The sequence below is a fragment of the Oryctolagus cuniculus genome, chromosome 14 (genome assembly GCF_051225735.1).
Source record: "Oryctolagus cuniculus isolate XC-2025 breed Fujian yellow rabbit chromosome 14, ASM5122573v1, whole genome shotgun sequence".
Lineage (NCBI taxonomy): Eukaryota > Metazoa > Chordata > Mammalia > Lagomorpha > Leporidae > Oryctolagus > Oryctolagus cuniculus.
In genome coordinates, this window is record NC_142880.1 from 77,244,027 (window position 1) to 77,374,533 (window position 130,507).

The 130,507-nt window shown below is 43.7% G+C and overlaps 2 protein-coding genes across 3 annotated transcripts; one reads left to right on the forward strand and one right to left on the reverse strand.

Annotated features, from left to right (window-relative positions):
- Positions 1–5,250: 5,250 nt before the first annotated feature.
- LOC103349623 (uncharacterized) lies at positions 5,251–7,454 on the reverse strand. The gene is made up of 3 exons (XM_008262228.5): positions 7,225–7,454; positions 5,957–6,621; positions 5,251–5,621 (listed from the first exon to the last, which is right to left on the reverse strand). Exons 1-3 carry the CDS (start codon positions 7,403–7,405, stop codon positions 5,475–5,477), a joined length of 993 nt encoding a protein of 330 aa, XP_008260450.3. The 5' UTR covers positions 7,406–7,454; the 3' UTR covers positions 5,251–5,474.
- A 29,605-nt stretch (positions 7,455–37,059) lies between these two features.
- On the forward strand, positions 37,060–111,746 carry MAP3K1 (mitogen-activated protein kinase kinase kinase 1). 2 transcript variants are annotated; one of them, XM_051853771.3, is made up of 20 exons: positions 37,060–37,580; positions 76,712–76,862; positions 79,172–79,372; positions 83,916–84,116; positions 85,279–85,395; positions 85,775–85,923; positions 89,814–89,935; positions 90,757–90,838; positions 90,956–91,139; positions 93,026–93,304; positions 96,784–96,905; positions 98,709–98,800; positions 99,068–99,257; positions 99,551–100,832; positions 101,204–101,356; positions 102,580–102,742; positions 104,409–104,540; positions 105,354–105,496; positions 106,480–106,611; positions 109,171–111,746. In XM_051853771.3, exons 1-20 carry the CDS (start codon positions 37,102–37,104, stop codon positions 109,318–109,320), a joined length of 4,524 nt encoding a protein of 1,507 aa, XP_051709731.1. In that variant the 5' UTR covers positions 37,060–37,101; the 3' UTR covers positions 109,321–111,746. The 2 variants fall into 2 exon arrangements, with proteins under 2 accessions (XP_051709731.1, XP_089169305.1); XM_089313179.1 differs by lacking the exon at positions 37,060–37,580 and adding an exon at positions 38,343–38,593.
- The last annotated feature ends 18,761 nt before the right edge of the window (positions 111,747–130,507 follow it).

Below are 130,507 nucleotides of genomic sequence, written 5' to 3' on the forward strand. Positions count from 1 at the left end.
TGAACAAATTATGCATGGATTGCAATTTCTGCAGCCAAATAAACAATTCTTTTTCCCATTACCTTTCTAAAACACTCTTGCATGGTGATGCATACAGACACATTTGCCGTATCTCCCCCCCCCCCCGGGACTGTATACAGTACTTTTAGCTCAATAAACCGCTGCTGCTGAGTTCTCTCTTGCAAGTCCGCACCTCCCTCGCTGTACTTTCGGAGGACTCAATGAGTTAGCAAAAGAGTGCCATGCAGTTAGCACTTAATAGCATAACCTATTTTCAGGTGTTTTTTTTTTAATTCACTTTAAACCTTGTTTTTTTTTTCAGGCCAACTTTCTATTACCATCTAGTGTATACACAGAAGTGCACATATGTGTACAGCTTGATCGATGGTCACAAACAGCGCAGCCATGAGGCATCAGTCCAGAGGAAGAATCGGAGCATTCCCAATACCCTAAGAGCTCCCCTCACACTCCTCTCTAGTCCCTTCACCCCACCCCTTCCCCAGCATGCGGTAACCACGATCGTAACTTTTGTTATCCTGAAGATAGTAGCATTGCTATTGTGTGTGCCAGAGGCCATTTTATATTTTTATTTGAGAGGCAGAGAGAGATATAGAGAGTGAGAGCAAGCGAGCTCCCATCTCCTACTTCATCTCCCACATGCCTGCAACAACCCCTGGATGATGTGGGACACAGACATTGTAATAGTAGGCTAAGTACGTGCCCCTAAAATGTTTAATTGCAGTAAAATCGGCATAAAATTTACCTTGACCATCTTTAAGTGTATAGTAGCATAAAGTACAATCACATTATTGTACAATCATCACCATAATCTACTCAAACTTTTTGTCTTATAAAGTTAAAACTCTACACTCATGAAACAGCGACCACCCATTTCCCTCTTCTAGCCCTGGCAGCCACCATTCTACTTTCCATCTATGAATTTCACCATCATAGATACCTCACACAAACGGAGTCAAAGAATCTGTCCTAATTTTGCCTAGTTTTTTTTTTAATTTGATTTGATTTCAAAGGCAGAATAACACAGGAAGAAAGATCTTCCATCTGCTGGCTCACTCCCCAAATGGCCACAACAGCCAGGGCTGGACCAGGTTGATGCTAGGAGCCTGGTACTCCTGGGTCTCCCACCTGGGTGGCAGGGGCCCAAGTACCTGGGCCATTTTCTGCTGCTGTCCCAGGTGCATTAATCCAGGGAGCTGGATTAAAAGTGGAGCAGCCAGGATTTGAACTGGCACCCATCTGGGATGATGGCATTGCAGGCAGGTTAACCTGCTACACCACAAAGCCAACCCCTACCTGGGTTTGTGTTCTATAAGAGTACAATTGTATAGGTGCATATGCCTGTGTGTCAGGCTTCTTTCCTTCTATGCCAAGTATAGCTGCCATCGCATTTGTAACACATTCTCATCATCATATAGTACTTCCCTGTGAGTATGCCACAATTTGTTCAACCAGTAATGGCCATTTAGGTAGTCTTCAGTTTGGAATTTTTGCTAATACCACTGCTACATCTTTTGGTAAAATATATACCTGGGAGTATAGCTGCTAGATCACAGGGTATGTATGCATGTGCCCAGGTTTGGTAGATTTTCTATTACCTTTCTAGTTCAAGTCGCCATCGAGATGTGGCCTCTTGAGTCATGTGACTTACAAGACCTATTTCACGAAGGAATCAATGACAAATACCCATGATGCTGTGGGCTCTGCCCAGAACAGCTCTCTCCTTAGTATTTATCAGCCCACTTAACCTCAACTTCCTCCACCCCAACCTTCATAGTACAGTTCCATGGACCTTTCTATGCTTACCCGAGTGCCACTCTCCTACCTTTATTCCTCCTAGGCCACTGTGAGTGCTGCTTCACACAGCCTGCACCTTCTCTGTAGCTGGTTTGACAACTGCTCAGCCCTCAGACTTCTGCTCCCTGAGAAGTGAGTCCAAAGTAGAGAAGCACCCTCCTCGGAAGGCACATCATGGCACCATGAGTCTGCTTTCTCTGTTGAGTTCAGGTCTGCAGAAGAGGCTCTGACATCCTCCACTTAGCACCGGCCACCTTGGCTTCTTTAACTTTTAGGAGCTGCCTGTACATACAGATTAAACATATTCAGAGCCTCCACCTTGTGTTCTCCACTGATAGGAGACATGAGACTTAGAATATACACAAATCCGAAACACAGATTGGCAACAGCCACCATTTTTCATCTATTTCAACACCATTTTGATGCTCCAGCTGGTATCAAGACTCGCTAGTATTTAATAACACCTAACTCAAATATAGGGTAAAGTTACTGACTGGGACTTCAAGACCAGGCACAAGTTCTGAATACACTGGACTGAATGGATCTTGAGTGTTGGACAAAAAAGCAATGCTCTGGAACCACATGGTGGCACTTACACAATGAGGGTGGCAATATATACTGCTGGCAAAAAGTTGGCTCAGTTAACATTGCAAATTTCAACTAACATCAGCAACCTGGACGGACCACACAGGAATAATGTAAGTAGAAACCATGGCCTAAACCAAAATGTATTTTATTTGAATCTTTTCCCTCTTTCATTAAATGTAAGGTTATATCATGCTCATAATAGGACTGATCCTAATACCTTTTCTCCACACGTTACTCTGAGTTCAGTGAAACCTAAATCATCACTTGTAGAACTCACATTTAGTCTTAGGATCAGCTGGGGAACATAGAGACACTTTTTTTTTTTTTTTTGACAGGCAGAGTGGACAGTGAGAGAGAGAGAGAGACAGAGAGAAAGGTCTTCCTTTTCCGTTGGTTCACCCTCCAATGGCCACTGTGGCCGGCACACCGTGCTGATCTGATGGCAGGAGCCAGGTACTTATCCTGGTCTCCCATGCGGTTGCAGGACCCAAGGACCTGGGCCATCCTCCACTGCACTCCCTGGCCACAGCAGAGAGCAGGCCTGGAAGGGGAGCAACCAGGACAGAATCCAGTGCCCCGACGGGACTAGAACCCCGTGTGCCGGCGCCGCAGGCGGAGGATTAGCCTGTTGAGCCGTGGCGCCGACCGAGACACCACTTCTGAGAACGGTAATTTAGCATAAAGAGCACATCCTCTCAGATTATACATTATAGCTATCTGGATAAGTATACATTAAAGCTATCTAGATTAAGTTGATAGTGTAGATATGAGAAAGGGCAAACATCAGTGAATTGGAATGAAAGACTGGAAAAGAAGTATTTATAACAATTTACTACGTGGTGGACTAGTTTACAAATCAATGGAGACATGTCTGGATAGTGGATAAAGTTCAGGCAGTTCACTATTTGGGGAAAAAAGGTGATCTTTATCAGCTAAGAATGCATTTAACTGCAAGTAAGCAAAGAGTCATACTAATTAACAGTGGCCTTAAAAGCCAGGATGTAATTTCTCACTGAAATCAAAGGTTGTTGCCAGCAGTAGCTCACACACTCAATGACACTGGAAGGCAGAGTCTGGCAAATTAGGGCCCAAGGGACAATCAATGCATTTATAAGTGACCCATAAACCAAGAAAGTGGTCTTTAAATGAGTGTAAAGAGAAACAAGCAATACTTTGTGACAAGTAAAAGTTATAGAATTCAAATTTTAGTGCCTATGAATACTTTATTGGAATCCAGCTACATTCATCAGTTCCCATTTCCTCAACGGCTGCTTGTATGTCACAACCGGAGTCCAGTGGTTGTAACCAAGACTGGCAGACCCTCAAAGTCTAAGGTGTTTACTGTCTGACTCTTTGCAGAAAAAGCTGGCCGCCCCGACCCAGCTTCCTTCTTTACAATCTTGATTACGTCACCCCCAGAAATGTAGTGTTTTATCACTATGAACCAAGCTCCCAGAACTATGGCCAACACTTTCCTGGAAACCCTGAAGACTCCCACTTTGACCAGGACAGAACATCTCATGGCCACACCCAGAAGCAAGGGGAGGCTGCAGTCTCTCCCAACCCAGAAATAAATTTCAGAAATATGATAAGGCTACGAACACAGAGTCCAAGACACACAATGATTTTTTCAAAGGAAAGATTAAGTAAATATGAAGCCTGTGATTAGAGTGGATTGAAATGTTTTTGCCAAAACTAAAAAGGAAGGAAGGAAAGATGGCTGTTTAGGAAGGCAGAGGGGGAGGGAGAGAGATGTGGTTGTCTTAGAATTACTTATGAAGTCTGTTTATGTTAATAAAAATTTTATAAAAAACCCAGAGGCAATAATGGCTGTGATTCACTTATTTACAACTCTTACTATGGTTTGTCTCCACCAGAACTCATACTGAAGCTTGGTTCCTAGTGAAACAGTGTTGAGAGGCATGGAGCCTGTGAGAGAGATTAACACTTTCCTCACTGGAGTGAATTCTCAGGAGAGACTGGAGGGTTAGCAGGAGAGACTTATTATAGAGGGAGCCTGGCTCGCTTGCCCTCACGTGCTTGGTACCTTAGGGATACCACCCAAGAGTCTAACAAGCCATTTTTGTATTAACTTCCACACTGGAGGACTTCCACGTATCTTATTTTGGTCTTAGGTTCTAAGGCCTTGTTACAGAGATCATTTGAGTGAATGCTATAATGGACCAACATTGGTTTCAAAGAACATTTGCAGTGCTTCTCTTTTCTGTGATCCTTGACAATGAGTTGAAACCCAACATCCATTCACTCATTCCAATTCAGAGTCAATGACACAAAGAGACAGATACTCAGCAGAAGAGACCCACAACAGTACTCAAGTTTTATTGAAGTGAAAAAAAAAAAAAAAAAAAAAAGCTAACACCACTCAGCTGAAGTCATAGGCAGAAGCTTCTTGAATACAGGACTTAATCCTTCCATAAGGCCAAGATCAATCCACCAAGGATCTGTCTTGAGCTATGTCCATCATTCCTGGAACCTCCCATGCAGTTGACAACCAGCACCCAATGGTTAGTAAAAGATCTGGTGCCCTACACCCACGACTAGCCCATGATAGAATGCTCCCTGGGACAGCGTTCATTTATTCCAAAGACAAGGATGCTGTCATTCCAAGGCTTATGCCCACTTTGGAGCAGCCCCAGGCCTATCACACAGAGACAGACAATAGCAGTGGAACAGCTTAGAAGGGTCCAAAGCAGAGCCCTATTTAATCCAGTTTTAGCCTCCATTTGAGCTCCTGTTTCCCCACCTAAATAACCCCTATAGTGGCACCAAGGCTGTCCTGTTCACAGGGTCTAGGACACAGCAATGGACATCCACCCACAATTAGCCAGCCCAGTGAAAACAATGACTAGAAACAGAATTTAAGGGGCCTCAGCCCATACTGAGAAGTATTAGAGTTACCCCCATAATGCCTTCCTTTCTACCATGCTTTGAGAAATAGCCAAATCCCACCGCCCTCCAGGGGACTCTAATCAATATGAGGACCAACCCCAGCAGCTAACTAGAATCCCGAGTGCAAGCATGCGTGGGCCTGCAGGAGGCTCCAGGGCATCTCAAGAGCAACCACACTTTTCTATCAGGGATGTGTTCACATGGTGCACACTCATCTTGTGTTCGTCATCCTGGACCATCAAGGAGAGGAGCCTGACCTTGGTGGGAACACAGGCCCGGAAGAGCTGGGGACAGGTGGGTGCATCCCTCTGCATGAAGAAAAAAAAAAGACATGAAGGCGAATGCCGTTACAGCAGCAAGCTTACAGCTGAGTGTATCAGGAGACTAGGCAGGGCTAAGTGGGAAACGAGAAGTCCTCGTATTGTGGCCACTTCAGACAGTCCTCAGGAAGCTGATGTTGCTCATGAGCCACGATGAAAAGGGATAAGGGTGCAACGAGGGAGAAGAGACTGACTACATTAGTGCTGGATTATGTTAGTGCTACCCTTAGTGGTTTGGGCTCAAAGGAGACAGGCCCAGAATGTTGAGAACTAAATGCCATCAGTTATAGCCCCAGAAGAGAAAGCAGAAGGTTCCAGCTTACCTTGTGGCACTCAAGGTTGGGCTGATGGAACTCACTGTTCAGGGCCAGGCAGGTTCCCTGACAGTGAGGGGAGCTGAAAGTCTTGGGGGCGACAATACACTCGCCCCAGGTAGCTCTGTGAAGGTTCACCTTGCGATCCACCAGGTGACAGAGCTTCTCTGCTGGAAGTGGAGTCTGGCCCGGGTCTACGTCCCAGGGATTCTGGCCCGGCGTTCCCAGGATCAGCTGTTCCACGTTAGCGATGAAGGGCTCCTGGACGTAAGGCAGGTGAAACAGAGGCGGCTGGCTGAAGGCTGAAGATATGAACAGCAGCACCATATCTCGCTTGCCTTGGGTGCTGGAACACTCATTCAGGCGGACATCGGCCACATCGGTGGATGGAATCTTTTCTTCTGTCAAGAGGGTAGGCACCACCTCCATCCAATATGTTAGTAAACAGTAGATCTCCAGTAAAGATCCAGTCTCTGAGTGATAAGATGAGAAGATAACGGGGAAAGAGCCCAGGAGGAATTTGGAGGGGCCCCTCCGATGATCCTTGAACTCCAGAATAAGCTCAGTAGCATGCGGGGCGTTGGGTACCCAGGCCCACAGCTGTACCAAGGAAATCCCCACGAATGGAGTTGCCTCGAAGTAGAGAAGCCAGTAGCTGTGTAGGAACTGGGCACCTGTGGGGAAAGCAGAGGAGCTCCAGGAAGCTGCCATCACAGAAAGTCTCGCAGAGGAAACCTATGAAAATCCCATCTCCCTTTAGGTCATTCTCTCCATTTACCCAGCCTTAGTGCATAAAGCCAAAGCTTAGCAAACCCAACTACGAAAGCCTGCTCTTGATTCCACAGCAGACGGTGATGGACTGAGCTTTCTCTATACTTGTCACCCCATCGCTGGAGTTAAATTAGAGAATGACAGTAGTAGGGCTGATAACCATCCCCATCACATGACATAGGGCAAGCCACCTGCCCCATCAAGTCTCCTGCCACACCCTAAGTGGCCCAGGATACCAGCTGTGCACTCCACACTTGAGAGCATCAGGACATCAGCCATAGAAATGTAAGGCAACTACGTATCCAACCTGCAGAGCTGAGACCAGGAAACAGATTCTGTTCCTACTAGACCAGCTGAGAAGTATTCTTGCCCCTGATTTCTCGCTGGATCCAGAGGCCCAGGTATCCATGGTCATTTATACCCTCCCCCGACTAACTTTACAAATGCTACCAGGCAGTTTCTGGATCATCCCTTCCCTAGCAGAGACCAGAGTCCCAAATACTTACTTTTGGATGTGAGAGTAAAGCCATGTTGCCTGGCAACAAAGATCTCATTCACACGGGAAGGCAGAATCCGGGCAGCACAATCCAAAGGTTCCACCCAGCTAAAATGCATGCACAAGAACCCCAGGGCTAAGAGCCCAGAAAGAAGCCACGAGCAGCCCCTCCCCTGGCCACTGCCTTCCATTGCGCAGCTCTCAAATGCTGGGCTGAGCCCTTTGCTGTCTTTAAGTAGCCACCTGCCCAGGTGTGGGTCCTAGTCTGACCTCTACAGCTTGAAATCCAAGGAAACCTGATTTCAGGTGAGAGGCTCCGCTATGCCCAGGACAACTTTAATACCTCCTTAGAGACTGGGGTGTAAGCAGTAATCATGTAGAGCATTTCTCAAGCTCAGCCTCAAAGGAACGGGCACATCAGTAGTAGATAAGCACCCTTGGGTAGCAGGAGGGCGATTGTGCCAGTTCAAACACTGGCAACAAGGACAGGTGCGGACAGTTTACAAACACCCTATTTAACTCAACTGTGTAACCTCCAGAGGAGCGGCTCCTAGACTTCAGTTAACATCAGAGTGATCTAGAGTCTCTGTTAAAACAGAGATTCCTGGGCTCCCTTCTGATTCAGTACGTTTTGGGCGGGGTCTGAGAACTCACCTAACAAGTTCCCAGTTGATGCTGAGGCCACTGAGGCAACTTGGGCAACCAACCACTGACCCACCACTGGCACACAAGACACTCGGTACGTTGATGAAATGCTAACAAGCTATGCCTGTTACATTTTGCAGCCCTAGAATTCTTTTGAAAAATCTTTCAGATTAAAAGGACAAAGTTCGCTTCACTCGGAAGTACCAAAGGAAGCACCCACATAAGGAAAGTAGCATGTGGGAGTCATGCTCCCAATAGTCTTCGGTTTTGTTTGAGGAAAGGGAAAATCTGTATCTTCCAAAGGTAAAAAAATCACAAACAAGAAGCTTATATTGTCCTCTTCATGCTGGCCAGTATTTATAAGTGATTGTTATGAGCATCCTAGATACATGTTAGTTATGTATATACATACACACATGTGTATGCATATGACGGTACTTCAAAAGGACAGTGGGAAATGAAATAAGGTAAGTTTATCTTTGTGCAAAAATAATTTGAAATCCATTCATAATTTTTTCATGATATACATTTTCCATTACTTTTTGAATACTCCTGATACACAGGTATGTATATGTATATTATATGTATATGTGGTAGGAATAATTTGGCAATTAAGCTCACCAGGTAAAGTATACTTCATTTACAAATTAATTTGCATTTCACAATTCCTGCTTTACTTGAAAGACCAAACCACACATATACACACATACACATACACACACATACACACATACGCACAGATACACATATACATACATATAAGCAAAAGAAACGTGAGGTTTATTCATTCTCTTAAAAACCAAACCAAAACAAAACAAAACAAAAAACATTTAGAGCCGCCACCGCAGCTCACTAGGCTAATTCTCCGCCTTGTGGCGCCGGCACACCGGGTTCTAGTTCCGGTCGGGGTGTCGGATTCTGTCCCGGTTGCCCCTCTTCCAGGCCAGCTCTCTGCTGTGGCCAGGGAGTGCAGTGGAGGATGGCCCAGGTGCCTGGGCCCTGCACCCCATGGGAGACCAGGAAAAGCACCTGGCTCCTGCCATCGGATCAGCACGGTGCGCTGGCCACAGCGTGCCAGCGGCGGCGGCCATTGGAGGGTGAACCAACGGCAAAGGAAGACCTTTCTCTCTGTCTCTCTCTCTCACTGTCCACTCTGCCTGTCAAAAAATAAAAAATAAATAAAAAAAATTTAGTATGTTTGGCTAAAGTTATGTAAATAGTCATATCACAAGTAATGAGAATCAGTATATTCCATCTTCAAAAACACTTCCCTGGCATTAGCTGATGAGTTTACACAGCAGTTTTGTGAGATGGCCATGATTACCCTTGTTTTGTGGATGAAGAAACTAAGAAGGAAGGAATGACTTGCCCAAGACAGGGCTGGGTTAGCTCATACAGAATAAAGACAAATAAATAAAGACAATTCCTTTGAATCTTGGTCTCTTAAAAATTAAGAAATACAAAACTGAACCAAAGGAGGAAATAACTCAATTTAGAAAACTGAACTTTGGTAAATGAAATCGGTATTTTTAACTGCTGGGAACAGAATATTGAAAGCTAGTAATTTGTATGCCCCCAAGGTTCCTAATTACCACCGCATCCTCTGTGTTATTTTTCTAGTCAATGAGAGATTGATGATAACTTTCTTTTGAGGTTATATTCTTTGCTTTTTAATGAGCAGCTGCTTGTGCAACTCCAGCTAAATATATAGTAAGCTTATGGAATTTCTAGTTAACATGGCTTTCCTTTCTGCTTATTTGAATTAACCTTCAAATCCTCAGAAAGCAGCAAAGGGGCAGCTCCCACCTGATCCCCCAGGCCTTCCCTAAATGGCTTGGAAAGCCGTATCAGGTGGATTGCATTAAGTAAAATACTGCGTGAATTTATAAACTGCCTTAAATAGAGACCCTCAATAATAAGCTCACACGAGAAGCTTGTTTGCCTATTTTATAGCTAAACAGCTGCTGTTTTGTTAGTATCTTCTGCTTTTTTTAACGTAAGAAAATCTCAAAATGAATCATGCAGACAAGAGAGGCCAGGTTGCTTTCTGTGGTAACTGCTTTTGTATGACCATCTCCTAAGACTCTGAAAGTTTTGAAAAAGGAAGCAGCGAGAAGAGATAATTCACTAACCAGCACACTGAAGAAAATGTTGGCCAATACGTTCAACTTCCATTCCAATGGATTAGATTTCATGTGTCACTGCCATGCTGTATCTGATTGTGCGATGAGAACCTGGACTAGCAAACGGTGAGCCAGCTTCTCTGAGACTCTACAGAGCCTGTCAAAGGCCTCATCCCGGCAGTGAGGTAGGACTGACTTCTGACGTTGCTGACTTTGGCAAGCCCAGGCCCTCACCATTCAGTTCTGTCTGGATGTGGAAGAGTCAGAAGCAGATAAAGAACACAGAGATCCTAAAACGCCCAGGATCTTCCTGGCTCTCGGGCTAATATACGTAAAGCCCTTGATAAACCATGAATAACAAGTTCCTTCTGAATGTCCTTGGACTTTGTACTTACAGTTACCTTAAAGCTTTTCCTTGAGAACCATGCCAGCTAACACACACACAAATTAACATTTACTCCAATATCTACATGCAGAGTAATTCATGGATAAATTATTTACTTATACATTTTTACTAATAAAGATGCACGTAATAGAAGTGGAGTAAGTATAAGAATTATTTTTCATACTTCCTGCTCCTAATGGATTATCTTTGGAGACTAATGTTTCAATCAAATGTTAAGTTCATATTGAAAACAGGGATTGACAATTATAATTAACATATATGCTTCTAAATATTACTAATTCTTGTGCATTGCCTATATTAACTTGTTTGAGTTTTATTATCAGCCTTAGACAATAGGAATAATGATGTATTTCACAAATGATGAAATTGAGGCACAGACTTGCTACCTAATTTGTCCATGGCCACACAATGAATTCCCAAGCAGCAGGAATAGGATTTAAACTCAGGCTATCTGGAGTTAGACTGGAGTCTATCAAGCTTGAAGACCTGGCAAGTTATTCCCATGCTAACAATAGGTAACAGGAGCTCTCTGCATTAGCTTCCCTAACACCTGCCTGATGGTAGCTATCTTAGACTGCTTCTGATGTTCCTCTCTTGCACTGGAACTGAAGTATATTTTTGCTGAGAGACAGAGTGGGATATCTACCATTTTTGCTGGTTCACTCCCCAAATGCCAGCAACGGCCAGAGTTGGGCCAAGGTGAAGCTGGGAACCCAGAACTCAATCTGGGTCTCCCCTCTGGGTGGCAGGGACACAAGAACTCAAGCCATCACGTGCTGCCTCTCAAGGTGTGCATTAGCCGGAAGCTGAAATACAGGGCAGAGCTGAGACTCAAACTCAGGAATTCCAATATGAGATGTGGGTATCCCAAATGGTGTCAACCGCCACACAGATGCCAGCCACTGAAGTACTTCCATATTTATATAACAGCATTGAGCACAGCACGTGGTACCTAAAAGGCACATGGTGGGGGGTTGGTGGCATAGTGGGTAAAGCCTGCAGTGTTGGCATCCCATATGGGTACTGGTTCAGGTCCCAGCTGTTCTGCTTCTGACCCAGCTCTCTGCTATGGCCTGGGAAAGCAGCAGAGGAGGGCTCAGGTACTTGGACCCTGCACCCACGCAGGAGAGCCAGAGGAAGTTCCTGGTTCCTGGCTTCAGAAGGGCCCAGCTCCAGCCGTTTGTGGCCATTTAGGGAGTGAACCAGCAGGTGGGAGATCTCTCCCTCTCCCTCTCCCTATGTCCCCCTGCCCCTCCCCCCCACTCCCCATCTCTCTGTAACTCTGCCTTTCAAATAAATAAATAAAAATAAATTTTAAAAGCACATGGTGGGCATTTTTTGAAAGGATAGTTGGAGAACAGAAAAAAATATTTGTAAAAATGGATAGATGAATGGATTTTGAACCAAACCGCTAGATATCAGCTGGAAATTAAATATCCCTGAGATAGGGATGCCAACAAGAGAATTCAGACTCTCTTCTTAATGAGGGATTGTCTTGTTGCTAAATCAACACAAGGAAAAAAAGACCATCTACTGATGCGACTCAAGTCTCTTCATGTAGGAATATGGTCCCTCATGAGTCTCACAGGTGTGTTCACTAAACGTGAAAATGGATCCTAAATATGTAAGAGGAGGAGAAACAATCAAGAAAACTTAGAAGAAGGAAAAAGGGAGAGTGCCTCGTCTTAGGAGCTGTGGTATGGTAGGTAAATGTGTGACGTGGGAAGGTGAGCAGGTCCAACAGTAGAAGCAAAGATCCACAGAACTCAGTGTGTATACAGAGGAAGCTTCAGAAATCAGTGAAGGAAAGGGAGAACTATTCTAACCAGCTATTCATATGGAACAGTAAATCGGGCCTTATTAAATTAGGAACAATAAATTAGGCCTCATCTCACAAGGTTACAGATCTAAGAAAAATATATTAAAAATATATGAAAAAATAAAACTTAGAGTGCTTTATAATTAAGTATCTAGGCAACAAGAGACAACGCACACAAAATTTAAAAATTACACACTAATGGAGAATACATGCGCTGAACTTTCCCAAAATCAAGTAGCCTTAAATATAAACTTCTTAGAATTCAACACATCAACGTGAAAACAACTTTCCATTTTTTTTCAAACAGGAAAAGGGTAAGAACAGACAATGTCACCCAGGATGATCAACAAATCCGTGAAAAGATCTCCTTCTCCCCAGCCATCAGGGAAATGCCAATGGAAACACATAAAACACCATCACACACTTTAAATATTGGCAAAGAAAAGGAAAAGTCGGATGATGTAAACAGCTGGGGAGAGGCTGCGGGGGGCAGCGGCCTCGGCCAGTGAAGCTGAGAGTGCACCCCCAGCATCTGGCAGCCCTGAGTCCGTGTCCCACCCAGCGCAGGAAAGCTGGGCGAGGGTAGTCCCGTCTCAGGGAAACCGTGCGCCGTCATCCCAGCACAGTGGTCCCCCCATCTGCTGCGGTTTTGCTTTCCAGTCTCAGGTCCCGCTGCTCCACCAAAGTCCGAAGGTGGTTAAGTGGGAAATTTCAGAAGCCAACAATTCTAGATCACGCCCCTTCTGAGGGGTGTGGTGACAGCTCACGCCCTCCCCCTCCATTCTGCCTGGGGCTGTGAACCATTCCTTTGCCTATTAAATCCGCGTGGTATATGTTACCCACCCGTTAGTCATTTACTAGTTGTCTCATGTCTGAGATCGGCTATCGAGGTTTCCAGCGTCGGAGCGCTTAATAACCCAGGGCTGTATCACAAAGCCTCGCCCATTCACCTCACTGGACTCCTGGGGGCAGTGTGTCGGTCATCACAGGGAACAGGAAGACACTGAGGGGGAGAGAGAGAGAGAGATCACACATGTAGCTTTTGTTGCAGTATATCATTAAAATGTTTCTATTCTATTATTGTTCTGTTTATTGTTTATCTAATTTATAAATTACACTTTATCATGACTCCATATGTGTAGAAAAATATGATAGTACAATGTAATAATATGATATATAATATATATTATATATTAATGCAATAATTACATTAATATATAATAAATAATAATGTACATTAATATATAATATATATAATAATACAAAAGTACATGGGTACTTTTAAAAGTTCATGGAAAACAGGATTAAGAGATATTTTCATGTAAAAAATGAATCCATACAGTTTTTCTCTTTTTAAAAATTGTTATTTGGGAGACAGAGACAGACAGACAGAGAAAACTCCCATCTGCTGATCCACTCCTCAAATGCCTGCAACAGCCCAGTCCTGACCATTGATAGTCTTTCTCTCTCCCTCTCTTTTTCTCTGTTCTCTGCCTCTCAAAAGAAAAAAAAAGAAATTTAAAAAATATATATTTAGAGGCCTGAATTAAAGACATTCCTTGAATTATGGCACACTGTGGTACCCTTGTGGTATTTTTAATTTTTTAAATTTATTTACTTATTCTTTCCGCTTTTTAAAGATTGATTGATTGATTTGAAAGTCAGGGTTGCAGAGAGGGAAAGACAGAGAGAGAGCTTGCAGCCGTTGGTTCACTCCCCAGGTGGCTGCAATGACCAGGGCTGGGCTAGGCAGAAGCCAGGAGACAGGAGCTGCTTCTAGGTCTTCCATGTGGGTGGCGGAGGTCCAAGCACTTGGACCAGCCTACACTGCTTTCCCAGGAGCATTAGCAGGGAACTGGGTTGGAAGTGGAGCAGCCAGGACTTGAACCAGCGCCCATATGGGATACTGGTAGCTGGTGGCTTTACCTACTATGCCACATTGCCGCCCCCTACTTTTTCCCTTTTATTCCCATCTCTCACTCTGTTTTCTCCTTCCCTCATAGAGAGCCATTCTGCCATTTTTAGTGAATAGGATGATGTTTGCATGTATTCTGATAAAATGCATATTATTGTTTTGTCTGCATGTATTTTTGTAGTAACTTCATCAAGTTATAATTCACATTCAATTCACCCACTTAAAGTATGCCAATCAGTGGTTTTTAATACATTCACAGTGTTACAACCATCACTACAACCAATTTTACAATATGCACACAATCCTCCAAAGGAACTCTGAACCCATTAAGAGTCTCTTCCCTTTCTCCCCTCTTCCTGAAGTCTAAAAACCACTAATTTGCTTTCCAGCTCCGTGGATTTACTGATTCTGGATATTTCATATGAGTGCAATCACATAATATGTGGCCTTTAGTGTGTGACTTCTTCCACCAAGCATGTTTTCAAAATTTGTCATGTTATAACATGAATCAGAGCTTCATTCCTTTTTTAGGTGAATAATATTTCATTTTATAGATGTACCATATTTTTGCTTTATCCACTCAACAGCTGATGTACATTTGGGTTGCCTCCAACTTTGGACTAAACAATGCTGTGATGCATATTCATGACAAGCTTTTGCATGCATGTGTATTTTCAGTTCTCATAGATGTGTACCCAGAAGCAGAACTCCAGGGCCCTATGGTAACTACTTGTTTAACATTTTTTGAGGAATTGCCAAACTGTTTTTCGAAGGGACTGCATGATTTATAGCTCATCAGCAATTTCTCTACAACTTCACCAGCATTAGTTATTAAGTCTCTTTTTTTTTTATGATAGCCATGGGTATGAAGTGGTATTTCATTGCATTTTTGTTTTGCATTTCCCTGATAAAGATGTTGGGTAAATGCTCATTGGCTAGGTGTATATCTTATTTGGAGAAATAATCCCTTGCCCATTTAAAATTTGGAGTGTATTATTGAGTTGTAAGAATTTTTTTTTTTTATCTTCTGGATACAAGTCCTTTGTCATGGTTATCTTTTTAACTTCCCAACAGTGTCCTTTGAACACAAAAGTTTTTCATTTTAATGTAGACCAACTGACTGATATTTTTTTCTTTTGTTGGCTGTGCTTTTGGTGTCAAATCTAAGAAATCACTGTCTAATACACTGTCACAAAGCCTTTCACCCACATTTTTTCCTAGAGTTTTCTACTTTTAGCTCTTACACTAGTGGTATATGCCATTGGGTAGAAACCCTTCATTCTTTTGCATGTGGCCATCTAATTGCCCCAGAACCATTTGTTGATAACTATTTGTGCCTGATTGAATATACTTAGCACCCTGATCAAAAGCCCATTGACTCTAAATATGAAGGTTAATCTCTGAACTCTCAGTTCATTCCACTGATCCATACATCCATCCTTAGGCCAGTATCACTCTCTCAATTACTCTGTAGTAAGTTCTGGAATCAGTAAGTGTGAGTTTTCCAACTTTGTTCTGCTTTTGCAAGAGTGTTTGGGTGTGTATATTTTTAAATTTATAGTATATTTTATTTTCTATCCATATATCCTTTTTCACATTTGACTTCAAAACAAAGTCCTAGTGATAACTTTATATAAAAACTTCCTTTTCACCTTTATAGAAAATTTTCTTTTGGAGGCTGACATAAACACTCAGGCTCCCCTTGCAGGGAGCATGGAAGCCCATGCAGGGCTAAATGAGACAGCTCTCCTGAACCAGCCCTTTCAGTGACAGTAGGGTTCTTCCTTGAAGTTTCTTCTCAGTGCAGTGTGCTCACTCGCGCGCTCTCTCTCTCTCTCTCCCTCCCTCCCTCCCTGCCTTGTTTCATTAAACTCTTGAGAGATTTAGGACAATTGCTCTATCTCCGATAATTCTCTGAACGGCTCAAGCTGCAGCTAAGTGAATGTCATAATAATAGGATTTTTGGGAATGTTTTTAAATTGTGTATATAGCATGCACACACAGATAAGCACTAACCATAATGATACAGCTATGAAGCTATGAGCTAGGAACTCAAGCCAGGTCTCCCAAGTGGGTGGCAGGGACCCATGTACTTGAGCCATCCCCTACCACCTTCAAAGGCATGCATTAGCAGGAAGCCAGAATGGAGGATGAAGCTTAGGCTTCCAACCCAACATGTTGATTTGGGATATGGGGAATCTCAACAGGTGGCTTAAGTGCTGTGCCACACATGCACCCCAACATTGCTCTTTCTCCATGCTCTGTTTGGATAATAGCTATTGAGAAAATGCTGAATTAGCCTGACTGAGGATGCCACAGATCTCATTCCAGGACAACCTTCAGCAAAACAAATGTTCTGCCTGTCTTGAGAAGAGTTAGCAAAAGATCTGATGAAAGGTTTGATGAGGAGCTGGTGAGGGCGTCAGCAGAGATTTTCGGGAAGTGGGCCAGTGGCATACGATGGAATAGCAACCGTGGCCAGCAGGACTAGCAGGTTTATGGGAAGAATTAGCAGAGCACTTTCAGCGAAGGGCCCTCTGATGGCAGGTTCACCCGCAGACCTGAATTACAAGCAGCCCATGGACTTCTCCAATAGGCAAGGAGAATAGCTCCTGAGAAGCAGAACTGGATTAAGACATTCAGAACCCTAAAGCAGAAAAACAACAATAACCACAACTAACGCTAACCTCAGGAACAACAGTCGTTCTTCATGGAGTCACTGTGGGTAGCAGCCATAATCACGTAAACCCTGAATTCTTGCAAAACCTCACTTATACAGTTTAACTCTAGGGAGAGCAGAGGTGAAGTATGGTGAGAACTGAAGGGGGAAGAGAATTAAATTGTCTTCCAGCGACGTGGGAAGACAACAGAGGGAGCCTAGAATGAAATCATCAAGAGGTGGCAATAGAGAGAGTTGAAAGACAAAAGACACACAAACGTAACGTAAAAATAAGCTGCTAAAAGGACACCCCGTGGTCCCCTCTGAGGGCAGTGGAACTGGGAAGGGAAAGAGATAACTACTGTTTTTCGTCACAGGACTTGAGACACTGCTTGAGTCCTTAAGCTACTTTTATTGGTCAGACTGCTTGTTAAAGAAAGGAGGAGGGGTGCCAGTGCTGTGGCACAGTGGGTTAATGCCCTGGCCTGAAGCACCAGCATCCCATATGGGCTCCCGTTCAAGACCGGGCTGCTCCACTTTCAATCCAGCTTTCTGCTATGGCCTGGGATAGCAGTACAAGATGGCCCAAATCCTTGGGCCCCTGCACCTACTTGGGAGACCCAGAAGAAGCTCCTGGCTCCTGGCTTCGGATCAGCACAGCTTCAGATGTTGCAGCCAATTGAGGAGTGAACCACTAGATGGAAGACCCCTCTCTCTGTCTCTCTTTCTTTCTCTCTGCCTCTCCTCTGTGTGTAACCCTGACTTTCAAATAAATATATAAATTTTTAAAAAAGGAAGGAGGAGAAACAGGAGATGGACATTGAACTTGTGACCACTGCAGTAACTCACCAACAACCAAACTCTGGCAGAAGTGATGGAAATGAGGAAAATATGGGAATGCATTGAGAGCAGTAGTTTCTCAGGAAGCAAGGAAAAGACTCCATGCCTGAATCTGGAGGATTAGTTGCAAAGCTAGGTGAACTCTCAATTTAGAGAAAAATAAACTAACATGACGTTGCTCATGCTGTTCTCTTACAATTAGCAAATTGTTGCCTACTGTGCTATCTGATTATGTAACTGTAGAATTTAGCACTTGATTTGTATAGAGCTATCATTTTCATGAACTGTTACATGGCTATATCACTAACTGTACTATAAACTCCTTTGCTTTTTATCACTTTTACACACCCTCTTGGCTCCATATTACTAGGAATATAGTAGATTCTTTATAAATAATTCCTGGTTAATTGGCTTTGGTAGAAAAAACGGGCTTTACTTTTGATGTCCGATAAATGAAAAGACATCCAAATCTATAACTCCTGAGGTTATTTTATTCGTAAATACTTTATAAATGTTAGCTTCTGGGGAATTTTACTAACGAACACATACATAGTATTTTCTGTGCCCCAGACCCTGTTTTCCATGTTTTAACTAATTCAGTGCTCATATTGACTCCAAAACATAGGTACTATTACAGTCATCACAGTTGTGGCCGAGGTGGGAGGAGAGAACGGGATTGGAGAAGATAGAGGTCATCGTAGATGAGTGGCTGGGAAAGAATTTATGTATATATTTATTTAATTAATTTTTGTTTTTTGAAAAAGGCAGGGAGACAGAAAGCTGACATTACTGACTCACTCCCCAAATGTCCTCAAGAGCTAGAAGTGGATCAGGCCAAAGCCAGGAGCTGGGAACCCAGTCTGGGTCCCCAGCATGGGTGACGGGAACTCAAGTACTAAGACACCATGCTCTGCCTCCCAGGGTGTGCATTAGCAGGAAGCTGAATTACGAACCCAGGCACTCCATCTTAACTGCTCTGCCAGATGCCTACCTGTGGAAAGAATTTCTGAAGGAGAGAGGATATGAGCAGACCACACTTTGGTTTATTGTAAGTCAATTTATCAAAAAATCAATTTGATAAATTTTCTGATTTTTTTGTCAGAAAATTGACCTACAGCTCTGTCACCATATGGACATCAGTGCAGCCAGGAGCAGAAAGGAGCAAAAGTATCCAAACTGTGAGACTGACAGTCAAGATTGAGAGTCCCTTGACAAGTCTACAGATCTCTAGCCCCAAACCTGCAGCAAAGCTTCAAGGAAAGTCCCCAGTAATGCAATAAATTGGTGGTGCAGCAAATAGATCATTTGTGGACTTGATTTTTGGTGAGCTGGTTTGTGGCAAATGGCCTGTCAATGAATGGATTTCTGCTTCAGCATCTGGAACTGAAATTTACAAATATTGCTTAGTCCTATGATCCTCAGCCTGATAACCTGGAATCCTTTTTTACCATAACCTACAGGGAGGAACACGCTTGACAGACGACACACATTCATGAACCAAAACAGTCACATTGTCCTTGACTAAGACAAGGTGCTCTGGTGTTTCCTATCGTATTTCTCTTGCTTTAAAAAAGAAAAATACTGGTTACAGCACAATAATACAATTTCCTAATTGTTCAGTTGGTTATGACTCGTGGCTCAGGAAACCTGGTAACAGAAGGCTATTCCAACTGCCCTGATCTGATCATTATATCTTGCATGTATGTATTGAAATATCACACCCCATAAAAGTCCGGGGGTCCTTCAAAAGTTCATGCAAAGTGGAATTCAAAGGTAAGGCTATTTTGGTGCAAAAAAATTAGAAGTTGCAAATCACTGGTGTGAGATCCATGGCCTAAGGGGTTGCTGGGGAAGGGACATGCTTTGATCCTGGGAGACCCTCGCTGGCCTCTTCCTTTTCTCTGCCAAACTGCTCTGTTCCCCCTTTTCACGGATAGAACTTGCTATCTGCCACTTGTAGAACTTTCTCCGATTCTTGTTCCATGAGTAAACCAAACACTCTCTGAAGCTTTTCACCTCCTCTGCTCTCCTCTCTTGGAATCAAGTCATCAGTCCTCTGAAGCTTCCCAAGGGGACAAATTGCTGGTAATAAAAAGCACAGAGGGGATAAGTGTTGTGCTGTGTTGGCTGTATCTGTCCACTCACCCCCTTTAAGACCCCTTGAACTCTAGAGGAAGAGGCAGAATTGCACATAGATTCTTGTGGTGGGTTTTCAAGTACAGTAAAGTCAATGAGTCATCGTTTCAAGAAAAAAAAACAGTCTTGGGCTGCACTGACTGGGCTTTCAGCTCTTCTAGTTAAAAGCAGTATTTTATGATTTTATTTCTAATCCACTGACATGTAAGAATCAAAGGGAAAATAGGAAAGGCACCCCATTTTATTTGTACAAAGGATATCTTTATTCTTCCTGGAATCACAATCTATAATGGGAAGACCCCAAATCTAGAATTAGAAGCTTTCCTGTCAATTTGTCAGCTAAGCGATTTTAGACAAGATGAAAAAAAAAAATTCTCTCTTGGGCTTCATTTCCAACTATGAAAAATGGGCAAAATGACATCTGCCTCAAAGAAGAGTTGTGGGAGTTGTGGCCCAATGGGTTAAGGTGCTGCTTGGGACACCCACATTCTGTATCCAAGTGCTGGTTCAGGTTGATGACCCAAATATTTGGGCCCCTGCCACCCATCTGGGAGACCTGAAAGGGGTTTCTGATTCCTGGCTTCAGCCTGACCCACCCCTGGCATTGCAGGCATCTGGGGAGTGAATGAGGAGGTGGAAGACGGATCTCTCTCTCTCTCACTCACTTTGCCTTTGAATCAATATTATAAAAAAGAATTATGGGAAAATGAAATGATAATGCAAAAGGACATCCAGGGAGCCCTCAGCAAACATGGGTCGAATCAAACCCTAGTTCTCAGAATGGAGGGGTTTTTTTTTTTAACATTTTTAAAAGATTTATTTATTTGAGAGGTAGAGTTAACAGAGAGAGGGAGAGACAGAGACAAAGGTCTTCCATCCGCTGCTTCACTCCCCAAATGGCCACAACAGCTGGAGCTGAGCCAGTCTGAAACTAAGAACCAGGAGTTTCTTCTAAATCTCCCACGCCGGTGGAAGCAGGTGCAGGAGCACCAAGCACTTAGGCCATTTTCCACTGCTTTCCTAGGCCACTAGCAGAAGGCTGGGTAGGAAGAAGAGTAGAGGGAATTGAACTGGCGTCCATACGGGATGCCGGCACCGCAAGCAGAGGCTCAGCCCACTACACCATAGCACCGGCCCCCAGAATGCAGTTTGTCCCTAATTTTAGTCTTTCCATCAGTGTCTTTAACATTTTCTAAATTTTGTTCTTTGTATTATCTGGTAGTCTTCCTCTATTCAAAAATTATCAACTCAGAGTGGGCATTTAGCCTAGAAATTAAGTCACACACATCCTATATCAGAGTGCCTGGGTTCAATTCCCAGGTCTGGCTTCTGACTCCAGCTTCCTGCTAAGGCAGACTCTGGAAGGCAGCAAGGGATAGCTCAAGTTATTGGGTTCCTACCACCCACATGGGAGAGCTGACCTGTATCCCCAGCCCCTGGTTCTAACCCTGGCTCAGCCTCAACAGTTGCAGGCACTAGGGCAGTGAATCAGTGGATGAGCGTTCTTTCTCTCTGTCTCTGTCTGTCTCTTAAATAAGTGAAATAAAAATTTAAAAGCAAAAATAATCAACTCACCTTGGGGGAAAATAAAAATCAAAAAAGGAATATTAAATATTGCAATACAATAAAAGGGATGAAAATCTTGTTTGAGACGTTAATGAGCTCACAGATTAGTCTAGGCTCCTGAGTCTACATTGGTAGTGGAGGCAGAGAATCTGCCTATAATTCCTCTGGGTGAGGAGAACAGCAAATTTCCACAGAGAACCCAACTGATTGTCATTTTGTGCCATCCATTTGTCAAGAAGGGCCTCTCGACTGTGACCTAAGCTGACCATTATTCTCATTCTTGATTAAGTTAATATGAAAGGTTATGGCAGGTGCTGAAATACTTCCCTGGAAAGTTCATGGAAATTGCATTCAAAGAAAAAGAAAGAGATACCAGTGTCGGGGTCAAAAAAAAAAAAAAAAAAAGAAAGAAACAAAACAAAAATCAGCTGAGTTAGAAGGAGCCGCTCTGCAGAGATGCTGGGCCAGCGTGGAGACTGACAGCTCCAGTTCGTGACACGCCAGACTGCCTGGGAGCCACCACTCCCCACTGCCAGAGCAGAGGGTGGACAGGAAGTTGGGTCGGCGCCTCAAGCGGCGTGGGGCTCCCCAGTCTGGCCAACGTGCCTGCATGGCGGTTGGAGAATGGACAACTGCAAATGCCCTGGAGCTCCTCGCTCTCCCTTTGGAATCTTAGCCCTGGGAACCAGTCAGCTATCTCAGGAAGAGAGAGAATGACGCCTAGAAAAAGGTGGCAACTTAAACATCAGCTGAGGTTCGTTGTTGTGCTGCAAAAACTGTAGCTTTTCCATTACAGTTCTATATGATGTCCATCCCTCATAGGTTTTTTTTATTTGAAGAAAACGATCCTAAATTTTGCCAAGTTCAACACATTTTGTCAATATCTTATTTCTAAAGAACAAGATGAATCGTTAAAATAAAATTTTGGGCAAGTCTGAGATATAAAGGGATTTAAAAGAATGTGAAAGGGGACCACCAGCGCAGTGGCAGCATCCCATATGGTCACGGGTTCAAGTCCCGGCTGCTCCACCTCTGATCCAGCTCTCTCCTGATGGCCTGAGAAGGCAGTAGAAGATGGCCCAAATGCTTAGGCCCATGCACCCACGTGGGAGATCTGGAAGAAGCTCCTGACTCCTGGCTTCTGCCATTGCAGTTACTTGGGGAGTGAACCAGCAAATGGAATATCACTCTCTCCTTCTCCTCTCTGTGTAACTCTGCCTTTCAAATAAATAAATCAATCTTTAAAAAAGAACATGAAAAAAATATTTCCATGGTCTTACTCTGCATAGTCTAATGTTTTTCTTTCCTTAAAATGAGCTGGCCTCACAGTGTTTTCATATTTCCTAATGAAGTATGATAATATTCACGGATTTGACATTATCTTAGTAACAAACAGATAGTCTGTGGTTCTCCCAGCATTCTGAGCACTTCTAAAAGGAAAGTCATTCTTAGTTTACTTCTTACCTCAGAGTGGGCTAGGATCCTGGGTGCCATAGACTGAGGTGAGTGACTGCTACTGTTTAAGCTTCCTCATACACAGATTGTCATAAAGCATGACAGGTTGGCATAGCAGATTCCTCAACCACACATCTGAAGCCACAGACGGATCTCGCAGCTGCCAATAAATATGCAAGAAGGAGGGGGCGTTCTGCAGAGAGTCCTGTGCTCTAGGGCTGTTGCTGCAATGGTAATTTTATTTTTTCATGTTGGAAGTGATTTTCTTTGCAGTTTATTTTTTTTCATGTTAGAAATGATTTTCTTTGTAGTTTAATCAGAGATGTAAGTCAATGATAGGTGTCCTTTTGGGAAATGCAGAGTGGTACCAAGTCCAAAACTATTGTTTCCCCTCATCTCTTCAGTTGTGTTTTTTTTTTCTTCTTGGCCCACCTTTTCCTTCTGCTTTGGCTGCAGATCTGTCAGCTGTCTGTCCCTCACTCCGCACCAGGTGAAGGATGCCTGGGATCACGGGGTCAGCTTTTACATGGGCATCAACCTTGAACTGTGAACAGGCAGCCCCTCCTAGAGCAAAGCTTGTTGAATGAGGACCAGCACTGGGAGGAAAAGTGACCCACCCTCTCCCATTCTGGTGCTTCCAAAACATCATTTTTTAAAAAAGATTTTATTTATTTATTTGACAGGTAGAATTACAGAGAGAGAGAGAGAGAAAGGTCTTCCTTCCGTTGGTTCATTCCCCAAATGGCCGCAATGGCTGGAGCTGCGCCAATCCGAAGCCAGGAGCCAGGAGCTTTTTCCTGGTTTCCCATGCGGGTGCAGGGGCCCATACTTGGGCCATCCTCCACTGCCCTCCCGGGCCACAGCAGAGAGCTGGACTGGAAGAGGAGCAACCAGAATTAGAACTGGCGCCCATATGGGATGCCGGCGCCTCAGGCGAAGGATTAACCTAGTGCACCACGGCGCCGGCCCCTCCAAAACATCTTACTCTCGGTGTCTCATAAGACCCTGTTTATTTAATTTAGAAATAAAATAAAGAGTTTTGTAATTTCACTATAAAGGCATCACAAAGAATTATTTTGAATGAAAACTATCCAGAGAGATTATATATTTGTAAGCAACTTTTTAAAAATCATTTATTTATTCCTTTATTCTCATTTTATTTGAAAGGCGGAGAGACAGAGAACACAAACAGAAAGAGATGCCCTGTGTGCTTGTTCAGTCCCCCCAATGCTCACAACAGCCAAGGCTGGATCAGGTTGATGTCAGGAGACAGGAATTCAATCTGGGTTTTCCACCTGGGTGGCAGAGAATCCAAGTACTTGAACCATTATCTACTGCTTGCCAGGGTGTGCCTTAGTGGGAAGCTGAATTAGAAGTGCAGGAGCTGGGACTTGAACCAGCCACGCCTGTATGGAACACAGCCATCCCAAGCAGCGTCTGAACCACTGAGCCAAACACCTGTGCCTGTGAGCGACTTTGAGTTGGTGAGTTCCTGAAGGAGCTTTCTCAAAGATCCCAAACTACTACTGATTACTAGAATACAAGGACCTTGGAGTACTGGACCCTGTCACTGTTCAAAGGCGACATAAGATCTGAGATCAGGGCCAGCATTTGGCATAGTCGTAGGGACACTTCTTGGGGCATACACATCCCATATCAGAGTACCTGGATTTCAAGTTCTGACACCACACCCAATTCCAGCTTCCGCACGATGCATAGCCTGGGAGTCAGCAGATGATGGCTCTAGTATTTTGATCCTTGTCACTCATGTGGGCCTCCTGGCTTCAGTCCAGCCCAACTCTGGCTGTTGCAGGCATTTGTGGAGTGAAACAGCAGATGGGAAATCTTTCCTTCCTTCCTTCCTTCCTTCCTTCCTTCCTTCCTTCCTTCCTTCCTTCCTTCCTTCCTTCCTTCCTTCTTCCCTTCCCTTCCCTTCCCTTCCCTTCCCTTCCCTTCCCTTCCCTTCCCTTCCCTTCCCTTCTTTCTTTCTTACCTTCTTTCTTTCTTTCTTTTTCTTTCTCTCTCTCATGTAAATAAAAAATTTTTAAATCTGAGGTCAACACAACTCTCTAAAATAAGCAACAAAGCAATATTAAGCATTGCTGACACAAAATTAAGATCAATAGATAAAGGGTTTCAGAGACCTTAATTTTTTGTGTATACAGCCTAAAGACCGGACATCCCCCACCCTAATAGATGCTGTAAATATTATCTTTTACCTATGCTAACATAATATGTAGCTAAAACAAACTCAGCAGAGTTTGGGTTAATTAGTTATAATAGCAATTAAAATTATGCAGTTAGAAGCCGGCACTGTGGTATAGCAGGTTAAGCTGTGTTCTGCTGGTGCCCTGGCTGTGGTGTATCAAGAAAAACCACCACCTGCTATGCCGGCATCCCATATGGGTGCCAGCTTGAGTTCCGGCTGGTCCACTTTCGATCAGTTCTCTGCTTTGGCCTGGGAAAGCAGTGGCAGATGGCCCAAGTGCTTGGGCCCCTGCACCCATGTGGGAGACCTGGAAGAAACTCCTGACTCCTGGCTTCGGATCGGCTCCGCTCCAGCCATTGTGGCCATTTGGGGAGTGAATCAGCAGATGGAAGACCTCTTTCTCGGTCTCCACCTCTTTCTGTAACTGTCTTTCAAATAAATAAAATAAATCTTTTAAAAAAAAAAGTGCATTGAAAATGAAATTAAAATAGTCCATTAAAAATAAATAGATAAATAATGAAAGAAGTCATTGGAAAGGATTTACATAGTTAAAACAATGAAGTTTTAAATGCATAACTTTAATTGTTATTATAGCTAATTAACCTGCAATAACTGCTGAGTTTGTTTTAGCTACATATTATGTTAGCATATGGAAGAGATAATATTTACAGAACACTCATCATGGGTCAGAAGGTCTGGCCTGCGGGCTGTATAAAGCCCACAGAATCATCAGGTGCAGCCCCACCAAGGCAACTGCAGGCAGGACTCGGAAATCAATAAATCCATAGCAAGCTGATTTTTAGGTTGATAATTTTGCATGTCCCATGAATGATGTTATAAATTTCCAAATGGTCCCTGGCAGGAACAGGGGCCCCTGTGAATGTTATGCACTTTAGATAAATTCAACCTTATTTATTGCTACCTCTCATCCCACTTTGAACCTCCCCCAAAAGCAAACCTCCATACAGGATTCTAGTGCAAACAGTAGATTTGGGAAGTGAAGGAAACACTGATAGAGGTATGGAGAAGTGAGGAGGGAAGGCAGCCAAGCTGGCTAGCACTGCTGGTGATTAGGACTCAATACTGCTAGGAAAAAAAAAACAAATCTAGGAACCACTGGAGAACAAACCCCCCGAGTTATCTACTCAAGGGGCAAGAAAGCTGATATGCTGGTCAATGTTTAACAACTAGCTCTGAGAGCAGGTGGGAGGGCTCTGATTTGTAGCATTTGCCAATGGCTGTGGTGTAAACACTCCCATCATGGTCATCAAACTATCAATGTGACATCACTGACCTTGAAGTTGACAAGAGGTATGGACTTTAGGCATTTGTAAATTGATACAAGCCACCTCCAGAACACCACTGGGACTCCCATCATCAGCTAAGGAAATGCTTAGGGGGCCCACATCCTGTCTGCCATTTACTCAGCAAAGTGAGGCTCAGAGGCCAAAGAGATCTGGTACTTCCACGGAGACGTGGCTTGTATACACACAGTAATGATATGGGAGAGGACTAAAGGGGGAGGCTCCAGTGGTGACCCTTACATCTCCATATTAGTGCTGACTAAAGGGTGTGCAGCCTTCCCACGGTCACAGAACAAATCATGAAGGGCCAGGATTCAAACACAGACTTGCCTGATACCAAAGTGTCTCTGGGCCACACTCTCCTACAGAAAGCTTTAAATCTCACAGTGCATCAGTGAACAAAGAAAGTCATATTGTGCGACTTAAGATAGATCTAATTGCTTTACCAAGTAGATCTATACAAGTAATGGTTCAAGACAATAGAATTTTATTCCTGAGAAGGAATTCAAGTTGTTGGGGGTGGGGGTGGGGGCAACCCTCTGTTTAATCATTCAGGAACCCTTTTATTCTGTTGCTTTGCCATCCCTCGGGCCATTGTAGTCATCTGTCCAACTGCACCACTTCTTTCAAGCGGTGGCTCACATTCTACTGGTAACAGTTAGTCATGTGGCCATACCTAGCTGCAAGGTAGGCTAGAAAACATGGCACCTGGGGCTGGCCTTGTGGCTTCAAGGGTTAAGCTGCCTCCTGCGACTCTGGCATCCCATATGGGTGCAGATTCAAATTCTGACTGCTCCGTTTCCAATCCAGTTCTCTGCTAATGGCCTGGAAAAAGCAGCAGAAGATAACCCAAGTGTTTGGATCCCTGCCATCCACATGGGAGACGCAGATGAAGCTCCTGGCTCCTGGCTTCAGACTGGCCCAGCCACAGTTGTTGCTGCCATTTGAGGAGTGAACTGGAGGACAGAAGACCTCTTTATCCCTCTGTAAGTCTGACTTTCAAATACATAAATAAATCTTTTTTTAAGATTTATTTAATGGGGCCTGCGCCATGGTGCAGTAGGTTAATCCACCACCTGGGTGCCATTATCCCATATAGGCATTGGTTCTAGTCCCGGCTGCCCCTCTTCCAATCCAGCTGTCTGCTGTGGCCTGGGAAAGCAGTAGAAGATGGTCCAAGTCCTGGGGCCCCTGCACCCACATGGGAGACTGGGAAGAAGCTCCTGGCTCCTGGCTTCGGATCAGCACAGCTCTGGCCGAAGCGGCCATTTCAGGAGTGAACCAACGGAAGGAAGACCTTTCTCTCTGTCTCTCCCTCTCACTGTCTGTAACTCCACCTCTCAAAAGGGCCGTCACAGCCAGAGTTGCGCTGATCCGAAGCCAGGAGCCAGGAGCTTTTTCCTGGTCTCCCACATGAGTGCAGGGGCCCCAGGACTTGGGCCATCTTCTTCTGCTTTCTCAGGCCACAGCAGAGAGCTGGATTGGAAGTGGAGCAGCCAGGACTTGAACCTGTATTTTATCAGCTACGTCAAAGCACTGGCCACAAATAAATAAATCTTTTTCTTTTTTTTAATGAAAAAAAGGTATCTGACTAAGCAATTGCTTCCAGCTACAATTACATGGAAATGAGCAGGAATAGGGGAATTGACAAGCAGCTGTCTCTAACACATCTTCCCTTGTGTTTCAGGGGTGGGGAATCTTTCTCCTGCCAAGGGCCATTTGGATTTTTATAAAAATATAGCATTCACGGACCATACCAAATTCTCAACTTAAAAATTAGCCTTCTAGGCCGGCGCCGCGGCTCACTAGGCTAATCCTCCGCCTAACGGCGCCGGCACACCGGGTTCTAGTCTCGGTCGGGGTACCGGATTCTGTCCCTGTTGCCCCTCTTCCAGGCCAGCTCTCTGCTGTGGCCAGGGAGTGCAGTGGAGGATGGCCCAAGTGCTTGGGCCCTGCACCCCATGGGAGACCAGGAGAAGCACCTGGCTCCTGCCTTCGGATCAGTGCGGTGCGCCAGCCGTGGCGGCCATTGGAGGGTGAACCAACGGCAAAGGGAGACCTTTCTCTCTGTCTCTCTCTCTCTCACTGTCCACTCTGCCTGTCAAAAAAAAAAATTAGCCTGCTGTAGATTTATTGAATTTTGAGTCTTGGGAGTGGTTGCCTTGCGGGGCCAGACCTAATAATTTTGCACGACCTTATATGCCAGGTCAGACATTCCCCACCCCTGTTGAGGCTATGCTATTACCTTCCTTTTCTTTGTATAATCAATTTTAGTATCTACAGCGATTAAAATGTAAGTTTTTATAGCTAGTCTGCAAAGATTTTTCAAATGTAAGATTTGGAACAGCCTGGGACTTTGGGTTGAAACACGACGCACAGTGTAGCATGTTCTTCTCCATTCACAGATATGTGTTGGGGAAGATCGTGGTCAAATTTTCATTTACTTAAGTTTAAGGCACTGGGGAACAAAAGCTGTGGTGAGGAAACAACTATGAATGATCTCCGGAATATTTTCCTGTTCAGTAAGAAAGTAACAGCTAGTCATAGAAAGACAACGAAGATAGTATATATATTGGAATAACAGACAGACATTGCAGCTTTGAGGTTAAAGGAACAGGCTGTGGAGCCAGGACATCTGCGTTCAAGCCCTGCCCTCACTGTTTCCTAGCCCAATAGCTTCACTTACCTGACCTGTGTTTCAGTTTCTTCATCTCTATAAAGTGGTTTATTGTCTAGATTAAATTAATAAACGTGAAGCATTTGTCCCTGGACTGACACATAGTTAATGTTCAAGAAATGTCTATGAATCTATTTAATAATTTGTAGCCCCATTTGCTCTCTAGAATGTTCCATGATCCTCATCCCACGACCTTTCAGATTTGCCTCATGTATTGCAGATGCTACATGCACCTGGAGGCATCTTTTTCATTTACGTGGGCTGATATCCAAATGTGCAATGCCTTTGGATCTTATAACCCTCAGCATCACCCTGACCCCAGGCCACTTTGTAAGGGGGTCTACCTTCTGTCTCCCTCCCCCAGTAATCTTCACAGAGAACCCTAAAGGGCCTTTTCAAGGCCTGGGGTTGCCATCTCTCACCTTCCTTAAACTTTCCTGAGGCTCCACGGCTAAACACTGTTTTTCTGTCATTTTCTTGTTTCTTGGATCCCTACTTCCCCAAGTCTCCTCCTCCTCCCCATTAATAGAAAATACAGAGAAACAAATTCCACCTTTTAAAAAGCAAATGCACAATTAAATTTGCAAACGAAGTACTATCATTTCTAGGAAATGGAACTCCCTGTTATGGAGGGATTGTCATGGTTGAAGATCTAATCCTGAGACCCCGTAGACAGTTGATGTTTTGCAGTCACCTAAACCAGCTCCTGCTTGTTGAGCATGTGCTATGTGTAAGGCTTGAGGGAGGCGAGGATGATGCAGTGGAATGCTCCCCACTTCCAGTCTCACCTCTGGTGGAAAATGTAGACATGGACATGAGCAGCCTTAACACAAAGCTGCTTTGTGAGTTCCTTGGGGGAAAGTGCATTGTCTAATTATCTCTACTCCCAGCATCTGGAGTAGGGCCTGGCCCCTGGCAAGTGCTTTAGCAGTACCTCCCTCAGACCTGGGCAGCGGGAGACTCTGCCCTTGGCCCTGTGGTTTACAGTACACCATGTATCACAAATTTAGAAAACAGTTCATCAAAGGACACAGCCGCCCTCCACTCTGGGCTGTGGTGTGCAGAGGGCTCTCAGCATCTCCGTAACCTTAAATATCTGGTCTGCTGCCCGGTGCCACACAGCCTTGGGGCCACACTGCTTCCTGTGCCTTGCTCCTGGCCTGTGGGTGTGCCGCCGCCGATGTTGAACAGCATTGCTTTAGAGGAAAGGAGGATCTCACTGGTGGACACATTTAGTAGGAGACAAATGTGCTAACTTGTCAGACCTGTCCCTTCAGATTATGGGAAAGCAATGGTTTCCCAAATAACAACAGTGCACATCCTATCACATGACCGTCCATGCTGTTGTTTCTCAATGTCCTGTGTCATGGGTCTCACACTACTTAATGTTTAAGGGCAGAATTTATAACGTTTGCACATAAATGCTGAGGAACATTATTGTGGTATTAGACAATATGTATTGCTTAAATTTGTATTGGCATAGATTTAGAAAATACATATGAAGAGTCACTATTCCATAACTTGGCAAATATAAGACTACAGTGGGTATTTTATTTTTTCTTATCCCTAATCTAACCCAATCAGGGATTTCGGAGTCCATAAGACACACAGGTCTTAGGTACTGTAGTTTGGTGTTCCTTTGCAATACACTGGTCACCAGCTACAAGTAGCCTTAGGAACTTGCAATGTGGCTTGTCTGAAACTAAGAAGTTTGAGATGTTCTGTATGTGTAAATTATGAGATTTCAAAGATCTAGCACCAAGGTAATATTGTGTACACTGACCGATTACATATTGAAATTGTATTTAAATATTGTGTGTGAAGTAAAATGCATTATTGACATTGATTTACTCTACTTTAAAATCTGACTACTAGAAAATTTACAATGACATCCATATATATAGCTTGCATTTATTGCTTGCAGCCTATCTGACTGAACAGCATTCCTCTAGTGGTACCAATTGTGTTTGCCTTGTCAGCAGCTCTGGCCCCAAAGTAATGCAAATCAATTGCAAAGTGCAGGTGCAAATGTTGTAAACCATGCAGAAGCAGAGAAAGCCACTGGAAGGGGTACTAATTTCTCAGGTTACCTGCAGCAGGATCCAGCCAACTTTGAACTAGTGAGCCATAAAGCAAGAGAAAACTACAAGGACATGAGTCTAAAACTACAAGTGAAAATGATAAGAGGACTCTGGGAAAACGTGTAAAATTTTTTCACCAAAATGGTACCTGTGACTAAGCCACAAAAACAAAATGAAAAAAAAAAAACCCACAAAACTCAACATACATCCAACAAGAGCAACCAACATGGCTCATTCAAGAAGACTCAGCACAGGTTTGGAAAGTGAGCAGAATTATGCTAATGTGACTCAGATTAAATTTCACAAGTTATAGCTTTAATTTTTTTTTTTTTTTGATAGGCAGAGTGGACAGTGAGAGAGAGACAGAAAGAAAGGTCTTCCTTTGCCGTTGGTTCACCCTCCAATGGCCGCCATGGCCGGTGTGCTGCGGCTGGCGCACCATGCTGATCCGACGGCAGGAACCAGGTGCTTCTCCTGGTCTCCCATGGGGTGCAGGGCCCAAGCACTTGGGCCATCCTCCACTGCACTCCCTGGCCACAGCAGAGAGCTGGCCTGGAAGAGGGGCAACCGGGACAGAATCCAGCGCCCCGACCGGGACTAGAACCCGGTGTGCCAGTGCCGCAAGGTGGATAGCTTTAATCTTAAAGATTTATTTTATGTTATTTGGGAAGCAAAGCAATAGGGAGAGGAAGAAGCAAAGAGAGAGAGAGATCAATCTTCCATCCACTGGTTCACTCTCCAAATAGCTGCATCAGCCAGGTTTGTGCCAGACAGAAGCCACATGCCAGGAACTCCCTCCTCATCTTCCACATGGGTGTCAGGGGCCCAAGCACTCAAGTCATACTCGGATGCCTTCTGAGGTGTGTTAGCAGGAAGCTGAATCAGAAGCCGAGCAGCCAGGACTCCAATCCACACTGATATGGGACACAGGTGTTGTAAGCAGTGGCTTACCCGGCTGCGCCACACTCTAGGCCCTATGGTTTTATTCTTAAATATAAAATCCCAATTCAACTCTTTTTTCATTATTCACTACAAAATTTAGATTCTAAGGATATAGTCCATGAAATACACGCAAAAAGTTTAGATGGGCTCACTAACAAAAGGGACTCCTATAGCCATCTTGAATATTTGGCTTTAACTTAAAACAAACAGGGTTTTGTTTGGTTTAGTTTGGAGGTTTCCGCCAGTATTTGGTTGTAGGGCTATGGTCTCTAGGCCACTGTTAACAGTTTAATGTATCTTTTTCATATATTGCACTGTCTACAATTTTCAGCTTTAGTTTCTTTAAAGCAAAGCGATATGTGGAAAGTAAGTTCTCCCAGATTCAAATCCTTCCTTCCCAATGTTTTACAATGGTTATACCCACAACTAATTTGGCATATTTTTTTCAGTGTCTCCCCTCATTCATCTTTTCAAAATATTTAACTTCCTTGGAACAACTTTGCACACTCACACACTCATGTTTTATTGATAATCAACTAAGTCATATGTCATTAAATTTCACAAGGACAGTGCTAAGAAGTGCTATGGGGTTTGGGAATAAATACAATGGATTCTCCTGGGGTCTAGAACTCACTTGGTGGGGACAGATGGGAGCAGGTGCACACCAGCCCATGGTCCTGAGCATTTCCTGTGCTGTGGCATCCCTCTGCACACAGCACACCACGCCAGTGACTGGTATCTGCTCTTAGACGAACCAGCTAAGTGCAGGCTGATCAAGAGACTTTCAACTATGTTACTTACAGTGCTCATGGAGAAGGTCATTTATCCCACAGAAGACAAGAGTTTCTGACCTAGAATGCCTGGAAATGCCTGGGAAATATGGTGTCAGGAAAGGACTTGGACAAACCAAGTTCCAGCTGAGCTCCTGCTCAAGTATTCCATAATGAATATTTATAAGGCTGATAGAACACCAGCTTTTGCCCTGTTATCAAGGTTTTATTCTTCTTGTTTTATGTCTAAGACGTAGATCTGACAAACAGAGCTCTGATGTGAAGATATTCCCTACTGAAGGATCTGAAGTTCTATTGGAGTCAGCATGATAAATACACACCCACAAATAAAATATTCACAGGGGCAGTGGTTTGGCAGAGTGCTTAAGATGCTTGTATCACAGATTAGGGTGCTTGGGTTTTGAGCCCCAGCTCTATTTCCAAGCTAGCTTCCCGTTAATGTGCACCCCAGGAGGCCACAGCTCAAGTTCATGAGTCCCCATCACCCAAGTGTGATACCTGGATTGAATTCTGTTCTCCTGGCTTTGTCCTGGCCCAGCCTTAGGTATTGTAGGTATTTAGGGGAGTGAACCAGCAGATGGAAGATCTACATCTCTCCTTCAGGTAAATTAAAATTTAAAATAAATTTTTTTAAATTTTTAAACTTTTATTAGTAAATATAAATTTCCAAAGTACAGTTTATGGATTACAATGGTTCCCCCCCCCCCATAACTTCCCTCCCATCCACAACCCTCTCATCTCCCGCTCCCTCTCCCATTCCATTCACATCAAGATTCATTTTCAATTATCTTTATATACAGAAGATCGATTTAGTATATATTAAGTAAAGATTTCATCAGTTTGCACCCACACAGAACATAAAGTATAAAATACTGTTTCAGTACTAGTTATAGCATTAATTCACATTGAACAACACATTAAGGACAGAGATCCTACATGAGGAGTAAGTACACAGTGACTCCTGTTGTTGATTTAACAATTTGACACTCTTGTTTATGGCATCAGTAATCTCCCTAGGCTCTATAAGTTGCCAAGGCTATGGAAGCCTTTTGAGTTTGCCGACTTCGATCTTATTTAGACAAGGTCATAGTCAAAGTGGAGGTTCACTCCTCCCTTCAGAGAAAGGTACCTCCTCCTTTGATGGCCCGTTCTTTCTACTGGGATCTCACTTGCAGAGATCTTTCATTTAGGGTTTTTTGTTTTGTTTTGTTTTGTTTTGTTCCCCAGAGTGTCTTGGCTTTCCAAGCCTAAAATACTCTCATGGGCTCTTCAGCCAGATCCGAATGCCTTAAGCACTGATTCTGAGGCCAGAGTGCTGTTTAGGACATCTGCCATTCTATGAGTCTGCTGAGTATCTCACTTCCCATGTTGGATCGTCCTCTCCCTTTTTTATTCTATCAGTTAGTATTAGCAGACATTAGTCTTGTTTATGTGATCCCTTTGACTTTGTAGATGGTAATATTGTAGATTTGTAGATGGTAATTGTAGATGGTAATATTTTATTATTTTTGTAGATCTGAAAAACAAACAATATCCAGAAAAGGAGACCATGTCTTGCATGTGCAAGTAGATGCTTAATAAATATAGGATGAACGAAGTACAGCCAGTGTGCAGTAAGCCTTTTCCATGTGGGGTCTGTGATATTTATGCATGATGAGGAAACGCCCTGTGTTAAATTTAATCCTCCACATGAATGTGGTAAAGGAGCTGAAGTGTGACCTGGGCGATTCCCAGCAGCACTACGTGGAAGCAGTGATCTGTAAAGCACCGGCTTAAAGGTTACCCAAGTCGTCACGCCACACATATTACTGTAAGTTCTACACCCTAGTGAGGATGGGAAGAAATAGTAACTGGAGTTTTCAGTGTGAAAGCAACCTCGAAAGAAATACAAGTGTTCTTTATGAAATTAAAGACATCCAATCACGCCAGTTCAGGTCTCTATTAGCTTCCTAGTTGACATATGTCTCTGGGCAGTGATAGAAAACTTGGATCCAGCTGCACCAAAATCAGACCTAGAGGCTTGACTGTCCTTAAAACTCAGAAAGTGGAGTAGCAGTCCGCTCTTATACAGTTAAATGCTCTCCAAAGCCAGCCTCGTATTCACCTATGGCAGAAGGAGAACGAAACACACCCTTTGATTATTTTTCTCCCTTAAAATCAGCCTGCGAGTGAGCCTTTGGCTTCAGGCCATCTTCCCACACTGGAGGGTCTGGGTCCTGTTCCAGGCTCCAGTTCCTGACCCCAGCTTCCTGCTGTTGCAGACCCTGGGAGGCACTGGTGCTGGCTCTAGTGGAAAGGTCCTTGCCACCCACATGGTAGACCTGACTTACACCCCAGCTCCTGGCCCTGGCCCTGGCCCCAGCCCAGTCCTGGGGAGTGAACTAACAGATGGGAGCTCTCTCTTAAATATATAAACAAGACTTTTTAATCAATGTGTCTGTATGCAGATGCAAACAACCACCTGAAGTAGTTGCATGAAAAATTAAAGGAAAAATGAGTCAAAGCACCAGACTTTTGGAAAGAGCACAGTTAAGTTTCTCTGGTGGTGTGAAAGGCATGCAGGTGGGAAAATGGTAGCTAGTCCGCGGCATGACACCGAGTGGCGTCTCATTTTGTCCCGTTTCACTCGCTACCAGAGGCAAAAGACAATGCTTTCTAGATCCCTTTTTTACTCTCCTACTCTAGCCAAACCACAATTCGAACAAATCTGAAAGGCTACAGACTTCCACTTTTCTTACAAGCACCTGAGTAAGCCTGTGCGAGGGCGGAAACGTGCACCCTTTTCAGTTTAGGATTTGGTGGGTGTGACAATCCGGGAAGACCTGGGGAATAACTACTGTTTGGTTTGGACAATGCACTTGACTGCCGTTAAAAAGCGTATAATTACAGTCTAAATGTAGACTGAAAATTCTAACAGATTTACCTAAAGTTTCAAAATGTGTACCATTGGATGTAGCAATCTCAAGCTATCCTGTGACGGGCGGGCGGGACAGCAGCAGCAGAAGCACTGAGCTACTAGGAAACCAGGACCCTTTCTAAAGTCCACGTGGCATCACCTTGTCCCCCACTCAACATTACACCTGGGAAGTCAAAGGAATTATCTGGCAGACGGTTCAGGTATAGCTGTATACGAAGACCAGCACGAAGGCTCCCTCGTCTCTACGCGAGGGCAGCTCCCTCTCCGATGCTTCCATTAACTACTCCGCACAATAAATCTAGAGACGCTGCTCCTGGGAGATTGCCCAGCGCAGACGAGAGGGGACAGAAACGCGATGCAGAGCTCTGTCGGGGGAAAAAAAAAATAGGGGTGTGGGGGGGTAGGCGTCTAAAACCGCTAACACGCAAAGGTGAGCTTCTCCGCGGAGGCTCCCAGGGCCCGCGGGGCGGAGGGGACCCCGGCGGCCGCCCGGTCCCGCCGGCGAGAGAGACGTGCGGCCAGCGGCGTCGCAGCCGCCGAGGGCCGGGCGCCGGCCGCGGGTGACAGGAGCGCGCACTTCCTGGCACGGCGCTGGTTCCTGCCCCCAGACGCGCTCGGAGCGGCTCGAGGCCGAGCGAGACAGCGGCAGGGACCCCCGCCGCTCGGGGTCTCCCTCGCGCTCGGCGGTGTCAGGAGGTGGACAAGGTGTTACGGGCAGCTCTCGTGTTCGTCCCTGGGAACGGCGCGGTGGGGCAGGGGACCTGAGGGGAGGCACTCTTGTCTTTAAGCCGAAACACAACTTGAGCTTTTCGGGCCGCAGCACCCCGGGTTTGCTTTCGCTTTGCAGCGTGCGACAGCCCCGGGCACCACCTGCGCCACCTCCGGAGCGGAGCCGCGGCAGGGTCTGGGGGTAGGGGGAGGCCGGTCTGCGCCCGAGTTCCCCGACGCTCACAGCCAGGGGCCGTGCGGCTGACGGACCGCACCCCCGAGTTCCAGTGCATTGATTTCTGTAGCGAGCCCCGGGCAAGCCGGGGCGAGACCGCGGCGCGAGGCTCCTCCTGTCGCCGGTGCGGCCCGCACTACCTGGCAGCGCCGCGGGGGCAACGCGCACAGCCCAGAGCGCCCCCGCAGCCGACACCGCCGAGCCCACGCAGCCCGCCCGCGCGGGGCCGAGCGCAACGCCCGCTCCTTCCCACCTGCGGCCGCCGCCTCCGCCACCGTCGCGGGCCCGTCCGCACGCCCGTCACCCAGGCCGGGCGCCCGGCGGGCGGCGCTCACGCAGTTGGCGCAGCGGCCCTACGCCGGCGGCGCAGCGCCCGCCCGTCCGTCCGCCCGCCCCCTGCGCTCTCCCCGCCCCCTCCCTCCCTCGCAGGGGCCGAGCGAATGTAGCCCGCGAGAGAAAATGGCGGCGGCGGCGGGGAATCGCGCCTCGTCGTCGGGATTCCCGGGCGCCAGGGCGGCGAGCCCCGAGGCGGGCGGCGGCGGAGGGGCCCTCAAGGCGGGCAGCGCGCCCGTGGCAGCCGCGGGGCTGCTGCGGGAGACGGGCAGCGCGGGCCGCGAGCGGGCGGACTGGCGGCGGCGGCAGCTGCGCAAAGTGCGGAGTGTGGAGCTGGACCAGCTGCCCGAGCCGCCGCTCTTCTTCGGCGCCTCGCCGCCGTCCTCTTCCACGTCTCCGTCTCCGGAGCCCTCGGACGCAGCGGCGGGTGCGAGCGGCTTCCAGCCGGTGGCGGTGCCGCCGCCTCACGGAGCGGCAGGCGGCGGCGCCCACCCTGCCGAGCCGGCGGCCGCGCCGGACACAGGCGCCCCGAGCCCCGCGGGGGCCGAGCCCGGGGAGAAGCGGGCGCCCGCCGCAGAGCAGCCTCCTGCAGTGGCCCCCGCTGGGTGAGCAGCGCGGCGGGGACTTGGGGGGGCGGGCGGACGGGCAATGAATGAACCCCGGGCGGCGCGCACGGCGTCCTGGGGCTCGGCGCAGCGGGACCGCGCGCTGCTCGCCGGGACCTGCGCCCCCAAAGTCCCCCGACCCCCTCTGGAGGCGGGCGGCGCCCCAGAACCCCGGCGGGGGCACGGGACGGGGGCGTGCGGGAGTTTGTTATTGTTTGCAGACATGTGACAGGCGTGCGAGCCGCGCTGCGGGGACCCGTGGCGAAAAGGTGTGGGGGCCCCCCCGGCTGGCTTTGTGGGGCTGCCGAGGTCGGGGCTCTCCGAGGAGCCAGGGCGCGGCGTCCCGAGGCCAAGCCGAGGGGGCGGGGAGAAGGCCGGCCGCGGCGCCCCAAAACGGGTGTCCCCGGGGCGGGGGGCTTGGGGGGCGAGGCCCCATCGTGCTGCAGGGTGGGTGGGGAGCCCAAGGTCGGGGCTGGTGGGGGCAGAGAGGCAGGGCCGAGGAGAAAGCGGCAGGTCCCCGGGGACGTGACAGGCAGCGCCCCGCGGCCCGCCGGGGGCCTGGAGTCTCAGGGCAGGTACTGGGAGCCGGTCCCGGGCGCGGTGCACGGCCCGGTAACCCCTGTCAAAGCGCTGCTCCACGCACTGCAGGCTCGTGGGGGCTTGCAGCCTTGCAGGACGTGCGGGTTTTCGAACCTCGTCCCCCAGGGGTCTGTGGGTGCTCTTCGGGAATGCAAAGTTGCACCGCGAAGACGCGAGGGATCCCTGCTCGGAGTTTGAATGTGGCCTTTGAAGTTTGCGTTCGGCGGAGTGGTGCCGGAGCCAGGACCGGATGTGTCAGCCATTCAGTTTGAAAGCGGCGGTGACGGCTCCCCAGTCCCTCCGGCGTGGCCCCGGGGCCGCGGCGCGGGCGCGGTGCTTCCTGCTCCGCGCGGCTGCGGGGCTGCCCGCCGAGTTCTGGGGCGCCGGTGTTGCGGGCTGCGGCTCGGAGAAGCCCTCCGCTGCGTGTCTGGAAGGTCATTGGGACCCGCGGTGCTTTGGCCTCGCCCTGCTTTGGCTCCTGCAAAGTGTGTGTGTGTAAGATGATTGTGAGTGTGACAGCCGTAATCCTTGATCGTGGTCACAGAAATCTGACTAGTGTGTGCAGAGCGCGAAGTCTTGCAGGAAATGTTTTTGTGACAGTCGCTCGTCGCCCTTTGGAATTCTGGAACTTGGTGATGGGAATGAAGTGTGTTTTATTGTGAGGAGTTTGACAGTGGGAATCTGTGGTTTTGCTTAGATATCCAAAGCCAGTGGCACTTTTTGTGCCTTTGGTCAGTTCTTTAAAATCAATTTATTACGTGGATGTGCCCCCCCCCCCCAAGAAACCTTACAACTATGCTCAGCGCCATACCATGGCAGTGTTGAGACAGAGGGGAGGTCTGGGACTGGTATTTTTCCGTGTGCACTTGTACGTGTAAATTGGCATTAAAAACATTCCCCTGTACTTTCCTGTTTCTATGTGGATTAGATTCAAACTTAACTAGTATCACTCTTTGAAGGCAGTTGTTACTGCAAGTGAACTTTTTAATCCCCAGTTTGAGAGATTAATTTTACCTAATTTCATGAGACCTAGGTTTTCGGATAAATAATCTGGCAAACATCAGCCCTCTATTCACTTTCATGAGCTGTAAATGTAGTATAAGAGCAACCAGTGTAAATACAAAACTTGTTTAGTGTCATCCCTTGACACAGACCGAGAAGACTGGGGTGGAAGCAGACAGAATTGAGGAACTGAGTCGTCCATGCTTAATTTTTGGTTTTACAGTGTAGTTATGAAGGCTCCTCCCTTTGTTTAAGAGGTGTGCTATGGCACAGTATGTAAAATAACAGACAAATATGATCTTTTGTTTACTTTTATTAACCAGAAAGCCGTTGGTTATATGTAAAGATTACATGTTATGTAAAGATTTCATTCTAATAAAATGTTGATTTCTTATGCTTTTGAAATATAGTGTTCCCCCCATTTCCTTGACATGAGGATTGAATTTATTTGAATTTATTGGTATAAAACTGATTATGGAGAAATTACTTGGCATTAAATTCTTTTACTTATTTATATTGCATGATTTTATTTATACCATGTGAAGTCTTAGAAAAAATTTTGATGATAAAAATTCAATTAAAATCTCCATTGAACTTTACATTTTTGCTTTTTAGACAGGAATTACATTCATACTTTCAATTCAAAACTCTAACACTGAGATTTTGAAGTATTTTTGTGTTTCAATAATAAAGGTCTGGAAATCCCTTCTGTCTCAAAATTTATTTTTTTGAAAAGGCACCGCTGTGGCTTTTTATTTCACAATTTCCTTCAGTATCTGATATTTGGGTATGAAAATTGAAGATGCATAAAATACATTTATAAAGTATACATTTTACAAATAATAACTCATTAAAATTGAAGAACTTAAATCCCTCTTTTTCAGGGCAGTAACTGAAATGAGTGAGTTTTATGCCTGTAAATGGTGCCCAAGTGTTTGGAATTTTTCCTTATATTATGGAATTAGGGGCTTTTCTTCCTATTTACTGCCTTTGAAGAAAAATTACAGTGTTACTGCCCATTGAACAGGCTGTTGTGAACTTGGTAGATATAATTACTCCATCCTATTTTTGTAACTTAAAAAACCAAACTATCAATTTGCTGGCCCTATGAAAGAACAAGATATGCTGTACTTGTTAATGTTAGTTTTTGTTTAAAGATATTTCATAGACTGTTTTTATATTTTCATATAGCCCTCAGTTTCACTTCCTTGTAGGAGCTCTTCAACTGAAAATATAATTTGGTAACTTTTATCAAGAGAAGTTTTAAAATATCACTACCTAAAAATAAGTCCTTTACAAAATTAACTTGGTTATTTCACCAAAATAGAGGTAATCACATAACTTAGTCTTACATGAACTTGTAAGTTTTGTGGTTATGAACTGTCTTCGTTTCATTTTAAATTAGGTAAGAAAATTAATGCTTTCTTCAGAGATTAACTTTATTAAATATAGTTCTGGAAGAGAAATATAGAACTAGAATGGTTGCCAACTTCTGTTTTCTTTTCATATCTGATTTTGGCAAGGATGACTGGTTAACCAGCATTCCTTAATATATGATTTCCAATACACTATAATAACTCCATTTTGTTAGGAAAACAGGAAGTAGCCCTGTCCATTGATATTCTTTCACGTCTTCTGCAGCACTGGGAGCACAATGTGTTGCAAGTTTTAGAAATGGTCACTGACTTGAAGATGTCAAAATATGGAGAGGAAGGAGTGTTCTTGTGCTTTCAACAAGGGCAGAAAAACCAGCTACAGCTTGCCTAGGCTGAGTCTGCTCATCAGTCCTTGACACTGGCTGTGTGCATTCCAGAGGAAGAATTGGTGGGGTGGCAAGGTAGTTAATGGGGACTGGATTCCCCTGAGGAAAAACGGGCATTCAGAAAAGCTCTGTGTTAGTCCTGCTTTTCCATCTTGTACCCCAGTCATTTTCTTGAGGTAAGGGGTATCTTGGAAGGCAGAGAAAAAAATTATAACAGTCTCCTGAGGCTGCTTAAGAACTGTGTGTACTTGCACCCCTGCGACCTGGGAATGCTTTGCTTCTAATGCATAAACCAAGTATATCCTTTAAACTTGGTGGTTTCCTTAGTTCTGGCCTCTTTTTATATCCTAGGTCAAGAGAGAGAGCTACACGAGTAGAATGTGAGGAAATAGGTAATAATAGGAAAAATCCAAAGTTGTCTTTAAGACATAATGTAAGAACGTTTTTAATCCTGAAAGAAATAATTGGGTCCAGAATTATTATAAATGGTTCATTGCAAAACAATAATATTAGTCAAGAGCTCTTTTCAAGTTGTAAAAAATGTAAGAGGCTGTTACCGATGACTTAAAACATGTTCATTGAATATATAACTATGCTTAGCTACCTTCATGCAGTCCCTTTCCTTGCCTTGTGTGTGTCAGGCAGGTTCCTTGTATATTATCTCACTTAATCATCACTGCAGCTCTCTAGGGCTTTGCACCTTCTGTTTCCAGACGGTGGGAACTTGCTTGCAGAGGTGAAGGCCCATGATCATGCAATTCGAAGACAGCTAGGATTCAGCCCCAAGTCGGTGTTACTCCACAGTCCATTGCTTTATTCTGTGGTGCCTCCTGTTTCCTTTTCAAATTAGTAATCAAATTAATTGATGGGTTTTAAGGAGAAAGTTGTTCTGCAGGAGAATAACTAGACTCCTAGCTAGGTCTCTTTGCTGTGTTAAATTTGTCTGCTAGTGTATACAGGCATACTTCAAAAGGTTCATGGAAAATGCAATTAAAAGTTAAGTTTAGGAACTGACATTTAGTCTGGCAATTAAGATGCCTGTGTCCCACACTGGAGTCGCTAGCTGGGTTTGAGTTCTCTCTCTGGCTCCTGAGTGCAGCTTCTTGCCAGTGGAGACACTGGGAGGCAGCAAGCAATGGGTCAAGTGATTGGGTTCCTGCTACCCATTTGGGAGGCTTGGGTTGAGTTCCCAGCTCCTGGCTCTTGCCCTAGTCATTGTGAACATTGTGGGGAGTGAACCAGCAGAAGGGAGCTGTGTCTGTCTGAAGTTTATTTTGGTGCAAAAAATTTTGAAATCCATGCATGCAGAGGTCTCCAAAAAGTTTATAGAAATACATATTATGAAAAGCTATATGGATTTCAAAAGTTGCTGCACTAAAATTAGCTTTTAATTCCATTTTCCACAAACTTTTGAAGTCCCCTCATGTATAGTGCATACTTTTCCATAATCTGGCCTTGTGCATAGGATACAAGTATACTGTATTTAGTTCCCCCCATCATGTTAGGCGAAAAGGATAAGTGATTCGTGTTGAATGTTTACTTAAATTTATTGATGTATGCTATGCTAATCATAGGTAAAAGGAGGTCTAAAAAATTGGAATTAACACCACTGGTTCATCTTAACTCATTACACAGGGACAAATAGTTCCAGTGTTGCTGGACCCTGTCCCTTTGTTATTGTTTTATATTTCATTCATTCAGCATTTATGAAACGTTGCGACGTGTGGTTCTGGTGGTGGATTGTAATGTAAGCTTGTTTGACAATATCAAGCAAAGTGCCTGAGAGAGAGGGGTGTAGGGGCCCCAGATTAAACTGGGTGCTCTGAGTCTGATCCACAGCATTCGTTCTTGTGCTGAGTCCAATGGTACCTTCCTGGCTTTCTGAGCAGTTAACTGGCCTTCCAGGTTAGTAGTGAAGAGTGGTGGGTTTGTCCTACCTGCTTGTACATTTGACCTGCTAGTTTTTGAACCTTTGGCCTCTTTCTCTTCTCTTAGGACAGTTACATGGTAGATTGGGGGGAAAAGGCTATGTAAATGCAGGTTCATTTCAATTTCAAACTGTTTCTACCTGCTTTGTTAAGCAGAATGTATACAGAACTGCAAGTTCAGCTGTGATTTTCTTTTCCTTGCAAAAGGAGAGCAAGAAATCAGGTATCTGCCAACAGGAGTTGTAAAATTCAGGCTTTATTGTTACTAATAGCAATCCTGCTAGTTGGGAAAGCGGCTTTAGGGAAATATAAAACACCTCCGTCAGGGGTCGGGAGCCTTTTTCTGCCAAGGGCCATTGAGATATTTATAACATCGTTTACAGACCAGACAGAATTATCAACTCAAAAATGACCATGCTATAGATTTATTGAATTACGAGTCCTGCGTGTAACCTGCCTGTAAGCCCTGGCAGAGCCTGATCGATGATTTCAGATGCCTTGGATGGCCCAGGGGCCTGACAACTCCCCTCCCCTGGACATAAGATAATATCGTTGCAGTATATACTGCATGGCATATCACGCGTGGTTGTTATGTTTGGTGTAGAAGGGAGTTCTGTACCGTTGGTCTGAGTCCTTCGGAATACCGGGTGGGTTAATTTGATAAAATAGAGTGAGGTGTGATAGCAGACCGGGGAGATTTGTTAAGACCCACCACGGGTATAGTTCTGAAAGTACATATCTGTCACCTGGGACTCATTAGTGACACCACCAGACCCTTTGAAGACTACAGGAAGTCTCTGAGCCACATGGTACAGCTCCACCATGTTGTAGTTAGTGTGTTGCCTGTGTTATGTGGAAACATCGTGATAGTAGGTGTGCATAGAACAAGGAGAGGGTAGATACTAGGCTGCAGGTGGAAGCTCTCCTCTTGACGAACAGACCTTTAAAGTTCTTTTCTTTGTTGCCTGAATAATCATTTAACTGATACATTATCAAATAATCTTCAAACTGGTCTTGCAGCATTCTGAATACCAAGTATCGGTTGATAGCAGACCTGGGATCCTGTCTTGTTATTTGCACCATCTCCTAGCACCTAGATGAGTTGCACACCTATGATTTTTTGGTGCCCCTGAATGTTAGCACAAATTGGTTTTTCCCAAGTGGTTATTTTTAATTAAAATTAAAATTACAGTAATTTAGTGTTCTAGCTTAAGGCAAGATTTGAAAACAAGAACTGTTGTGCATTTTTGTACATTGCTTGGTATTTAGTAGCAGCCATTGGTATTTAGCAAGCAGCATTAGTAATACTCATATCGATCAGTTTATATAATGTAAAATTACAATTGTTTGTGTATTTAAATGACTATTTGTAGTTATACAATAAGTGGAGCCATGCCCAGGCAGGCAAGTAAGGAGAAAATTGAGTTCCTGGTGTTTGAAAGTGTCTAGTTACTTGTGTTAACGTTAGCAGATCCTCAGGGTGGTCCTGTGCCTTCTCTTGATCCTTCTCTTCCACTCCCACCCCAGTCTCACTAGTACCCTTGGATCACTTACTGGCCATTCACAAATGATTGCAGTTTATTTTCCTAGCTATGACCTCCCCTGAACTCCAGGCCTGCACCTGACTGTCAGTGTGACATCCCACACTCAGATGTCCAAAACCAAATGTATAATCCTCCTGAAACCTTCTCTTAGAATATTCCTTCTCATTCCACTGCAGAACCGGAGCCGATGGGTCTTCCTAGACAATCGAGTCAGCCTCTCCTTCACCTCCCATGCGCTGTCGTCCTCAGGTGCTGGCCATCTGACCTGTCACGTTCCTAGGCCAGCTGCCCATCATCTGTCATTGGGACTGACGGTACAGCCTCTCTGTATCCTGTTTTCTCCTTAGTGATCTGTAATCCATACTTATGTGGCCAGAGTAAGTATTTCAGAATATAAATCTGATCATAACTTCCTCCCTCCAGAAAAGTAAATCAAATAACAAACTTAGAAATGCTTTCCATTTGGCTAAAGACCAGAGAATCCCCAGTGCACAGCACCAAGTCCCTGCCTGCTCTGGCTGCCACTTGCCTCTCAGGCGCTCTCAGCATACATTTGCTCTTTTTTTTTTTTTTTTTTTGCAGAATTGCCTCCTTTCATTTCCTCAGATTCAGCCTTCTGCCTCCTGTCCTCATAGGTGACGTCCGCATGACGTCCGCGCCTATCTCAGGGAAGCCTCTGGTCCCCTAGATTGTCTCTGTAGCCCTTTGGAGTGTCCTCACTGTCAGTGTAATGATTTTACATGTGTTACCTCCCCTGATGAATGGCAGCCATCCCCAGAAGTCCCTGAGACTTGAGTGCTCGGGACCCGTTGCTGAGGAACCTAGCACCTAGCACAATGCCTGACATGGCGTGAAGATTCATTGACTAAATGGATGGAAGGGATAATGGCATGGGATGTTCCAGCTGGTGGACTATCTGTTCTTCCCCTTTGGTCAGATGTAGTTCACAAGCTAGCAGAGAACGGTAAAAGTCTAGACTATCTGTGTTTCCAAATTGTAGGTTTCTGGTAGACTCATTGGGAGGTAGCTGGACTTGTAGGCACGCCTAGTGCCTCAAGAGAAGTAGGACAGCCTAATGTGGTAGAGAGCAAATGGGTGTACTGCATGATCATTTTATGGGTAAGAGTTTGCTGTATGTATAGAATTCTTTACCTAACTAAAAATTTGAGATTACACATACACAGGTATCATGCACTAATATAATTACTCCTTTTTTCAAGTTCTCAGATACTATCTAAACTTAAGATTCTACTTTTAGGATTCATGTCTCCAAAACTCTACTTCATCCTCATTAATTTGACAATAATTCAACTTGGGATAAATAGAGGTTCACATTTACATTAAAGAAAAGATTTGTCAGGCAAGTACTGTATGAGAGTTCAGCAGCCAGGAACCCATGTGACAGAAAACGGTTTAACATTTATTTCTGGAAACTGAACCCAGCAGCCTCCCTTATCAAAAACATGATTTAGCACTAAGAAGTAAGACAAAAAGGACTCCACGCAGCCAAAGGTTCTGAAATAAAATCTGTGCTTTGAAGTCCTTTGATTTACACTTAGGAAGAGCTCCAAGGCGTTTGTCTAGGACTGTCACCAACTTAAGATGTTGTTCTTGCAGTCTTATGAATTTGCTGTCTCCAGCACGCAGCACCTAAAAGCAGGCAGTGTGAGCCCAACACGAGGCAGGTTCCCTTGAAGGCAGCAGCCTTGGCAGGCAGGACAGTAAAACATTGCAGTCGGGGGCCACCTGGTGTTGGTGTGGTCACTTCCACCTGGGAAGCCTCCCAGAGTATAAATGTATTACATTCCAGCACTGTTCAGCATGACTTTTGGATATCATTCTGATTTGTAAAGTGAATGTAATCAGGGCTGTATATCATAGCTTTTGTGTATCAAACTGGCGACTGTGGCTCATTACCAAAGAGTTGCTGTATACTCAGTGAATTGAAGTTAAGAGTGTCTAGTATAACAGAAAATGATCTTTGAAGTGGTAAACCTTAAGTTATCTGGAGGATGTAGTTTTGTAGCCCTGGTGATACAGAATAAATGAAGTATACTCTAGAATTGCGTACAGTTGGATGCTTGCTGCTCTTAGAAACATCTTGCGGTTTGTAGAAAAAAGTTTTTTTGCTGTTTTGGCTAGACTAATTTTATATATTGCACTTTCTTTAAAATACTTGTTAAGTATTAAACCACCCCCACCAGCACCAGTGTGTACTGCCTGTTTTCCAAGATGGATCACAAGGATGGTCAGGTACCAAGACCCAGCTTTGTAGCATTGACCAACCTAATTTACTGCAAGGATTTTGGTTTAATGAGATGGTTACTTGTGAAAACACTCTTTAATGTCTGCATGTTCTAAGATGGTATTTACTTGGATTTAAAACAGACATTTACAGTTTCTTATTCCTTCTTTTTCCTCAAAATACCTTAATCAGCTGGCTATCTCTTACCTATTTTCTGGATTTCTATTTGTGCTCTTAATTTATTTTCATTGAATCCCAGATTTTAAAAAAGGCACGATAGATTAATATGTCTATTTGTCTTTCTGGAAAAGTTCTAGCATCTTTTTTAAAAGATCTATTTGAAAGAGTTACACAGAGAAAGAGACATCTTCTGTCTGTTGATTCATACCCCAAGTGGCCACAACTGCCAGGACTGGACCAGGCCAAAGCCAGGAGCCCGGAACCCCATCCTGGTCTCCCATATGAGTGGCAGGGGCCTCAATTTTTGGGCCATCTTTGTAGCTGGATTGGAAGTGGAGCAGCCAGGACTCAAACTGTTGCTTATATGGGCTATCACTGTTGTGGGCAGCAGTTTAACTCTGTGCCACAATGCTGGCCCCAGTTTTAGTGTCTCAATCTAAACTTACTTTGAATATCAAAAATACATTTCAATTATTCTAGTGTACTGGCACCTCTCTGCTGTTAGACTATATTGTAACAAAGTCCTAATGGTGTTTCTGGGATTCAGAATTTGTCAAATTAAACTTTATTTATAAACGATTAGACAGTTCTTCTGAAAGCAGGATAATTTATCTTTTTAAAAATTATCTTTATTATTTAACTAACAGGTCTATACTACATATACCACTATACAGTTTACTTTTCTTCTTTACAATATATTGTATCTCAGCAAACACCCTTTTTAATGACTACATAATATTCCATCATCTGGTGTCTCATTAATTAACCAGTTTCCTATTTTAAACTTCTACCTTATTTCAGAAGTGAAATCGCCAAGTCAAAGAGTGTGCATATTTAAAAATTGGATCACGGAGCCCAGTGGCTCCTTTCCAGTTAACCTTGACATTGCTGCGTGTGAGATGCCCGTTGCTCTGCATTTTTCCCAAACCTTCCTACATTCTTCATCGGTTGCTCCTTTTTGCCAGGCAGGTGGATGAAAATGGTTTCTCCTTTTAAGTCGTGCTTCTTGGCTTATTAGCATCATTGTGTATCTTAAGTGTATTGACAGTTTCATGCTTTGATTTTCCTTTCACAGGTAGGAGAGAATTGTTTATTTCTGATCAGTTTGTAAGCTCTCTTTGTATAGTAGGAAGATTTGTTGTGGTTGTTTTTCCTCTGTTGACTTTGACGATGATATTTTTCCATTAGAAGCATTGGGTTTTTGTTTCGTATTTCAGTTCTTTGTTTTGTGCCTTGTGGTTTTTGTTTCATATTTCAGTTCTTTGTTTTGTGCCTTCTGTGTTTAGGTCATACAGACAGGCGTTTGTAGTGACTGAGAGTAAAGGTGTGTGGGTTCTAGGCAGGGTTGCCCCACCACCAAGCAGTGTGACTGAGGAGTTAACATCTTTGGCCTCAGTTCCCCCAGCTATAAAGTAATGATAATGTTTGTACTTCAGAGTTGTGAAGACTGGAAGAACTCACGTTTGTGTAGCTCTTGTAACAGTGGTTGGTGAATTGTGGACACTATTTGTAATAGCAGTTACTCCTGCAGCATTTCTACTAGTAATTTTATGGGTTTCAAAAGGTAATTTAATTTCAGATCCATCTGATGGTTAAGGGCTGACTTAGGGCTCTATTTTCTCCAAATGATTGGCTAGGTGACCCAGCACTGTTTATTGAGTAAAAATATCCCCTTTTTCATATACTGAATTTTCAGTATATTTGGAAATTCCCAACTATTTATTTCAGATCTTTTTCTTGCTCCAAGGGTCTGCATTCCTAAGTAACCAAGTTTCAAGTTTTATAGAATGGTGACAAGAAAGCCAGGCATTGACCAGAAAGAAAAGACGACACCAGGTGATTGTCAGCTGTACCTTTGCTGACTCATCCTTAGTGAAATTTTGGTGGCTAAAGCTCCTTGGCTGTACTGCCCGAAGCCCACATTGATTGTCTCCAGGACAATTCCTGCAGGCAGACAGCTCTGCCAGGCCCAACACCCTTCCTCCCCGGTATCTGCGTCCTCACACTCAAATTTCCTTGTCGCCTTGGGTGACCGTTTGGGTCAGCACTGCCACGATCTCCCTCATTGCTCTTAGTCTTCTGGCTCTCTTGGTTTCAGCTCCCCCCAGTCGCTGGTTTCTGTTGTTGCCACTTGCCTGCTGCCCTAACAGTCCTTTCTCCCTCTTGCTGTAGCTGCTAACCCAGGGTCAGGCCTCTGGGAGCCTTTGCTTCATCCTCAGCAGGAGCCTGTATCCCTTACCTAGCTCAGAAGGCCCTGGCAGCCGGGCCTCTGCTCGCCTCCCCACCCCTTCCGGAATAGCCCCCGGTAGTCCTTTGGCACTATGCTCGTGTTTTCATTATCTCAGCTGACCCCTCTTTCTCAGTGTGTTAGATGCTCTTTCCTCTATCTGGAACGCTTATGCCTTCTGCTCCGAGATTTTTTCTTGTGTTTTTATTCCCTTTGCAATATAGAAGTATTTGTATTCTACTAAAAATAAATGGAGCTATTTGTAGAACTTAGTACTATACTGTGGATTCTGCTAACTGTGGTTTAAAGTTTCTCAGTGTCAGAGATACTAGATTTGCCACTTTGAACCCTTGTAGTTTTTCCTCTCATCATCCATGCAGTTGTGTCTTTCAGATCAACAGTGCTTACAAAGAGGTGTTTGGAAAGCACACGTTATTTATTGGCTAGTGAATCAAATGTTCTTGTTTGTGTTAAAATTGCAGAGTGCAGTCTCAGGGAGGAGGTGCTGGTGCCAGGCCACATGTTGCTGTCCTTGAACAGAACCCGAGGCCATCATAGTTGAGACAACAGTTACGTTCAAATGCTTTAGGCGGAGAGCTTGAAGTGGATATGGGCACCTCCCTTGGAAGGTTTAGATCTACTGATGAGTTGCAGGTAAACCAGCAATCCACATGTGGGGTCACTCAAATCCCTTTTGGGCCAGTTTCTGGGCATTCTTTTCTGGAGAAATGAAAGAGCAGAGTGATAAGCTGGCCAGAGAGAGTAACTCTTCAGCGCCGCCAATTCCTCCTGGCCTTCAGGAAACACTCCCAGGTGAGCCAGGTGCCAGAGACCCAGCAGGGAGGAAGTCTCCTTTGAGCAGTCCCTTGGCCTGAGGAGGGGGTGACCTGGTGACAAGGGGGCTTCTGTCTTCAGGCAGCTGGGGGTGGAGGAGGTAGCTGTCTGTGATGGGAGCTTGGGCACCAAGCCTTAAAGAATGTGGAGGATGGAGGCAGGTGAAAGGAGTTGCTGGGAGGTTTCCTGGCCTGGGGCTGCGTCGTGAGCACCCAGGTCCAGAAAGCAGCAGCTGTAGGACCATATGGAAGATGGCATTTCTCGTACCAAAAGAGAAATGCAGATAAATAGTTTTGGTGGAGACAAGGTGTAGATGGGCACAATGACCAAGCTGGGGACAAGAGTCCCACCTCTGGCTGGAAGGAGCTCTCTGCCTTGCTCCTGCTCCCACTGGCTCATCCTTAGATGTCAGTGCTTAGACAAAATAAAAAGCCTTTGTTGTTGGACAGGTAACTGCAGTGCAGGAGGAAGTGGGTCAGGAGGCCCCAAGAAGGCGGAACTGTAGCGCTGTGCCAGGCAGTCCGAGGCCATCTGTCTGGAAGCTGTGCCTCTTCCCTCTCGTTTCAGAGTCTGACACAGTGGGCAGAGATCTCATGTGGGACAGAGTCCCTCCACTGTGGTCCTAAGTTTGGTTTTGGAACTGCCTGGCTTAATTTCAGAGACAGTACTGTGTCTGAACCTGGGCCCTAGGGATCAGACCTGTTAGCTCCTCACTGCTGATGGATTCCAGGGAAGTCACTTAACTTCTCTGAGCCTCAGGTTTCTCATCTCTAAACTGGGGTGACGAGATGATGAAGCCCAGTCTTGACTTGGAAAAATACTCCGTTGTGGCTAATGCTACTGGAAGTGACTGAGGACTGCCTGCTGAAACCTTTGGCCATACAGAGGACGAGGTTAAGAGTCTTGCTCAGGGTTACCTTGCTAGTTACTACTAGGTTAGCAAAAAGCGGTTTGTGCCGGTGCCGTGGCTCACTAGGTTAATCCTCCGCCTGCGGTGCCGGCACACCAGGTTCTAGTCCCAGTCGGGGCACCAGATTCTGTCCCGGTTGCCCCTCTTCCAGGCCAGCTCTCTGCTGTGGCCCGGGAGTGCAGTGGAGGATGGCCCAAGTGCTTGGGCCCTGCACCCGCATGGGAGACCAGGAGAAGTACCTGGCTCCTGGCTCTGGATCAGCGCGGTGTGCCGGCCGCAGCGGCCATTGGAGGGTGAACCAATGGAAAAGGAAGACCTTTCTCTCTGTCTCTCACTGTCCACTCTACCTGTCAAAAAAAAAAAAAAAAAAAAAAAAGGCAGTTTGTGTGGGTTTTGCATTGTGCGCATGGTTCATTTTTCCTAGAATGATTTGCTAGGTGAGTATAAAACTGTGACTTTCAAAACTGTGCGATGCAGGATGAAACATTTCATCAGTAGTAGATAAATCAGACCTTTCATCACTGTGACCGAAGGCAGGTCCTCTGGGTTTCTCATCTGTGAAAAGAAGAGACTGTCTTACATAATCTCTTAGTTCCCGTCAAGCTCTAGCAACTTTCCAAAAATTTAATTTGAAAACTGTTTCTTGTGGCTAAATTTAGCTGTAATTTTTGAAACAACAATTGAGTTTTTGAATTTACCAGTTCTAGGTTTTGTGAACTGGGTACCCCAATGTCAAAGAGAAATACAGATGAAAAGCATTGGAGGCTCAGAAAAGAGAAATCCTGTTAGATGACATTAAATGACAAGAAAGATTATAATAATGCTAGGAGAATATTATTTTGCAAAGTGGAGAAAATAATGGAAAAGTAATTAGCATGTTTGTGTTTAACAAATGATAGTTTGAAACTAACTTTGAATTTAGTTTTTTTCCACATTACTGTTAAAAACTACCTTTTGTCCCCCAACTGTAAGTGCTTACAAAAGCATTCACCAGGGATCATCAGAATAAGCAAAGCGATCCTTCCTATGTTTATAAAGACCTTTTCATAAATAAATATATGTACACGCATACTTTTTTATTTAGAAATTTAGAAGTGCACTGCTGGGGAAGGCATTCAGCACGGCTGTTGCATCTGCTTGAGTCTCAGTCTGCTTCTCATCCAGTTTCCTGCTGATGTGCACTCTGGGAGGATGCAGGTGGTATCCTGAATGCTTGGATCTCTGCCACTTACGTGGGGTACCCTGTTGGAGTCATTGGCTCTTGGGTTCCTGGCCCAGCCCTGGCTGTTGGAAGCATTTGAGGACAGAACCAGTAGGTGGAAGATCTCTTTCTCGCTCTACCTTTCAAATAAAAATGGGTGGAGGAGGCAGGGAGAAACAAAAAGAGAAAGGAAGGAAGGAAGGAAGGAGGGAGGGAGGGAGGGAGGGAGGGAGGGAGGGAAGTGAAAGGGGAAAAGGAAATGCATTGCTCATTGACATGTAGTCACATAATTACAAAGCTGTGAAAAATTCAGCTTAATAATTTGCATAGAGTTGGCAATTACTGAAATGTGTGCATTTCACTATGAATCTTTTTTTTTTCCTTAATCCAATAATTTAGGGCCCATCTTCTAGAAAATGATGACTTTCAGGTAGATTTGGGATAAGGCCTTAACTGGTTTAGTCATTGTGGGCTTCAGAAGCCCTTTTTGTCTTCGACTCCTGGTGGTGATAAATACTGGCTCCTTCCTTCTCGGTCACAGCCTGTGCAGCTCCCTGGTTCTTACCACTGGGCACAGGTGTCCAGGTCTGTGCTGGGGGCACCTGTAGTGTACTGCTAGCAGTGCTCCCTGGACAAAGCTGTCGTAAGGAACAGGGTGAAGTCTTTCTGAATCTCCCTGACCTTAGCACCCTCCACCAGCTGACTGTCACTGGCTGTGAAAACTGGCTGTCAGTTTTTTCACCAGGAATAAGGTGGCTAGACTGCCTCCTGCACAGTGCAGACTGAACCCCTCCTGCAGTCCCCCTCTGCAAGAGGATTTGCCAGAGGAGTTTAAATACTGCCAAAGACACATGAGCACAAAGCCTTCCCTTTGTGGGTTCCTGTCCAGAAAGGCAGTTTTGGCATCAAAGAGAAAAGTTTGTACTCAAGACCTTCTTGCTTTTTCTTCTTTCCCTACTTCCTGGGCCAAGTTTTGGTGATAAGATATAAAATTATTAGTATCTGATGTCAGCTTATCTCCAAATTCAGCAACTTGCTGAAGAAATGTGTTCAGAATTACATGTGTAAGAACATATTTAATTCTTCCCCAAAATAATGGTACTTCAGAAATTCTGTGGAAAAATGGAATTAATACATAAGTTTATCTTGGTGAAAAAAAATTGAAATCCATGCTTAGTTTTTTCATAATATGCATTTTCTATGAACTTTTTTGAAGACCTCCTCATACTGAATGAGACAGATTTTAATTAATAAGAACAAATTAGTGGATTGCTACATTTCCTCAGTGCTTTGTTCAACATGAATCTCATTTATGAGTCCCTTATTGAGCCAGTGTGAGGTTGGTTTTTGTATCAGATGTAACCCATGTGCTTTATGTTTTGGATTCCCTATGCTGTATTCTTTCTCCCGTGCTGACTTCCTGTCCTCATGCTATTGGGGTTGCCTCTGCCCAGCTGTTTTATTTTGTGTGTATTTAAATTGCATGAGCTAAATTTCATATGGCCAGTAGTGTTAAAATCTGTCAGAAAAGTTAGCCTGAAGATATAGAAAATGTTATGCTGTGAGTTAATGACTTTTTAAAAGATTTATTTTATTTGAAAGGCAGAGTTACAGGGAGGGAGGGAGGGAGGGAGAGAGAGAGAGAGAGAGAGAGAGAGATGTCTTCCATCCGTTGGTTCACTCCCCAAATGGCTGCAACAGCTGGAGCTGCACTGATCCGAAGCCAGGAACCAGGAGCTTCTTCTGGGTCTCCCACACGGGTGCAGAGGCCCAAGGACTTGGTCCATCTTCCACTGCTTTCCCAGGCCATAGCAGAGAGCTGCTTTGAGTAGCTGGGACTCAAACCAGCGCCCATTTGGGCTGCTGGCACTGCAGGCAGTGGCTTTACCCGTTACGTCACAGTGCTGGCCCCAAGTTACTGATTTTTTTAATACCCAACCCAGAGTTGATTTTTTTTTTTTAATGTACTATAGGAGGTTGCCTGTGAAAAAGCTTTGATAATAGCAGTTTGCTTTGTAAAAAGTTTCTGATGAGGAATATAATATATTTGGAATATTGATACAGTCTTGCCCATGTGCCTAGGCAGCCACACCTGTCAGATCTTTTTTTTTTTTTTTTAAGATTTATTTATTTACTTGAAAGAGTTACACGGGGGAGGGGGGTGTCTTCCATCTGATGGATGGTTCACTCCCCAATTGGCCGCAATGACCAGAGCTACACCATTCCGAAGCTAGGAGCCAGGAGGTTCTTCTGGGTCTCCCACGTGGGTGCAGGGGTCCAAGCACTTGGGCCATCTTCCACTGCTTTCCCAAGCCGTGGCGGAAAGCTAGATGGGAAGTGGAGCAGCTAGGTCTTGAACTGGTGCCCATATGGGATGCCGGCACTTCAGGCCAGGGTGTTAACCCGCTGCACCACAGTGCCGGCCCCAGATCTTTTCAAATACTATATTCTTAAATCATTTAAATAGCCTGGAAATTTTAAACATTTTGGCATTCTAGGTCTTCCACAACTCTTTACCCATAACATTGGGTTAAAATTTTCTTTTTTTGGCATTGTGTGTGTGAGTTGAGGGTTCAGAGATCTGGTTGCTGCAGAGACCTGAAAGCCATGCTCCTCTGGGACCATGTCATCTGCCATTTGCACCTGGGGACACTGGTGTGTTGGTGCTCTTGGCCGCTGGGCCCTTCACAGTCTCCCCCACGGCCCAGTGTTCTGAAGTTCCTTACACTCTGGGAAGTGGGAGCACACTAAGTCAGGGGCTGTCTGCTGCCCGGCACAGGTACCTCCAGGAACTGTTCTCCTGAACACAACTTGATCAGCAGCACAGCGGCCTGTTCTTGCTGTGGCATGGGGACAGCTGATGGGATTCGGTAAGGAGCCTGGATCAGCATGGGACTGAGAATAGGACTAGGTCGAATCAGTCTTTGGAACTTGGGCAGCAAAACCCCAATCAGACTGGCTTTCTTCTAGGAAGTTAGACTGACGCAGGAAGTGGGACCACCAGCCCTGCATTTAACTCTTGATTTGTAACATCTTGTTTTTTCTTTTTCTTTTTTGGTAGTTCAAGTTTAACCAGACCAGCTAGCTATGAGGGAGGCATTTGGTCTGCCATTTCAACAATTGGTATCCTGTTAATTTCTGTACTTACTAAATAAGATTTAAAATCATTGGTTCTTTCTTTTAAAACCTTAAACATTAAAAACGAAAACCTTTTGAACAGTGTTGTTTACTTAAAGATGTCTTTGATTGCCTATGTAGAACTAATGCAAACGTTTGAAACATGAATCCCTTGAGAATTTTCTTTGCTGTCGCTCCCCCATTCGCGGAGGAATGACACTAAACCCTGCGCTGTTCTTTCTTCTGCTCGGCCCTTCCCGGGTTTGCTGCTGGTCCTTCCTGGGTTGGCTGCCGACCCCTCCACCTCCGTGGAGGGGCGGCTCCCCCTGCCACTTTCCCCACTTCCGCGGAGGAGCGGCACACACCGCCAGCCGGCTCTCTCGGGGGCTGCTCAGATGTTATCTGGATGTTCCCTGGTGCATGTTGTCTCTCTCCTCCTTTATAGTCCTCTTCCTCCAATCCCAACTCTGCTACCCACACGCCGAGCACGCTGCTCTCCTCCAATCAGGAGCAGGATCAGCTCCTGCAGGTTGTCAAACTGATGAGGCAGCTGCGTAGAGGTTGTTTGGTCTCTTTCTCTCAGCGCCATATTGTGGGAGAGCAGATGCATAGAATAAGTCTTAATTCCAGTAACTTAGTCTAGTCTCAGTTGCTCCCCACACTTTGCCCTTTCAGTAGTCCCATAGTATACAGTGAGATCAAAGTCATACCTGGTGTGACTTTTTAAATTATCTGTTTGGAGCTCCTCAAATACAGAAAGCAGCCGTGAAACATTTTTACATGTTTTGTTGTTAACATGAAGTTCTACTAAAAGAAGGCAGACTGTAAACACAGACTTAGTCTTTAGTCTTACTGAGCAGGGTATAAGAGAAGAGAGGGGGCCGCAGGCCATAGATGGAGTTAAACTTCCTGCCTGTGCACATTGCTGCAGCAGAACAGGAGATAGCTTGTGTTTGGTGTGGCCTGAGTTAAAGGTGGCCATTGCACTTTGCCCTTGACACAGTGCCTGCCCAGATTTTGTCTCCAGTAAATGACCCGCCCATATCAGGGCTGTGGGACTACCCTGGAAAAGGAGGTGTTCCACTGGACCTGGGGAAGTGGTGTGGGTAAAAGGGTGGTGTGGGTAAAATCAGGACCTGCTTGCCTTGAGCCTTGGCTCACCCCTCAGTGTCCTAGTGTCCTTGTCTGTTTTCTTTCAGTTTTCTCTTCTTTTAAATTTTAATTGACGTTTTTACTTGAAAGTCAGAGAGAGAGAGAGATTCCACCCACTGATGATCCACTTCCCCAGATGCCCACAACAGCTGGGACTGGCCTGATCCAATCCAGGACTACCATGTGGTTATCAAGGACCCAACCACTTGAGCTGTTACCAGCTGCCTCCCAGGCTGCGCATTAGCAGGGAGCTCGAAGCCAGAGAGCACCCATGAGTGAAACTCAGGCACTCTGATATGGGATGCGGGTATCCCAAGCCAGTGCCCTGAAATTTCTCCTGTAATTTCCATCTAAATGTAGCTGTTAGAGATTATAAATGAATCCTTGGGGGAGAAAGCTGGTTTGCATTTCCAGTGATTTTAACTGTATTTCAGACTTCAGCATTCTTTTAGTTGGTGTGTTTAGTAATTTGAGGTAATAAATACATACTTTATTATATTTGTCTCTGTGCATAAAGATAATATACAGTAATAAAGCCCAGCACCTAGTGTAAAGTTGGCCTAGATGGACGTCAGTGCGTCTTTTCTCTTCCCAGATGGTAAAGCATGCCTGCTCTTCCAGTATGGGGCCTTTCTTTCTGTGTGCAGGGGCACCTTCTTTGATAACTAAAAGAGCTTAGTGGCTGTCAGAGAATTTAGTAATCTGTCTGCCCAACAAGCAAAGGCGATTATCTTTAACTGTAGACAGGTCACTCAGGGAAAACTGAAATCTCTGTCAAGGTAAGATAAATATCCTTGTCCTTCACTGTGGCTCCGACACTCCATTATTTTGTGTTCTTCACTACTGTCCCATGAGGCTTTTACATGAGCTGCTGGTGGAAACTCACACTCACTTCAACTCAGTACACTATGGTGCTAGTACCCCAGTCATCCCCAGGTCCAAGCTGGAGTCAGGGGAGGTAGGAGGTTCAGCTCTTGTGTCCTCTAGCTAGGTATTGCGTTCTTGCAGCTCGTTTCACGTGAACACTGAGGGGGACTTGCAGGTCCTACCGGAATTTAACAGGATTTGTGTGCTCTGAACGTGTTGCTAGCTTGATCGGTCCAGCCCTGGCTGTTGGTGGCCATCTGGGGAGTGAACCAATGTATGGAAGATATTCATATTCTCTCTCTGACTTTCAAATAAATGAAAAAAATCTTAAAAAAAAAAAAAGTGGACACACACACACACCCCACCCTAATATAGAAGATGATCCAGAGTCCGATTCCTGAAAATGATTTTGCCACATGCATTTTATTTACAAGTGACTTTAAAAAGAACATATATAAAGTAAGACATGCCTTACTTACCTTGTTATGATAACAGTGAACTCCGCCTGCTGGATTGAAGTTGCAAGGCCTCTGATGAGTTTCTGTGTAATGATATCTTTGCTGGGTGGAACGCTGGGTTGCTCAGAGTCTGACACAGGTGCCACGGATTGTCGAGTGAATGGCTGCTTCATCGTGGCAGTGGTAATTCCCTGCTAATAGACCTGGACTCATCCATACCTTTGAAAGCAGCAGGGAAATTTTAGCTCAGTTTCCTCCCAAAGGAGTGCCAGTACTTCCTGGAAGAGAGTGCAGAGGGCCTCATGGAAGATTCAGAGGGAAGAAGACTTTTTCTAAGGAGCAGATGACCTGCAAAAGTGATGTCTGCAGACAAGGGCTACAAACAGCTTTGGTTCTCCAGACAGAGCAGCTTTCGTGGGGTGCTGGGAGGGGAGCCGCTGTATTCCCCGATGGATGAAAGGAATGTGTGCCGAAGCTCAGTCCACTCTGGAGAAGAAGCCTGGAGGAAAAGGAAAGTGGAAGAGAGGTGGAGGCCAGAGGGTACAGAGACAAGCATTGAGGGGTGGGTTTGTGTGGGGTTCATTTTGTCTTAAGAAGAGGGGAAGAATGCTTGCAGGCCAGAAAGAGCAGAGGGAGCAGGAGGTTTTATAAAGTCATGAACATGCTTTTCTGAAACGTTTAGATTTGTCAAGGAGGAGGCCTGGAGGAGGTTCAGTGACAGGTAATTAGGGAGCCAGTCTTATGACATATACATAGGAGTTTTCCATTTACATTTTTACAGCCCATGGTAAAACAAAAATGAATTCGCTGAACAAATTCATTGAGACTTGAGTCTGCCAACACTAGGAACAGAGCAGTGGTGAAAGACAAAGCTCCCTGCTCCCGTGGAGACCGCGTTCATATAAGTGGTTACAAGTGTGCTTTGAACGCACTTTCATGGTTTCTGCTTGCATGGAGTTTTCACGTTTTGTGGACTTGTTTTAGGGGTATCTGAACACTTCCTGTAAGTGTGCAGAGGATTGCATTGTCTGCAGCCCTCTGGGTGGCTTTTTGCGTCTCTGCCTTCTTCCTAGCTGTGGCTTTTAGTCATCTCATAGAAATACCGTCCCTGTCCGTGTGTTACCTGGTCAGTGTGTGTATCTGAGTGGTAGCCAGACAGATGTTGGAGTAAAAAGGCATAAGGATGGCATCTCCTGGGAAGTGATCCAGGAATACTTTTGTGGTGATTATAAACTATCAAAGTTGGCCAGAGCCGCGGCTCACTAGGCTAATCCTCCGCCTGTGGCGCCGGCACCCCGGGTTCTAGTCCCAGTTGGGGTGCCGGATTCTGTCCCAGTTGCCCCTCTTCCAGGCCAGCTCTCTGCTGTGGCCCGGGAGTGCAGTAGAGGATGGCCCAAGTGCTTGGGCCCTGCACCCGCATGGGAGACCAGGAGGAAGCACCTGGCTCCTGGCTTCGGATCGGCGCAGTGTACCAGCCGTAGTGGTCATTTGGGGGATGAACCAACGGAAGGAAGACTTTGTCTCTCTCTCTCTCTCTCATTGTCTATAACTCTGTCTGTCTTTCTCTCTCTCACTGTCTAACTCTGCCTGGCAAAAAATAAATAAATAAACTATCAAAATCTTAAAATAGTTTTTAGAAAAATGATTTAGGGCCTATTCAGAAATACCTTTATAGATATCACCTGTTCCTCCTGTATACCGATAGTATACCTCCTGTGTACCTCCTGTATAATGGGCTAGATAGTGATAAGAGTTAGGGCTGAGACTTTGACACTTGCTCAGAGGGTCTTATCTCTGTAGCCAATAGGGAATGACTGGTTATGTATTAATGACTAATGTGACATTCCCTACACAGGTCTTTTGAAGTTTTGTCAGTTCACTGCCTGTGAATATGTGTCATCATGGCAGAGTTGTTGAGAATAACTGTTTCAGGTTGTTGTTGACCATTTGGCAAACTTGTGTTGGAGGACTGGAGTGGGAAAGGGACCCACAAGGGCCCTACACACTCTGCCATCCTAAAAATGTTTACTTAGAACAGTCTACAAAATTAATTGAAGTCTTGTGGTTTACCTTAATTCATTTGGATTTTGTGTTTTGGACATAATTGTATTTTTAACCTAAACTATATGCCCTTCTCACAAATCTCAGGATAAAATCAATACTCTACAAATAGAAGCTCTAGTTTTCATGTTTATGCTGAGGGTTCAAATACATCTGCCAGTGGTAGCCACCTTTCCTGCAGCCCCGAGAATCCAGGTTTGCAGAATCTGGATTCACGGTGCCAGCACTGCTCCCTCCTGGACCAGTTCCCGTTCTTCCTCTCAGGTGGCTTCCCTGGTAGGAGGCAGTCTCATGGCTCCTGCCTCTTCTCCCTTTCCAGCCATAATATCTGCGGGTTTTCTTCAAGGCTTTATATTCCCATGTACCACTGAGAAATCAACAACCATTAACAAAAATTATATACATGGGTAAGTTTCAAAAGTCTCAAAGTTATGAGAAAGGTTTTTTTTTTTTTTTGGATGAAATATAAATGAATTTAGATCCATGATTCTTAGCTTTTTTTACTCTCCAACTCAAGTTCATACTGGGGATGAAATCTTATTTTTCCCAAGACTAATGTTCTAGCTCTTCTCTCTTTCTGTAGTGTCCCCTGGGACCAGTGGCAGAACTGTAGCTTACACAGAGGCCTTAGTGAAGTCTATTGACATCTTTTTTCTTTTTTAAGATTTATTTATTTATTTGAAGGACAGAATTAGACAGGCAGATCTTTGATCTGCTGATTCACTCAAATGACCTCAATGGCCGGGGTTGGGCCAAGCCAGAGCCAGGAGCTTCATCGGCGTCTCCCACAGGAGTGCAGAGGCCCAAGCCCTTGGGCCATCCTCTGCTGCTTTCCCAGGCTCATTAGCAGGGAGCTGGATCGGGAGTCGAGCGGCAGGGGCTCCCATATGGGATTCCAGAACTGTGGCATAGCGGCTTCAGGCCCCATGCATTTACATCTTAGCACTCTCATATCCAGAAAGCTTTGCTTCCTTATAGCCTGCCATGTAGAAATACCAGACATAGGAGGGTCAGGGCTGCTGTGTTGAAAAATGAGCAAGTCCAAGAGGTTAAGTAGAGCAGGGAGGAAGAGTCATGTGTTCATTCATTCAGCACCTATGTATTGACCACCTCCCTGGGCCGGGTGGTCTGCCAAGGCAGAGGACATGAAGTTGAGACCCATTTCTGTCCTCCAGGATCTCAAGTCCAGTGCTAGTGACAGGTAAGTAAGAGGCCTTTATAACGGGGTGCTATTTGCTGAGTGAGAATACGGAAGAGCCCTGCACACTGTGGGTTAAGTGCTGTGGACCGTCGGGGAGACCGAAGGCAGCATCTGGGACCGCTTCTCCAAGGAAGGGAATGAGCTGGAGCTTGAGTATTGAGATAGAACCTGCAGGGTATTGAGACCAGGGGATGTGGCTAAGGAAAGCCAGACAAATTTGTGTTTCTGTTTATTGATACTTTTTTTCTTCTGTTTGCTGGATGAATTCATATTTTATTAACTGTCTGCTTTTTTTCTTTTAAAGAATTTTTATGTGATTTATTTGAAAGAGAGAAATCACTCATTCTCTGGTTTACTCCCTAAATGTCCACAAAACCAGGCCTGGGCTAGGCTGAACCAGGAGCCAGGAACTCAGTCTTGGTCTCCCGCATGGGGAGCAGGGACCAAAATCAGTGTGTCAGGACCTGCGGCCTCCCAGGGTGTGCATTAGCAGGAAGCTGGAATGGAGAACAGAGTCAGGACTTAAACCTAGGCATTCCAGTAAGGAATGCGAGTGTCCCGAGTGGTTGCTTAACCGCTGTACCAAATGCCTGCTGCTGTCAGCCTTTTTCTTCGATTTTTTTTAGTTTAAAAGTTTTGAGGTTGCTAACTTTGGCATAATATGAGCCAGAATGATAGTGAATTGAGTCAAAATTATTCTAGGTAAAAAGAATGTTCTATATATGCTTATGAAAAAGTCTATTGTCATAGTTTAAAATGGGAGTAATATAATTTCTATATTACTAGTTCTTTGTTCCATTTCCATTCAGATTGTTCTTTTATATTTGAAATCATTAAAATTAGAAAATGATTATGGTGAGTGTCTTTTGAAGCATCGAGCAAGCTAAGTAATAAGTCAAAACCTGCCAGTGTAAAGTAAATGCAATTATTTTGTTCTGCTAAATTGTAGCTTTGCTACAGTGAAAAGAATTGACAATTTATGAACTTGTCCAGGATCCCATTAAAATGAGGAAGACATTATTTACCAAGACAGTAATGATTCAGACTGCATTTAGGACAGGATGTTGGGGTTAATTTGCCTTCTTTTTCAAGCAATTAGTAGGCAGATGACATCTTTGCTATTGATAATTGCCTGGGACATTTTTCAGTGAAAGAGTGCCACCTACTGAACAAAGATTTTTCTTTTCCCCTCCTGTTGAGTTTGACTTTGAATTCTTAGTTTTTCTGACTGTCTGCTACAGTTGGCTCCAGTAGGTAGTTTATGCCTGACAATGTTCCCATCTTATGATGGATTAACCAGGGTCTCTGGGATTCTTAGAGGGAGCTGATACCTCCAAAACCAGGTGTAAAAACAAAATCTAAACATAAGCATGACTCACCTGTTTACAAGTCTCATTGCAGAGTACTTACTGGCTCAGAAGTCTGTGTGTGTGTTTGGTCTTAAGCTGTGTACATGAACTCTCAGTAGGAATAGGAGAGCAGATGCCTGGGCAGAAATGAACTAGTCTAAGGAATCATTGAGAGGAGTGGAAGAGCGCATAATATTGGCCTACTGGTTCTCCTGGGGATAATGCTAGTGGAGAGCTTGTTTGATTACAGCTTGGCCATTGGTCACTGAGAGGAATCCTGAGGTCAGGTTAAAATTCCGAAGACCTACTTCAGAGTAACTCCACTGGCGCTTTTTCAGTATATCTTAGCGATAATGTATTGTTTCATTGGCAAGAGGTTGAGAACATCAACACTAGCAAACATTCCGAACTAAGAATATTGTTTCAGAATTTTATATGGCCATTATTTTTAGTATATTGGCATACTTTTTGGTGTTAGCAGAATTTACATGAGGCATCGATCATCTCCAGCTTTTCTCTCTTATTGGACTATGCAAGTAGAAAGTCATGTTTTAAATTTAATTTTATTTTGAAAAGAGAGAGAGATGACCCATCCACAGATTCACTTCCCAAATGCCCATAGCAGCCAGGGGTGGGCCAGGCTGAAGCAAGGGACCAGAAATTGAATCCAGGTCTCCCATGTGGTGACAGGGACCCAAATTCATGAGCCATCAGCTGCTGCCTACCAGAGTACACATTATCAGCAAGACACTTTGATGTGGAATGTGGGCAGCCCAAGAGGTGTCCTAACCACTGTATTAAACACCTACCTCCAGGGAGATAGACTGTATGCTGAATTGATTTATGCTTGCTGATATAGATACATAGATAGATTAATCCCATATGGAATAATCTATATCAAGATTCTGAGGTGAGAAATAAAAATCTATAAGGTAAGATGTTAGAATTCATTCCACATGTCCTTTTCTGTAGTGGGTATTGTGGCACAGTGAGTTAGGCCACCAGCTGGGACGCCTGCATCCCATATCAGAACACCAGTTCAAGTCCTGGCTGTTTTCCCATCTAGCTCCCTACTAATGCTCCTGGGAGGCAGCAGATCATGGCCTAACTACGTGGGTCCCTGCCCCCCACTTAGGACACCCAAATGGAGTCTCATGGGTTCTGGGTTCTGAGTTCTGGCTTCAGCGTGATCCAGGGAAAAGAAATGGACAGTTTATGAACATTTGAAAGCATTGGGAGCTACTGGGTGATGGGAATGGCAAAGAATACTCTGTACAAATAAAGCACTGGGAGGTGCTCTCCAGATTGCACAGCTGAAGGGTGTCTGTGGGCCCAGTCCTGATCCTGCATCTCCCTGGCGGGAAGATTGCATTTATACCTAGACAGCAGCGCTAGTAAAGGAATCGTGATGTTCACACCAGCCAGCCCTAAACTGTCATCTTGGATCTTGATCCGGTTTTATAGGTTTTTTTGGTCCCCAAAGCTTTGTGAATTACTTAAGGTCACGTTGCAGGTTAATGGCACAGTCAGGATTTGACCTGGAGTTTCCAGACCCCAAACCTGACTATTTTTCTTTAGTTCCATGAAACTCCTACAACATAGAGTAGTATTCAGTGGCATGACTTTATTTTTAAGGAAATATTTCAAGCATACAGAAAAATACAAAAGGATTATACTAGAGAACAGAGTAATGAACAGATGTAGAACCTTTATCTGTATGTAATAAATGCTTTTGTTTTATCATACTTGCTGTAGTTGGGCTGTGTGCATATGTTTAAAAGAAATTAACACTAAAAAACAATTGAAGCCTCCTGTGTCCTCTGTCCTCCCTTCCCACCCTCTGTAGTCAACATTGTTACCCTCTGAAACCGCAAGAAATGGTTGTATTTGCTGCTGCCATGTGTTTTTCAGATAACATCACTAAAAGAAATTATGAAGCATTAGGGTGGGGAGAGGAAGGGCAAGGGTTTTGAAGCCAGAAAGACCTAGTTTACAAATCCAGAAATCCCATTTACTGTGGGTAATCAAGCCGCTTAAGCCTTCTGTGAGCATTTCTCAGAGCCTGATCACACTAAAGGCACGCTGAACTTTGTGGTAGCTGAAGAAGTCTTGTATTGAGATGCTGAGACTGCTGGTGGTGTTTTCTTCTCTGGATTTTTCTTAGTTGTATCGACTCACTGGAGTCCGTTTGTAGAAATGATCAGCAGGATTTCTTCAGTGTGTTCCAAGGAGCACAGCGTCCTCCAGGGTGTTCTGCTACAAGGCAGGGGACTTGCATGCCAACAGTGTGGAGAATCAAAACGCCCTTCAGTCTTACAGAGTCTCTGAGGTTTCCTAGGATAGGTAAACCTGACTACATTGTCTCTAGTGTTTCCTAATCTGCAGAATCTTAAGAAGGTTAGTGTGAAAGGGCAGTTTTTTGGCCAAAGCTACCATGCTAAGCAGAGATGACCTTGTGTTTTGTTGCTTCTGCTGTGGTGTCCGCTCTGCAGGGATCAGAACCTTCTGTCTCTTTATTCTCCCTTGCCTTGCCCAGTGTTTGTACATGCTAGCCGTGCCCACGTTCATTGAATCGAGTGGTTTGCTAGCGTCAGAAGCGGAGAGATGAAAAGCTGCAGTTGTCAGAAGGACGTTCTTCCTCATGCTTTTCACCAGCAAGAAGCAAGCAGTAATAATTCCAGTTGTTCCATGGGGTGGACGGAAACCATTCCCCTAGCAGAGACTTTGTATTCTTACTCAGCACTGTCACCACTGCCCCATTTCAGAACAGTACAAACAATTTAAGGGTTTTATTAATATAAAGGTACTCAGAATGTTAAAAATTTAACTTCTTTAAAGATTTAACTACTACTCTTAAAATGAGAACACACACACCCTGGGTACTGGTCTTGTTCTTTTGACCCGACTTCAATTCTGAGCCTGGACTACCACATTTCTTGAAAGATCATTGATAGAGTTGAATGTCACACACCTGTTCGGAGAAAGTACCAAAAAAAAAAAAAAAAAAACATAGTCCAGGGCCTCTGTGTAAGTAACTTGGATCTTTTTGATGAAAACTGAATTGTGAAGGGACAGCCCTGGTTTTGCAGATGGCTGCACTGTGCTGCACACTCCTGTTCCAGGGTCCTTCCGGGACGGCACAGCACATGGCCTTGCTGAGAACGGCCCCACAGTGGTGAGGTAGGAAGTGCCAGTGTGCTTCAGTAGAGTAGTGTGGTCTCAGTAGGTTTATGCATCACTGTCTTGTAAACACTTCCTAGGTTTGTCTAGGGCACAGAAGGGGAATTCTTGAAAGGAAATACACATTAGACAAATATTGTTTTAGAAAAAAAGATCATCTTTTTTGCTTGCTGATCTGTGTTCAACATTTAAGGAAGAGGATGCTCACAGCATCCCACTTTTCCTCCAAAGGGTTCTTTTAAAGGATTTTTGTCAAGTGTCAAGGACACAACAAAGGAAGGAATAAACAGTGGAATTTTTAGCACTGAATATAAAAAAATACAAGCTTTACAGGTTTTTGTTGGAAAGGGACAAATGGAAAATGGTCCCAAATTGATCTTAAACTCCATCTGGAACCACTGGCTCTCAGAAAATAGTTGACGTTACCGGTTGGATTTTCTAAGTGGTGGAGTGGAAGAGACCAGTGTGACTGCTTCCCTTGGACACAAGGCTGTGGAAGAGTATTACTGAGGCGCTGTTACAGAAGCGACTACTTTGATGAGTGAGATACAGGTAGTTTTGGAAACTATTTAGTAACTTTCAGAGAGAGCCAGCAACTTTACAGTTCCTTTATTTTGCCTGTCCTTTCTTTTGCAGCACTGTTTTTCTGTTAAGGTCTTCATGTATTTTGTGAGATGATTCTTAGAAAATCTACCAGACTCATAATTTTGTCCAGTTCTGATCATTTTTTACAGTTTCCACTTACCTACCTGAATATCACCAACAAATTTAGTAATGAGTGCTTTTCATGAAACTTGAGTCTTGGGTCACTGTCACGCTAACCCACGCTGGCCTCACTTGACCCCGAGCACAGACAAGGGCTGCTAACTCGGAAACCTGCCTGCCCTCGATGGCCCTCAGCTTCTGCTGCTGCTCCTCAGCTGCTTTTGAAAGAGAGTTTATCTGACCTCAGCTCGCTGGTGTTCCAGGGTTCTCATTTCCTTACCAGTCTAACTCCATGACTTATTTGATTCTCTTATCTTTAGGATTTTCTTGAATTCTTATAAATTTAAAGAGTATTGCATAGTCTTGGGTCTGCCCAACTCACTTCCGCCCCACCCCCAGGTCTGGCACATGTTGCGTTGCCTGGGTCCTCTTCTCTTCTTCAAGTTGAAGCTTCTGTTACAGTTTGACATTTTTCTCAGCCAGCCAGCACATATTGCTTCCATGGCTTGACAAAGTGCACATAGTTGGTATCATTCTTAAATAAATTTGTTGAGTTTCATGCTTATGTTTTAGCACATTTGGAAGGAAGAATTATTCTTTCTCCAGATTTGAGTGGAACATAGCATTTCCATTATTGAGTGATGTCATTAGTACTTGAATGTGATGGTCTTGATGGAGTATGCCAGCCAGACACAGGTGTACCAAGGAAGCACACTAACCAAGCTTGGACATTCCTCTGGGTCTAGGCAGGTATAATGAGTGATTTAGAAAATCTTTTTGCACTGTATCTTTTTCTTGTTTTATCTGAGTTTGAGCCATATGGACTAACGGCCCCTTTGTTTGATACTTAAACCTGTCCATCTGAAAGGCTAGCCTTGGTGTATTATTTTAAATGTGTCAATAACTTTATAAGCTGTTGAAGTAACATCCAAAATGTTTGTATGTTCATTCTAGTATACTGACTTATCCTCAAGGCAATTTTAATCCAATTCCTGTTTCAGTATTCCTTGTGAATATCTACGATCAGCAAAGATGCCTTTGAATCATAAAATTCTTCAGTAGAGTTCAACAAAAATTCATAAAAGGAGACAAACTTAGAATCTTTTTCTTCATTTAATGTATCCTCTACCTCATAACACAGGCTGAGTATTCCTGATCCCATATCAGAAGTGCTTTGGACTTCATTTTTTTGTTCAGATTTTGGAATATTTGCATATACATAATGAGACACCACAGAGATGGGATCCAAGTTTAAATACAAAATTAATTTATGTTTCACATCCACCTTACACCTGTAGTCTGATGGTCAGTTTACACAGTATTGTTAGTGTGCCTGCATTTTCACTGTGATCAATCATCCAAGGTCAGGTGTGGCATTTTCTGCTGTGGTATCATGTTGGCATGCAAGAAATTTGTAGGGGTTTTAAAGTGCCTCAGGCTTCAGACTTTCAGATTACAGCTGCTCAATCTATAGGACCCTACTCTGCAGTTGTATTTTATGCGCACATTATTTGATAGTTTTAATTGGCCTGAAATTTGTAGCACAGAGTTTGAATTCCCAGTGATAGTTTCCTCAGCCATCTCTTAGTTTATTCATTGTTCTGTAGAAGTACTAGTTGCTTTAGAACATGCAGTATAGGAGAACCATACAGTTTTCTTTCTGTTTCAACTTGTCTTCTCAAAAGGGAGCCTGGGACATGTAGTTTGCCCCATAATCTAGATCAAAGATAATTGAATAAAAAAAGATCTAAACTTGCCTACCTTGAAGAATGATTTGATACTGACTGGTAACAATCTGCGCCATTTGTAAATCCCCTATTCTTAATTGGCATAGTTGTTAAAAGAATCTTTTAAAAGATTTATTTATTTACTTGAAAGAGTTTTGGGGGTGCCGTGGGGGTAGCGATCTTCCATCCTCTGGTTCACTCCCCAGATGGCCACAATAGCCAGGGCTGGGCCAGGCTGAAACCAGGAGCTTCTTCTGGGTCTCCCATGTGGGTGCAGGGGTCCAAGAACTTGGGTCATCTAATGCTACTTTCCCGGGCACATTAGCGAGCACCTGGATTGGAAGCAGAACATCTGGAACACAAACCAGTGCCCATATGGAATGCTGATGTCTCAGGCTGCTTTACTTGCTAGACCACAGCACCGGCTCCTAAAACAGTCTTACAAATTACTAATTTAGAAATAGGGAAACCTTTCGTATCTCCTTCCTGTTCTCTTTGAGATTGTTTACACGTCCCCGAAGGCACTAATTTGTGGTGGGGGTTGCAGGCTGTTAAAGGCCGTGTGTTGCCATCACGTGTAAAATCCCAGCATCTTATGGTGTCATTTTCTAGGTCTGTGTCAAGTACAAATGACAGCAGCTGCTGGCACCTGCAGTTGTGTGTGCTGGGCTGGGAGCTGCAGGACCGGAAAGGAAAGGACATACACTGAGGGAACCAACCCTTTCCTTGTCTAGGTCAGCTGGGTGGAGGTATTTGCAATATGAGTGTCCCTTGTTTGGATTTGGTTTTGGTTAGTTCAATGCATAGTCTATATGTTTCTGTATCATGTTGTTTTTCAAATACAACTTTTCAAATTCTTGTAGTTCTTGCTAGTGAATATTTCTAATTTAAAACTTGAATGGTATTTTAATAGAAACTAATCCACAATTCCAGATAAAAGGATTTATAGGATGTGTGTGGTTATTTAGAATATTCTATAAACGTGAATCAATCAGAATCACTGAGGTGTTTTTAAACTGCTGGTGTTCATGGTTTATAATCAGTCACATTACTTTGTTATTTGGCTTCCATATTATTTAACTGTTGATGTAATCAGAGCACGAGTTTTTTCAAAAGGTAAATTCTGTACCTGTATCTGTCAAGGAACCAAATAGAGAGGTTTGCACACAATACTGGAAATAACACACACACGTACACACCCATAAAATGATTTCTGATAGAGTTTAGCATATTATAAAACTGAATGATAGTATGGCCATACTCAGACTAAGAAATCAGTTGTTACATTCAAGAGAGGGTGGTTATATGGGGAAAAGGTAGTACTTGCTTTTCCTTTTCACTGTAAATTCATAACACATATGCTGCATGGAGTTTTCAGAATCAAACATTGCCGAGTATAGCCTGGAATGAAATCTTCTTGGAATTGATTTTCATAATGTGAGCCATTTGTATACACGGTTACTTCTTTTGTAACCTTGGTTGTGTTGTAAAAACTGCATTGTCTAAAGATGGAAGGTTATTTAATCTTTCTTGCCAGAAGATAGGGTATCTTCAGAAAAACTGTTTTCTGGGAAACAGAATTGTACCAGTATTGGGATACAGATATTTCAGTTTTGTGTTTGCTTGCATATACATCAGATACAGGGCAACAAATTTTAATTTTAAGCACTTAAAATGTTCATTTTCCTATTCCCCTATAGGAGTCACTTGTATCTGAGTTTAACTTCTGCATTTTTTTAATATTCAGACTGTATCCCCTTGAACTTGTAATTTAACCTCTCCCTTGTCCTTTTTCTCATCTATAAGATGGGATAGTAACAGTCTTACCCCATGAGAAATGGCTGAGCTAATCCCTGTGGAGCTGCTAGTGCACTGCCCCTTGGGTGGGAAGGAAGCATTAGCCTCTCTGCTTCATCCCTTTGACTCTATCCTCACCCAAGGCATTCCTTCTCTTGTCCTTTCCCGGAAACTCACATTTTGAGGATCTCGCGCTGGACTTGCTCTCATCTCTCGCAAAGCATGTGAGTTTGAAGGGCTCTGCAGCCCCACCAGTGTGAGTACTTCGCAGTGGACTGCAGTTGGGTGAATTCCGCCTGTCCCAGGCCATGCAGTGTGTTTTCCAGGGTTCTTCAAGATTCCTTAGACACCAATAGTTCCAGATTTGCTCTATGTAGTGTTATTTAGAGTAACCTAACCGTTACAGAGGTCTTTATTTATGCTAAGGTTAAGTCCCATTGTTTCCAGGAAGGTTTTGTATGACCTTTATAGTGTTAGTTCCTTCTGTTACTATGAACTACACTACTAAGGAGCAGAATTACTGTGCTTCCTAAGTCTCACTGTGAACCTCCATGAAGCTGGTTTGTATCGGCAGCGTAGCTACCTGAGTGCTAACCGGTGAATCTGATTCAGGTTGTTGCGGCGCTGCTTTAGGGTCAGTCCTGCTGGGACAGGGGCTGGGGCTGGGTCCTGCTCCTCGCTTACCAACTGTGTGGCCCTCATTGGGACCCAGTCCCTCTAAGCCTCAGATGGCAGCCACCTTGCAGGGTTGCTGGGAGGCTGAAGTAAGTTAATACACATGTAGCGCCTAGCACCCTGTTGAGCATGTGATGTTAACTTGTGCTGTTACGACACAGCCTGGAAGTTATGGCTCCATAGCACTGCTTGTTGATTAGCATATTGCTCCATTGTAATGGTGAACCCTGCCACAGGTAACTGAAGAAATCATAGTGGACTTGGGAGGCACTATTTTTGCTATTTACCGAGTGTCCCCTGAGTGCCAGGCACTGAGCAGGACCAGTGTTTCAATTGGGCTCCTCAGGCTTTCAGAGAACAGAGACGTGTTTATTTCTTTGCAAAGTAAAGAATCCATGAAGAAGTTTTTTATTTTCTATTTTTTAAAAGATTTATTTATTTATTTATTTGAAAGTCAGAGTTACACAGAGAGAGGAGAGGCAGAGAGAGAGAAAGAAAGAGGGGTCCTCCATCTGATGGTTCACTCCCCAATTGGCCACAACGGCCAGAGCTGCGCTGATCCGAAGCCAGGAGCCAGGAGCTTCTTCCGGGTCTCCCATGCGGGTGCAGGGGCTCAAGGACTTGGGCCATCCTCCACTGCTTTCCCAGCCCATAGCAGAGAGCTGGATTGGAAGTGGAGCAGCCAGTACTCGAACCAGCACCCATATGGGAATGTGGTGCCCCAGGCCAGGGTGTTAACCCGCTGTGCCAGTTCACTGCAGCACACAGGCAACCCCTGGAGAACTAGTTACTCATCACCCAGAGCAGTATAGAAGTTACCAGACAGTATCTCACAGCACATGGAGGGGCCCAGGTATCGCTCTCATGTTTACTTTTATTGGTTATTCCCTCTGTAAGTTCATCTATTTCTGATTAATTTCTTTTCTCCCTTACTTCTGTCTCACTGCTTCTGCTTTTTGCCTTGTTATCTCTCTGTTTACATGCCTTGCTTGCTGCAGTGATAGGATGCATGTATCTTGCAGTCAGACTCCCAGAGAGAGAAAATCTGATTCAGATGTCTGGTACCAGTATAGTCTTTGGACCAACCTCATGTGGACAGCAGGGTGGGTTCAATGTAGAAACCGTGGCACCCTCAGCATCACAGCCCACCTTCAGACGGGAGGGCTGTGGCTGGGTGGGCCTTCATGCATCCTGACCAGAACACTGGGTTAGGTGCCTTTTGTGGCCTGTCCAGGACCATTTGGCATTAATGGTAGAAAAGTGAATAAAATATACCTGTACTGGAAGAGCTCATGACGTGATGAAACAGAAACATGCTTAAGCTTTTTTTTTTTCTTTTGCCATATGACAGTTAATACTTAGCATGCCAGGAAGGTTTAGCTAACTGCCATAGAATGGTGATAGGGATTCTTTATTGACAGCATGATGATGACAAAGGGTATTTCTAGTGAAGAAAATAAATCTGCACAGTGTCAAATATCTTGGTGTGCTTAGTATTTGCTGTGGGAAGAGGGCAGGAGTTAGCTTTTAAGGGGCTTCAGGAATAGGGTCTAGGTTATGGTACTGTGACCTTTTTAGGAAGATGATCATACCCAGAACTAAAAGGAAGCAAACTCGTAGAAGAATCAGCAGTGACTCGACCAGGTCAGATGAAGGGAAGACCATGTGGCTTCCCTGAGAAGGGCCATTGCGGCATCTCAGGTTTTCACAGGTGAACTCTCCAGGTTGAGAAGGTGTCCAAGACTAGAAACCTAACCTCAGGGGAGAAAGGATCCTTGAAGCTCTAAGTCAACCAGAAATCCACTCGCAGAAATCCACTTGGATATGTGTTTTGGATATCCCCAAAACAGCAGGAAGCCTCATGTTAGCTAAATAAACAGGAAAGGAAGCTAAAGCCTCATCTGTAGCAGTATTTTAGTTTCTGATTTTAGCTAGCTCAGATTGTATTTGCCTATTTTTTAAATCTTGAAGGTAGTTTTCTCAAAGCATGCTATGTTGCTAAAATCTCTTCTTTGTAAAAGTCAAATATATGAGCTATTATTTTAGTTAAACTAGCAGGTATTTTTCTAGTCGTGGACAAGGCAAAAATAATGCCCAAATATTGGTGTTTAAACCAAGGTAAATTAGATGTGGCTGGCATCACCAGGGACTTTGCAGCTGTTTAATTTTGTTTAAAAAAAAAAAAAAAAACAGATTTTTTTCCCCTTGCTATTGCTCTGATATTAATTGAATCATTAATCAATGTATATATACATGCATGCATGTCTGGTAAATATCAAAATCATATACATAAGTGTGTATATGTGTGTATATATATAATATGTTAGGATTATAACAAAATAAGCAAGGATGTAATAAAAATTTGTTTTTTTTCCCATTTGATTTCCATTTCAGAGACAAATGAAACTGAGTAGGTGTAATTTAATTTCTTCCTGGCAGGTAGAATAGGATTTACTGTATATTTCATTGGTTCTAAAATCCCTGTGGCTGTAAATTGTATCATTATTTTATATACCATGAAAAAAGTGGGGAAAACATGCCAATTAAATTACAATAACATTTGATTGTAAGTGGCATTAAAATTTCAGATATTAAAATGTGGAAATTATATTTTAAGATTAGTGATATGTAATTATTACTGATTATAAGAGACATTCAGATTTCAGGCATTAGATGTGGGTAAAATAAATTTTAAAATTAAAAGATAATTTTGAAGACGCGAGGAAGAACTCTGGTTTATATTTGCAGATTAATTCAGAAACAATGAAAATGTTTTATTGAAATTAATGAAATACAGAACTATGGAAAGATTCATTAACATTAGTAGTCATTAAACTTTAAAACCAAGAAGGTGCTTGGGATTGCCAAAGCTGATCATAAGTGATCGTTCACGTATAACGTGTGTGTTAGTGTCTGTTTTGAGTCACATGTGGTTAGATATGAGGTTTACGGACAAATAAAGCTTGTGGGCCCTGCCCTCCCTCGTGGAGCTCAGCGTTCATGGTGGGGGTGGTGGTCGGCAGTGCTCCTGAGCACTGGGAGAAGAGACAAGCGCTGTGAAGAGCTGAACTGGGAGTTCTCCTGTGGACTGAGAAGGACTCAGGCCTTGAGGAGAGAGAGGTCTTGTGGGTGGAAAGACCCAGGAGAAAGGGTGCGGAGTAGGAAACAGCCTGTGCCGGGGGAGAGGTCTTGGAGCCTCTGAGGCCTTGTTGAAGCAGAGGGTGAGGTGCGGCCTGGTTGGCAGGAGCTGAAGTGAGACCAGACCGTGCAGGGCTTCCTGGGTTGTGCTGAACACTGGGCTGTTAGTCCAAGCCTGGGGGAAGCCCGCTGGCCGGTTTTAATGAGGAAGTGACCCTGTGAGGAAATCTCCGTAGGATCCTGTGGCTGGTCCAGACCAGGTCAGTCAGCTACTTGCTCTGGACGTTGTGAGGGAAGGTAACATTTTCTTGAATACAGACATGAAATTGCTCAAAAGTTTTAGATTTTGGATTTTCCAGTTAGGATGCTTAACTAGTATGCAAATGATCTTTTCCAAAATTCAAAATAGCTGTAAGATCTGAAACATTTCTATTTCTGGCCCCAAGGAGTCCAGAGAAAGGATATTAAACCAGTATCAACGTACCATCAAAAAGCCTTAATTTGGGCCGGCGCCATGGCTCACTAGGTTAATCCTCCGCCTGTGGCGCTGGCACCCCAAGTTCTAGTCCAGGTCGGGGCGCCGGATTCTGTCCCGGTTGGCCCTCTTCCAGGCCAGCTCTCTGCTATGGCCCGGGAGTGCAGTGGAGGATGGCCCAAGTGCTTGGGCCCTGCACCCACATGGGAGAGCAGCAGAAGCACCTGGCTCCTGCCTTCAGATCAGCGTGGTGCGCCGGTCGCAGCGCGCCAGACATAGCGGCCATTGGGGGTGGTGAACCAACGGAAAAGGAAGACCTTTCTCTCTGTCTCTCTCTCTCTCACTGTCCACTCTGCCTGTCAAAAAATAAATTAATTAATTAATTTAAAAAAGCCTTAATTTGTACATTTTGGCCCAGCAGTGTTTCTGGGCATTTATTTTAAAGAAAAGATCTCAGATGTGTTCAGCTACTAGTACATTCTTCCTTACTGATTATAATAAGAAATTGGTTTAAATGATTATAATATTTTCAAACAAATAGAAAGGAAATGCAAATCCTGCAGATTTCAAGAGGGCCCCTTCATCCTAGACAGTTTATTTACATGAGAAGAGTCCTCTGTGTATTTGGGTAGGCTCTAGGAAGAGAGATACTGAAAATGCAAAGCAGAGGCAAGATGTTTGAGGGAAGAGACAGGTCTAGGGCCAGAAGGTGGGAGATGACCACCTTTGTTAGGTAGTGTGGGTAGCGCTTGTTTTTTGAGAGCCCCCTGGGAGCCTAACCACACCTCACAGAATTGGTACTGAAGGAAAGATTGCTTGCTGTTCAATCCACAGGTGAACTATGGTGTGCAGTCAGCCTGAGACTTGGTTCCCTCTAAATCTGAGCCATCCTGAGGACTTGTGGATGGAGCAGGATGGATTTGGGGGAAAACATTCTCCACTTCCATCCCCCCTCTGTACCTCAGTGTTCTTCACGCCCCCACCCAGCCACCTCTTCCCCTGCTTGCTGCACTCAACTCTGCCTTCTCTTGTCTCCTTCCTCTTTTCCCTTCCTTCCCTCATGCTTCCTCTGCCTATACTGCTGATATTCATGTTTTATAATATAATCAGAGCACGGAAAACCACCAACCATTTCAAGTAAATGAAATAGTCTTTGTTTCTTTTTTTTTTCCCCCATCTCATATTGCTTCTTCCTAGGTGACAGCTTTTACATCTGTGTGGTACTTCAATTTTCAAGGTTCAGATCAAATGTTGTTGCTAGTTGTATTCCTTAAAACACCTAGACCAGTCCCTGGCACAGGTGTTTAATCTCCGACAGTATCAATGCTTCTGTGAAACCTGGACTGCTTTCTGTCCTTAGTTTTAAGTTGATGTTTTGCTGCTTCTCTGAAGATTTTGCTTCGAAGCTTTGATTAGCTGAAAAGTCCTAGAGGAGTCTGAACTACATTTTAGTAAGCTCAAGGTTATCGTCTCTGGTATTTCCTTTTCCTGGCAGTGGAGGAAAATCATTTTTCTTTAGCTTTATACACTTTCCAGAATCATTGTCGAAGATTAGCTTGGTATTTTAAAAATCATTATTTCTTCCACAGTAAAATTTTCCTTAGGAAATGAACCATGTTTTAAAAACCACACATATTGTGGTGGGTGTGTACATACGTCTGCAGATGGATATAAATATATTTTGAAGTTGGTCATTTTCCTAGGCATGCTTTACCTGTTAGACTTTGTAGAATTAATTTTCACAAGTTCTTAGAGATTGTTTTATTCCACTAACAAAGTAACAAAGTTACAATGTTTGTTCCAGGTGACTTTCACTCTGTAGATATGGAGTACCCCAAATACTTAGATATGGAGTACCCCAAATACTTAATGAATTGTTGGTCTAGGAAAATGCAAGTTTAATCATTTAGGCTTTGAAAAATTATTTCAGGACCATAAAAGACATAGTTGCGTTTCACCTACCCTATTAAATATTTAACTCATTTCAGAAAATAAGCATCCCTGCCAGACTCTGTCTGTACTGATTGATGTTTCTGGAAATTCTGGGAGTTCAGGATCATAATACAGCCTCCTAAATACTTGTCTGATGTAGACGTGGTGGCATTAGAAGCCATGCAGTCCTCATGAATGTGTTTGTTGATATAGTGCTTAATGTCTGGGATCCATCTTGTTAGCTGCCCAGGAGCAGAAAGAGTCGCTGTGAATGTTGCCAGTAAGCCTGCAGTTTCTAAATAGAACTCTTCTTTTATAAGGCATGGTTGTCAGACAATGTTTAGCACTACCTGCTTTATAATAGTTTTACAATAATGTTAGTATACAGTTCACAATACTTTTATAACTTTCGTGACCCATTTGGCGTTTTCATCTGTTATCTTTTAAAAAACCATTTATTTATTTATTTGAAAGGCGAGTTACAGAGAGGGAGAGGCGGAGGCAGAGAGAGAGAGAGATCTTTCATCCACTGGTTCATTCCCCAAATAGCCACAACAGCCAGGGCTGGGCCAGACTGGATCCAGGAGCTTCATCCAGGTCTCCCATGTGGGTGCAGGGGCCCAAGCACTCACTTGGGCCATTCTCTGTCACTTTCCTAGACACATTAACAGAGAGCTGGAACAGCCAGGACTCAAGCCAGTACCCATATGGGATGCCAGTGTTGCAAGCAGTGGCATAACCACTAAGCCATAATGCTCACCCCTCTGTTATCTTTCTGATTCCGTGTCCGTTGACAATGCAAAACAATCCACAGGGTTGTTTGTCCTAGAAAGTGACTTCTTGTATATAAATTTCTCATTCTCCTTCTTTCTCTTTCCATTCTAGTCGCGAGATGGAGAATAAAGAAACTCTCAAAGGGCTACACAAGATGGATGATCGCCCAGAAGAGCGGATGATCAGGGAGAAACTGAAGGCAACATGCATGCCGGCCTGGAAGCACGAGTGGCTGGAAAGGAGAAATAGGAGAGGCCCTGTGGTGAGTGGCGGGGGTTACCTGCTCTGAGGAAGTGGAAAACTAAGCATGACTATATCCCTTGTAAGCTTTGCTTCCACTAAGTTTTAAGTGCAATAATTTTATTTGCTTGGTAGGCTGAGCACTTGGAATAAATCATAGTTAAAACTGTGCTTATTTAGTGACTTAAACAGTTCTAGGAACTTACCTGGCGGAGGGCTGAATGCTTGAAGCAGCACTGCCCTCTAATGTTGGCGTCTAAAACCTTGTGTTGGTTTTACATTGTACTTCATTCTAACTTAAAACAATCTTACAATCGATTTTAGATGCTTGATCTCTAGGATAGGCTCCAAGAGCTCTTAGTTCCGGAAATCTTACAGGAAAGCAGAAAATAAACCCATGAGGTGGAAGATGAGTTAAACAGCTGTAAGATTTGCCGGAAGAAAACCTAAATTCCTGGATTAGGCAAGGCGGAGAAGTTCCAGCCTCTGCCCTGGTGATCCTGTTGTGAAATGGGCTTCGCTGCTCTCACTGGGAGGAGAGGTCCCAGTCGTTCCAGTGTATCACCTCTGCAAGCTGAGACAGCAGCTTGATTCATCTGTACTTTGGCAGTGTAAACTACACCCCTGCCATGTGATCACCTCACCCCACACCCGTCCCATGCACCTGTGTGAGTTTAGGTGTAAATTAACGAAGCATGTGAAGATGTGGCTCCTCAGTCGCACTAGCCACGTTCCCGATGCTCCGTGTACTGGCTGATGGCACCTCTCAGGCAGTGCGATAGAACATTTCTGTCGTCTTAAAAAGTGTTAGTTAGGGGTCTGGCGCTAACTAGGATCTGCTTAAGTATCTCAGAACACACTGAGGCTTTGGATACCCCATCGTCATTGAGCTGCAGTCTGTTAGGTATATTCTTACCCTCCCACCACTTGTAAGTCTAACCTGTGGAACTGCTCAGCTGCATGGACCTTGACTCCTGTCCTTTCCATTTACCCCTAACATGAGGTAATAGGATGGGGATGCTTCGCCATTTTAGCTGTTCACGTCAGAAGATAAAGCGGAGTCAAGGATTTGTCTTGGAAAAGGGAGCGTTCTGTTGAAACATCTTGAAGATGATGGCAGTTGGAGAGGCGTATAGTCCCACTCGGTCAACATAAGGAAGCTGTCTGAAGTAGAAACACGCTGCTTTCTGAGCTCTGAGCCAGAGGTGTTCACACAGAGCCTAACTCTTGAGAATACCGTACAGCAGAGATCGCAGCTGTCCAAAGAGGAACCTTCCTTACACATGAACTAAGAATACCCAGTTTTCAAAGACCAACTTTTGGTTTGCCTCAGGCTCCACTTTGTGGCAAATACCGAAGTACCCTGCCTGTGTGTAGGATAGAAGTGAAAAGACATGTAGGATAAGACACATAGCACATAGTTCTCAAGAGTAACCACACCACCCTACATTGATGGTTTACAGTCTCAGATTATCCTTGGGAAACTTACTGTCTGCTTGGGATGTCTGATTTTGTTTGTTTTTGTTATCTTATATGTAAGCTGCTTGATGTTCTTCTTGAAATATAATAAATAAGGTGGAAACATCTCCAGATGGTACAATAAATAAAAACAGAGTAATGGCATGACATACCATAAAGCAATCTGTGACCAGGTACAAATGCGTGGGGTGGACAAAAGAGTGGGGGGGGGCTCAGGAGAGAGAGAGTGTCAGTGGTGGTGGGGGTGGGAGTGGGGCTTTCACTCAGCCTTAGAAGACAGGCCGAGTTTGTCCCACAAGAGTGGGCTGCCCAGGTGCTGCTGGCTGGAGATGTGGAGTGGGAGGGAGTGTGGGAATGCCACGAGAGGAGGGAAGGTTAGCGCGTTTGGTGGGCACAGCGGCTGCTGTTGAGCAAATGATTCTATACTCATCAGCCAGAGGAGCACTTAAAATTATGCCCAGTATTGTTTTCAAGATCCTGAATTTTTTCAAAGCAGATTTTAAAAAATCTTCAGTCTGGAATTGAGTAAATTAGTGTAGAAGTTGTAAGTCCTCCTTTTTCCATATTTGCTTACTAACTTTTCATTGTTGATTTTGAATGTTAAGTAAGTTAGGGCCTATAGCACTACTTATAAAATTTGATAGGATAACAATTTTAATTGTAATCCCTACATGAATGAAATTTATGTAGTAAAAAAAGAGTCTTTAACTTCATAGCTTTAAAGTAATAACAAATAAAAGTTGTTCTGTGACTGTATATTTCATAATAAAAAGCTCATTAAATTCATTTCTTAGCATTTACTTGTCTGTTACATTTTTAAGTAATAAAAATATTGGGACACTTTCATTACAGGTGGTAAAACCAATCCCTATTAAAGGAGATGGATCCGAAATGAGTAACTTGGCCGCTGAATGTCAAGGAGAGGGCCAGGTGGGCGCTGCGTCTCCAGCCCCCAAAGGCCGGCGCAGCCCGTCTCCCAGCAGCTCCCCTTCAGGTCGCATAGTGAAATCCGAATCGCCAGGAGTAAGGAGAAAAAGAGTTTCTCCGGTGCCTGTAAGTTGCTTCCGCAGATCGGTCGTTTTCAGGCTCATTCGTAGCACAGAAGAGATTGGCCTGCTGTGTGTTGTTAGAACAGCCAACCTCCCAGCGCAGACACCTAGAGGGCATGAGGTTCCAGGAATCCTTTCTAGCAGTCCACTAGGTCAGGACTGACTTTCTGATAAAACTGAGAAGTTGTTTATGTCTTTCCCTGCATTGATGTTTGCAGGGAAATGATGGATAGAGCTCCTGCTGATTCCTCTGCCCAAATTAGAGCTGTGGCAATAGAAATTGTATGTTTCATTGCTGTATATTGGCCATTAGAGAAGAAAAAGCCCATTTCATTTCGTCAGAATGCCTTTGATGAAGGAATAGAAATGAATTTTATTAAATCAGCCCTTGTTTAAATACACGCCTGTGTGATATTCTGTGATGAAATGGGAAACGTACATAAAACAGTAGTTGTCTCATGTTAAAAATATTTGTGTAGTTAGAGTTTCAGAGCAAAAATTCAGATTTTAGAAAACTTATCTATACCACAGTGACTGTGACAGTTTCTCAATACTTAGACTTTGTAATGAGATTGGTGATGTCAAATGTAATTTTTTATACTCTCTCTCACTCTCTCACTCTGCCTTTCAAATAAATACATAAATCCTTGAAAGATTCCTTTTAATATCTATGTGAGATTTTTTTGGGTACTTGAATCAAAACATCCTATCACAGCAGACTGAATGCAGAAGCAGCTGTGAGAATCTTGCTGTTTTCTGTATTAAGCCAGACAACAAAGAAATTTGTAAAAAGGTAAAAGACTCTAATGGTGAACTGCATGTTTTGTTTTGTTTTAAGATTTATTTATTTGAAAGAGTTACAGAGGGAGAAACAGAGTGAGTGAGCTTAGGTCTGCTGATTCACTCCCGTAATGGCCACAGTGGCCAGAGCTGGGCCAATCTGAAGCCAGGAGCTTCCTCTGGGTCTCCTGTGTGGGTGCAGGGGCCCCAGTACCTGGGCCATCTTCCCCTTTCCCAGGTGCATTAGCAGGGAATGGATCGGCAGTGGAGCAGCTGGGACTCGGAGAACTGGCACGCATATAGGATGCCAGCATTGCAGACAGAAGCTTAACCTGCTGCACCATAGTGCCAGCCCTAGAAATGCATGTTAAAGCTTTCTAACTGAGAGAGCAAATGAGAGAATGGAAAAATGATGGAGAGGGTGACCAAAACGGGGATGTTTGGTTTTCCTCAGATCTGGAGTTGTTAAAGCATAGAAGTCCTTGAAAAAATACATGTAAGGGCTAGTGCTGTGGCTGAAGGAGTTTAAGCTGCTGCCTGTAGTGTCGGCATCCGTATGGGTGCCAGTTCCAATCCCAGCTTCTCCACTTTCGATCCAGCTTCCTGCTAGCACGATTGGGAAAGCAGCGGAGGATGGCCCAAGTGCTTGGACCCCTGCCACCTGGATGGAGCTCCTGGCTCCTGGTCCCTGCTTTTGCAGCCGATTAGAGAGTGAATCAGTGGCTGAAGATTTCTCTCTGTTTCTCTCTGCCTCTCCCTCTTCCTCTCTGTAACTCCATCTTTCAAATGAACAGATTTTTAATAATAATAAGTACACGTAAAGTAAAACCCATGATACCTAACAGTATTTTTGGCTTTGTGTTGATGCCTTCAAATTAACATTTTTTCCTCTGGAAACAATAACATTCATTAGCTTGTGAATATACAGATTGCTCAGGGCTCGGCAGGGCTGGCTATCTCTGTTTCCTATGGCATGTGCTGAAGCTGGAACACCCTGGAGTGCTTGTTCCCTAACTGTCACTTCAGCCTAGATACTGCGACAGTTGGGGCCTCCTGGCATCTTTTCTCACAGCATGGTGGCTGGGCTGCAATCACAGTGCTTCAAGAGGGCAAGTCCCAACCTGCCAGCTCTTCTGAAGGCTCCACTTGTAGTTTACAAACCTAGTGGTAAACCCAGACCCAGAATCCATGGAGGAGGGGCTATTCAATGCCATAAATATGAGAGTAACTCAAGAAGTTCACAGGTTAAAAGAGTTACAAGATAAGTTTATTTTAATGTAAATTTTTTTTAATTCATGCAGTTTTATTTTTCATAATAAACCTTTCCCATGAACATTTTGAAGACCCTTTGTATACATGGATTTCGCACCAAAATAAACTTGTTTCTTAATAAAGTCTCCATGGACTTTCTGAACTGCTCTTGTGTAACTCATGTACTATACAATTCACCTGCTTAAATTGTACAATTTAGTGTTTTTTGGTATATCTACAGGCTTGAATGCCCATCACTGTAATGAATTTAAAACATCTTCATCACCTTTAAAGAAACCCCAAACCCATAAGCAGTTTTAAAATAAGCATGAGACCATTAGCCTGGGGTTGTTTCTAGGAAACCAAACTGAGCTTTAGCCAGTCAAGCCAATTGATTTTATAACCAGGAATTTCTGTCATACTTGCACAAATAAAGCAAATCCCTGTAGCTAATCTGGTGATTTCTTTACCTTGCTTCTTGTTAAGCATGTAAAAACTGGCTGTTCACACTGCTGAATCAAAGCTGTCTGAACCCCTTCTAGTTTTGAATGCTGCCTGAATCATGAGTCATTTCTGTCTTCAAATATTCTGTTAAATTTAATCTGTGTAAAGTTTAATAGCAGTTTCTCCCCAGCCCCAGGTAACCATGTACCTATTTCCTGTCAGTGTTCAAGGATACTTCAAAAATCTTATGGAAAATAGAATTTATTTTGGTGCAAAACAAATCCATGCACAGTGTTTTTCATAATACACATTTTCTATGATCGTTTTGAGGACCCCTCATATTTGCCTATTTTGGACATTTCATATAAATGGAAGCACACAGTAGATGGTTTATGGCTGGCTTCTTTGACTTAGTATCATGTTTCTAAGGTTCATCATGTTATAGCTTGTATTAGTACTCCAGTTTTAGTTGCAGAATAGTCTTCTTTTGTATGCATATACCACATTTTGTTTATCTGGTTGTCAGTTGGGATGTGTTCCACTCTTTGGGCTATTGTAAATAATGCTACTGTGTATAGCCACATACAGATGTTTGTGTGGACGTGTTTTTCTGTCATTGGGGCTTACACCCAGAAGTGAAATTACTGGAATCGTTCATTTTGAGGGACTGTTTTCCAAAACAGCTGCACTTCAGGTTCTACCAGCAGTAAATGAGGATTCTACCTGCTTCGTGTTCTTGCCAACATCTCTTGTCTTTACAGTTAGGTATGCTGAACTGGGGTTTCCACTGGCACTGATGGAAAGACAAATGGAATGGAATGAGGGGAATAGGTATTACTCATGCCGCAAGAGAGTTCTGTCCCCTGCAGTGAGATGTTTTAGTTGAGGGGCCCTCTCCTCAGTGTCTAAAATTACTTGTTATAGAAGACTATTTAATGAAGCTTTAAGTATAAGCCAGGAGATTGGAGGTTTGATTTTTGCCACTAGACATAGTTGTTTTGCCTGCTTAGGATATGTGCTTTTTTATGCTTTTTATTTTTATTGACATAATTTTTTTCCAAGCCCAGATGCTTGCAGAATAATTTTTTAATTTGCACGTGGTTGTCTGTCTCAGCCAAAGGTTATATCCTTGGTTACAGGGATGATTGAGATTTTTTTTTTAAATGTGAAACTTCATTACAAATCGCTTTTTTAAAAAAAAATATTTATTTATTTACTTGAAAGGCAGAGTTTCAGAGAAAGAGCAAGAGCGAGAGCAAGAGAGAGAGAGAAAGAAATGTCTTCCATTAGCTGATTTACTCCCCAGATGGCTGCAACGACCGGAGCTGTACCGATCCGGAGCCAGGAGCTTCTTCCTGGTCTCCCACATGGGTGCAGGGGCCCAAGGGCTTGGGCCATCTTCTACTGCTTTCCCAGGCCACACAAAGAGCTGGGTTGGAAGTGGAGCAGCCAGGACTCCAACTGGTATCCATATGGGATGCCAGCACTGCAGGCGGCGGCTTTACCAGCTACGCCACAGTGCCAGCCTCGATGATTGAGATTTTAAAAGTTTACCTGAGGCCGGTGCCACAGCTCATTTGGCTAATCCTCTGTCTGCAGCACCAGCACTCCGGGTTCTAGTCCTGGTTGGGGTGCCGGATTCTGTCCCAGTTGCCCCTCTTCCAGGCCAGCTCTCTGCTGTGGCCCAGGAAGGCAGTGGAGGATGGCCCAAGTGATTGGGTCCTGCACCTGCATGGGAGACCAGGAGGAAGCACCTGGCTCCTGGCTTCGGATCGGCGCAGTGCGCTGGCCACAGCGGCCATTTGGGGGGTGAACCAATGGAAGGAAGACTTTCTCTCTGTCTCTCTCTAACTCTGCCTGTCAAAAAAAAAAAACAAAAAACAAAAAAAAAACAAAAAAACTGCACCTGAGATGAGGATATCTGATAAAGCCTTTTTGCTTTTTTCTTCTTTAAATATATTTAAGCACTTTTCAGACTGTATTCTGCTGCATAGCTATTTGGTGTGACCTTTTTCGGTTCATAGTTTCTTGTCAAAAAGTAAGACACTTAGTAACAAAACAATTTTGTAAAGTTTCAGAGTGGCCGGATCACACCACCCCGGAGAGCGCCCTCACCAGATGGCTTCTCACCATACAGCCCCGAGGAAACAAACCGCCGTGTGAACAAGGTGATGCGGGCCAGGCTGTACTTGCTGCAGCAAATAGGACCCAACTCTTTCCTGATTGGAGGGGACAGCCCGGACAATAAATACCGCGTGTTTATAGGGCCACAGGTAGGAGTTGTCACCACTTTATGTGTTACTAGTATCTGTGAGCAGCTCAGATTTATGTGCTATCACGTGCTTACATCAGTTGGGGAGGCAGGCATTTGGCCTGGCAGTTCAGGTGCCACTTGAGACACCCGCATCCCGTATCTGAGTGCCTGGATTGCGTCCCAGCAGTGCTGTGATCCCAGCCTACCGCTGATGTGCATCCTGGGAGGCAGCAAGTGCCGGCTCACATAGTTGAGTTCCTGCCAGGAGACCTCGATTAAGTTCCTTGCTCCCAGCTTCAGCCTGGCCTGACACAACTGTTTGCAGGCATTTGGAGGTGTGAACCAAACCAGCAGATGCCTCCCTGTTTTCTCTGTCTACCTAATGAAGAAAAACATGTTTTAAAAATTTACATCAGGGGCCACTGTTGTGGCCTAGCAGGTAAAGCCGCTGCCTGTAATACTGGCATCAGTTCGAGTCCTAGCTACTCCACATAAGATCTGGCTCCTTGCTAATGTGCCCAGGAAGGCAGTGGAGGATAGCCCAAGTCCTTTTGCCTCTGCACCCACATGGGAGACCCGAATAAAGCTCCTGGCTCCTGGCTTCAGCCTGGCCCAGCCCTGGCTATAGCAGCCATTTAGAGAGTGAACCAGCAAATGAGAGATCTTTCTTTTTCTTTCTGTCTCTCCCTCTCTCTGATTTTCAAATAAATAAGTAAATAAAAATTTAGATCAGTGACTTTTAGTAAAGTTTCCCTAAAATGTATTTTGTCTGGTTAATATTTTTCTTTAACATACTAATGAGATTTTTACTATGGCTTAATATACCATCAATAAAATAAATTTGATGTGTTTAATAAGTTCATAAACAATAAGACGTTAATTCATGGAGATAACCAGCTATATAGACTTCTCTTATACCTCTCTTGCATACAGGAGGACTTCAAAGAGTTTATGGAAAATGTGTATTATGAAAAAATTATACATAGATTCCAATTTTTTCATATAAAAGTAAACTAATCTTTTAATTCTATTTTTTCATGTACTTTGGAACTACCCTTGTATATGAAGACAATGAAAAATGTGTATTTATAGATAATAAATTTGGAAATTAAAATGATAAACTTACAAGTTCTAATGGAACCATAGATTTATTAATTTGTAGGTCTTTTTTAACTCTTCAGAACTGCAGCTGTGGGCGTGGAACATTTTGTATCCATCTGTTGTTTGTTATGCTCCGGGTGTTTCAACTAGAACCTTCAGACCCAATGCTGTGGAGAAAAACCTTAAAGAATTTTGAGGTAATTTTTTATAAATGCTTTAGAGTAAAACTGCTAGCAGATTTTTATTTTTGAAAATTTTCCATGGGCACTAAATTTAAATAGACAGTGATTGATCTGAAGGTATGAGGATATATAAGAATTATTCTATGCTTATAATTGTTTTTTATTTATATAATCTATTAAGTGATAAGTTCTTTCTTCTGGACTGAAAAAAATAACAAATACTGGCCTGCTGTTAAAACACTATCAACTATATGTATTCTTATTTTTGAAGCTCTTCAATCAGCTTTATGAAAAACTTAATGCAATAAAACCAAAGAATTCAACCTTTAGTACTCTTCATATGTATAATAATTATGGCACAAATGTCATTGTTACTGTCTTTTTCCAATGTTAGGTTGAGAGTTTGTTCCAGAAATATCACAGTAGGCGTAGCTCAAGGATCAAAGCTCCATCTCGTAACACCATCCAGAAGTTTGTTTCACGCATGTCAAATTCTCATACATTGTCATCATCTAGTACTTCTACATCTAGTTCAGAAAACAGGTTAGTATTTTTTAAGGAATTAAAACCATTAATCTAGTATTTTTAATTTTAGGGATTTTTTTAATATATGTTAAGTTGCTGTTTGATGTAAGTATTGAATCTTTCAGGTTAAAATCAAGGGTAAAAAATATCTAAGGTCATCTGAGTATAAATGTATGGACATTTTGTCCTAAAATTTAGAGTTTTAAAAATGGAACATTAATACAATAGTGTCCATTTTGTAAGAAAAATCAAGTTGCAGATAGAAAAACTAACTGTCATTCATTACTTTGTGCCAAGCACCTTATAATTATCTTACTCTGTAACTTAAAATAACTTCATTGGGTAGTTTGTCTCACTGTTTTATGGGTAATGAAGCGGAGGCATTGTGTAATAGAAGGAACTGTATGTAGGGCTTTTAGAAATAAACTATACAGGACAAAACAGTTCTGTAAAATCACTTTCAAATATAGGATTTTCTGCTGTGTGACGTCACTGCCTCCTTCACAGGTGTCTTCAGAGAATTCTTAAATAGGCTGTTTTACCTGGGAGAATGCAAGCATGTTCTTCAAGACGAGTCAGCTGTAATTCAGAGATACAGTAGCTGTTTTTCATAATTATTACTGAAAATCTACAGTGCTTCTCAAACTTCCATTGCCTAATTGAGTTCATAAGAATGAACACATAAGCCTAAAGAACCTGAAGTGTGACCCAGAATGATAGGTGTGAAGTTTTCAGTGAAGTCTCTGGTATTTATAATGGTTCATGTGAATTTCCTTTCCATTCCATGACTTTGCTTTATTGATTTTAATGTGAAATTGAAATGTTTAAACTACTTCCGAAAGAAGTGCTGCTTCTCTTCCCAGAGCATCTCCTGTGTGTTCCTAAGGCACTCTAGCTTGAGAAACACTGGTGCCAGTGGTTAAGTTCCACCCTCATCCCATCAGTCGTTTAGGTGTTGCAGTTTCCTTGAGATTCAGGAAGAATAACGAAGTGATGTTATCATGACAAGTACCCAGTGAAAAGGAGAGAGAGGTGTTTTCCTCTGGAAAAAGTAAATGTTTGAATTTTCTTAGTTTTGATTAAATGAACTGATTTGCGAATTCTAGAGCTCTAGAGTTGTTTGGGATGTTGACGATGTTCTAGTGTCTGTGGCTCAGTGACGAGTGCAGCCTGGAGAAGCTGCACAGCTCCTGTGAGCAGAAGCCTAAGTGGAACCTGGGACTGTGCAGTCGCAGGGCGAGGCTCTTCCTCATCTTTCCCAAGTAGAATGAAGAAACAGCTTTATTTCTCAAGCAAAGTGACCCAGGCTTTATTCTACAGCTTTTCTCCTTTTGTGACATTTCTCTAACTTCGCGTTTTCGAGAAGAATAACAAATGCTTAAAAATCAGGTAGCCAAAGTTAAAATAGATTCCTTCTCAGATGAAAATAGAAACCTTACAAATATGGGCTGGCCGTGGTTGTGAGTTCTGTTGATTGGTTTGGATTGGTATCTCCATAGAGAACTCGCAGAAGATGTCACCTTCCCATACTGAGATTATACTATTTATGTAGGTAAATGTAATTACATTATTCTTATACATAAATATAAAACAAAAACCTCAGTAAGAAGAAAAAATTTATCTGGAGATCTGATTATATAAAATTTTGAATGGTAAGTCAGAAACAAAAAGAGGACAAACAAAATGAAAATACTTAATTAAAATTATGAACAAAACCTCACCCCAAAAAACTCAGACTACAAACAGGAACCTAGGATCCAAGTACATAAAAGAACAAAAGGAATGAAGAGAATATTCACAGAAAAACAGTTTCCAGAGGCTGGCTAACATATGAAAACTGTTCAGTCAGTCTCATTAAAAGAATTCCCATTTTTCAAAAAAAAATACCAGTTTTTATAGAATTAGTGGAGACTTTTCTAATCAGACAGTTAAGTTCTTTAAAGGACTTGGCTTTGCTGTATAACCTTTCTGGAAAAAAGCATTAGGGCTTTTTAAAACATTTATCTTCATTGATCCAATAAATGTATTTTTTTGTTTTTGTTTTTTTAAGAAAAATAGTTTGGGAAATATACAGGCCTTACAAGATGGCTTTTTCTCATAGTTTAATGGTGAAAAATTGAAAACAACTGAAGTATCCAACAGCAAGTGAATGGTTGACATATGCCTATGATGATTGTCTCATGCCATCATGAAAATTATGCTTTTGAAGAGCATTAATTGGCAAGCATGGAGAAGTGCTCATAAGTGAAACCAAATTCTGGTTATAATTTATCATTCATGAACCCAATTTTTATTTATAAAAAGTCAAGTGGATACATAAAAATTTAAAGAAATAAAAAAAGTTCAGTTGTTATTGACAAGTGTTATTGCAGATTTTTTCTTTTTAATACTTTACATTGTGGATCGTCAGATCTCTGGCACTACTCAGCTATGCCTTTGTAGACTGAAAGTAGCTATGACGGTATGTAAACAAATGAGCATGGCTGTGTGCTAATAGAACTTTATTTACAGGGCCGGCGCCGTGGCTCAGTAGGCTAATCCTCCACCTTGCAGCGCCGGCACACCAGGTTCTAGTCTCGGTTGGGGCGCCGGATCCTGTCCCGGTTGCTCCTCTTCCAGGCCAGCTCTCTGCTGTGGCCTGGGAGGGCAGTGGAGGATGGCCCAAGTGCTTGGGCCCTGCACCTGCATGGGAGAGCAGGAGAAGCACCTGGCTCCTGGCTTCAGATCAGCGTGATGTGCTGGCCGTGTCGGCCATTGGAGGGTGAACCAACGGCAAAAGGAAGACCTTTCTCTCTGTCTCTCTCTCACTGTCCACTCTGCCTGTCAAAAAAAGAAAGAAAAAAAAACTTTATTTACAGAAGTGCACTACAGGCTGCTTTATTCTCCTTTTAGTTTGTTGCTCCCTGCTCTGTACTTACATGATTGTACTTCTGGAAGAACTGCTGAAAAGAAATAATCTGAAAAAGCAGCACACAGATATTTATAATGGTTTCTTAAAAATCTTAAACTATAGAAGAAATGGCTCAAATAAAAAGTACACTACACATTTAGGATCCTTTTAGTTAGTGAAAAATTGTGCCACCATTAAAATTATGTGTATGGTGGAAGCAACTCCGGTATTTGTTGATGGATAAACAAAATACGGTACATACACATGATGGAGGAGCTCTGAGCCTGAATAAGGGAACAGACTTTGACATATACTCCAGCAGGGATGAACCTTGAGACGTTATACGAAGTGAAATAAGCCAGTCACGAATACTGTGTGATTCTATTTCTATGTGCTACTTAGTCAAAATGACAAAGACGGAAGGTTGGTGTTGCTAGAGGCTAGGGGAGGGGAGAATGAAGTGATTGTTGGATTGCTGTGAAGTTTCGGTTTGACAAGACGAGACATTCTGGAGGGGTCGGAGGTAATGATTGACAACGTGAATGTATTTAATACCACTGAACCGTGTATGCTGGAAACTGGTTAAGATGGTTGATTGTATGTTACATGTGTATTTTGCCACAATGAAAAACTGCTATTATGTGATGTGTTTGTTCATAGTCAGACCTGATAGCAATTTGTTCATTTAAAAAATATACTGACAGAATGAGACACAAATGCTCTTTGTAAGATTGCAGTTCAGGTACGGAATTGTCTTCCTAGCCAGGGCAGCTTAACTCACACACAATCTGTAAATGCACAGGTATGGGAGTTGGATTTAAAGTTAGTGTAAATCAATAGGAGAAATCAGTTTCTCTCAAATACTTAGATGAAAGATGCTCTGAAACAAGAATTTATAATATATTCACAGTCTAAAATGGCAGAAATTGTTTGTGGTATGCAGCATTAATTCTCTTACCTTTCGCTTTATGTGTGTGTGTGTTTGGTGCTTAATGCTTCTGCTTCTCTTTCCTCGTAGCATAAAAGATGAAGAGGAGCAAATGTGTCCTATCTGCTTGTTGGGCATGCTGGACGAGGAGAGCCTGACAGTGTGTGAGGATGGCTGCAGGAACAAGCTGCACCACCACTGCATGTCCATATGTACGTGACTCCTTTTCTCCCTGCACTCAGGAACACGGGTGCCCTGGGAGCTGCTTGAGGATTCTGATGTGGCTGGGGGGGAGACTGGCAAGAAACCAACCAAAAGGGTTAGATATATAAGCCATTGGTGAAGTTTTCCACAGTTGTAGAGTTTGGAATCTGTTAGGAGATGAGCTGTGTGAGCAGAGGAATGTGGTCTAGTCTGGTCCGTGTGGTAAAGGAGTGCCTAGAGTTAGCAGTGCTAGCCCAGCTAGCCCAGCCCAAGGCCTGGGTAGGCAGTGCAGAGGGGCGAGCATCCCAGCAGCGTTGGGAAGACCTCTCCAGGTTCGTAATCCAGCAGACAGGACATTTTGAGTGTGAGCAAGCAAGTTACATGTTACCACAACTAGTGAATCCTGCAGTAACCATTGCAGATAGTTACACATCTAAATAAATACTTAATGTTGGGCCGGCGCCATGGCTCACTTGGTTAATCTTCTGCCTGCGGCACTGGCATCCCATATGGGCGCCAGGTTCTAGTCCCAGTTGCTCCTCTTCCAGTTCAGCTCTCTGCTGTGGCCCAGGAGGACAGTGGAGGATGGCCCAGGTGCTTGGCTTCTGCACCCACATGGGAGACCAGGAAGAAGCATCTGTCTCCTGGCTTTGGATCGGTGCAGCGCTGGCCTTGGCGGCCATTTGGGGAGTGAACCAGTGGAAGGAAGACCTTTCTCTCTGTCTCTCCCTCTCACTGTCTATAACTCTACCTGTCAAATAAAATAAATAAATAAATGCTTAATGTTAAACAATTACGTTTTTGTAAGCTTTTTTCTTTAATTTTTCAGGGGCAGAAGAATGTAGAAGAAATAGAGAACCTTTAATATGTCCCCTTTGTAGATCTAAGTGGCGGTCCCATGATTTTTATAGGTAAGAGTTTTGAATTAATGACTTGTGTGTGTTTAGTAAAAAAAGTAACAGGGTTTTCAAAATGTGGTTTAAGTGTTAAAAACATTTTTTAGCAAGTATTGTCATTTTTTATTTTAGCCACGAGTTGTCGAGCCCTGTGGATTCCCCCTCTTCCCTTCGAACTGCACAGCAACAAACCCTACAGCAGCCACCTTTGGCTGGATCACAAAGAAGGACTCAAGAGAGCAACTTCAACCTTACTCACTATGGAACTCAGCAGATCCCACCTGCTTACAAAGATCTGGCTGAGCCATGGATTCAGGTCAGTAGCTCTTTGTTCATTTCTCCAGGAAACACAGACAATGTGGGCATCCCTTTCCCTCAGCAGTTTATAATGTAACAAAAGAAGATGCTTTTGCTGGCCTCCATCATGACTCTTATTTCATTAAGATTTTTAATGTTCCTTTAGTATTAATACTGTGCTGCTGTTTATACAGCTTAAACTTCAAAAGTTCTTTGTAGTTTATCCTCTCATGTCTAGAAACATCTTTCTGAACTAACACACATAAAAGGTTATCTAAAGACAGAAACTCAGCTCTTTCAATGCTAACTTTTTCTAATGTTTAATGCCCCTTCCTGCCAAGAATTTCTGTTGCTTATATGCTGCTGCTTAGTCTCTCCTTTCTGTGTCCTAACAGTGCATAGTGGGTACCAAATAATCAGAGTGGATGAACAAGAAGGAAATATGTGGTATTGACCTTATGTTAGTCATTCGTAAGGATCGTTTCCATTCCTTTATGTTCTTTTCTGATTGCTTTTTCATCCTCAGTAATGTAGGGCTTTTTGTTGGTTTGTTGAATGCTTAGTCTGTTGTTCAAAAAATGTAAGACCCAAGACCAGACAGTGTCTCCAGTGGACACTAGTGAAGTAAAATGATTGTTCCCAATAACCTGCTAAATTCTGCAAAGTCAATATACTGTATATCAGTAGGGTTTTTTCATTTTTATTTTTGTGTGCATTATCATCCTGCAGCTTTGAAATTCTCTTTTCTCAGCATACCAATAAACCATTAGGAATCTAATAAAATCTGCAAAATTAATAAATGCATCCTAATTCTTTTATGTAGTTCATTAGTAATGTTTCAACAGAAGCCCTCCCCTGCTCGTCATGAGCCCTCAAGAACCGTCAAGCTGGTTCTGGGCGGCCTTGGATGCTGTTCTCTCAGAGCAGTGCTCTGGTTTGTTTCTGTTTAAGCTTTAGCTCAGACTAGGCTGTGGATTCTGGGTTCTTTAGTAAGAACATCATGTAAAACAATTAAAACTTAATAGCGGTTTGCCACTTAACAGTGCCAGAAGTTCACTCATTATATTCTAGTTGGTTTTTTCTCCTTTATAGCAGCACATATTTTTTAAAATAAGTATGTCGTTCGTTTTCCCCAAAATGTGTTTACACATCTTGACTATCTAGAGATTTTTGCACATGATAAATTGTGCTAGGTGTTACGCTTGCTTTTACCTGATAAGCTGAAAGTCAAGAGCATTTATGCTTTCCTTTCTTTGCTGTGTCTCTGGAGGGTCGTGGTAAGGATGCTGTCAGGACACACACATTAGTTCTAGGTACTGCACTGTCCTTTGCTATTGTGAGCACAAACATTTTTTCTTTAGTTTTTGATTTGCCACTCTATGCACTATAATCTTACCTGGTTTTTTTTTTTTTTTTCTGTTTAAGGTATTTTTGATTTAGTGGGTTTTTTAAAGCCATTTTTTGGTCTAAGACAAAAACCAAATAAATGCTTTTAGTTTACCACTAGCGTCTGCTCTTGAACCACTCTACTGTGTGTCCCAGTGTGGCTTCTGTAAATCCTGTTCCAGGCTTTTTCTCTGGAAGGGTTTCTTCACAGTGTTTTGTTTGGAGGATGGTGTGGGTAAGCCTGAAGGGTACAGACCTAGGCATGTATACTTATCCGTCTCATTCTTAATGGAGTTTACTCTTAATTTTTCTTACACTAATGAGTGGTAATGGTTTGAGAATCACCAGTTAAACTTGAGTGTAAAATTCCTCATCACTATCTTAAATGGCTGCACATATTTTGCAGTTGTGTAAAGATGTCAGAAATGTCCAGTTTTTCTGTAGAAATTGAAAAGCTTGCTTACAGTGCTGTGGGTTCACCTGTTTTTCTTCCCGTTGAATTCACTGTGTTTGATACAGGTGTTTGGAATGGAACTCGTTGGCTGCTTATTTTCTAGAAACTGGAATGTCAGAGAGATGGCCCTCAGGCGTCTTTCCCATGATGTTAGTGGGGCCCTGCTGTTGGCAAATGGGGAGAGCACTGGAAATTCCGGGGGCAGCGGTGGCAGCAGTCCGAGCGTGGGAGCCGCCAGTGGGTCTCCACAGGCCAGCGTCTCTGGGGACGTGGTGGAGGCGTGCTGCAACGTCTTGTCGGTGGTCTGCGCCGACCCTGTCTACAAAGTGTACGTTGCTGCTTTAGTAAGTAGCTTTATTCCCTAACCATCTCATTGCGGGGTTCCTTTGCTGATTGTTTCAGATACTGTTTTCCAGATACAATAGAGCTACTTTATGTGACTTAACTCTGGAAAATCTGAAGTGTATTTTTCTTCCAAAATCCCAGGAAATGACAGTTTTCCATGTAACCGACCTCTCATTTAATTTTCCATTGTACTGATTTTAATCTGGTCAGGTTTCCTTACGTGCAGTTAGCTGTCCCCATCAAGCAGCAGTGTCCTGCTGTTCATACCTTACCGTGTTCCTGAGCAGGTACTTGACATGTGACTAAAGTGATAATAACTTAAGGGATAGTAAAGGGATCCAAGTTACTTTGCTTTTTTTTTTTTATTTTTTTTATTTATTTATTTTTTTTTGACAGGCAGAGTGGACAGTGAGAGAGAGAGACAGAGAGAAAGGTCTTCCTTTGCCGTTGGTTCACCCTCCAATGGCCGCCGCGGCTGGCGCGATGCGGCCGGCGCACCGCGCTGATCCGATGGCAGGAGCCAGGAGCCAGGTGCTTTTCCTGGTCTCCCATGGGGTGCAGGGCCCAAGCACCTGGGCCATCCTCCACTGCACTCCCTGGCCACAGCAGAGGGCTGGCCTGGAAGAGGGGCAACCGGGACAGAATCCGGCGCCCCGACCGGGACTAGAACCCGGTGTGCAGGCGCCGCTAGGCGGAGGATTAGCCTAGTGAGCCGCAGCGCCGGCCCTACTTTGCTTTTAATTTGGTATCTGTTGATATTAAGGAGAATTTCTTTTTAAGAAGCATTTTGCATGATTTTTAGTAAGCATTTTTGTGTGGAAACACAGGAGCCATTTCACAGAAGAGAGTGCCATGACACTAACTGTCATGACCCTGTCCTGTTTTTCCATGAAACATGCGGAGGGACAATGTGTGCCATAGAACAGTGCTCTTCACCCAGCTTTTTGCCTCTTAACTTCCTACCGGTTTTCTAACACAAACTTTTAGGCACACTTGACTGCCTGGTATGTTTCTCCTTTCGAGGGTCCATCTTCTGTGAGCTGTCCCTCATCTTCCCAGCCAGTGGCGACCCTGTCCTCTCACCATATTGCTCTCCCTGCAGATGCCATCTGGTTATCCTGCAGTTCAGACTGTCAGCTGGCCTGGAAGCCGCTTGAGATGGGCACCATAGAAAGGATGCCACGTTCTCGTCCGTTGGCAGTTATGTAGTGTGCCAGGCTCAGCAGAGACAGAAGTGGTCCTACCTTCAAAGCTTTTCTTCTCTTTTCTTCCACCACACACCTCCCTCTTTCCCTGTCTTTATTCTTCCCTCTTCCCTCCCCATCCCTAGTTTTTTGCTGAACCATTGTGGAGTTATTTCTAGGCATCATGACATTTTGTCCTCCAATCACTTAGCATGTGCCTCTTAAGAATATTTATATTGTGGGGCTGGCGCCGTGGCTCACTTGGTTAATCCTCCGCCTGCAGTGCTGGCATCCCATGTGGGCACCAGGTTCTAGTCCTGGTTGCTCCTCTTCCAGGCCAGCTCTCTGCTGTGGCCTGGGAAGGCAGTGGAGGATGGCCCAGATGCTAGGGTCCTGCACCCGCATGGGAGACCAGGAGGAGGCACCTGGCTCCTGGCTTCGGATCGGCGTAGCTCCAGCCGTGACGGTCATTTAGGGGTGAGCCAATGGAAGGAAGACCTTTCTCTCTGTCTTTCTCTCTCACTGTCTAACTCTAGCTGTCAAAAAAAAAAGAATACATACATTGTTCTGTGTAACCAGTTGCAACCAGCATGTTCTCCTTAATAACAGTATTACTGCATACTGTCAGGTTCCTATTTCAATCTTCCCAGCTGTGCCAGCAGTATACTTTATAGCTAAACTGCAGACTTTATTCACGTGTCAGTTTTCCCACTAACAGTTTTTTCTGTCCCAGGATCCAGTCCAGGATGCCGCATCGTACTCAGTCATCCTTTCCTCTTAATCTGTTGATCCTCTGTGATGATTCCTCAGCCTTCCCTTACATGACCTTGACTCCTGAGCCTTACCAGCCAGTTGTTTTGTAGAGTGCCCATCCATGTGCGTGTTTCTGATGCATACCTGTGGTTATTGTGCACTTTTCACAAGATTACCACAGGGGTGCTGTACCCTTCCCTCCTCAGTACACTGTAACAGTGGCTGATGCTCTCAGTTTGAGTGATGTCTGCTTTCTCCACTATGAATTTACTGTTAATAAATATCGGGCTGGCACTGTGGCATGGTGTGTTAAGCTACCGTCTGCAATGCCAGCATCCCATATGGGTGCTGGTTTGAGTCCCAGCTGCTCAATTTCTGACCCAGCTCCCTGCTAATGGCCCAAGAAAAGCAGTGGAAGATGGCCCAAGTATTTGGGGCTCCTGCTACCCACTTGGGAGACCCTGAGAGCCCCTGGCCTCCAGGCTTTGGCTTGGCTCAGCCCCAGCTGTTGCTACCATTTGGGGTTCACAGTTGCAGCAGCAATGGAAGATCTCTCACTTTTTTTCTCTCGCTTTCTGTAATCTGACTTTAAATAATAAATCTTTAAAAATAAAAATAAATAAGTATCTTGAGAGATACTTTGAAACTGTATAAATAAGAGTTGAAATTTTGCCCATTGATGTTACCGTTTGTCAGCAAATCTGACCTGGAGCAATTATTACTACACTATTAGAGCTGGTCTTCTAACGTTGATTTTTCTGTCGTCCTCATTCTTTCCACATTAATTAATTGGAATTCTTCTGTAAAGAAGAGCTGTCTCTTCCCCATTCATGTATCTATTCAGATTTTTTTTTTAAAGATTGTATTTAATTTTTTGAGAGGTAGAGTTAGAGAGAGGGAGAGACTGATTGTCTGTCTGCTGACTCACTTCCCAGGTGCCTGCAACTGCCAGAGCTGAGCTGATCCAAAGCCAGGAGCCAGGAGTTTTTCTGGGTCTCCTACACAGGTGCAGGGGCCCAAGGACTTGGGCCATCTTCTGCTGCTTTCCCAGGCCATAACAAAGAGCTGGATAGGAAGTGGAGCAGCCAGGACTTGAACTAGTGCCCATATGACACGCTAGCACCACAGGCAGAGGCTTAGCCCACTACACCATAGTACTGGCCCTTCTATTCAGATTTTAATTTACAATAATGTGAACTTGTGGGTGTTCTGGGGATCATAGGTAACGCATTATTTACTTTGTTGCTCAAATTATCCCAACTTTGGCCATCAGGAGCTCTTTTCGGTTAGATCCTATTCTTATTAAACAGTAATTTTTCAAATTATTTGAATTCAGACTTTTAAAAATTGCTGAGTTTGGAGAATTCCTTTCCACCACATTTGTTTGTTTATTTGGCTATTTGTTCATGCCATTATAGACTGATGGATTTATTCTGAGTTATAATCCATCCCTATCATTATTTTGTCGCTCAGAGTGTCTCAGATTAGTCCATTGTCTCTAATGCTCCTGGTTAATCTGACCTTCAGTGTTTCCTCCCCAGAAAACATTGCGAGCTATGCTGGTGTACACTCCTTGCCACAGTCTGGCAGAAAGAATCAAGCTCCAGAGACTCCTCCGACCAGTTGTTGACACCATCCTCGTCAAGTGTGCTGATGCCAACAGGTAAGGCCTCACTGATGAGCCGCTTCAATCCGTCGTGTAGGAGAGACCTCACACCTGGGGAGTACTTGCCACATTTATTAAATGCCTGAATACTGTTCTGTAACATTAAGTTGGAAATTAAAGTTCTTAAGGACTAGAGGAAAGAATTAATGACAAATAAAAGCCAGCCTAACAGCATAACACAATACATTATTATATTGATTCTTTTAAATAATGTTCTTAATCTGAAATCCAGTTGATATAAACATTAACAAATATCTGTAGAGTTGAATCTGATTTTAGAAGATGAGTTACACAGGATAGGAACCAGTAAAATCATTATGTCTGGGGCCGGCGCCGCGGCTCACTAGGCTAATCCTTCGCCTAGCGGTACCGGCACACCGGGTTCTAGTCCCGGTCAGGGCGCTGCATTCTGTCCCGGTTGCCCCTCTTCCAGGCCAGCTCTCTGCTGTGGCCCAGGAGTGCAGTGGAGGATGGCCCAAGTGCTTGGGCCCTGCACCCCATGGGAGACCAGGAGAAGCACCTGGCTCCTGCCTTCAGATCAGCGCAGTGCGCCGGTGAACCAATGGCAAAGGAAGACCTTTGTCTCTGTCTCTCTCTCTCACTGTCCACTCTGCCTGTCAAAAAAAAAAAAAAAAAAAAAAAATCATTATGTCTGCTACACATTACTATCAGGAACCCAAAAATTCCATTATTTTCAGTGTAACAGAATTTTAAGGAGAGTTTTTATAATTTTTTATGAAATCCCATTTATTTCTGAAATATCCTTGAAAATTGATAAGGAACAAGAGTAACCCTAACTTGAAAGAAAAGTCTGATATAGTGAAATGAGGAATAGGGACTGTATAAAAATCAGCACAAGCCATTCTTTTAAACCAATTGTTGTCTTTTATTTTCCTGTTTCACCAAGTAGAAGGAAAAGACCACTTCCTTTAATAAGCATAGCTCCAGTAAACAGTTGCTTGGTGGTTCCCATCTCTACATCCCAGCAGATCTTGAAGTGTTGAGTCTTCCTTGTGTTGCCTCAGTCCATTTTTTCTTTTCCTCCCCAAGTTAACTGAGTTTGCAGAGGATCTCAATAATTGTGTGATTTGACTAGTTTCTTATCTCCCAAAGTTTATCTTGCATTCATTTGTCTACAGAAGCCTACCTACTGAAAGTTTTCTTGTTGCTTAGAGAAAACTTTATAACTGAATAACATGGGCAAATTCACAAATAATTTGTAAAATGCATATAGAAAATCTTGTCATTTTCAATACTAGAATAGGCTTTTTTTTTTGAGAACTTAAGTTTGTGGCATTTGTTTTTCAGTTTCTGAATCTAAAGTTAGGTTGTTCATTTGGTCGCTTGAACAAGTTAAGCCCTAAGAAATACTTTAAAACAGCTTTTTGATACTGGGAACTCATTCTGGCTATCTCAGAGAATATAAGGGATTTGAATGGGAGCTTGTTTGTAATTCTTAGTGAAGTTCGGAAATCAAAATGTCAGCATCTGCATTCTTTTTAACAAGATATAGTAATGAAAGTTAAACTTTTATCTCATTTGATATTTAAATCAGTACATCCTAAGAGCCAGTGCTGAAGACTCTGTGCTTAACATAGAGGATAAGTTTAAATTTATGAAATTAGAGCTAATAATGAATTTCTAGTGGCACTGTTATGTTTCACCTCTAAAGGTGAAAAAGTAAACACTCTGAAAATGTGATTTTCCCACTTTCTCAAAAAGCGTTTCATTACTGCACTAATACTGGTGTACATTGTTATCTTACATCCAGGATTCACATTGCTTTTCTTTCATTTTCAGCCGCACAAGTCAGTTGTCCATATCAACACTGTTGGAATTGTGCAAAGGCCAAGCAGGAGAGTTGGCAGTTGGTAGAGAAATACTTAAAGCTGGTAATTAATACAACTTCAAATTAATACAACCTGTTGCATCATTTTTCCTAGCAGTCTGTCTAATGTCGTAATCCCTCATGGGGCAGTTACAAGATTTTGAAGTAATTTAAATGGATTCGTTCAGCTATAGAGACCTGAATGAATTGAAGAGAAACTCTTAACATTAATATAATTTGGAGTACTTTTATTGCCTTATACTGTTTATGTTTTGTGTGAGATTTTAGCATCGCTATTTTTCAGTCATTTATTTTGACTTTCCTTTTTTAGGATCCATTGGAATTGGTGGTGTTGATTATGTCTTAAATTGTATTCTTGGAAACCAAATTGAATCAAACAACTGGCAAGAACTCCTGGGCCGCCTTTGTCTTGTAGATAGACTGTTGTTGGAGTTTCCTGCTGAATTTTATCCTCATATTGTCAGTACTGACGTCTCACAAGCTGAGCCTGTTGAAATCAGGTAGTTTTTCTTCTCTTTCTCCTTCCTTCTTTCTCATCCTTTATGCCCCTTAAGAGTGACACATATTAGAACTATGAAAGATTCAGAATTTACATAGAGCATAGGTAGGATACTGATACCTTAATATTTGATTGACATAAAAACCTGAAAGCTAGGCTGTGTAATTACAGATTTGTAAATCCTTTATATTAAGTGGCTTTTTGAAGTGTACAAAGTGTAAATTGAAACCATTTTATCTGCATGTATTTTTCAGTAATTTGAACTTTTGTAGTGATGGAATTTTTTTTTTCCAGGTATAAGAAGCTGCTGTCCCTCTTAACCTTTGCTTTGCAGTCCATTGATAATTCCCACTCAATGGTGGGTAAACTCTCCCGAAGGATCTACTTGAGTTCTGCGAGGATGGTGACCGCAGTGCCCCACGTGTTTTCAAAGCTGTTGGAGATGCTGACCGTCTCCAGCTCTACTCACTTCACCAGGATGCGCCGCCGGCTGCTGGCTATTGCGGATGAGGTGGAAATTGCTGAGGCCATCCAGCTAGACATGGAAGACGGCCTGGGACGCCGCCAGGACAGCTTTCTGCAGGCATCTGTCCCTAACAGCTATCCCGAAACCACAGAGAACGGCTCCCGTGAGTGCACAGCCCATACAGAGAAAACTGGAAAAGGATTGTGTGCTGCAAAATTGAGTGCCAGCTCAGAGGACATTTCTGACAGACTGGCCAGCATTTCACTGGGACTTCCTTGTTCAGCAACAACAGAGCAGCCAAAGCCAGTGATTCAGACAAAAGGCAGACCCCACAGTCAGTGTTTGAACTCTTCTCCTTTATCTCATCATTCGCAATTAGGGTTCCCAGCCTTATCAACCCCTTCCTCCTCGGCCCCATCTGGACCAGCCGGCACTGTAACAGATGTCTGTAAGCATAGACCTCAGGGATTCGTTCCCTGCAAAATACCCTCTGCATCTCCTCAGACACAACGCAAGTTTTCTCTACAATTCCAGAGAAACTGTTGTGAAAACAAAGACTCAGATAAACTCTCCCCAATCTTTACTCAATCGAGACCCCTGCCCTCCAGTAACATACACAGGCCAAAGCCATCTCGACCTACGCCAGGTAATACAAGTAAACAGGGAGATGCCTCAAAAAATGGCATGACACTTGATCTGAGCACTACTTCCAAATGTGACGACAGCATTGGCAGTAGCAGCCATGGTAGTAACGCTGTTATACCCAGTGATGAGACAGTGTTCACCCCAGTCGAGGAGAAAGGCAGATTAGATGTCAATACAGAGCTCAACTCCAGTATCGAGGACCTTCTTGAAGCTTCCATGCCTTCTAGTGACACAACAGTAACCTTCAAGTCAGAAGTTGCTGTCCTGTCTCCTGAAAAGGCTGAGAATGATGACACCTACAAAGATGATGTAAATCATAATCAGAAGTGCAAAGAGAAGATGGAAGCTGAGGAAGAAGAAGCTTTAGCCATTGCCATGGCAATGTCAGCATCGCAGGATGCCCTCCCCATAGTTCCTCAACTGCAGGTTGAAAACGGAGAAGATATCATCATTATCCAACAGGATGTAAGTATAGAGTCTCCTAAGAGGAGACAGAGTTTGCTTGGATCGTGCTAAATTCAGAAATGCTGCTTTTAACAGAGCTTAATCAATGCAGTCAGGTTTCTCACAGAATTATTAAGTAATGATGTTTGTCTTGTTTAAGCAGCAATACTCCTTGCCTTATTTCTAAGGCATCTGTATGTGATTCTGTGGACTCACTTCTGTGATTCTGTAATGGGGATCACTTCTGCATTAGACATCGGTCACTCACAGCGGCCGTTCAGAGTCAAGTATAATGGTGTTTTGGGAACCCAGACTGAACAAGAGTAATATTTTTTCACAGAAACCTTACCCTTTTAACTGAACAGTAAAGATTGCTTCCATTTAACATACAGACACCAGAAACTCTACCAGGACATACCAAAGCAAAACAGCCTTACAGAGAAGACACCGAGTGGCTGAAGGGGCAGCAGATAGGCCTTGGAGCGTTTTCTTCTTGTTATCAGGCTCAAGATGTGGGAACTGGAACTTTAATGGCTGTTAAACAGGTAAATATCTAGTGAGCATATAAATGAAATGATTCAAATTATAAAAAGCATGAGCAGGTAAAAAGAATAAATGAGGTATCTTTGTGTGTATGTGTATTTTAGTTCTGTAAACTTTGGGAAACCTAAATTTCAAAGTAGATATTGCCAGACCACCAGAACCGTCATGAAATAGTTTATGAACAGTTGAAGCTTGGTAAGAGATAATACCAAGGTAGGCCTCATAGAAGTTAGATTTTAAGATTTATGTATTTCCTTGAAAATCAGAGTTAGGGAGAAACAGAGGGAGATGTTCTATCCAGTTGTTCACTCCCCAGATGGCCACAGTGGTCAGGACTGGGCCAGGCTGAACACAGGAGCTTCTTCCAGGTTGCCCCTTTGGGTAGCAGTGGCCCAAGCACTTAGACCGTCTTCCGCTGCCTTTCCCAGTCTCATTAGCAGTGAACTGGGTAAGTGGAGCAAACAGGACGAGAACCAGTGCCCATGTGGGAGCCCGCGTTGCAGGCGGAAGCCCTACTCAATATGTGAGCACTGGTCCCCCTGTGCTTTACTTTTTTAAATGAGCATGCTTATCAGGATATGAATTTTAAAATTATAAAGCTTTCATTTTTAAAAGTATTGTTTTTAGCCAGCACCGCGGCTCAATAGTCTAATCCTCCGCCTAGCGGCGCCGGCACACAGGGTTCTAGTCCCGGTCAGGGTGCCAGATTCTGTCCTGGTTGCCCCTCTTCCAGGCCAGCTCTCTGCTGTGGCCAGGGAGTGCAGTGGAGGATGGCCCAAGTGCTTGGGCCCTGCACCCCATGGGAGACCAGGAGAAGCACCTGGCTCCTGCCTTTGGATCAGCGTGGTGCGCCGGCCGCGGTGGCCATTGGAGGGTGAACCAACAGCAAAGGGAGACCTTTCTGTCTTTCTCTCACTGTCCACTCTACCTGTAAAAAAAAAAAAGGGTATTTTTTTTTTCGATGAGGCTTTTCCTATTTTTACTCTATAGAGAATTGGCTGTATCTCAAGTTTTTGTATTTTTTTTTTACATTTCAGATGCTTGCTTGGCTAGATTGACTGTCCACAAGCATCTGATTTGGCCTTTTCACAAAGTACATCATGTTGGCAGCTGCTATTAGTGTATCAGCTAATCAGGATTTGTCATTTTAGATCAGATTGTTAAGTGAAAGCTGTAATAGAATCTCATCAGAATTCAACACTTTGTGAATGTTTATTTGAAATAGGTGACATATGTCAGAAACACGTCCTCTGAGCAGGAGGAAGTGGTGGAAGCCCTGCGAGAAGAGATCAGAATGATGAGCCATCTGAATCACCCGAACATCATCAGGATGTTGGGAGCCACGTGTGAGAAGAGCAACTATAATCTCTTCATTGAGTGGATGGCAGGTGTGTGCATGCTGTAGATTAGACTTGTACATACTTAACTGGCTGCTGGTAAGTCTAGGAAAAAATTTTATTAAATGCCTTGGATTTCCTAAAGTAAGTCACCCCAAACATAGAAACTGCAAATACGTTATCTTTCATGTAAATATAAATAGTTACTGCCTCTACCTTTTTAATTGTTCTAGGTGTTTTTAAATAATTGTGTAGCATTGTTTTATAATTTTTTCCACCTGCATATAAAAGATCCCAGGTGATCATCACTAACTGGATTGATTTAGGAGTGTTCCAATAATAAACAAAATTAAGATACAATTGGAGAAACCTAACAGATAAACTAGCACTGAAGCATAAAGTTAAACCTTGTCAACTCGGACAAAGACTAAGTTTTATCTTGTGTTATACCATGTATATGGTAAAGTGACTTGAGTTACGATAGATTAACTTCTTAGGTTCGTATGTGTTTTAAAATGCCTTTTTGTTTGCCTGTCAGTTCTTGAGTGTATTTTTTTTTTTTAAGGTGAACAAGTTTTGTGTATTTCATATATACAGATTTAGGAGCACAGTGATACTTCCCACCTACTGTCTCTCTTCCTTCCTTTTTCTTTTACTTTTCTTGAGGATATACAGAGTAGATAGGTTGATTATTTAAATGAGGATCTTTGAGTGTGTTACTTGTCCCAGGTTAGAGCTAGTCAGTGGTCACTGTGGATGCAGCCTAACTCTGGGTCTTTTGGCTCTTCCTTCTCATTCTCTTTATCCTCTGCTCAATAACATGTTAGCATTTTAAATTTTTTCTTAAGATTTAGTTGAGACAGATCTTCTATCTACTGGTTCACTCCACAACTGCCCACAAAGGCTGGGGCTGGCCCAGGCTGAAGCCAGAAGCTCCTTTCATTTTCCCATGTGGGTGGCAGGGCCCCAAGTACCTAAGCCATTATCTGCTGCCTCCCAGGTGCACTTGCAGGTAGCTAGATCAGAAGTAGAAAAGCTAAGACACGAAGCAAATTCTTGTATGTGGGTTGCAGGTGTCCCAAGCAGCAGATCAACGTGTTGGGGCCACAACAACTGTCCTCATGTTAGTATTTTTTACTTAGCCATTAATAAGTGTTTTGGTTGGTTGGTGGGTGGCAGAGAGAGAGATCAAGCTCCCATTCACTGGGTCCCTCACCAAATGCCTCTGAAACTGGGAACCAGCGCTCAATCCAGGTGCCCATGTGGAGGGGCCCAACTGCTTGAGCCATCAGATGTTTCCTAGAGTCTGCTTTGCAAGAAGCCGGAATCGGGGGCCAAAGCTAAGACCTGAAGCCACATGCTCCAGTATGGGCAGACCTCACCCCGTCACGTTCTGTATATTTTGGTTGAGAAGGCAGAAATGAATAGTACTTTTCAGGAACAGTTCTAGCCAAAATTGTTAACTTTAAAAGCTTCTGAAGTCTTGTCCGTCCCCTTAACTTGTTCCATGAGGGTTCCATGAAAATCTCTCCTAATATAGACTTTTGAGATAGTTCAGGATGTGTTAGTTCATTTCAGTTTCACTTCTGGGATATAAATATAACGTTTCAGATGTGAATGTGAGCTCATACAGTAACAAGCTTAAGGAACCAAAGTGTAATGAATACTTTAAATTCTGGCTTCGGTTTATCATTAGTGTTTTGTGTTTCTCTTCTAGGGGGATCTGTGGCCCATTTGCTGAGTAAATACGGAGCCTTTAAGGAATCAGTCGTTATTAATTATACTGAGCAGCTGCTTCGTGGCCTGTCCTACCTCCATGAGAACCAGATCATTCACAGAGATGTCAAAGGTGGGGCATTCTTGGTGCATTGTTGGTGACAGTGAGACAATGCACGTAATTGCTCTGAACCAAGTGTCTAGCTGAGGGATTGTTCATCTTGAGCTCTAGGATGTTAGAGCTGTAAGGAGCGTCGGGTGGCTTGATCCGTGTTCCTCACGCTACAGGCAGTTGCTTTCCCTGTGTCGGAGGCTAGCTTTTCACAGATTTACTGCTGTTGGTGGCAGAAAGTGTAGAATTTGGGTCTCTTGACTTCATGGTGTTCTGACTCTGAAAACATTTCTGTTTATTGAGAATAACTGGAATATCTTAAACTTCTTTCAAGAAAAATCCTTCCAAATATTTTGCAAGTTCAGCTTATTTTTGTTCAGAGCAATGTTGGTCTTCTGTCATAAGTCTCTAGCTGGTGTTTGATGATGTATTGAAGTAGTTCTGTAACATTAAGCTGTGACAGTTTGACTTGGTCTAGATCAGTTAATGCTTCAACAGAACTGTCTTAAAATGAAAGTCACACTAAAATTGTAATTTTGGAAAAAAAGTGTTTGTTGGAAATCATTCTGTTGAAGGTCTCAGTACTTCAGCTTCACTGTGTCCCTGTGCCTGTCCTTCAGACCGGCCCTCTGAGGCTTTCGGTTACTTTGCCGGAGATGACCCGGGTCCCTGTAGTGATCACGCAGTGAGGGGACGAGACCAGCTGCCATGGCGCCTGGGACAGGAATCCCCTTCTTTTCTTTGCCGCAGTCCCGACTTCCTCAGTAGCCTCTTCTGGATTTTTAATCTGTCCTTATTTTGTTAACATAGGTCATTTGCTCTTCTTGTTGACAGGTGCCAATTTGCTGATTGACAGCACAGGTCAGAGACTGAGAATTGCAGATTTTGGAGCTGCAGCCAGGTTGGCATCGAAAGGCACTGGTGCAGGAGAGTTTCAGGGACAGTTACTGGGGACGATCGCATTCATGGCACCTGAGGTGAGAAGCAGCTTTGAGTGCAATAAAAGAAAATGTTTGGAGTTCTGTGCGACAGCATTACACCATATTATCAAGCATCGGTATCCTATTTATACTTACCAATTAGAAGTCTGCAGCCCTAAAAATAAGATTTTAATAGTATTCTTTTGTTTTTTTTTTTTAGAAGATTGATTTTATTTATTCAAAAGGTAGAGTTACAGATATCTCCCTCCACTGGTTCACTCCCCAGGTGGTTGCAATAGCTGGGGCTGGGCCAGGCCGAAGCCAGGAGCTTCTGCTGTGTCTCCCAATACTTGGGCCATCTTCTGTTGCTCTCCAAGCACCTTAGCAAGGAGCTGGATTGGAAATGGAGCAGCTGGGACACGAACTGGCCCCCATGTGGGATGCTGACGTTGCAGTCAGTGGCTTAGCCCACTACACGCCACAGTTCCAGCCCCTTAATAGTAGTCTTCATTTCAGGCCTTTCTGTCTTTATCTTGACAGAATTATAGAAGTTCGGCTTTAGTAGATTTGCTCAGTGTTTCTAACCAGGAATTGCTGGGTAATTTACGGTAGCTGTTTTGTAGTAAAACCAAAGTGCACACAATAAAAAATTGTAATAGTTTGTCTCTTCTGAAGGGAGATGAACACACAGAGGTTGGTCTTCCTGGCAGTGGGAGACGTTGAACTTGCGTGGCTCCTGTGGCAGAGCCCTTCATGTTCATGTGATCAGTCAGTGTTGTCCTCTGGTCCCCTGCTTTACCAGGAGCACTGGGCTGCCTCCCAATTCTGTGACAGGACTCTAGAATCTCACAATTTCCCAGAATATTTGTTGCAGATAGGAGAGTAATCTTGTTAGTGAAACAGATGAAACAGCAGATAGTCCATGTCATTGCTCTTGGTACCGTTGTTTTGCTCTGAAGTTAAAAAGCTAGTATTCATAACTGCAAAATGGTTTTTATTTAAATAAGTCCCATTTCCAAATTAACTCTTCTGTATTTCAGGTACTAAGAGGTCAGCAGTATGGTAGGAGCTGTGACGTCTGGAGTGTTGGCTGTGCTATTATAGAAATGGCTTGCGCAAAACCACCTTGGAATGCAGAAAAACACTCCAATCATCTTGCTTTAATATTTAAGGTAATTGTGAGGTCAGAATTTCTCCTTTGGGCTCAAAGTGACAGGAGGCATATTCTCACAGGTTCTCGCTAATGATCAGTCCAACACAAAGTTAAAGCTTCCTTGAAATAAATATGTCTCCAGGAACTTGGGGTTGTCAGTGTTGGTGGCCTGTGTGATCAGTTGTCACTAGTTGAAGTAGGCATGCTTTGTAAGTCACTACAAACACTGAATTTTCTAATACTGAGTCATTGCTCATGTTCAAGGGGGCTTCAAAGTTTATAGGTATGTTCCTAAACTCGTATACATGAAATGCATGAAGAAAAGGTTTCTAGCTTTAAAAAATTGTGGAAACTTTTTTGCTCCAAAATAAATCTTTTTAGTTCTGTTTTTCCATGGACTTTTTGAAGTCCCTTGCATATATCTGTCACTTTAAAAACTAGAAGATTGAGCCGGCGCCGTGGCTCAATAGGCTAATCCTCCACCTTGCGGCGCCAGCACACCGGGTTCTAGTCCCGGTTGGGGCACCGGATTCTGTCCCGGTTGCCCCTCTTCCAGGCCAGCTCTCTGCTATGGCCAGGGAGTGCAGTGGAGGATGGCCCAGGTGCTTGGGCCCTGCACCCCATGGGAGACCAGGAAAAGCACCTGGATCCTGGCTCCTGCCATCGGATCAGCGCGGTGCGCCGGCTGCAGTGGCGGCCATTGGAGGGTGATCCAACGGCAAAGGAAGACCTTTCTCTCTGTCTCTCTCTCTCACTGTCCACTCTGCCTGTCAAAAAAAAAAAAAAAAAAAAAAACTAGAAGATTTATGTATTTTCACAATTCATAATTTTTTAAAAATTTAATTTTCCATTTTGTGTATCTAAAAAATTCACAACCAGGTCTTGCCAAATTCTTTCTAGCTTTTTACAGCTATTAAATCCATTCTCCATTTCCTCCATGGACTAGTGGAGTGGTTGAGATTTTTAGCTTTGAGCAGTCCCGTCATAGTAGTACAGGCTTTGGAGTCAGACCCTCTTGTTTCACACCCTGACTCCAGCCCTCAGTGGCCATGGGACACTAAGATGACTTTTTGTGTTTACCCTCGGTTTGCTCATTTGTGAAATAGGTGTAAAAATAGTGCCTACTTCATGAGATTATGAAGAGAATCAGATACAGGAGGGCCTTGGGCACTTGGTGCCCACGTTACCTCTCACCTGCCATGTGCTCTCTGCACGTCCTTAGCCACCTTGGACAACCCCTGTTTCATACCATCACTCTTCTCCTGTCTTCCTCCGTCCTCCCCCGTCCCTTTTCTGTGGGTCAAACTCTGGCTGCCCTCGAGTCCCTTCATGTGTGATGCACTTCTCTTCCTCCCTGGACAGAAGGTGCTCAGTAAACACTCACGGCCAGTATCGATTTCAAAGTTTGATGCTGTTCTCAGAGTTTTGGTGAAACCCTGGAGATAATAGGAAGTGAGTTCATATTGCACAGTTGCATTTTAACAGGTTCAGTTACATTCTGCTTCGTAGATAGAACTAAGAGAATTTTTGTGCAGCATTTTCAGTTTGCTTAACTTCTAATGAATACTTTGAGCTCTGTGAAGGCAACCAGATAGAAAAACAGCTTTCTCAGTTCTATGCCATGTTTGTGGTGGTTTAAATTGTTGTAGCCCCCCTTCCCCCGCCCTGTTTTAAGCAAATGACTTGGTAATATCTGCTGAAATTTTAAATAGACTTGTGCTCACTGTTAGAAATTTACTTTACATGTACCTGTAGAAAGTTGCCAAGTTCAGGATCATCTATTACACTATTGCTTATAATATCCCAGACCTGAACTAGCTAGGGTATCCATCCGTAAGAAAGTAATTAAATTATCCACACAATGCAGAGCTGTACAGACATTAGAGAGTAATGTGAGGCTGTTGGTGTTGATGTAGAAAGTGTACAAGATCTATTGATAGGTGGAAAAAGTGTTTAAAGTGATCCCTTTTGTAGATTTTTATGAAGAAGATCTAAGGGGTGTTTTCTTGTGATTAGGAATGAGTAGGTAGGTTTAAATGATTTAATATTTAACCTGTTTAGCAAAGAGTTAGTTCTTCATAGTGTTTGATACTAAGAATTAGGATTTATGTGACACTGAAGGAAAAAATCAGTGCAGTTGTGTTTTGGATGTACTAGATAGACTGGACAGATTTAGTCTTTTACGCTTCAAATATTTCTGTGCTTAAAAAGGAAAATGTTCAATGAAGCAGAAGTAACAAACCATCTAGGAGAGTGACTCTCAGGAAAGTAGGATCCATTTGAGTAAGTACATTTCCTACTTGATCATTTGTTCTTTGAGATAGTAAAACCTGTAGCGCCCATCTGAATAGGGTATATTTGACCCGATGCCAAAACCCTGAAGTTTGACCGGCGTTTAGAGGAAGCCTCCCCTCTGGTGGGTGAGCTTTCCCGGGGTTTTTCTCTTGGCAGAGAAAGTCCTCTCCCTTTGCGTCAGCGCCCCAGCTGAATGGATGACCGAGGTTGAGTGTGTGCACACAGGCTCCCTGGCGCAAGGCCCAGCTACGGGAAGTGTCAGCCCTCTGGTCTTTTCTCCTAGATCGCTAGTGCAACTACTGCTCCATCCATCCCGTCACATCTGTCACCCGGGTTACGGGACGTGGCCCTGCGCTGCTTAGAACTGCAACCTCAGGACAGGCCTCCCTCAAGAGAGCTACTGAAGCACCCCGTCTTCCGTACCACGTGGTAGCCAGTGGTGCAGACACGCCGTCGCAGAGACAGGACGCTCAGCCAGAGCAAAAGACTCGTGTGAGGAACCACGCTGATAACCTGCTGGCCTTCGTGCCCCTGAGCAGCCGTGACCGAGGCCAGCGGGAACCCTTACCTAAGTATGTGATTGACAAATCATGATCTGTACCTAAGCTCAGTATGCAGAAGTCCACAACTTGTGCAGAAACTGTAAACCGTGCCTTTCAAAGAACTGGCCCTAGGTGAACAGGAAAGCAGTAAAGTTTGCATGACTAAATAAACAATTTTATATTTTGGAGCACTTTTTCAGCAATATTAGCAGCTGAGGGGCTCAGGATCAATTTGAGTGTTTCAATTATTCTTCCATTTTCTAGAGTGATCACAAGCAGGGGGCTCTGCAATTCCGTTGTTTTTGTCACTGGCTATGAAAAATCAGTATCTGCCTCTTCAAGGTCAGAGTGTGCTACAAGTAGCAGTAAATCCATATATTTTTAAAAGTTGATAACTTCCTGATGACCCACAGTTGACCTTTATTTTTTTAATTCCTGGGCAATTGTGGCTCATTGTGCATTTTACTGTTGGCCCATTCATTTCGTTTTTGCAAATTATGGTTCTGTATTTTCATTTCACCTTCATTTTTCTTTTACATTCAGGGAAAGGTGATCTTTTCAAACCAGAAAAAATAGAACTAGGTGTGAACTTGAGTTTATTAAATATCTTGCTACTGCAAGCATTTTTAAAAATACTGATTTAATTTCATTTGTTTTTCCAATTGAAACAAAGCGCTACCTACGTTGAGTCAGTCACTGCTCTTACTGTGCAGGTTAAATATAAATTAACTGAAAATCAACTGTTCTGTGTGATGCAGCTTACAACCAAGATCAAGATTACCTTGAAATTTATTTGAATTTTTTTAAACATCTTTGGTTTCTCATGGTAAACGGTAGGAAGCTTCACGCCATTTTAGTCTTCCTCTGTGTTTAACAGTTCCTCATTCACCATCACCACCAAGAAGTCGAACTGCTATTTTCCTTCTACCATGCATCTTCAACAGTAAGCCTGGTAGACAATTAAGAAAAATTTAACTGAATTTTAACGTATTCAATTGCCAATTGAAAATGTCTTTGAACAGTTTTGCTTTGAACTTGGAAAATATGTTCAGAGAAAAAAGTGAAATTGAATTGTATTTACATACTAATCCTTTGGATTTTGCACAGCTGTCTAGTGGTTTTAGTCTGGGGTAAAATTCAGATGCATGGAATCTCAAAGGAAAATGGTTGTTCTTTTACCTTTTTCTGGTGAGTCTTTTAAATTAACCGTTAAATACAACTTTGAGATGTTTTAACTCTTCAGAAGCCAGTGTGAAATGGAATTGGTTATTCTCAAAGACTCAGGATAAACTAAATAAGCTATATAGAGTACATTTAAGATGTACAACACAAATTGGAAGTAAAATAAGTTACAAGATAAGTTTACAGGGATATATTGCATATAATCTTCAAAAGGCAGTTTTTTTATGTGAATGTGTTTTAGTAAAATTTTACATTCCTTTGTTTTGGAAGATTGGCAATATTTGAAGAGTTAAAAAATAGTACAGAAATGTGAAGTTTGGTAGCTGTATATGTGTTGTACTTGACCTTTTTTTTGGACTACTTAGAATTTTCACAGTTCTAGTAATATTGTTTCCGATTCTTTCATGTGCAAGCTTTAAAGGATGCACTCTTGCCATTGTATGTCCTGGAAGGTTACTGGTCAGACAGGCCCTGCGTCTGGCAGAGGTGTCACCTGTAGAAACTGAGGAACCTCAGCTCATCAGTATTACCTTGTAGATCACCATGCCCACCACATTCCCAACTCAGACTGGCTCTCGCTGTCCAAACCAACTGGGTTTGAGTTCCTTCCCAGTTCCCTCAGCTTGCTGGTAATTGTGCTGGTTGTTTTTGTTTTGTTTTCAATGCAAATGTGATGTAATATTCTTATTTTCTTTGGATCAAAGCTGGACTGAAAATTGTATTGTGTAATTATTTTTGTGTTCTTAATGTTACTTGGTACTCAAGTTGTAAATAGCGTCTACTGCTGTTAATTCCAGGTCTACTACCTCAGGTGTCCTATAGATGTTTCTTCTACCAAAGTTCACTTCCACAATGAAATGACATTTGCTGTGTGACTACGATTCCTAAGACTTCCAGGGCTGAAGGGCTGACTTCTAGTAGCACCTTACTGTGCAAGCAAATGTTACAAAAAAAAGAAAAAGAAAAAGAAAAAAAAATCTCTGGGTTAAGAAAATTTGGCTTAAATGTATCCTTTGTTATTTTAAATATATCAAGATATTTTAATTAAAATTTTTACCCCATTGAACCAATTTTATAGTATTTGTACCTATTTTGGTGTTTTGTCTTTATAGTAAATAAAAGTTTTTGAACAAAAGTTGTTATTTTTGTTTTGAAATAATTTCATCCTTATAAGAGGGTTGTAGATGGGGCTGTTGTGGAGCAGGGGGTCACGCTGCTGCATGTGACACCAGCAATCCCATACAGGCCCCGCTTCAAGTCCTGCCTGCTCCTTTCCTCCTCCAGCTCCCTGCTAAGGGGCCAGGGAGGTCAGCAGATAGTCCAAGGGCTTGAGCCCCCTGCATTCCTGTGGGAGACCCGGATGGCTTCAGCCTGGCCCAGCCCTGGTCATTGCAGCCACTTGGGGAGTGAACCAGCACTCGGCGCCCAGACTGTCTCTTGTACCCACCCTCCTTGGTGCTGTCGCTCTGGCACAACCTGTGTCTTGCCCTACCTATTTCTCCCCAGGCTCTGCCTGCACTCCCTCTCCTGCCTCTTCCCTGCTCCCTCCCCCTCTCTCCATCACTCTCTTCCTCCCACAAGAGCCTGTGTGCCCACCCTCCTGTCTCACTCTCCCGTTTGGCCCTGCCTCCCCTGTCTCATGCCCGCCCGCCCGCCTGCCCTATTTCTCACCCTCCCACTGTCTGGCTTGCTGGCTCACTCACAATCTCGCCCTCCCTCCCTGTCATGTGTAACAGGTTGGATGGACCTGAAGGACTTGATATTAAATGAAGTGAGCCAGGCACAAGAATTCGAATACTGAATGATGATCTCACTCGTTTGTGAAATGTTTAAATTTGCTCTCACAAGTTGAGAGGCTGGGATCGTCCAGTGGAGTGGGACTGGAAGTGTTAGGGCTGAATTCTGGTGTACTTCAGCACAAGACAGGGAGTATAGTACTACGAATGGGGTGGGGGGAGGCAGCACCAGAGATGCCAGCATCCCATATAAGTGCCAGTTCAAGACCCAGCTGCTCCGCTTCCAACCCAACTCCCTGCTGATGTGCTTGGTAAAGCAGCAGAAGATGGTCCAAGTGCTTGGGCTCCTGAACTCATGTGGGAGACCTGGAAGAAGCTCCTGGTTCCAGCCTGGCCTGGCCCTGGCGATTGTGGCCATTTGGGGTGTGAACCAGTGGGTGGAAGATCTCCATCTCACTAACTCTGCCTTCCAAATAAATAAATCCTTTAAAAAAAAAATGTGTTGTACATATCAAAAGTGTGAGAAGCAAGCAAGGACTTTGAATGTATTCTCTGTAAGAAAAAAATGACAGAAATTTAAGATGAATATGCTAATTTCCACTACACAATGTATTATGAACCAAACATCACACTGTACCCCAGAAAACAGGAGCACATCAAAAAGTTGCTTCCAGCAACCACAAAACACCAACATGAACAGCTGTACACACACCACGTCACCTTCACAAGAACCACAGAGACCAGGTGAGTGCGGCTTCAGAAGAAAGGTCACATCGAAGAAACAAGAAGGAAAGCATGGCCCACGTCATCGCTCCCCCAGCCCTGGGAGCCACATGTGGAAAGACGCCTCCTGCTGGGGAGACAGCTGAATCCCAGTGCCTGCCAAGGCCCACCATGACAGTTCAGTCAGACTGAGACCCTTGCCCTTAGCCGTGGAGTGGGTATTTGGAGCCTCCACAGCTAGGCGGCTCCTGCCACCCCTGGAGAAGCCAGCAGAGGGTGTTTGGAACAAGGCCTGCAGCCCCTAGACCAGCGCCTGGTCTGATAAAGCCCAGACACCTCTTGCCCTCCAGCCTGCACTGACTACGCCTCTAGACTTGCCCAGCATCGGGCAGACTTGCACTCCCCAGGTTGGACTCGTTTCGGGTGTGTTGCTGCTGACATCTGGTAAGCTTGTCAGACACTCCTGAGACTCCAGTGACCTGTGATGGTGGGACCCAGATGTGACCAGTCTGGGGCTGCCTTTACTACTCTCCTCCCACCCTGGGCAGACGACCAGGGGCCATGGGACTGGGTCTCGGGACAGTGCTGTGCTGAAAAAGCCCAAGAATGGGCAAATCCTGACAGTCTCCGAAGACTGGTGCCTGTCAACAGGCTCTGGATTTGCTCCAGTATCAGACACCTGTGCCCTCATGAGACAGACTTGTTTGGCTATGTATCACCCCTGGATTCTTGCAGGCCTGGTGTGTGCCCTCAGCATTGCACAGGGCCTGGTGACCAAGACCTAGGGGCTGCCTCTATCACAGGGAGCAAAGAATCACAGGACAACCATTCTGGGACTCAGTGTCAGGCTGAAAAACCTAGCATGGGGCAGATACTAACAGTCCCTGCCCCAGGCCAGTGCCTGCAGGCAGAACCTCTGGACCTGCTTCGGTGCCCAGTGATGTCTGTGGTCCTGGTGGAGCAGCCTCTCCCCTAGCCAGCACCACCAGTGGTTGATAGGCGCAGCATCAGGCAGTGAGCCCAGCTCAGCCACGCACAGGCCATAGGGTGAGTTTCGGTCCTACCCATGAGCTGCACTGGTCTGGGTGGGCTGAGGGCTCCAGATGTGATCTAGCAATATGGTATTTGTAGGCACAGTACAAGAGTCTGATCCTACCCTAGGCCCAGGAAAAGATCCATAGGTGGACATTATCCACCCCCCCCCCTTTTTTTTTTTTTGACAGGCAGAGTGGATAGAGAGAGAAAGGTCTTCTTTTGCTGTTGGTTCACCCTCCAATGGCTGCCAACGGCTGGCGCGCTGCGGCCGGCACACCACGCTGATCCGAAGGCAGGAGCCAGGTGCTTCTGGTCTCCCATGGGGTGCAGGGCCCAAGCACTTGGGCCATCCTCCACTGCACTCCCTGGCCATAGCAGAGAGCTGGCCTGCAAGAGGGGCAACCGGGACAGAATCCGGCGCCCCGACCGGGACTAGAACCCGGTGTGCTGGCGCCGCTAGGTGGAGGATTAGCCTAGTGCACCGTGGCGCCGGCTGACATTACCTTCTTTTAAAGGTACTTCCTCAGGATATAATCAATGTTTCACCTGCAGGACTGGAACAAATTTGAATAGGAGAAGTCCTGGAAGGCTGCTCAGAGAAACAGGAGCAGCAGACCTTGGGTCAAGGACAACCTAGGGTGCTACCTAGTGCTGATACAGCTAAAGTATCCAGAGGCTCAGAGAACACAGGCTGCTTGGGATTTCTGGACAGCCAGCCACAGACGTCGTCCACTGTGCGGGTGGCATTGCACACCACAAGCGTCAAGAGCTTCCAGGAAACAGCTTTCAACTAAGGAGCAGAACGAGGTGCCAGAAAACAGCCACCTGGGGCCGAAATTTCCAAATGCTCAGATGAAGATTTCAACATAGCTGTTTTAAGGAAACTCAATGAAATCTAAGAGAATATAGACTATAACGTTTGATAGAAGTAATTAGACAAAAACTAGCAGAAGACCTTTCTATCTCTCCCTCTACTGAAAAGTACACTTGGTGAAATTTCAAATGAGATAGAAGTTACCAATACCAGCTAATGTTCGAGTTACTGGGATTCGAGAGGGACTTGAGAGTGCCACAGAGGTAGGAAGCATATGCCGAGAGAGGACGACAGAAAACCGTCCAAACCCACAGAAAGATACAGCTACCCAGGCACAGGGGTGTCAAAGGCCTCCAGTCAGAGTCTGCCCCACCAAGTCTACCCCAAGGTAGGATATAGAACTATTAATATCTCCACGTTTAAAGAGGATTCTCAGATCTGCAAGCGAAAATAAAGCAAGTAACACATAAAAGTGGTCCTAATCCACCACACTGCGGACTTCTCAGCTAAACCTTACAGGCCAAGAGGGAGTGGGATGAGATTCTTACAGTACTGAAGGTGAAGGGATGACAGCCAAGACTACTGCATCCAGCAAAGCTCTCCTTCAGCTATTAGGGAGAAAGACAGTCCCAAACAGACAAAAGTTGGGAGTTTATCACCACCTGACCTATTTTACAAGAAACATTCAACAGGAGTGCACACAGTGGTACAGTGAGTTAAGCCACCACTCGGGATGTCTGCATCCAATATTACACTCCTAGTTCAATCAAGTCCCAGCTTCTCTGCTCTGATCCACCTTCTATCTAGAACTTGGGGACCTGGCACCCACACGGGAGACCCAGATGGAGTTCTGGCTCCTAGCTTCGGTCTAGCCTAACCCTATCTACTGCAGGCAATTGGGGAGTAAACCATCAGATGGAAAATTTCTGTCATTCTGCCTTTCATATGAATATTTTTTAAAAAGGAAAAAATGCCAAAGGAAGTTCTTTACATTGAAAAAGATACTAGCAAGAAGAAAATATTGAAGATGAAAAACTCACTGGGAAGAGCAACTATACAAACAGTTCAAATTGGTCCAATATTGTAGATGTGATATGCAAATCATTCATAGCTTTACCATGAAGACTAAAAATATGTAATCATAAAAATATTAAGGCAATATTGAAAGAGGTCAAAGTTAACATTAAAAATTCAAAATGCAGGGAAGGGGGCCGGCGCGGTGGCACAGTTGGTTAATCCTCCGCCTGCGGCGCTGGCATCCCATATGGGCACTGGTTTGAGTCCCAGCTGCTCCTCTTCCCATCCAGCTCTCTGCTATGGCATGGGAAAGCAGTAGAAGATGCCCCAAGTCCTTGGGCCCCTGCATCCATGTGGGAGACTGGAGGAAGCTCCTGGCTCCTGGCTTCAGATAAGCATAGCTCCGGCCATTGCAGCCATTTTGGGGAGTGAACCAGTGGACAGAAGACCTTTCTATCTCTCCCTCTCACTGTCTATAACTCTCTCAAATAAATAAAATCTTAAAAAAATGCAGGGAGGAAGGAAATACAAATGTAAAGTTCTTTAGTAGGATTTCTTATCTCCTTTCTTATCTTTATAATTAAATTATTATTTCAAGAAAGCTTGCTATCGCTAACAAGTTTTTTGTAACCCTCATGGTAACCACAAAGCAGGAACATGTACAGAGTTATCAAGAATAATAAGCAAGGAATCAAAATACACCAGAGAAAATCACTTATCCCTAAATGAAGACTGTAAGAAGGAGAAAGAAGCTGTAATACGAAACACACAGAAAAATGGCAATGATAAGCCCTCAGCTATCAATTACCTTAAATGTCTAGGGACTAAATTCTCCAACAGTGACTTAATGGATTAAAAAAAAATCCAGGGGCCAGTGCTGTGACACAGCAGGTTAAGCCATCTTCTGCAGTGAAGGCATCCTAAACGGGTTCCTGTTCAAGTCCCAGCTGCTCCCCTTCTGATCCAGCTCCATGCTAATGCACCTGAGAAAGCAGCAGAGGATGGCCTAAATCCCTGGGCCCCTGCATTCACATGGGAAACATGGATGAAGCTCCTGGCTCCTGGCTCCTGGCTCCTGGCTTTGGCCTGGCCCAGCTCTGGCCATTAAGGATGGCAGCAGATGGAAGATCTCTTTCTCAGTCTCTGTCCCTTTATAACTCTGCCCTATAAATAAAATATTTAAAAAAATAAATAAAAAGAACCCAATTGCATGCTGCATATATCCTATATGGGCACCAGTTCATGTCTCAGCTGCTCCTCTTCCAATCCAGCTCCTTGATAATGGCCTGGGAAAGCAGTAGAAGATGTCCTAAGTGCTTGGGCCTCTGCACCTACATGGGAGACCTGGAAGAAGCTCCCGATTTTGGATCAGCCCAGCTCCGGCCATTACAACCATTTGGGGAGTGAACTACAGATGGAAGACCTCTCTCTGTGAAAGGAAGGAAGGAAAAGAAAGGAAATGAAGAGAAAGAAAGGAACTTCACCTCTAAGGACACACAGACTGAAAGTGAAAAACTAAGGCAAGATATTCCATGCAAATGAAACTCAAAGGAAAGCAAAGGAGCTGGCACTGTGGCGTAGCAAGTAAAGTTGCCACCTGCAGTGTTGGCATCCCATATGGGTGCCGGTTTGAGTCCTGGCGGCTCCACTTCTCATCCAGTTCTCTGCTATGGCCTGGGAAAGTAGTAGAAGATGACCCAAGTCCTTGGGCCCCAGAAGAAGCCCCTGGCTCCTGGCTTTGAATCTTCTCAGCTCCAGCTGTTGCAGCCATCTGGGGAGTGAACCAGAGGATGGAAGACCCCTCCCCCACCCCACCTCTCCTTCTCTGTGTAACTCTGACTTTCAAATAAATAAATCTTTTTAAAAAAGCAGGATAATATATATTTTAAATTTAAAAAACAGGGGGATTGTATTAAGATGGTGGAGTAAGGAGGGAGCTTACTGTTCTAGTCTAGGAGAAAATACTTTTTAAAAAGTGGAGAGAGTTCAGCCTCAGGGAAGAGTTAAGGAGAAAACGGCAGAGGAAACTCCACGCTAACTAGAGAGGCACAGTGAACCTACATGGAGGGTGTGGACACCCACAACTCAGGACCCCAGCAGCCGAGAGCTTCGGCACCAGCTTTGGAGAGGAGACAAGACCAGACTGCAGCAGCCCAAGCCACTGGCAATAAAGCTACAGGAAGAGCCTGGAGGGAATCTGGCTTGGAGCTCTGTGGGGGATAGTGCACTTGCCAAGCTAGATGAGAAAAAAAGGGTAGCACATTTCTCTCCCCCTGATCATCCTGCAATGGTGACCTGTAACAAGCCAATAAAGAGCGGGCACCATTTTAGACATATGTAACAGCTGTGCCAGCTCGTGTCCACGCCTAGCAACAAGCCAAGCTGAGACTCCCAAGTCTGGTGGGGAGAACTGACATGGGGCTGGGGACTCGTGACTGTGGAAGGCCTGTGTGCCAGGACAGTGAAAACACTGAGGCCGCGTGGGAGGACTCAGGGTGTGGCTGGGACTTTGGGCAGTCACTGTGGGAGGGTCCACCTGCTCAGGGCTCCCTTGTTCCTGGTGAGGGACACTGGTGGGGAATGTGCTTACACTGAGGGCTGCACAGATCCTTTGTGTTGTGCTTGTGGAAGCACAAATACCATACCCACTGGGGCCAGCAGCCAGGCACTGGTCTTCTTTGAGGAGAGGACATAAGCTAAATCTACACCAACAGAGCAGAACAAATCTCCCCTCTGATTTAAAAAAAGATTAACCACACCTAACCTCAGTATCAACTTAACATTCCCATCACTTGGAGCACTGAACAGAGCTCCCTGGCCATACTCACTACAGGTCTTTAGGTATTCCCTGAAAGCAACAGTCCTCTGATCTACTCAGATATAGTACAAAGATAAAAGCTGCCACAGGAAAAAAAATTAGTATCTCCACAAATACCCAATAATAAATGCACCAATTCAAGAAACAAAAATAAGGAGCACAACATGACACCCTAAAAGAATACAACACTTCCATACGAGATTGTAAAGATGAAGAGATTGAAGAAATGCCAGAAATGGGATTCAAAACATTGATATGATTACTTCGAAGTAAATCAGAAGGAAATAACATGAACTAATGAAATCTATGACATGAAAGAAAATTTCTCCCATGAAATTGAGACCTTAAAGAGAAAGAAAAATGAAATTTTGGAAATGAAGAATTCAATAAAACAAAAAATGCAGTGGAAAGCCTTAACAGAATCAGTGAAGCAAAAGAAGAATATCAGACTTGGAGGGTAAATCGCAGGAAATTATACAGTCAGACCAAAAACAGTAAGAAGAAATTAGAGAACTAAAAACCATATTAGGAATCCACAGGATACTATAAAATGACACAATATGAGTTCTACAAGTTTCTGAAGGCATGGGAAAAGGGTTAGAAGATCGTTTTAGTGAAATAACAGAAAACTTCCCCTAATTTGGAGAAAGAAAGGGACATCCAAGTACAAGAAGCACAAAAAATTCCTAATAGACATTCCCAGAAAAGATCTTCACGACACATTGTAATAAAACTCACCACAGTAAAACATTGAAGATTCTAAAATGTGCATGAAAGAAACACCAGATTACTTTCAGAGGATCTCCAATTAGACTCACAGCTGGCTTCTCCTCAGAAACCCTACAAGCTAGGAGAAAATGTCGAAAAATATTCCAAGTCATAAGAGAAAAAAAACTGTCAACCCAAAATACTGTGCCCTGCAAAGCTCTCATTTAAGAATGAAGGTGAAATAAAGACCTTCCACACCAAACAGAAATTAAAAGATCTTGTCACCACCCACTCAGCCTTACAAAAGATGCTTAAGGATGTGCTACACAAGAAACACAGAATCGTGGTCATCACTATGAAAGAAGCTGAAGGCAGAAAAACTCCCAGTAAAAATACAAAGGAAATACAAAATAAACAATAGGAATATTTATGGAAAAATGGAAGGACCAAGTCCTTATTCATCAAAGACACCTTGAATGTGAATGGCCTCAACTCTCCAGTTAAAAAACACAGACTGGCCAAATGGATTAAAAAATAAAACCCATCTATCTGTTGCCTACAAGAAACACATCTCACCAACAAAGATGCATGCAGACTGAAAGTGAAAGTATGGATAAAGATATTCCATGCTAACAGAAACCAAAAAAGAGCTGGTATAGTCATCCTAATAACAGACCAAATAGACTTTAACACAAAAACTGTTAAAAGGAAAAAAAAAAGGGGGCACTCTGCAACAATTAAGGAATCAACTAAACAGGACTAAACAGGAAGATGTGACTATTATAAACGTATATGCACCTAATTACAGAGTAACTGGCTATTTAAAAGAAATGTTGAGACTAGCACTGTGGCACAGTGTGTAAAGCCACTGCCTGCAGTGCCAGCATCCCATATGGGAGCCAGTTTGAGTCCTGGCTGCTTCACTTCTGATCCATCTCTCTACTATGGCCTAGGAAAGCAGTAGAAGATGGCCCAAGTCCTTGGGCCCCTGCACCCACGTGGGAGACCCAGGGGAGGCTCCTGGCTCCTGGCTCCTGGCTTTGGATCAGCGCAGCTTCAGCCATTATAGCCAGATGGGGAGTGAACCAATGGATGGAAGACCTCTCTCTCTCTCTCTGCCTCTCCTCTGCCTGTGTAACTCTGACTTTCAAATAAATAAAATAAATCTTAAAAAAAAAAAAAGGAAAGAAAGAAATGGGCAAAGGACCTAAACAGACATTTTTAAGAGAGGAAATTCAAATGGCAAACCAACATGAAAAAATACACAGATGCACAGGATTGCTTGCTCTCAGGGAAATGCCAATCAAAACCACAACGAGGTTTCACTTCACTCTTGTTAGAAGGGCTCTCAGAGAAATCAACAAACGCTGGTGAGGATGTGGGGAGAAGGGTACCCTTATCCACTGCTGGTGGGAATGTAAACTGGTACAGCCACTGCGGAAGACAGTAGGGAGATACCTCAGAAATCTGAATTAGACCTACCATATGACCCAGCCATAACACTCCTGGTAATTCACCCAAGGGAAATGAAATCAGCATATGTAAAAGTGATCTGTATCCCCATGTTCATTTCAGCACAATTCACAATAGCTAAGTATGAAATCAACCCAAATGCCCATCAACTGAAGACTGGATAAAGAAATTATGGGATATATACACTATGAAATACTATACAGCAGTAAAAAAAATGAAGTCCTGTCGTTTGCAAAAGTTGGATGCAACTGGAAACCATTATACTCAGTGACATAAGCCAGTCACAAAAACCAAATACCGTATGGTCTCTCTGATCTGTGGGACTAATAGTCTATAGGAGCAAAACTGACATCTTGAGTTGAAATCATTTCAACACCTGCTGTTTTGACAAAGAACAACGTCTTCCTTGTTTCTGTTCTTTCTTTTTTCTTCATACTATTCGGTGAACTCTTCTTAGTATAGGGTTAATCTTACAAGTATATAATTAATTGAAAACTGACCTTTGTGAAACATAAGAATTGGAGGGGCCAGTACTGTGGTGTAGCTGGTAAAGCTGCCACTTGCAGTGCTGGCATCCCATATGGGTGCTGGTTCGAGTTCCAGGTGCTCCATTTCAGATTCAGATCTCTGCCATGGCCTGGGAAAGCAGTGGAAGATGGCTCATGTTCTTGGGCCTCTGCACCTATGTGGGAGATCCACAGGAAGCTCCAGACTTCTGGCTTCAGCCTGTGGCGCAGCTATTTGGGGAGTGACCCAGCAGATGGAAGATCTGTCTCCTTTCTCACTGTAACTCTGACATTCAAATAAGTAAATAAATCCTTTAAAAAATTTGGTTATCAAAAGTGGAGTGAGAGGGGTGGGGAAAGGTTGGTTGATGCATACTGGTTCAAAGCTAGTAGGAATAAAAAGTCTAGAGTTCATTAGACAGTAAGGTGACTATAGATAAGGTACTGTGTCTATTTTTCTAGTTTAAAACATTTCAAAGATAGGATTTTTGATGCCTTTACTAAAAAGATATGTTAAATGCTTGAAAGGACAAATATATTTACCCTGATTGGATATCACACAATGTACACGTTACCAAAAATCACATAATACACTATAAACATGCATACTCTTTATGTATCTGTTAATATTTTTAAATAAAAAATGGGAAAAACAAATATGAGAAAATGAAGAATAAAATGTTATTAACTTTTATCTGGAGATGTGCTTTTGATTTAAAAAAAAAATTTTTAGAGTTTATTTGACAGGCACAGTTAAAGAAAGGCAGAAGCAGAGAGAGAGAGGAAAGAGAAGTCTTGCATCCACTGGTTCATTCCCCAAAGGCTACAATGGCTGGAGCTGGGGAGTTCTTATGTCAGGAACCAGGTGCTTCTTCTGGGTCTCCCACATGGGTGCAAGGGCCCAAGAACTTGGGCCACCTTCCACTGCTTTTCCAGGTGCATTAGAAGGGAGCTAGATCAGAAGTGGAGGAGCCTGTTCTCAAACAGGAGCCCTTATGAAATGCCACCACTGCAGGTGCCAGCCTCGCTTGTGATTTTTAAACTATCCTTTCTAGTAGCAATAAGCACAGCCAGTGCCTCTTCCACTCTAAGGCCCACTCCCTAACTAGCAATAGGGCTTCAGATTTGGAGACATTAAAGAATAAAGCATATTAGTATTTTTAAAAAAAGATTTATTGGGGCTGGTGCTGTGGCATGGCAAGTAAAGCTGTCACAGGCCTGCTGTGCCACAGCGCCAGCCCCAATAAATTAATCTTTTTATCTCATATGGGCATCCCTTATGGATATGGGTTCTAGTCCTGGCTGCTCCTCTTCCGATCCATCTCTCTGCTTATAGCCTCAGAAAGCAGTGGAAGATGGCCCGAGTTCTTGGGCCCCAGAACCCACATGGGAGACCTGGAAGATGCTCCTGGCTCCGGATCAGCCCAGCTCCTGCTGTTGCGGTCATTTGGGGGAGTGAACCAGAGGATGGGAGACCGACCTCTCTGTCCCTGTCTGTAACTCTGTCTCTTGAATAAATAAATAAAATCTTTTAAAGAAGAAAAAAAGATTTATTTGAAAAGGCAGAGTTAGAGAAAGAGATACTCCATCTGCTGGTTTACTCCTCAAATGGCCACAATAGCCAGAGCTGGGTCGATCCAGAGCTAGGAGCCAGGAGCTTCTTCCAGGTTTGGTGCCCACATGGGATGCTGGTGCTGCAGACAGCAGCTTTACCTGCTATGCCACAGTGCTGGCCCCCTATATTTTGTTATTGTAAAATCTCGTAGTGCTCAGAGATTAATGGAGACCTGTCTAAAGATCACAGCTTTGACAGGACTCCTCTATGCTAAACTTGGAGCAATTTAATCCAGCAAAACAATGGCCCTAAGATGCTGATTTACAACCATCCATGATCCACAGGGCATGGAGTAGAAACCTGAAAGTCGTCCTTAGGGAAAAGCGCCAGCTAAGAAATTCTGCAATGAATATGGAAAGAGTCAAAGAATTGCAACTGCATCATTTTTCAGTCCCCAGTGTAATAGACTCAGACAAGAATCTTCAATGATGCAGAAGTCATTTAGTACAACGGTGCCAGCAAACGAGATCTTCCCATGGCTAGGGCATCCCCTCCATAGGTGATTTATTAAGTACAAAGGAAAACTGATATCTTCCAATGGAAGTCTGTTGATGGCCACTTAAGGATGCTAAATGCAGCCCCTTTTCCCGAACAGTGGGACACAAAATACACAAATACATAAGTATGAATACATTTACATGTGCCTTTGTATATCTAAGAGAATAATGTTGCAACGTGTTAACCACTGGTGAATTTATACAAAAGATACATGACTGCTCATTGTACTGCTGTTTTAGAAATTTTCAAAATAAAAAGTCGAGAAAATGTAAGTTTTCCTTTTTTTTTTGGATTGGATTATGTTCTGTATTTTACGTTAATTCCTTCCCCCACCCCTCTTTCTTGGTCCGAGTTCTTATTTCAGTGATAATTTGAACACCAGTGGAGCGACTTAGGCAATTACATGACATCCAGCAGAGGGCAGCAAAGTAAAACTTAGAGGGCATTCTTCAACAGGGTGTGGACTCTTCCAGATACCTGAAAATCCAACTTCAACTCAGCCCTTTCTCCAGGAATAGAGCAGAAATTCTGATGTTTCGCTCAGAAAACTGAGCTAACTCATGACACTCACTGAGAACTCCAGTTTTGCAGTCTGAATCCCAGATTCAATCTTGCTGTCTCCTCTCCTGCTCTCCTGCTCTCAGCACTGTTTGCAGCTGGCTGGCCATCCAACCATCCACCCACTGTTTCTCTCAAGTTTCCCAGACTCTAGCTTTCCAGCCAGTGCTCTGCTCATGAACCTTCAGTGACTCTCCACTACTAACTACTTCCAACCTCAAGGTTTCCCTATGGTCTACCCTTACCCTGCCTAAAACCTCCTGCCCTTTTCCTACTGCAAAATTCCTGCTCTGCTCCTGTTAATACATTCTTGCTCTCTGAACCATTGTGTTCAATCTCACTTCTCCATGTTTGTTCACACCAGTTCTCAAAACTGTGGTCTCAGGGCAGTTGGGAATCTTCCAGTTGATACCCAGGGCTGTACCGTACAACCCTGTAGGCATCATGCACACATACCTCTAACCATGTCTGTTTATTACAATTACTTTCCAGTAGATGGCAGTAAAGCAGCCAAGGGGGTAGCTTTTGCTACTTCACACTGAGACCAGCAGAAACCATTTTTCTCCCTCTTTTTATGCAATACTTTAGGTAGGTCCTGCAGCACAAAATGACTTAAAAATACTTTGTGTCTAATGTCACTGGTATGCAACTACTACTGTAAGTCATAGAGTTAGTTTTAACTTCAACATCAGATGAAATGTCTCAGCATGTAACTTCCTTCCTCAAAATTTTAAATCACAGAATGTGGTTCTAACACACACTTCCCAAATATTTTTGTCTTCATGTCTCATTAAATGAAGATGATCAGGAACCCCCAAAGAGGTTTTGTTTTATGGCTTAAATCTATTACTGTTTACTGTATATCAGACTTAATATTAAATATTTATTAAAGCATTATGAGAAAATAGCTATATATCCCCCTCCCAAATACAAGAATGGCATTAATAAGTATTTTTGCCCATCTTCCTAACTTCTGCCTTAAGGATCATTGGATTCTCATGCTGTTTCTGCCTTCAGCCTGTTTTCTTTTCATGCATCATGTAACCTCTGGAAAACTCCACGGAAATAAAGACAAATAGTAGTACTGTAGTACTATTTGTAGTACTAGTACTTAGTAGTACTGTAAAAATCATTTGGGGAGCTGGTGCTGTGGTGTATTAAGTTAAGCCTCCCTGTGTGGCACTGGCATCCCATATGGGTGCCAGATTGAGTCCCACCCAGCTGCTCCACTTCTGATCCCTGCTGATGGCCTGGGAAAGCAGCAGAAGATGGCCCAAGTGCACAGACCCCAGTACCCATGTGGGAGACTTGGCTCCTGGCTTCAGATCAGCTCAGCTCTGGCCATTGCAGCCATTTGGGGAGTGAGCCAGTGGGTGGAAGACCTTTCTCTCTGTCTTTCCCTCTCTAACTTTGCCTCTCATATCATTTTAAGAAGGTTTCCAGAAAGATAATAATTTTGACCTTACAGACCCCCAAAAAAGTCCTAGGGACTCTCAGTGTCCCCAGGCCAGATTAGGAGAAATGCTGGCTTCTGCTCTCCCCCACTTCCACCTCTTGGGTACTCATTTCTCTTTGAAGCACTCCTAACTCTACAATTCATACAAAAATTCTATAGCAATGAATATTTAAGTTTTCTAAATTATGTGTTCCCAATTAGACCCAGACATACAGTTGTCAATGAATCAAGATTTCAGATAGCCTACAGAATATCCATCAACACCAAATGCCAACTTTCTTCCAGCAAAGAATTGTGAAAAGTACTCCCTCTTCTCCAGCCCTGTTTCCCTAAACACACACACGTACATAAACACATACATGCACACACACACAGGCACATGAACACAACTTCTCTTGGTTGGATCATTCCCATCGGCACACAAATATACTATCAAATCCTTCCATCTCACCAACTCTCTGCTTTTGGGTACATTTCTCTGCCTCCTTTTAAGCAAAACGTACCGGAAAAAGAGGCATACACTTGTTTCTCCTTCCTCATCTCATTTTTTTGGACACACTCAAATACACCACAATTTTGCCTCTCGCCAAATTATCATGAATCTACAATTTGGGAACTTCCATGGTTTCGATTCAATCTACATATCTTCGCCTTTTCCATTTTTCCTTGGTGTCTCCATCCCGTCCTCTGGCAGAAGACTAATTTAATCTCCAGCTATGGCTTAGGAGCTCCAGATGTGAGTATTCAACTAACCACTTGACCTTTCTCAGAGGCACTTTGAAACTTCACCCTCCCACATCCAGTCCATCTGCCCACATTCTGTCAGCTCCTCCTCCAAAATGAAGTCCTACCCACCCAGCCACCCACCGTCTCCACCTTCACAGGTCGCTACTCAGCCAGGCTTGCATCATCTCTCGACTGCCCCCTCCTTGTTGACTTTGCTGATACGGTGATTATCTAGCTATTCCCTACATAGCCCAAGGTAAGCTTTAAAAATACAAATCAGGATGGGTGTTTCGTCTAACAGTTAAAATGCTGCTTAGGTCACCCACATCCCAGATCAGAGTGTCTGGGTTTTGATTTTCCGCTCCACTCCCGATTCCAGCTTCCTACAAATGCGTACCCTGGGAATGCAGAAGTATGAAACAAGACCCCTACCTTACACAAAAATCCACGCAGAATGGATTAAAGACCATATCTATGATCTGACACCATCAAATTATTACAGAACATTGGAAAACCCTGCAAGACATTGGCACAGGCAAAGAATTCCTGGAGAAGACTCCAGAGGCACAGGCAGTCAAAGCCAAAATTCATAATTGGGCTTACAAATTTAGAAGCTTTTGCACAGCAAAATAAACAGTCATCTAAGTGAATAGACAACTGACAGAATGGGAGAAATTATTTGCAAACTATGCAACTTACAAAGGATTAATAACCAGAATCTACAAAGAGATTAAGAAACTCAACCACAACAAAACAACCCAGTCAAGAGATGGGCCAAGGACATTTTTCAAAAGAGGGAATCCAAATGGCCAACAGACACATGAAAAACACGCTCAGGATTACTAGCCATCAGGGAAATGCAAATCAAAACCACAATGAAGTTTCACCTCGCCCCAGTTAGAATGATTTTCAAACAGAAATCAATAAACAACAAATGTTGTCAAGGATGTGGAGGAAAAGGTACCCTAATCCACTGTTGGTGGGAATATAAACTGGTACAGCCACTGTGGAAGACAGTATGGAGTTATCTCATAAATCTGAATATAGACCTACCATATGACCAAGACATCCCATTCCTGGAAATTTACCCAAGGGAAATGAAATCATCATATAAAAGAGTTATCTGTACCCATATGTTTATTGCAGCTCAATTCACAAAAGCTAAGATATGGAATCAACCCAAATGTCCATCAACTGAAGACTGGATAAAGAAATTATGAGATGTGTGGAATACTACTACACAGCAGTAAAGCAAACAAAAAAATCTGATCATTTGCAAAAAAATTGATGAAACTAGACAACATCATATTTAGTGAAATAAGCCAGTCCCAAAAGGACAAATACCATACGTTCTCCCTGATCTTGTAACTAATAGAGCATCTAAAAGGTAATCTACAGAAGTGAAATTAACACTTCGAGAAGCAATGACTTTAAACAGCCCTTGTCTCAACTGTTGAGGAACAGTTTGTTTTTTCATACAATTTGATAAACTCTTAGTATAGATTTAATCGTATGCATATGAAGTTAATTGAAAATAGATCTTAGTGGCCGGCGCCACGGCTCACTAGGCTAATCCTCCGCCTAGCGGCGCCGGCACACAGGGTTCTAGTCCCGGTCGGGGCGCCGGATTCTGTCCCGGTTGCCCCTCTTCCAGGCCAGCTCTCTGCTGTGGCCAGGGAGTGCAGTGGAGGATGGCCCAAGTGCTTGGGCCCTGCACCCACATGGAGACCAGGAGAAGCACCTGGCTCCTGCCATCGGATCAGCACGGTGCGCCAGCCGCAGCGCGCCAGCCACGGTGGCCATTGGAGGGTGAACCAATGGCAAAGGAAGACCTTTCTCTCTGTCTCTCTCTCTCTCTCACTGTCCACTCTGCCTGTCAAAAAAAAAATTTAAAAAAATAAATTAAAAAATAGAAAATAGATATTAGTAAAAAAATAAGAATGGGAATAGGAGAGGGAGGAGAAAGAGGGGTTGGGAGGGTGAGTACAGTAGGAAGAATCACTATATACCTAAAGTTGCATTTATGAAAAGATAAATAATTATACATTCAAAAAAAAGTCCCACAAATATGTACCCTGGTAAGCAAAAACTGATGGCTCAAGTACTTGGGTCCCTACCACCAATGTAAGAGAACTAGACGGAGCTCTTGGCTTTCGGCTTCAGCCAGGCCCAGCCCAGACCATTATGACTATTTGGGAGTGAACCAGCAGATGTGAGCTCTTTCAGACAAGTCAGTTTTTTTAAAAATCTTACTGTTCCAACCAACCCTTGTTTAAAATCCTCCAATGACTTTATTGTACAAGGCATCCCAATTCTGGGGCCAGCACTGTGGCACAGCAGGTAAAGCTGCCACATGCAAAGCCTGCATCCCATGTGGGCAGTGCTTTGAGTCCTGGCTGAGCCACTTTAATTTTTTTTTTTTAATTTATTTGAAAGAGTTACAGGGAAAAGTAGAGACAGAGAGAGGTCTTCCATCCGCTGGTTCACGCCTCAGATGGCCACAATGGCTAGAGCTGGGCCGATCCGAAGCCAGGCATTTCTTCTGGGTCTCCTACGTGTCTGCAGGGGCCCAAGGACTTGGGCCATCTTCTACAACTTTCCCAGGCACATTAGCAGAGAACTGGATCAGAAGTGGAGCAGTAGGACTTGAACCGGTGCCCAAATGGGTTGCTGGTGCTGCAGGTCAGGACCTTAACCCACTGCACCACAACGCTGGCACCAGCTGCTCCACTTTTGATACAATTCCCTGCTAATGATCTGGAAGATAGTCCAAATGCTTAGGACTCTCGCCCTCCCCCTCCTCCCCCCTCATTCTGCCTCTCCCTCTCTCTCTCTCCCTTCCTCACTCTACCTCTCCCTCTGCCTCTGTCAAATAAAATAAAAAAATAAATCTTTTAAAAAACACAATATTCATAAACAACTTTATTCCAACAAATTTGAAGCCTTAGATGAAATAAACAAATTCTATAAAAAAAAATAACTTACCAAATGACATAAAGTGAAACAGAAATTTTCAATAGCCCTAAATTTAAAGAAATTAAACTTGAATTCATTATTAAGGAAGAAAACCTAAGCCCTGATAGTTTCACTGGCAAATGCAATTGGTCTAAAATTTTAAAACATACTTCAAACTAAGTGTAAAATGACATAGCACACATAAAAGCCTGCAGGGGGTACAGGACAAAGTGACCGACCTTTGCTGCTCACCGCTGGACGGCCAGTTCACCAGGACCGAGAGCGGGTAACAGGAAAGGGTTAATTCAAGCTCCCAGAAGCTCTGGGAACAAGAGTGATGGCTGGATCCAAACTGCTCTTTTCCACCAATAAACCATATAAAAGGGTTTTTAAAGGGAAGAGGCAGCTACAGGTGGAGGCCAGAAAAAAAAGTCTGATCAATCAATAATTAAGCAGATCTTCCATACCTGTTCCAACGGCCAGGGCACTCTGGATGTCAGCCAGGTGGCGGTTTCTTACTAATGGAGCTCAGCTGGTTGGGTTGAAGGTTGCAGACCCTCTTCTCAGTGGGGGTAAGGCCTGCCTTCCAAGTCAATTCCTTTCAGTAGGATCCTCAAATTGTCCACAAACATTATTATCCCATGATCACAGATAATTCACAACACCAGCAATGGGCTCTTGTCAGTCAAAATACGAGAAGGGAAATTACACGGGTTTGATCAAAGAGGAATTCATAACTAAGTAGAGGTATCTCAGAAATCCCATCCAAGGACAGTTCAACAATGTATCATTATAATTTTGTACATTAACAGAAGAATGAAAAGAAACTGTATGGTAGGTTCAATGAAAGGATTTGATATTCACTGTTCATTTAAAATTTAAGATGGGGCCCGTGCTGTGGCACAGCGGGTTAAGCTCTAACCTGCACATATGGGCACCAGTTGAGTCCCCCGCTGCTCCACTTCTGATCTCACCTCCTGCTAATGCACCTGGGAAAGCAGCAGAAGATGGTCCAAGTCCCTGGGCCCCTGCACCCACATGGGAGACCTGGAAAAAGCTCCAGGCTCCCGCCATTGGCTTGGCACAGCCCTGGCTATTGGCCACTTGGGGAGTGAACCAGCGATGGAAGATCTCTGTCTCTCCTCTCTCTCTCCGTAACTCTGCCTTTCAAATAAATAAACCTTTTTTTAAAAATTAAGGCAAAAATTCTTGGAGAGCCAAAAATAAAAAAATTTCATATTCCATAAAATATACTTTT

Bases quoted from the DNA above. Each gene is read 5' to 3' on its own strand.
- LOC103349623 (XM_008262228.5), bottom strand. From the start codon at position 7,405: ATGGAAGGCAGTGGCCAGGGGAGGGGCTGCTCGTGGCTTCTTTCTGGG. The intron at 6,622-7,224 runs GTAAGTATTTGG...CTTTCCCCACAG, and splicing joins CTTTACTCTCACATCCAAAA to GTGCCCAGTTCCTACACAGC. The intron at 5,622-5,956 runs GTAAGCTGGAAC...TTCTTCATGCAG, and splicing joins CCAACCTTGAGTGCCACAAG to AGGGATGCACCCACCTGTCC.
- MAP3K1 (XM_051853771.3), top strand. From the start codon at position 37,102: ATGGCGGCGGCGGCGGGGAATCGCGCCTCGTCGTCGGGATTCCCGGGC. The intron at 76,863-79,171 runs GTGAGTGGCGGG...CTTTCATTACAG, and splicing joins GAAATAGGAGAGGCCCTGTG to GTGGTAAAACCAATCCCTAT. The intron at 91,140-93,025 runs GTCAGTAGCTCT...TGTTTGATACAG, and splicing joins TGGCTGAGCCATGGATTCAG to GTGTTTGGAATGGAACTCGT.